The sequence below is a fragment of the Heloderma suspectum genome, chromosome 2 (assembly GCF_057233095.1).
Source record: "Heloderma suspectum isolate Gila_16-S chromosome 2, 16-S_ref, whole genome shotgun sequence".
Classification (NCBI taxonomy): Eukaryota; Metazoa; Chordata; class Lepidosauria; order Squamata; family Helodermatidae; genus Heloderma; species Heloderma suspectum.
Genome location: NC_139459.1, coordinates 210,335,149 through 210,479,327, shown reverse-complemented (window position 1 = coordinate 210,479,327; position 144,179 = coordinate 210,335,149).

Here is a 144,179-nt window from a genome sequence, read left to right as displayed (position 1 = left end):
ATCCCATCAGATGGGGCAACTAATCTTGAAATTTGTCTTCAATTCTGCCAAGAAATAAGTAAGTTATTGGCAGTTCCCTTTAAAAGAAAATCAAAATATAACGGCACGTAGCACAAAAACCCTGTACCTAGGGATGTACGAATCCCACTTACCAGTCCGCTGCCGGGGTTCACTGGGGGTGGGAGGTGATCCGTCCCTTCCCCCCAGGAGCCTCCCCAGCTGGCTCCGCTCCACAGCAAGGCTGTGGAACCGCCAGCCGGGGCCGGCTGCAGCCGGACTTCTGGCTGCTGCTGGGCCACTGCGCCAAAAATGGTGGCCCTTGTAGCGGCTGCCAGTTGTGTGCCTGCATTAGGCCGTGTTAGGCTACGTAAGTATTTATGTAGCCTATCACAGCAAAAGGCAGGCACACAAATGGCATAGCGGCCGCCATTTGCATCCCTGTCTTTTGCCGTGATAGGCTACGTAAATACTTACATAGCCTATCACAGCTTAATGCAGGCACGCAAATGGCAGCCGCTACAACAGCTGCCATTTGCAGCTGCAGCAGCCAGAAGATGACCTGGAGCCGCCACCGCCATCAGGTAGGTCCGTCCCAGGGGGGATTTCAGGGGGTGGCGGGGGGGGGGAGTCCATTCCGCCACGGACTCCGGGGGGCTGGATTCTAAAGAATCCGGCCTCACTGGAGTCTGTGGCGGATTTCTCCAACATCCCTACCTGTACCTATTTTTCTGACACTGAGCAGGTGTAATCCCCTCCTAAGGGACTACTGTGCCTACAATTATCGTCCAATTCTGACCAAGAGAAAAAAGTTATAGAGTTTAAAAAAAAAAAATTCCCACGATAGTCAACAGAAAGCACAAAGCCTTCATTTTCCAAACCTTGACTCAGGTTTGGTACCGAATCAAAGGGACTGACTCCAAATTGGCCCAAACAGAAGTGGGATGTTTTCTAAAATGCCAGGACCCAAGCCAAAGCAGGAGGTTGGTGCATATACACACATACACACACATGCAGGTTTGTGTTTGGGACCTGTGCCCTGAATCTTTCAAGCACCTAGCAATAGAGATGTACGACCCCCCACTGTCCAGTCCGGGGGGGAGGTCCGTTGCAGGGCAATTCAGGCCGCTTAGGCCCTGTGGAGTCCTACGGAGCCCTGCCGCATCCTCTGAAGTTGGCAGAGTGGCTCTCCAGCTTCCTATAAAGCACAATACACTAACGGCTGCTGCCATTAGACTATTAGACCTGGTCTCCTCTCGTTTAGACTACTGTAATGAGCTCTACGTGGGGTTACCCTTGAAGACGGTTCGGAAACTGCCCCTGGTACAGAACGCGGCGGCTCGCCTGATCAAAGGCAGCCGCCGGCGAGATCACATCACTCCAGTGCTGAAGGAGTTGCACTGGTTACCAGTTGTTTTCCGGGCCAAATTCAAGGTGTTGGTTTTGACCTTTAAAACCCTATATGGTTCCGGCCCAGCCTATCTTAAGGAGCGCCTCCAGCAACACCAGACAGGCCGCTTAACAAGATCAGCCTCGGATGGCCTTCTCTCTGTCCCATCAGCCAGGACAGCTAGACTGGTGGGGACGAGGGAGAGGGCCTTTTCTGTGGTGGCCCCCACTCTGTGGAACTCCCTCCCTAGGGAACTCCATCATGCCCCCTCTTTAATGAGCTTCCGTCGTGCATTAAAAACGTGGTTGTTCAGGCAGGCATTTGGGGTGGGTTAGGGTATTTTAGAAAATGTTTTTATTGTAGAATTTTATTGTTTTAAACTGTTTTTATTGTATGTTGTACATCGCCCAGAGTGGCTGGGTGGCCAGCCAGATGGGCGATTAATAAATTTAATAATAAATAAATAAATAAATCATGGGAAAATTACAGCCTCAAGTGGCCTATTTTATGCCATTTATGGCCGTAAAGCACTTACTTCTACCTAAATTGCAACTTGTATGGCTGTATTTAGGTAAAAATAAATGCTTTATGGCCACAAACGGCATACAATATGCCATTTACGGCTGTAACTTTCCTGTGATAAGCTAACGGCAGCCGCCATTAGCCTATTGCATTTTATAGGAAGCAGGACAGCCGCCTCGTGGGAACTCCTCCAGACCCGGAGGTGGGTGCAGCTGGTCCACCGCAGACTCTGGAGTTTGGATCCTTTGGAATCCAGCCTCATTTGAGTCCATGGCAGATTTCTTCAGCATCCCTACCTAGCAATGCCCCTGCTCCCTTTGGAGAGACTTGAGCAGTACAGCAGTGTGGTCATGGCTCACAGGGTCAAAGTGCTAGTAGGACCTTTTGAATAGGGCTGTGCACTGTTTTGGCCCGAATCCTGAATTCCGAAGCAGATTGGGGTGATTTGGGCTGAAGCAGTCTAGTTCTGGAGCAGGTTGGGAGTGGCCTAAAACAGGTTGGGCCACAACGAAGTGCTTTGGCCCACATCGGTCTGATCTGGGCAGCTGCCCACCCCGCTGCACAAGCCTCCTGCTCCTTACTTAGCCCCATGGGGAGAGCCCGCAGCCATCGCCATCTTGGAGGGAGTCGCCATGGCGACTCTTCTTCATCAAGTAAGTAAATGATGTGTGGATTGCAGCCGTAAAGGGGCCATCTATGCAATATTACAGGTGTAAATGAGCTGCAATCTACACACCATTTACTTACCAAAATAAGAAAAGTATGGCAAGGGATGTGAGTACAAGCAAAACTTGAGCTTGTCAAAGTTCTTCAAATTCCACCTTCCAGCTCAGTTCATCTTATGTTTGTATCAGACTGCAAGCTTTGGGGTGTTTTTTTTCCTTTCCATGAGAAAATTCATGCATATTTTCATGTGTATTTTTCCAAATGTACGCATCAAGTGTGTTTATCTCTGAAATGTGCACATTCCTCTACCATGGATTAAAGTATGTTTGTGTGCATTTTTCAAAAGTACACATTTTTTCATGCATATGTTTCAAATATACGAATTTTGTCAAAAAGCGGTGTGTGTGGGGGTCAACAAATTACATTACAAGCTCAAAAATGAATGGACTTTGACCACAGAATGTGTTTGATTCCATATTCAGTTTGGGAGGTGGAAATGAGTAAATCCTGATAAAAAATGAACTGAAATGTAATTTTTTTGTATTAGTTGGTGTAAGGTAGGTTAATGTTTCACCTTTCTCATCTTCCAGGGAAACTAATTTACTAATTGCTACTGTGCTATGAGATGTAAGGTTAATTGCCTTGAAGAATACTTTGATGGTAATAATGCTGGTGAGTCGTCTTTTAAAGACTAGCAGATCATGGAGTGTATCCCAGGCTTCTGGAAAACCAAAACATTAGTTTTGATTCCATTAAGAATGGCCTCTATTTATGTATATAAATTTATTTAAAGGTATTTTCTATTTAAATGTATTTGTATATAAATGTATTGGAGGGAGCAATCCAATGGCCGCTAGTCAGTGGCTAGACAGCCATAGGATATGTGGGTTTCCGGGAACCGACCTCAGAGACTGCACTCTGAAGTCAGTTCCCAGGTCATGACAAGTTCAGGTCATGTACCAATCCTTATGTCCAAGAATGCATCAAGAGATATTATCCCTTGCATTTTTTTTAAAGGAGTCACATAAATGCTTTTTCACTGGAGTTGTATCCATTGACATTTTCCTGGAAATAAGAAACCATCCCCTTCAGACATGAAATCAGACATGTGAGCAGATACATCTAGCATACAAAAAACTGCACACAAAGTAGATGTGCAACTTCCCTTTAAACTCTGGGGTGGGAAACTGGATATTTGAGACTTTGGGACTGAAATGAGCACAAGACCATTTTGAATCTTCAAACAATGAGAATAGAATGTAAGTTCGTGTCTGAGTATGTTTGCTTGTTTTATTAAATGTGTCTTGAGAGAGTGGAATGAGATAAAATGATATCTAGTAAAGTGTTATAAGTAAAATGAAAGGCCCTCAACTCTGGAAAGATGGTGATGATTTGAAGGGTCAAATAATGAGCAAGGCTCTTGGATTCCATTATAACCTAGATCGAGACAGTGACTCAAGTAATTGGCACCATAACCCATAAATCACTCAAAGCAAGTATAAGTATACATACACTTAACCCATCTTCATTCCATAGGCTGCAAAGGGAAGTCAGTGAAACTAAAAAAGCTTAAGTGTGAGCACTGTACTTGGAGACGTTGATGCCAAGCATCGTCACTCCTTGGCTTGGAATACCAACCTTGGTGATTCATAATGCTCACCATATAAATGAGATGAACATTTTGTCCTCCCCACCAAGTTCTTTTCTGTGTCGATATTAATTTCCATTAACCTCCTTCATTTAAAGTCTGAGAAAGATTGGACAGAGCCCAGGGTAGCCTGCAGTATCTTCACTGGGCATTTTGCAGCTGTGTAGTGCAATATCATTCATGTCTACCCAGAAGTAAGCTCCATTGAGTTCAATGGAACTCATTGCCAGGTCAGTCTGTATAAGATTGCAGCCAAAATCACTTACGTTACATCATCAACTTAGTCTCCAAGTTAAATACAGTCCAGGAACAGGATGTTCCCAAGCACAATTTTATTGCAGTTGTTTGGATAAGTTTCAGTTATTGCAGCCTGAGGATGCTGACAGGATGGTTTGGAGAGGTCCAGCACTCAACCATTGCCCTTCATAGCTTCTAAAGAAGAAGTAGCCTATTGGAAGTAAGAAGAACTTGCCCAATAGCTGAGGAAAATCAAAGCACCCTTCCATGTGGCCTGACCTGGATCGGGCATATGTGCCCTGGTCGGATTAGCTACCAGGGAGAGGGCCTTTTCTGTGGTTTCACCCAATTGTAAAAGTGCCTTATAAGAGAGAATCACCTGGCACCGACTTTATTATCTTTTAGGCCCCAGACAAAGGATGTCCTATTTACCTGAGCGTTTTTGTAGATGATTATGGGTTGTGCCGTATTTGTTAGTAGATATAGCTGTTAGTGGCATTTGTTTGCTCATGGCTGTTGCCTGTTATGGTCTCTGGACTCGAGCACTGCTTTGATTTGAAGGTATTGATTTCTTTTATCTGCCATTGTTTAATATAGTTATTATATTTTTATTGTAATAGTTATTACTTTTCTGTGAGCTGCTTCGAATGTCACTCTGTGCGAGAAGGAAAGCATGAAAATATTTTAAATAAATAAATAAAACAAAACAATGTGATAGGCTTTCTCCAAAATCTTTGGATTGTTGAAATAGTCCTTGTAATTTTTAAACCTTTTAATCTGATTAAAAGGTTTTTTTTAAAAAAGCGAGTTATTTATTTATTTATTTATTTATTTATTTATTTATTGCAAAATGACCCAAAGGGTGGGAGGACCCTGATAAACTAAGTGCTAGAAACATGATTTAAAAACTAAATCTGAGATTCTAGTGATTTTATCATCAGTCAGTCATACAATTGCAGGCTTTACAGTACCCTTAAATTGAAAGACCAATGACAAAAAAAATCACACAACATTTGACAAGACTGTGTATCTGTGATCAAGACATTCATAAATCCTCATTTGATGGGGCAAGCCATAGCTGTGGACAGGTTATTGTAACACATGCTCACAACATCCATAATTTTCTGAGGCTACCAGAAGCTTGGTTTTTACAACAGACAATGAATTGTTCCATAATTAACATGCACTTCCACTCTGAAGCGTCCACTACAGTTCACATTTTGGGCCAGGATGCTTGATCGGTGAGATGGACTATTTCTGTAATCCAATCCAACATGGTAGTTCTCGTATTCGTTTGCAATAATCATATGCGTGTGTGTGTTCATATATGTATGTCTATAACTCAATAAGCAATAATTGTAGCACATATTTCAGCCAGCCTGTTGAACACAGTGGAAGAAAGGAATTGATCCCTGCTGTTCCATTTATTAGATGGTGTAATACCACAGAAATCGTTTCCACAATATCCCAAACTAAATCATTTATTCTTGACAAAAATCCAATAAAGAGCTCAATCCTTCTCCATAGGCAGATAAAGCCCAGATTAATGGCACTGCCTAGATCAGGGGGAAAAATGCTGGGAAAATGCAAGTGAGAGAGAGAGAGGCTGCTCCTTTCGTTTCTCTTCACTTTCCCAAGGCTGCCACAGCTTCAGGTTTTATTACAGAAAGCTGCCTAAGTATTACATGCTAATCCGTAAATCCCAGCCTAGTAAAATATGTGACGGATTTTGTAAATTATGCCCTTTACAAATCTGATTGAACTCTTCTTCCCTTCAGCCCCAGTTAGCTTTTCATCCTTCCCTGGCCCCCTTTATTCCCCTGGCCTCCTCCTTCTTCTCTCCACACTGGCTTTCTGCTTCTTTTTCTGCACCAGATCACAGGCACTAATATCTGGTTCTGCTATGGCCTGGCAGACTTGATCTGTGGTCCTTTCATGAATCTTGTTATGGACAACAAAAGCTGCTAGCTACCAATTGCTTCTTTCGAAGATATGAGGCTTTCACATTTTTCTTCTCTAGACTGCAAGGCATTCTCTTGATCAATGGGGTCTCCATCTTTTACCTAGCAATAGTGCCTTTCCTGCTAACGCCTTGTCTCTGAAGGTTTTTCATTTTGTTTTTGACTATGTCCCACAAGTGTCCCAGAAACTATAGGAACAAGGATTGGGGAGGGGGAATTAGAGCATGAAGAATGCCAGACTTGGTAGGACAAATGGTCCATCTAGGTAACAATGAACAAACAATGATGTGCATATGAGGACAGTGACATTTTAGGAAGCATTAAAGTGTGTGTCTTCCTGATCCAGTAAGGAGGATCCATGCACAGAACCAAATTTCTACACACGTCGGTGATACAGATACACATGTGGATGTGTATCCCCCATCTGCACTGTAATAATGCTCACCTGGGGGCCATTAACTTGTCTGAATGCTTCTTTTGATAAGCATGAGGATGAGTATTTCTATCTGGATTGAGGCCCTGATAGTGTATCATGACATGCATCATGGGTAGCGTGAACATGTATGAATTGCCCCAAAGTGGAAAATGCATCACCAAAAAGTGGACAAAAGATATTATGGATTTGCATAAAATATGCATGTGTAAATTGATATGTATAGATGCATATTTAGACAATATTATTATTACTGTTAGTGTTGTTGTTGTTGTTGTTGTTGTTAAAATTGAAATAAAGTACATTCACCATAGTGTGGAAGACTGTTACCAAGGGACCTCTGTTCAGTGCTTGTTCAGCCTGCTGTCCAGGTGCTAACTCTTGATGAGCATCAGTTCTTATGGTTCATTACCTTTACACTGGAATTGGACAGGACCTTTCAAATAGAGGGCAGTCCTCTGGCAGCCCTTCAAATAGAGGATGATCCTCTCTAAAAGAGGGCACATGGCCACCCTAAGAACCACCTGGAGTACTGACTGGGTTTAGTGTGAACAACACGTTTTGTGAACCATGTTGTCAATCAGCAAAGGGGTCAGAGAGGAGCTATGTTACAGAGGCTTTTAAATTATATTCCTATAAACCCTGGTATTCCACAGAAGCTTCGTAGGCATCCTTTAATGAGAAAAATCAATAATGGGAACAAGCTTCCTTAGAATGCAGGTTTTCAACAGTACCAATATTTCCCTGTACTGTGCTGCTGCATGAAAGATGTCAGACTCTCAGTTAGGTAAAGCCCAATAGACCTGGACCATGTCCCAGGTAAACTGGTTATACGCACCCTTGAATGCTCACCCCCACAGTCCTCTGCAACAAACAGAAGTTCTGCAGCAAGCATGTCAAAGCTACCTTGGCAGGCAAATTAGTGTGAAAAAGATTCTTTAAGTGCCATCTTTCTTGGCAGAAAGCAGGATACAAATCAAATACATACATACATACATTTCTTGAGGATATGAAACCTCAAAAACCACAGGCCAGAAGACAAGTTATTCAAGAACAGACTGGAAGAAATAGATATGTCAGAAAAGGATACAATTCTTTACCATAGTCACAGAAGATATAAGACAGAAAGTAATGAGGATAAAGGTAAGGGAGAGAAAGTAATTGCTTTTGATGATCTGCATTACTTTTGTTCTGTTTTGATGGGACATATCTTTAATGCATCCAGCAAGTTCATTATCACTTTTCCACTATGGCTGCCAGTCCTTCTGTTCTTCTCAGGGCCAACCCAAGACATTCTGCTGCGGCCTGAGACAAAGGACAAGATGGCTCCTCACCCATGCCACACAGATAAGCCCAAGTGAACTGGCAGTTAAATCTTACTGGTGGCAGGACAGCATCCTCCACTACTTGCCTTAAGGGGCATGGGGCAAGCCGCACGGTACACACAGCTCTGTCCTCCTACACCTGCTCTTTGTCCCCCAGCATCCACCACCTCAGGCAGTTGCCTCACTCTGCCTAGTGCTGGGGCTGGTCCTGGTGCTCTTCAAAAACCATGCCAGAATTCCTTTCATCCTTTCCTTTCATGCCCATTTCTGCTCTCCATCCTCCCTGCTTCACCCTTGCTTTGCTTCTTCTGAAACTTCTGCTTGGCCCTTGAACATCCTCATGCCATTACAGGTAGTGTGAACATGTACCTTTCATGCCTCAGGCCTCCTACCAAGCCATCTTTTCATTACTGTAATAATTCCTAATCATTTCTTTTTCTATGTGTGGCACAATCATGTTCTTCATCTTCACAACACCACTGTGGAGTAGGTAGCTTTAATTCTCACTTTACAGATGAGAAGCCATGGGTGGATGGTAGCAGGTTGCCCAAGATCACCCACAGAGACTGACTGAACAATTACAATCTCCATGTACAATGCTGTGACTGCTAGATCACCTGGACTACTACTTTTCTGCGACGTTAGAATACAGGAGGAAGGAATAAACTTGATGTGTCACCCTTCCTAGATATGAGCATCCTCCTCCACTTGAAGGGTGGGTGGCTGCAGGTTACTGGTAGGGATGGACGGGCACCCCCTGTCTGGGTTCTCCAAATGCCTGTGCAGCCCTTGCCTCCACTCGCATGCCCCTGGACCTGCACTCGAGTTCCCCGCTGCTTGGCAAGCTTCCCGCACTCACCCGGGCCCCATTACCAAGCTCCACAATCACCATTTGGGGGGGAAATTGTGATCGTGGAAATGCATATATTTAGATATATGCAAAATGGGGCCACAAATGGGGCTATTCATGGCCCCATTTTGCGTATACCTAAATATGCGCATTTTTGCAACTGCCATTTTCTCCCAAAATGGTGATTGCGGAGCTCGAGAACGGAGACCAAGTGAGTGAGGGCGGCTCGCTGAGTGGCAGGGTGGGGGGTGTCCAGGGGCTTGCCGAGTGTGGCTTGGGGGCATGGGTGGAGGTGTTCCCACAAAATTCCCAGATGGAATCAGGCCCCCGCACCATCCCTAGTTATTGAGTTTTCCATTTCCTCAAACTGAAGAGACTTTTCTCCACATGTCCTTATGGCTGTCAGGGTGGACACTGAGCCCATAGAATCCCAGAGTAGTTCTGATTCTGAGGAAGAGCAGTCGCTCCTGGGAGAGGAGCACGCTCCTCTTTCCCAGGACCAACAGCTGACGGAGATTCCTCCCACCAGCATTCCTAGTTTAGTTAGCAGTCCAGGGAGTGACCGAGCACAGATAGCAGACTTGGTGGATGCGCAACGCAGACGCAGAGAGCGGCGCCAGATGGAGGGCGCGGAAAGGAGGCGAAGTGCCAGGTTGGCGCACAAACAACGGCTGCGCCCAGAGGCTCCAAGGGAAAAGGGGAGGGACTCTCCCTAGTCCTTAAGTTCAGGGGTCTGCCAGTAATTCCCTTTCAAACGGGGACCAACTGTTCCAACTTAGGGCATAGGTACTGTGCTGCTCAGATCTAGTTGCAAACGGTATAGTTGTTAAGTTGTAAAAGAAGAATAAAGCTTTGAAAGGAATCCCTTTGTCTGTGTCTGGACTTAGCTACTGGATTAGACTGAGAGAGCCCTCCAAGGAGCCCTTGACAATGGCAGGGATAAGGAACCTCAGGCCCAGGCTCCAAATCTGGCCCACCTGGGGGTTCAATTCAGCCCTCAGATAGTTCCCCAGATGGCCACACACCCTTTCCCTTTCCCTACCCCCTGTTCTCCCAACCACCGATAGTTTGATGGTTTCCTGGCTTCTGCACAGTTGCCCCCCACATTCTCAAACGTTGAATTGCCTCTCCGAAGTCGTAGTTACTGGCAGTATGAGCTTTAAGCTACAATATGCTGGGATTTTTTGCTATTCTGGCCCTGCCCCTTTTGCCTTTGACCCTACCCCCTTTTGCCTTCAGTTCTGCTCACCACTGGAAGGTGGCCCCCAACAGCTTCTCCAAAATCAAATTCAGCCGCCCTGAGCTGAAAGAGGTAAAACACCCGCTGCCACATACATTCCCTGGAAACCCTCTACCTTGATCTTGATTCTCTGATTCCCTTTTCTGACAGCTATGACTGCCAAGACCCAGCAAGAACATCTGCAAGAGTTTTTCCACAGCGTCCGATTCCAGACCATCTCCAGAAATAGCCTGTTGGCCTCCATTCCTAGGCCACCCGATGATGTCATGTGCTTTTATTTCCTCTTGTCTCCCCAACTTGAGGCATTGAAACACTAGTTAACCAGGCTATTTTTCTGTGCTAGTTTTATTGGCTGCAAGTCATTCTGGCTCTGACACAAGCTCTCAACTATGCCCTTCTAATCACTGTGCCTTATGCAGGACCATGTTAGCTGGAAATGACTTGGGGGTTTGGTGTGTTTTTTACAGTGGCAGCCTACCTTGATTCCCTCCCTCAGAGGATAAACAACTTCCAAACAGATAATCTCTTTCCTCCCCCTCCTCCTCATTTCTGAAGGGGAAAAAAATGCAACTGCTACCATAGCACCAAGAACGTTGATTTCGGAGAGCATTTGCACACATAACATAGAAAGTGCCTCTAAGCCTCCATGTGTGAGTATTATTAATACATGACAGGAAATGGAACAGAGCCATTTTAAAATAGAGGGTACATTCTACTCAGTGTAACTTTTGTATTCCAAAGACAGCACTTTTACAGCAAAATTCCACGCCTGTTTACTTGGAAGTAAATCTTGTTGTGTTCAATAGAGCTTATTCCCAGGTAATTATGTACAGGACCGCAGCCTGTGTATAAATTGCCATAGACCAGGGGTAGGCAACCTTGCACCTTCCTGATGCAACTCCCATCAGCTCCAGCCAGCAGTGGTCAGGGATTATGGGGGTTGCAGTCCAAATCATCTGGAGGGCACTGGGTTGCCTATCCTGATTCTAGCCTCTAGGGCTTAGAGTTATCCCTATTTCCTCGTGGTAGGACAAAGGTATATGTGTAAGATGAAACTGGGAAACCAGAACCACTGCCTGCTCTTCTAAACTGAAAACTATATTTGAATACCCAGAAAACTATTGCACTTTTTGTCTCCCTGTGTCTGCTAGGGACAATAAAGCTACATGTCCATCTCTTGGATCCTGAAACTCCTTAGAATGGTCATCTGGAGGTGTTTGGTTTGTTTAAATGTGCATCATAGACTTCTCAGCAAAATGACCACCCATTGCCTTCTGAGCATGTGGATAGTGCATAGACAAAACAAAGAGCAAATAGAGTGAATGAGCACTGGGGTGTGAGGAACCCAGCAGCAAGCCCAACCCCTGAACTCACATGTGTTAATTTGACCATGCATTGGATCCAGATGAAGTTAGTTGAACTTAGTTCACACTGAAATCAATGGACCTTGAGTGAAGTCATAATTAACTAAGTACAAACAATTAGCCAACCCCCTATGCTCATTCAAACATCTATGTGCATCAGCACTGTGTGTCCATAGGCTCTGAATGCATGGTTGCAAAAAAAACAACAACAGTTTACATGCCATTAGTTAGGCAAATATTGCAAATATCACTCATTCTTCTCAAAGGGCGGGGAGGAAAGTATAGAGATCTGCCTCCCTTCCAGCTAAATTGTGCAGGGAAAAGGAATAATGTTATTTTTTGTCTTCTCAAAGATCTTTTCCAGCTAGCCGCTATACAGCCACTCTTTTCTGCATCATCTCTGTCTTTCCCCCAAGACCATGAAGGGTAGCTGAGGTGCAATTCAAACCCCTTTGCACACAACCTTCCCTTCCCAACACTGGCTAAAACTCTAGCTTCTAATGTCTGAAACCTATGTGCCACTCAAGGCCCATCAAAGTAGGGATGGGGAAGAAATGTGTTCGGTTCATTCATTTGAATGCGAACTTACCTAATTTTGCATTTTCAAACTACTACGTAAACTGAAACTCAGTTATCCTTTCAAATTTGCATTTCTCCAAAGTTTGCAATGGAGTTCTCTATTTTTAAAAAAATACACATAGAAATCCATATATTGTTGAAAATAACATTCAAAAATGCATTTTATTAGGAAATTGCTATCAAGATGTGTATATTAGATAAAAATTCATACTAAAATTGGAGAAATGTACACAATAACGCTTATGAATTTTCATGCAAACTTAAAAAAAAAATAAAATCTCAAACTCCAGGGCAAGCAAACTTCAGACTGGAGAAATTCTTAAAGTTCAAGACAGACCAAACTAGAAACTGAAAAAAACTGAAATAGTCCATCCCTACCAGAAAGGGGCATTCAGAAGAACAAAGTCTTTCATTCTGGATCAATAGTCCTGCAATAAATATCATCTGATGGCTCCACAGTCATTACTGCAGATGAGAATCTACATTCCACACTTAACGGGGAGAAAAACAGGTTTGTTTTTTCATGCACAATTACAGTGCAGATTAGTTAGTTTTTAATTTGCATTTACTACCTCTTTTTCACATAATCTAGGTGATTAATGTATTATGGAATTACTTAAAAAAAAAACTTTTTAGACATGCCTCTACAGATGTTAACCATTGCCTTTTATTAATGAGACGTATACACAGAAACCTCCCCCGACCCATTTTTTTCCCCTGAAAATTACACACATACACTCCACTGGGGTGTGGAATTTGGAGGAACAAATCAGTGGGGGGAAGGTTTAACTCTCAAGAAGTGCCATGGTCCTGATCTGAATTGGGACCATGTGCAGTAACACTGGAGTAAGACAAAGAAACAGCCTCAGCTCCACCAATGTGATTATCAGAACATGTAGTCTGGCCCTGAAAGGGTGAAATAAAAGAATACCTTGCCTGATCATATCAGAGAACTAAAGGTGAATCAGCGTCGTATAAGAACTAGGCCCGGCTGAGACATATGTGTGGACCACTTAGGCTCCTCCTAGTCGGAGAAGTTGCTTTTCCCCTGGCAAAATCCACCCCTAATACTGAAACAGGATGAAGTAGTCAGCATCTTTTTTCTGTAGCGTTATTCTTCGCCTCCTTTCAAGCACACACCGCCCTGTTCCCTCTCTCCTCTTCTGACAGCTGTAGGAAGCACAAAATTAGGGTTATAAACTTCGCAGCCCCTCCTGAGCCTGCCTTCCTCCCCGCACAGACACAAACACCCTCCCACGTCTATGGCACCTTCTCCTCCAATAATTACTTAATTATGGGCCAATTATTGAAATTACACAAGCGGGAGCCTTGCAGCAGCTTCACAACCAACTCCACTATGGCTGCACATGATTCCCTGTTAAAGCAAAGAGACCCTTCTTCTGGCTTTATAACATCCACTCCCTTCCTCCCCCTCCTGTCTCTTCTTTCCCTCTGTGCATCTCCTGCAAGTAAGAGACAGATGCCTCTAATGTACTCATCAGTGGGGACAAGAGACAAACACACACTTGTCCCACAGGGACAGAGAAACTGTACCTAGCCAAGACAGAGCCCCATGGAATCCGGCAGGGAAGACCAAATGCTCCCCAACTCAAAAACTCCATGTGCATAGAAAACAAGCATGCTAGAGACTATAACTGGCATGCCAACTTTCCATAGACAGATAGATTGCGGGGGGGGGGGGGTAGTGAAGGGAAAGCAATAAACCATGCAGTCTCTCACCTGAATTTTTGGGGAGGTCAAGCCTGTTTGCATGAGCTTAATGTGCACACTGTAGCTGTGTTCTGATGGAACAAGCCTTCTCCACTTGGTGGCCTCCAGATGTCTTGGACTGCAGCACATTGGGACTTGGAGTCCAACACGTCTGGAGGGCACCAGGCTGGGGAAGGCTAGCTCAAAAGGCTGTTGAAAAAGGGAAATTGGGTACTTCATTCACACTTCCCTGAGCTTCTCAAAGGAAGGGTGGTGGGATACAAATGCAATTATTAATAGTAATTGCATGTATTATGTAGAATAAAGAAACACCAAACAAAAACATAATGTATCCCCCCTGCCCCCCGCCGAAGGTGATCTAATAACTACTAGCCCAATTATGTACAAGCAGGAGCTGGTACATACTTCCTTTACAAGTTCACAGAATTAATTCAGCTTGGAATCTTCTTGTCACAGCCAAAGAAATGCAAGATCCTTCATCTAAATCTCATTATAATGATTGCCCTCGAACATATCCCATTGTAGTGCATTACACAGGCTAATTACATTCCGCATGAAAAACATGGGTCCATTTTTAAGTTGTCATTTTCTCAGCTTCAGTGAAAGCTGCCTCACTTTTGCACTGTGGGGCGGGGGAGCAGTCAGTGGGGGGGGGGAGATGGCCAACCCAAGGGCTGAGCTTCAAAGAGTTAGAAATACATTGATGAGTATTACCTATTTGAACTAGAGCTGTGCACCGCTTCAGTCCCAAGCCCGAATAACAAGTCAAAGTGGGCTGTTTTGGAGGTGCCTCCATGTGGTACGAGGTGGAGCAGAATTACAATGAAGAACCCTGGAGCGAAGCAGCTTGTATACGAAGTGCCTTGTCTGACTCGGTGATTCGTTCTGAGCAACCCAGACAGCCTGGCGCCAAAAGTATCAACTTCAGAAAGTTCACTGAGGAGTTGAGGAGGAGGGAGGGAGGGAGCTTTGGCGAATGGAAACTCTAGTTGCCAAATCAGGGCTGAATGTAACCCAGCAATCTCCAGTCAGAGACAGTGGTGAAGGAGGGGGGAAGATTGAATAACTGGAGAAGAACGGCTGCGTTTCAGAGACAGAGATCATTCCGGTGGTGTTACTTAGGGATATGAGATCTGAGGAAGCCCCACCAGCCCCTGCTCCGCTCACCGGTTCCTCCCCTTCCGCCACAATTGCCATGTTCTTAAAAAACATAGAAATTGGAAGTCTATGTGCAAATAGACTTTTACGCAAAAAGCACTGCGAATTGCCCAGGCAGGAGGAGGAGGTGAGCCGCATGTCCCCGCCACTTGCCTGTCTTCTCCCCATGAGCAGGAGATGGCTAGTAGTCCCTGGGGGTGTTTCCACCAGCAATTTACCCCCTCAATTGACAAGGCACAGCACCCCTTCATTATAGAGATCCTGGGGGTTAAAATGGGGGCTGGTTTCTGTCTTTGTGCTGGAAGAAAGTAAAACAAGGATCCATGAAATCAAAAACAGATCCTCATGATTTCATATGGGTTTTAAAGGGGAGACTCCCAAAACCACCATCCAGTCACAGAGTACATCTGCCTCCACAGACTGAAGCAGAAAAATCATGGATCCACCACTCTTAGGTGCAGCCATAGCACAAAAACAGGGATCTGAGGCAGGAATCCTCTTGATGTGATATGATTTTTCACAGCATTTGAGCTGAAGCAGAAGATCTGGGATCTGCTGCATTGTGTATACTTGGACAATGATGAGTTCTGTGCTTTGATGGGGGGGTGGCAGGGGGAACCCAATGTAAAAATTTAGAGGACCCAAATTGAATTGGGCATCTTATCCATGGCTTTATAACATGACAGTGCTATGAAGCCCCCAAATCTATGTTTTTTGTCACTCAATCCGTGGGCATAGATGTGCTCTGCGATATGTCGGTGTTTGGGGGTATCTTTCTTGTAAAAAGCATGAGGATCCCTTTTTGATTTTATGGATCCTAGTTTTACCCAGTCCCCTTCATGTTTACTGCTCTCTTCCCAGCACAAGCATATGTCTGTCTACTCAGAAGTAACTCCCATTGTGCTCAATGAGGCTTGCTCCTGAAATGCAGGTGCATCTGGACCTTCAGGGGAAAGCAGAAAGGGGGGAAGAGAGGGGAAGCCTTGCTTATGGGTTGAGCAGCCCCTGCCAGTCAGATGACGTTCACTCCAACCCCCACCCCACCAGGAAGTACGTTACGTGAAGCGATTTTTACTGGTGTGGAGAACCTGCTCGTGGAGCCCTGCATGGACCACATTGCAGCAAAGCTGATTACTTTTAAATTAAAACCCAGTACTCCCCCATTAGCTTCTCCTTCTGTTGTTGTGGAAAAACGGCCATAGACAGCCGAGCAGGCGGGGGGGGGGTGGCGGCGTGGCGCTGAGAGGTATAGCTTTTTGCTTTGAGAGTTTTTGTGGAAGAACTCAAAGTTCAGCTGCAACTAGCGCAAAGAATACTGGGCTAAACTGTCTGAAATTTGGCAGGTGGGATCCCTTCCATGGCAGCAGAGTGGTCCCCAAGTTTCATGTATTTATCCTGAAAATTGAAAAAGCTATGGCCTTTTGTGTTTTACCATGCAAGTCAATGGGAAAACACCCAAACCGAGTGGTCCAGATATCCGAATCTCACTTCAGATCTGGAATCGAACCAAATCGCAGGGTGTCCAAATTGGTCAGAGTCAAAGCGGAGCTGATTAGGAGGGTCCAAAGCGGCATCTGAATTGAAGCACGGGGTCTGTGCACAGCCCTAATTTTAACTAGTGATGGACAAACATACCCCAAATAAATTCATTATTTCCTCGGATAGTAATTTATTCATTTGTGTAATCTTGGAAGAAGGTTTTCCTTTAATTCAAGATTTCATTCTGTGTAGACAAGGTTTAGTGCATATGCAATATCAAACCACATCTTGGGAGCTGTAGTTTGGAATCACGTCATGCGTCATGATGTCATGCGTCACCATGTTGTGTACCTCTTCCTAATTGGTTGTGTCCACGTGATTTTTGTATACTACGTTTATTCGCCATCAGTGATCAGTATATGGAGGAGAGAGAGATGGATTGGTATATGGAGATGTATACAACCTATGTGACTGTTTCTTTGAACACGATTGGTTTGTGGAAAGAGTTCAAATGCCAGCTTTTCCCTAAAGTGTTAAAGCAACACCATCATATTTCCTCCTGAAAGAAAATGGTTAAACCAACCAACTCAGCACATGTGCATAAAGGCCATAGTTTAGATGCAGACTGCACATGCTCTGAAGCTCTCAATCCATTCCAAAATTAATAATGAATTCATAAGGCAGCAATCCAAGCTCACTACAAGGGTGAACATTATGAACATTCAAGTTTCAACCAACAAGCCAACTGATGAAATTCAGCAGCATCACTAATTTTAATCTCCATAGTGGCAAAGGACCATCTCACTTTGTACTCCTGTCTCCAGAGGAAACACTGCCCAATGCCCGAGATTAAGTTTATCATATGGACCAAAATTTCAGTTAGGAATTAGAAATGCTCTTCTGATGGAAAGCCTTTTTTTTTAAAAAAAGGTCACAAATGTGTCAGTGTTCCTTCTTCAAAGTATTACATTTCCCGCCCCTGTCCTCAGCCACCTGTTACCATGAATCTGTGTGATTGCCACAGCCCCCCGCTTCCAGACAGCAGCCAGAAAGGATTCATTCTCCCTAGTGCTCCCATTGCTTAGCAACACTCAACAGATCCTTGCTGGACCAAACCAGGCTCCACCTGTGGTGTGTTACTGTATCTTTGGAAGACACATCTAGGAGTTGGTTGCTTAAAGTTGACATGTGCCTGCAAAGCCTCTTAAAGTGTGATTTCCGATTCCCCAGGCCATTTCTGCGGTATAATCTGTGACATTTAACATAAATAGTTTTCTATTCCCTGCTGACCTTTAATGGCTTTTATCGTCAGCTGTGGTTTCTGGCAGGCATACAAGAACTGCTGTCTGTTTGGCTCTGTATATTCTGTCCCGAATTCTCAAGGAGACCATTGGATTTCACAGCACAAGCAACTCCCAGGGAGATGCTGGTGTTGACGGGAGACTGCCACTTGAGCTCAGAAATATCATTATATGTTTCAATTAGAATTAGCGAGGAAGCCAGTTATTAAGTGGCTAGTTATTATGGTAATGGATATACTCCACATTAACTGGGAAGGGTTCGGCTAACGTCCAATTTTTTATCCTTAATTCCTCCCTTGTGTTTTGTTCTGTGAGCAGCATGATGAAAGATTCAGAAGTCAGAGGGCTGAGGTTCTGTGAAGATATTCCAGCAGCAACATTATTTTCTTCTGTGTCTCTATCAAAGGGCAGGGCAATATTAGAGGTTTATCACCTGTCAGTGCTGATTTGAGCCCCCAGTGATGTATATCGGACCTGCCATATCTACACAGTGGGCATTTCCATATTACAACATTTAACGCATTTAAAAACTAGATAAAATGGTCATAGCTCCCCCTCCAATGAACTCTGGGAACTGTCATTGTGCTGAGATCTCTGAGCCTCTCTGGAGCATGTTAATTTTGCAATGGGATTGTGTAACTGATACTAGTTTGTTGTTCGCTATCCAGACAATGCTTCCCCCACAGTGCATTAGTTCCTCAAAAACTCTGTTCACCCTGCACTCAAGCAGCAATATTGAGTTGCTAGGGAAAATGAGTTTTCCTTGCCTGCAAACATGGCTCTTAGGATAATTTATCCTCTCCTCTCCTCCTGGTGTTTCCCTCTCCCCCTCCTCTGCCACTCTTTAGTCTTCTAGAACTTGGAACTAGGGCCGTGCACCACTTCAGTCTGAAGCCTGAATAACGAGGCAAAGCAGACTGATTCAGAAGTGCCTCATCTTGCTACAAAGCAGATCAGAACAGCACTGAGGTGCCCCAAACCAAAGACGGTCACCTATGAGGCGACTCGGTCTGCCCTGTATATTGAGAGCTCTTCTTATGCCTTCTGAGCAGCCCAGACAGGCTGTCTCCAAAATGTATCAACTTGTGAAAGATAACGTGGAGTGGGAGGAGGAGGAGGAGGAGGAGGAGGGAGAGAGGGGAAGGGGAAGGGAGATGGAGGCACCGGTGGCCAGATCTCCCTCAATTTGAGAGAGATCTGGCCACCGGGAGGCGCAGGGGAAAGGGAGAGGAGGAGGAGGGAGGGAGCTTTGCTGTGAATCAGCTGATTGTGAGAGAGGCGGTGTTACTGGAGAGGTCTAGAAGCTAGAGTAGTGGTCTCCAAAGTGGAGTGCACACACCCTGGAGGGGAGGGCACAAGATGATCCATTGGGGTGCGCAAGCTGCCTGATAATTGAGCAGCCTCTCACTGCCCTGATGAGCTGCCATTGTGTGCAATGATGATGGCAGCAGCGGTGGCAGGATGGGACAGGAGCTGATAGGGCAGCTCCATGGCATTTCTCTCTCAGCTCCAGTCCTATCCTGCCTCTGCTGCAGTCACCAAGAGCAACTGCGCCAGTCTCTGCCAGCATGGCAAAGGAAGCCTTACCCTTCCCACTCTCCTTTGGCAGAACGAAGCCGAGAAGAAAGCATGTGCTATTATAGCTATGTTAGTGTCTCCCCACGCTTCTGTAATAGGTTTACCATTCATTCTTGTTTGTTCATTTAATTTTTTTTTAAAAATCACTGTAGTTGGTTATCTCTCTCTCACACACACACACATACCTTTTCAGTTCTCTCAATTAGTTGATTCTCTGATTCTGTCTAGATTTTTTATAAATATATTTATAAATATAGTACTTTCTTTTCCTTGTTCTTGGCTCCCCGCCACCTCCCCTTTTGAATTCCTGTATTCCATCCCTTCCCATTTTTTATCTCTTTCCCTAAAAAATAATAATAACCCTTTTCTTTTCTGTTAGGATTATAGTTAGCCCCCCCTCCCCCTTTGCTTGTAATTTAGTGTTTGCTTTTCTTTTACTCTTGTGAGTCTCTGTGTGTGTGTGTGCTTGTGCTGTGTGGACAAGTGAACAGTGTGTGTTAAAGCACTACACAGTCCACATTTCCAAAAACAGTGGGCAAAACACTACACACATCAACAGCTATTATTTAAATAATATAATACTACACTGTGTGTTGCAAAGCAAGCAATCCCAATATGAGGCATCTTCGGGGTCCTGGCAGGGGCGGAGGTGGGCGAGGTGCTGCTGTGCCCTCCAGGCAGGGTTGCTATGTTGCTTCTTGCCTCTGCCAGTCCAGCAGACAACTGCCATTGCACTTTGTTCATGTCAATGTGCCCACCTGGCAGGGTTGCTGTCTTTGCTTCCTGCCTACCAGCCAGTGTTTCCCCAGGCAATTCAGCCAAAGAGACCCTGAGGTTACTGATTGTGAATAGGAAAGAAGTACCAGGGGAAAGGAGTTATTTCCACTTCAAGGAAACCTACAGCAGAGTTTAGAGATAATGACCTCCTCACCGCTTCAACACCTAACTTGATTATCCCTTTATGAACTTTGGTTCGAGTTTCAGAGAACAGCATATTTTACCTGTGCCTACCACAAAACCTAGTGGGCCAAACTGTCTGAGATTTGGCAGGTGGGATGCCCTCCAGGGTGGCTGGGAGGGGCCCAGATTTCAAGCGCTTCTGTGGAAACAGTGAAAAATTATAGCTCTTTGCTTTGAGAGTTTTAGTGGAAAAAATCAAATTTACCTTCACCTAGCACAAAACCTCCTGGGCCAAACTGCTTGAACTTTGGCAGGTGGTATGCCCTCCAGGGGAGGCTGAGAGGGGCCCAGATTTCAAGCGCTTCTGTGGAAACAGTGAAAAGTTATAGCTCTTTGCTTTGAGAGTTTTTGTGGAAAAAAACAGGTTTTACCTGCACCTAGCACAAAAACCACTGGGTCAAACTGTCCAAGATTTGGCAGATGGAGTCCCCTCTAGGTGGGCTGAGAGTTCCCCTAATTTCATGAATGTGTCATAAAACCTGAAAAAGTTATGGTCATTTGTGATTTCCTATACAAGTCAATGGGGAAACACCCCAAATGAGTGATCCAGATGTACAAATCTCACTTCAGATCCAGATCCAAGTCAAAGTGGATGGGGTCTGAATCAGTCCAAAGCAGAGTGGGGGGTCCATGCACAGCCCTACCTGGAGCAGGATTTTTTCAGTAGTAGCTGATGGAAACCCCCTGTTTCCATTGGTTGGGCAGAAAGGGTTTATTGTGAATCCAGGATAGGATTGACAACCTCAAACAACAGAAATAAAATATTAAACTGCTAGCCATAGATGGGCCTGCCATTGGAAATTACCACCTTCTATTGTGAATGCATTACCTTGCCTTGTGAGCCTAGGCATGGCTTGCAGGGAGCTGACATTGATCACCTGTGAAGTTTTAACCCATTTCACACCTCTTAACAATACATCTACAATAATATGAAAGGGGAGAAAGAATGTAGCAGATGTGAGCCATAGTGACAAGACACCAATTCACACTGGGGAATTATGTGTTCTGATTCACACACTCACAAATCCAAGCAAGTAGCTGATTTGAAATGGAAGCTTTTTGGTCCTCCAGAATGGAGGGGATTTACCCAGTGCAGCTTATCTGAAGCACAGGATTCACCTTATGAAATCTGCACAATTTCTTTCTTCACACCCTTCAGTCAGATTAAGACATTTCTATTTTGGACAGCTTTTTCCAGCATCTTGGTCAGTTTTTAATCTCTAACAGTGGACTTTTAAAGAGTTATAGATGGTTCTTATTGCTGCTTTTATTATGCTTATGTTATTCAGGCTGCAATAATACACACACTTACATGGGAGTAATTCCCATTGAACTCAGTCTGACTTATTTTTGAGTAGACCTGCCGAGGATTGCACTGTTAAGAGTTTTATTTTGCTATATCGTATAATTGCTGTATATTTTAGTTGTGGCTTTATTTACAGAACTTAGTTTTTTTTCTTTTTTAGAAAAGCATAGATAGATAGATAGATAGATAGATAGATAGATAGATAGATAGATAGAATGTTGTAGGGATTATGTCTGTGCTAATGTCATGGGCATCAATGGGAAGGTGTCTGTGGGTAGAGGAACACATTATCCTAGCACCCACACTTGCCAAGAGGGTGTGAACGCAAAAGTGGGCAATATTAGGAGAGGATCATTAGGGATGTCAGAGAATTCTGCAACAGAATATAATGAATTCGGATTTTCATGAAACCAACACATGGATTCCACAGTGGACCAGCTTTCCCCCTGTCGGGTGGACTTTGCAGATTTGCAGACCAATTCTCTAACTTCCCTGAATTTTTTACATATTTAGTCGCAGAAAAATATGAAAAATTTTAAAAAACCTGGCCAAAAATGCACATTTCTCCATAGGCTAAAGCGTAAAAATGCGCATTTCAGGGGGATTTGTGCATTTTTACACGCATAAACCCCTTCATGGATCACTGCCTTGTTGTGGGTGGCAAAGGGCTTGCGTAACTCAGTGAAGCCATAAGCTATGCCGTGCAGAGCCACCCAAGACAGACAGGTCATGGCAGAGAGTTCTGACAAAATGTGGTCCACTGGAGAAGGAAATGGCAACCCACTCCAGTATTCTTGCCAAGAAAATCCCATGGAACGTAACACAAGGCTAAAAGATATGATGCCGGAAGATGAGCCCCTCAGGTTGGAAGGTGTCCAATATACTACTGGGGAAGAGCAGAGGGAATTTCCAAGTAGTGCCAGAAAGAGTGAAGCAGCTGGGCCAAAGCCGAAAGGACACTCAGCTGTGGATGTGTCTGGTGGTGAAAAGAAAGTCCGATGCTGTAAAGAACAATATTGTTTAGGAACCTGGAATGTAAGATCAATGAATCAAGGTAAGCTGGAGGTGGTCAAACATGTGATGGCAAGACTGAACATTGACATCTTGGGAATCAGTGAACTAAAATGGACAAGTATGGGCGAATTTAATTCAGGTGACCATTACATCTACTACTGTGGGCAAGAATTCCTTAGAAGAAGTGGAGTAGCACTCATAGCTAATAAAAGGGTGGGAAAAGCAGTACTGGGGTACAATCTCAAAAACGATAGAATGATCTCCGTATGAATCCAAGGCAAACCATTCAACATCACAGTAATTCAAGTCTATGCCCCAACCACTGAGGCCAAAGAAGCTGAGGTTGATCGGTTCTATGAAGACCTACAACACCTTCTAGAACTAACACCAAAAAAAGATGTCCTCTTCATCATAGGGGATTGGAATGCTAAAGTAGGAAGTCATGAAATCACCGGGATAACAGGCAAGCATGGCCTTGGTGTACAAAATGAAGCAGGACAAAGGCTAATAGAGTTTTGCCAAGAGAACACGCTGATCATAGCAAACACTCTTTTCCAACAGCACAAGAGGCGACTCTACACAAGGACATCACCAGATGGTCAATATCGAAATCAGATTGATTATGTCCCTTTCAGCCAAAGATGGAGAAGCTCCATACAGTCAGTTAAAATAAGTTCTGGAGCTGACTGTGGCTCAGATCATGAGCTGCTTCTTGCACAATTTCGGCTTAAATTGAAGAATGTAGGGAAAACCACTAAACCATTCAGGTATGACCTAAATCATATCCCTTATGAATATACAGTGAGGTGAGGAATAGATTTAAGAGATTAGACCTGATAGACAGAGTGCCTGAGGAACTATGGACAGAGGTCTGTAACATTTGTTCAGGAGGCAGCAACTCAATCCATCCCAAAGAAAAAGAAATGCAAGAAAGCAAAGTGGCTGTCTGAGGAGGCTTTACAAGTAGCTCACGAAAGAAGGGAAGTGAAAAGCAAGGGAGAAAGGGGAAGATATATCCAACTGAATGCGGAGATCCAGAGAATAGCAAGGAGAGACAAGAAGGCCTTCTTAAATGAACAATGCAAAGAAATCAAGGAAAACAATAGAATGGGAAAGACTAGAGATCTTTTCAAGAAAATCGGAGATCTCAAGGGAACGTTTTGTGCAAAGACGGGCATGATAAAGGACAAAGAAGGCAGGGACCTAACAGAAGCAGATGAGATTAAGAAGAGGTGGAAAGAATACATAGAAGAACTATACAGGAAAGATCTGAATGTCCCTGATAGCCATGATAGTGCGGTCACTGCACTTGAGCCGGACATCCTAGAGAGTGAAGTGGGCCTTAGGAAGCATTATGAACAACAAAGCTAGCGGAGATGACAGTATTCCAGCTGAGCTATTTAAAATCCTAAAAGATGATGCTGTTAAAGTGCTGCACTCAATATGCCAACAAATTTGGAACACTCAACAGTGGCCACAAGACTGGAAATGGTCAGTTTACATTCCAATTCCAAAGAAGAGCAACGCCAAAGAGTGTTCAAACTACCGTAAAATTGCGCTCATTTTACATGCCAGCAAGGTGATGCTCAAAATCCTACAAGCTAGGCTTCAGCAGCATGTGAACATAGAACTACCGGAAGTACAAGCAGGGTTTCGAAGAGGCAGAGGAACTAGAGATCAAATTGCCAACATTTGCTGGATCATGGAGAAAGCAAGAGAATTCCAGAAAAACGTCTATTTCTGCTTCATTGACTATGCTAAACTGTGGCAAATTCTTAAAGAGATGGGAGTAGCAGACCACCTTACCTGTCTCCTGAGAAACCTGTACGAGGGACAAGAAGCAATAGTAAGAACCGGACATGGAACAACCGATTGGTTCAAAATTGGGAAAGGGGTACGACAAGGCTGTATATTGTCACCCTGCTTATTTAATTTATATACAGAGTACATCATGGGAAACGCTGGGTTGGATGAATCACAGGTCGGAATTAAGATTGCCAGGAGAATTATCAACAACCTCAGAGACGCAGTCGATACCACCCTAATGGCAGAAAGTGAAGAGGATCTCAAGAGCCTCTTGTTGAGGGTGAAAGTGGAGAGTGCAAAAGCTGGTTTGAAACTCAACATTAAAAAAATGAAGATCATGGCATCTGGCCCCATCACTTCCTGGCATATAGAAGGGGAAGAAATGGAAGCAGTGACAGATTTTATTTTCTTGGGCTCCAAGATCACCGCAGACGGTGACTGTAGCCATGAAATTAAAAGACGCTTGCTCCTTGGGACGAAAGCTATGGCCAACCTAGACAGCATAGTAAGAAGCAGAGACATCACCTTGCCGACAAATGTCCGTATAATTAAAGCTATGGTTTTCCCAGTAGCAACGTATGGCTGTGAGAGCTGGACTATAAGGAAGGCTGAGCAGCAAAGAATTGATGCTTTCGAACTGTGGTGCTGGAGAAGACTCCTATGAGTCCCGTGGACTGCAAGGAGGTCAAATCAGTCCATCCTAAAGGAAATCAACCCTGACTGCTCATTGGAAGGACAGATCCTGAAGCTGAAGCTCAAATATTTTGGCCACCTAATACAAAGAGAAAAGTCGCTGGAAAAGACCCTGATGCTGGGAAAGATTGCAGGCAAAAGGAGAAGGGGATGGCAGAGGATGAAATGGCTAGATAGCATCACCGATGCAATGAATATGAACTTGAGCACACTCTGGGAGAGAGCGGAGGACAGGAAGGCCTGGCGTGCTATGGTCCATGGGGTCACGAAGACTCGGACACGACTTAACGACTGAACAGCAACACATGCATGAAATTGCCTAATTGCACATTTGTGCGAATGCAAATTTGCGCAAATTCTCACACACACACAAAATCCAATTCCATTGATGGGTGGAGAACGGAATGAAAGGCGCCTTACAATCCATGAACCACAGATGGAACTGATTTTACACAATCTGCACATCCCTAATCAGCATGTGAGCAGCAGGGCAGGGGTGGGGAGGCATGCATTAGACACTGCAATCATACAAGCATGGGTGACTGTGTCAGTCCTTCCCACTGAATTCTCATGCGCCTGGCAGGATGCTGATTTGGTAGGAAATACTCATTCTGTTGGCCTTGACCACTTGGTTACTCTAATCCCCAAAGCCCAAGGCTGGGGAAGTCTGCTGTATCCACACAAACTGCTATAGGATTGCACCACTGGGTAGTGATTCTTATTCTATTGTTTGTGAATGAAAGGAGCCATAGCCACTTTCTCTTGAGGTATCTTCCTCCTTCTCCCCCATCCCCTCATAAGGCCCTGTTGGCCCTGGCTACCAATCTATTTCCAAGTTGTCATGTTTTGGCTTTTGCCTGCAGCCTGAGCAGCAGGTTGACACTGAACGTTTGGCCTCCTGCCCTCCCTCCCAGGACCAAGAATGATTGTGGACACCTTTTAGGTGCTCAGTGGATGCACATTGGGGAGGAGCAGGACTGTGCATGTTATCTTTTCCCCCAGTCTTTGCACTTTCATCGGCCTGCCATGCATCTGTAGCACTCTCTCTATGCAATTAGGACCCCCTCATGGCTCCCAGTTACATGAAAAGGAGCCTAAACCCATACAACTGCACACTCATAAGCTCTCTTTGAACCTTCAAATGAATAATTATTGGCTGGTGCCAAGGTCTGCCACCACAATCCTATTCCACACACCTCACTCCCAATGCGCTCAGTGTTGGCGATGGACAAGCCCCACAAAGCTCACTTTGGACCAAGTGAGAACTTATCCAAACTACCTTGAGGGGGAAAACATCAGCAAAACTTGTCAAAGGCACAGCATGTTTTCCAAGTAAATCCAACCTGAATCTGACTCATTGCCATTCTGCACATGCACATTTTTAGTGCATTTCAGGATTTGTACTATGAGAACTCAAAGTCTAAATAGCTGCTATTTGGCATGTGTATGTACAGTGCGTCTTAGAAAATGCAGTACATCTGGTACATTAGACAGGAAACCTGCCTACATGATGTGTCATGTAACAACACATCATGCCCTCTGATTGGCTGCTTTCATATATTATTTGTATACAAACACAAAGATGGAGCCACACATTGTTGTGATAGCAGCAGTTAGCAGTAGCAGAGAAACCAGCAGCATGGTGGTGTTTACAAAAAAATAATAATCTTGTCCTCTGTCATGCTCTCTGAACACATTTCCAGGTACATGCAGACAAGAATTGCTGGTTCAAGCCAAGCCAAGCCAATTATTATGCATAATGCACATGTGCAAAGTCAGAACACCCATGCAAATACGGATAGCTACAGGATGAATAGCTGCAGGGCATGCATGAGGGACCAGAGCTCATCATGGCCCAAGTTGTGATTCTGAACAGGTAAGGTTTTCCTAGGCAACAAGACTCAGACCAAATTCCACTTGCTGATTTCCAAGGTAGGTGAGTTCATTTCCAAGCAGGGCTTGGGAAGACTGTTGCACCATCCCTGTTCAGTGTACATAGACAGAAGGTCTGAAAAGGTCTAAAGACTTCCAAAATCTCACCTCATTCTATTATTCCAAGCCAAGGGAAAGAGGGAGGCTGACCAGAGAGGTACAAAAACACAAAGCAGGAAACTATAGAATCAGTCTGTCATCTCCATCATCCCATTGTTATTTCTATTTATTTGTTTTGCCTCAGTTTAGAGGGAGCAAATCAATCAAAGCAGCAAAGGCAAAGAAAGGGGGGGGGATGCAGCATCCCCACCACAGGCTATGCAAGGAGAGCTGGCATCCACTAAACAAAGGTGGGGAGATGCATTTCCTATTTCCTTGGCGCGCTAATCGCTTTTGTTCAGCTTGGTGCGTTTGTGCTGTGGGAGGGAGAGGCGTGGAGTAACTTAGTTTGAGTCCTTTAATCTTTTGACAATAGCTGTCACAAAGGAATGTGTAATTATTACATGCTGTACCTTCGTAGGCTGCTTGCCCACCCCCCTCAGTTTTTGAGGCACATAGTGGCTGCGTCTCAGAGAAATACAGGGCTGGGCTCATCTGATGTTTCCCTATAATTGGCTTATTTGCTTTCCTTTGTAGCTTGTCTTGTCAGAACAAGAATCGCTTATGACCAGGCACGGTGTACAGTCTCTAGGCATCATTTTCGTTTGGCATTGCTGCAGGCATGCACCAAAGCTTGCAGTGGGCAAGCAATCCAAGGCCAATGAAAGAGGGGTGGCACCTCAGTGCCACAAGTTCTTTATTTATTGTCATGGATGATGCCTCTTGCTGGTCTAGGATGCGTAAGCATGAGATTTGGGGGGAAAACAAAGACAAATTTGGACAACTTTTCTGTATGTCATTCTGCCCATGCCCCTTCTATTGGGGCCTCAATAGAAGCTCCTTGATCTTGGGGGCTCCTTGATCTGCCCTTGAACAGTCTTCCTCAACCTGGTGTCCTCCAGATGTCTTGGACTGCAACCCCAGCATTCTGGACCATTGGCTATGCTAGCTGGGGTTGACTGGAGTTGAATTCCAAAACTTCTGAGGGGCTCCAGGTTGGGGAAGACAGCTCTAGAGAGTAGCAGTGGAGTCTGTGGGCACTGTCTTTAGCAGTGGAAGGAGAAATGAGTAAGCTGGAACAGGTTTTAGGAATATGCTGGAACAGGTTTTAGCTAACAATCCAAATTTTGCATGGCTCGAATTTCGAAGTACAGGCTACAGCAATGTTCTTTCGGAATTGCATATTTTTCCTTAAACTGTACATTTCATGTATGGTTGCACATTTTTTTTAAAGCCCTGATACCATCAGAGAACAGCTCTACCATTTCTGATAAATCTGATAACTGAGCAGTGATAAGGCCTGGGCACCAGATCTACCAAAATATTTAGATCTAACCTCTGAGAAATTTGTGTACCAAGTCTACTCCTCTGTTTTTTTTTCTCAGTGGGTAGACCTGGTGTCCTGACAATGTCTTTCCACCCACAGCTGAAACCCTCAGTTCTTTCCATAACTCTCTTCACCCTTGTAATGGCCCTTTGGGCCAAAGTCCATTACAGGGTTGAAGGGCATGGTTAATAGTAGGGTGGGAGTGGGGTGACCTGCTCAGTCAGCTTTCAGCCCAGAGCTAGGCTCTGCTCTAGAGGCAATGCACAGTAGATTCAGGTACCTTCACAAGAGGTTTGTTTATTTCTACAATGCATGAGAAAATACCATGGAGCTGTGTGGCACACTGTCTCAACTCCAAGGCCAACACTAAGAAAGAGATGGGGAAAGGTTCCACTTGGGCCTCCTGCAAAAGCTAAAATGACAGGTTCTCAGAGAGAGAGAGAGAGAGAGAGAATCCCAGAACAGCCTGTTTTAACACTTAATAAATTGCACTGCTGCTATAATCAATTTAACAGCCCCATCTGCATTTCCCTAAAACACAACAACATTGGACTACACTGCAGAGTTGTCATACACTACTCTGACATGCATACCCTCTGCAAAATAATAACAACAACACTGGGCTACTTTCTCAGTCATTTTCTCAGTCACAGCTATATGGATATAATAATGATCAACTTTATCTGCACACATTGTTAACGTAATTTTTAAATGTTTGTAAACTCAAAAAAAAATAGGGATGGCAGAGAATTTCTCCCCGAAACTTCGGGGGGCCGAGCGCCAACGTGTTCGGCCCCCGGAACAAGTTTCGGGGAGAAATTCTCCGCACCCCCTCTGCCCCCCGCGCCCCCCCCCGGGACGGGACTTACCTTTGCCGAATGTCCCTCCCGGCGGCGGGTCCGGCCGGCGGTTCGGCGGGTGTTCGTCCGGGGTGGGAGCGGCAGCCGGTCTTTCGACTGGCTGCCACCCCTGCCATTACAATAAAAGAAAAAAAAAACGCCCCCGTGATAGGCTACGTGACGATTAACGTAGCCTATCACGGCTGACTTTGCAGATCTAGCCGTGATAGGCTACGTTAATCGTCACGTAGCCTATCACGGGGGCGTGTTTTTGTTTTTTTTAAACTTTGGAGTTCGCGGCCGGGTGAGGCGAGGCGCCTCCTCCCCGGCCTGAACTTCGCGGGGGGAGCAGCGAAGCGCCTCCCCCCCACCACAAACAAGCTTCGAGGACAGCTAAGTGACTTTCGTCCACCCCTAGAAAAAAATATTAACAAGACCTGAGTTAGAAAGATCATGAGCTCCTGTCTTTTCTGCTCCCCTGCTTTTTTTTGGGGGGGGGGGGTAGACATACTACAGTCCAGCCCCAGCTACAGGAAACTCCTGGATTTCTAAATTCTTTTTTATGAGGATGCAATTACTTCCTAACAAGGAAGATCACAAAAAGGCCTAATACACCCAGAAGGGTTAACACACCCAGATAGTGGGTGTGTTAACTATTGCTGTGACTTCATTCACTGGCTAAAAACATGAAAGGTGGGAGCAGGCTAGCTTCTCACAAAATGAATAGGCAGAATAGTGGCTGCACATTTTGCCTCCTATCTCAAGTTCTACAAGGGCTACAGATGTGCCTTTTTAATGAAAGGTGGGAATCTGGAGATTATGGATCATCTGCAGGGAGTCAATTGCCCCTCCTTGCCCCTTCCTGTAGATGACCATGAGCATGGATAAACATCACCCTTCTGGGAAGGGGGGGGGGTGCTTGAAAGAACAATCCCCACCAGTGCATCTTCCCTTGTGATTCTGGGACTGACAGGGATTGTCCTTTCAAGCAACCCCCCCCCTCTTCCCAGCTATGTTCCTGTGTTCTCCCCCCACCCCACCTCACCTGTGAGCTGGAAAACAACTTATTGGTTCATTTCAAATTAAAGTGAACTCAGCCAGGGGCCAATGACAGGTGAAACAGGACAGGAAGTCAGTGACTTCCGTAGTCAGTCAGCAAGGGATGCTTTACAAGGCAGGCACTCCCAGAGGCTACGAAACCAAAGAGGCCTGCCTCACTGGCCCTTCCAGGTCCATGTTCTAACATTTGCTTTCCAGCTGCTCTCAGCTGAGCTCAATGGAATCCCCACCCCACCCCCAGGTTTAATTTACTGAGCTCCACTGGCTAGGCCTCACCTGCTTGTGTTGCAGGGAACTGGAGACTAGAGATAGCCCATGGGGCATCCGTGCACAGCACAAATTGCTGTTGCCACTCTCAGAATTGAGCTACTTTGGCGTGGAGGTCATGCTGCTGCCTGCTACTACTTCTTTGCCTTACATGTCAGGCACTCCCACAGCACTGGTTAACCTTGAGGGCATCTCCCCTCCCATATTTAATCTACAGACCTCCTGTCCTGAGCCTTGCCCATATGGCTGGACACTGAAAGTAGAGATAAATGGGGCAGGCACAACACGAGCAGCCGCTGTTGCCGCTCTCAGCATGATGTCATGACTGGAATCGGGGGGGGGGGGTTGCAGCCCCATGCCCCTAGCCCCTATGAGTGGATGCCCATGGCTCCAGCCAGTATGGCCAGTTATCAGGAATGCTAGGAGTTGTAGTCCAAAACATCCAACCAAGTTGGGACAGGCTGATCCAAAGGGACAGCTGTAGAATGAGTTCTGGAGGTGAGGACCATATTCGAAGGGCAGAAGTCTGCAGACTCATTCACAAAATAAGAACTTTTATGCCCAGAATGTATGTATGGGATGGATCCACGTTGCAACTGGCGTAATTCCCTCAAAACATGCAGAGTTCAAGCTCAGCCATGACACCATCTCCCTGCTTTCGGAAGCCTCGTAAAATACATGGTAAAAGTGGTTCTGTGTTTTGAGATGGATGTGCCTATGATGAAGTCATCACATTCAATTTGGGTAGAATTAATTGAACTCAGCCAGGGGCCAATGGCAGGTAGAACAGGAGAGGAAGTCAGTGACTTCACTGTAATGACAGATTCCATTCCTAATCCCCAATATTTGGGAGGGGGGAATCTCTAAAGACATTCTAATGAATATACAGTTGTCAGAGCTGGATCCTGCATGTGCATGCATACACACACACACACACACATGACAGACACCATGTGTTAATGCTGTGAAATGGTTAGTGTTGTGTTTGGTGGGGAGAGTGGGAACAATTGAACAGCAACGTATTTAACTCCCTTGGTAAGAAAGAGGCCAAAGACTGAGAAAGCTCTGTAAGAACTTGCACTTTAAAACTAAAAATTGGTTTACAAAACACAGAGCATGTTTGGTAATTTAGAGCAGAGGTGGCAACCCCTTTTTGGCCCAAGGGCCAAATTCCAAATGGGAAGAGTCTCCAACAGAGATGTACAGATGCTGTCAAACATAGTTCCATCTGTGTTTTGTGGATTGTCAGGCACCTTTCATTCCATTCATTGACAAATTGGGTTTTGTTTAGTGATATAGAGAATTTTGTTCCACCTATGCAAGTGTACATTAGCGCTTATGAACATCAGCCCAAGTGCAAATTTGCAGGAATCCCCCCAACAAGTAAAAAACCAGTCTGCAAATCCATGGAATCTGAGCAACTCAGAAAAATACAGTCCACTGTGGGATCCGCAAGTTGGATTCATAGATATCTGAACTCATTTGAATCTGTTGCAGATGTCTCCAACATCCCTAGTCTCCAAGGCTGCACTACAGCTGTGGGCAGGGCTAAGGGTGAAAATGGATGGGGGCAAAGCAAAGTCATTCAGGCCAGTTTGGACATTTTCCCACTAAGCGTACAAGCCACAGCTCAATTCTATGCATGTCTACTCAGGAGTAAATGGCATTGCAACAGCTTTCATGCCTGCAAAGCACAGCTGAATTCTATTTAAGAACAGGCATTTAAATACCCTCTTATCTCCAATCACTGATCATAGATAGAAGAAGAAGAAACTTGCAGCCAGGTGGGGAACCCCCAGGAGTCCCCATCCCTGCTTTAGAAGAACACTGTTCAATCACTGATCTATTATTCAATATATCTATGGAATGAATGGAACCTCAGGTTCCACAGTGAACAAAGTCAGAAAGGAGGCAGCTTGAGAAATGTTGGAACCGAAGGGAAATGGAGGGCTGTAGGGAAAGGTTTTTATTTTTATTATTACTTTTATATCCTGCCTTTTTTTTCTCTTGCAAGGAACCCAATGGTCCTCCTCCTCTCCATTTAATCCTCACAACAACCCTGTGAGGTAGGTTAGGCTGAGAGTCTAACTCGGAGAGTGGCCCAAAGTCATCCAGTGAATTTCATGGCCAAGTGGGGACTAGAACCTGGATCTCCCGAGTCCCAGTTCAACACTCTAACTACTACACCACACTGGCTCTTTGAAGCAGAACCTATGAAAGATCATGGTGGAAGTGGGTACAACTAAGTGTAGCAGAAGGGCTTTTGGAGGACAAGATGAAGAAAACATACTATTTAACTGTAGTCCAAGTGTGTTTTCGGCTGTTCTGGGGATGGGGAGGTATTTCCTTCTTTGGGGGATACAAGAGCGGTAATAGCTTTTCTTGGTGTGTTCAAAGGAAAGTTTGAACATGTTGGAATGCCAAGAAGTTGCAGGTTCAGAGTGAGTAAGTGGAAGAACCCAGGAGGAGGATGTGGTAATTGGGCAGAAGTTGGTAGGTGAAGGGCAGTGGTTCAGTTAGATCATTTTGGACTCTGGACTTCCTTGTCTTATTTGGGAGGTGGGCCCCTGAGATGGGACCCAAAGTTCTGAGGGCACCACAGGTGAAGAACAACTGAGAGGCAGAATATCAGCTGATTGTCACCTCTATTCCTAGTAGACTGTGTTTCTGCCCACAAACGATTCCTAGGTGTACTTCCTACTGGGTAGTAGTTGCCCTGAGATTGCACTGAATGCTCCACTCCAGTCCTTACCAATACCATTGCAAAGCAACAGTCAAGCTCATAAATAAATGAAGGAAAAGCAAACCAGCAGTTAATGGAATAATGACAAATGTGGAGAGAAACCGAAGGGAAAATGTGAGCAATTTAAGAAACTTAATTATTTAGTGGGAGAGGCCTGTTCTTCTTGTATTTGTGCATGTAAAACTGGCAGGCCAATGCAGTCACACTGTATTATAGTGCCTGTCTCTAGAGAGAATGCCAGCGCTTCCTCCCATACCAAGCGGCGTTTGGAGAGAATGTGAAACCTGCTACTGATAGAAGCACATGGCGGAGCTTAAGAGGATATTGCTTGCCTGGGATCCATAAAGAAGAGAAATGTGCTGGTTTCAGGCAATTACTGGAGCAATTTAGACCTAATGTTTGGCCCTGAAGGAAGGCATGGGAGAGGGAGAACTGCCCACTCCCAGACGCATAGACCAATTGCCCAGCAAATGACAGGATGGTTTTCACTGTGTCTGTTAAAACTTGACTAGTAGTTCCATTGGTTCTTTCCATCTAATCCAGTTCTAGTCTATCTAAGTACATTATTCCTTGCACTGGAGTATGTGAAAACCACTCCACTATTTATTTGGTAACTTAACTAACTGGTAACTTAACTGATTAATTTTCAATGAGGTTATTATTATTATTTTTTTAAACTTCCATTCTGCCCAATAGCCGAAGGTCTCTTGGTGATTATATACATCTCCCTAGCAGGACTCAACACAAATTCACACATGATGTCTCCTGCTCTAAGGAAGGTGAGGGAGGGGGGAGTCTGGAGACTGGGCTGTACTTAAAAGAACTGTACACAGTTAATTCACTGTGCCTGAATATAACACATCCCCTGTGTGCCCTCAAGAAAGCTAAGATCCGTTCCTTCTTTCTGCCTTTTCTCTCATGCATTTCCCCTACTGTCTTTTATACTAGTTCCCATCTGGCTTTACCATATGAAGCACTGTGAATCAGCCACTTCAGACAGAAGACTCCAGAAGGGGAATGGTGTTTCTGCATTCTTGTCCTTATTTATTTATTTATTTATTAAATTTATTAATCGCCCATCTGACTGGTCACTCAGGCACTCTGGGCGATGTACAACCCACCATAAAACAATTTAAAACAATAAAATTTTACCATAATTTTTTTTTTTAAATACCCTAACCCACCCCAAATGCCTGCCTGAACAACCACGTTTTTAATGCACGACGGAAGCTCATTAAAGAGGACTCCTAAGAACATAAGAGGAGCCATGCTCAATCAGACCAAGTCCAACTACTCTAGCATTCTGTTCACACAGCAGCCAATCAGCCTGTGGGAAACTTGCAAGCAGGACATGAGTGCAACAGCTCCCTCCCACCAGCAACTGCCTCTGATACTGGAGGTAGGACATAACCATCAGGACTGGCAGCCATTGATGGCCTTATCCTCCATGAATTTGTCTACTCCCCTTTCAAAGACATCCAAATTGGTGGCCATCACTACGTCTTGTGGTAGCAAATTCCTTAGTTTAACTATATGATGTGTGAAGAAGTACTTCCTTTTCTCTGTCCTGAATCTCCCACCAATCAGCTTCATGGGATGACCCCAGGTTCTAGTATAATGAGGGGAAAAAATGTCTCCCTATCCACTTTCTCCACACCATGCATAATTTTCTACTCCTCTATCATGTCTCCCCTGACTCACCTTATTTCTAATCTAAGCAGTTGTAGACATTGTAACCTTTCTTCATAGGGGAGTTGCTTCAGCCCTCCGATCATTTTGGTTGCCCTTTTCTGCACCTATTCCAATTCTGTTCATGCTAGAAACTGGCCCACCAAGATGTTTCCCTTGGAAAAACAACACACACCTCTTTTCTTCCAGAATAACCAGCCTGTAAATCAGTTGCCACATGACAGCAATTCAGGGCTTCATAGGCCACATGACAGCAATACAGGGCTTCATAGGCCAGGAACATTGTAGTACGCTGTATACATTCAGGCCTGCAGGACTTATGTTCCCTAACCCTGGCTTAAGCTAACTGATCTTCCAGTATTTTGGCCACTCATACTTTGCCAAAAAAGAGGAGGAAAGGGCACAGTTTTGGATAAAATTTGCACATGCTAATTTATATGTTTGGATGCAAATTTAGAAATAATTACTGTTATTTCAATAGTAATACAGTACATCTCACCATAGCGTGGAAGACTGTGACCAGGTGACCATTGTGCCTGCTCAGTCTGCTGTCCAGGTACGGACTGTGGATAGGCCACTTCAAGGCCCCTCCCTGCTCTCCCTTCTGATGGCTGTTTATTTTTAAACTGGACTTGGAGTGGACAGCCCTTCAAATAGAGGACTGTCCTCTGGCAGCCATTTGAATAAAGAACTGTCCTCTATAAATTAGGATCCATGGCCACCCTATACATTCATGGGGATTACAAGGAAGGACATATTATGAAACCACATGCTCAGGTTGTCCCTAGACTGCCAGAAAAAGAGATCAGCAGAGAATGGTTATGTCGATAACTGTTCAATGGTCCTAAAGAACTGGGTACCCTAGCCATACTGGGACAAATTTCTCTGTGGCTGCCAATGTCATCATCATGTTGCCTTCTACTGAGTGGAGGAGAGATATTATCAAATGTTATCTATTCATTAATTCATTAATTCCAAGATTGTTATCATAGAATCATAGAATATTAGGGTTGGAAGGGGCCTACAAGGCCATCAAGTCCAATCCCCTGCTCAGTGCAGGAATCCAAGTCAGAGCATCCCTGACAGATGGCTGTCCAGCCTCGTCTGAATGCCTCCAGTGTGGGAGAGCCCACCACCTCCCTAGGTAATTGGTTCCATTGTCGTATTGCTCTAACAGTCAGGACGTTTTTCCTGATGTTCAGCTGGAATCTGGCTTCCTGTAACTTGAGCCCATTCTTCCGTGTCCTGCACTCTGGGATGATCGAGAAGAGATCCTGGCCTTCCTCTCTATGACAACCTTTCAAGTACTTGAAGAGCGCTATTCTATCTCCCCTCAGTCTTCTCTTCTCAAGGCTAAACATGCCCAGTTCTTTCAGTCTCTCCTCATAGGGCTTTGTTTCTAGACCCCTGATCATCTTTGTTGCCCTCCTCTGAACCCTCTCCAGTTTCTCTGCATCCTTCTTAAAGTGTGGTGCCCAGAACTGGACACAGGACTCCAGATGAGGCCTAACCAGTGCTGAGTAGAGGGGAACTAGTACTTCCTGGGATTTGGAAGCCATACTTCTATTAATGCAGCCCAAAAGAGCATTTGCCTTTTTTGCAGCCACATCACATTATTGGCTCATATTCAGCTTGTGATCGACAACAATTCCAAGATCTTTCTCGCTTGTAGTATTGTTGAGCCACGTATCCCCCATCTTGTAACTGTGCATTTGGTTTCTTTTTCCTAGGTGCAGAACTTGGCATTTATCCCTATTAAATGTCATTCTGTTGTTTTCTGCCCAGTGCTCCAGTCTCTCAAGATCACTTTGAATTTTGTTTCTGTCTTCCAAAGTATTAGCTATCCCGCCCAATTTTGTGTCATCTGCAAATTTGATCAGCATTCCCTGCACCTCCTCCTCCAAATCATTAATAAAAATGTTGAAGAGCACTGGGCCCAGGACTGAGCCCTGCAGTACCCCACTCATTACCTCTCCCCAGTTTGAGAAGTTCCCATTGATAAGCACTCTTTGAGTCCGATTCTGTAGCCAACAGTGGATCCACTGGATCGTTGTTTCATCAAGCCCACTTTGAGCTAGTTTGCTCAACAGGATATCATGGGGCAGTTTGTCGAAAGCTTTGCTGAAGTTGAGGTATATTATGTCTACAGCATTCCCACGGTCCACAAGGGAGGTTACTTGATCAAAAACTGAGATCAGATTTGTCTGACAGGACTTGTTCTTGACAAATCCATGTTGGCTTCGAGTAATCACTGCATTGTTTTCAAGGTGCTTCCAGATGGATTGCTTTATCATCTGCTCCAGAATTTTCCCAGGGATTGATGCCAGACTGACTGGTCTGTAGTTCCCAGGTTCCTCCTCTTTACCATTTATGAAGATAGGGACAACATTAGCCCTCCTCCAGTCATCTGGCATTTCACCCGTCCTCCAGGATTTCTCAAAGATAATAGACAGCGGTTCTGAGAGTTCTTCTGCCAGTTCCTTTATTACTCTAGGATGCAGTTCATCTGGCCCTGGATATTTGAACACATTCCAAGTAATTAGGTGTTCCTTGACCATATGCCTATCGATCTCAAACTGCAATCCTGCCCCTTCAGCCTGTACTTCGCCTTTAACAGGGGGGTCATAGACCCTCTTTTGGGAGAAGACTGAGCCAAAGTAGGAATTGAGCACCTCTGCCTTTTCTTTGTCATCTGTTATCATTTTGCCATCCTTATTTAATAGCTGAACCACCATTTCTTTCCTCTGCCTTTTACTATGCACGTAGCTGAAGAAAGCCTTTTTGTTGGTTTTAGCATCCCTGGCTAACCTCAGCTCATTCTCAGCTTTAGCCTTCCTGACACCATCCCTGCAATTCTGTGCTACCTGCCTGTACTCTTCCTTTGTTACTTGGCCTTCTTTCCACTTCCTATATGTGTCCTTTTTTGTTTTCAGGTCATCTCTAAGCTTTTTGTGAAGCCACATTGGCTTCTTCTGTTCTCTTCCACCTTTTCTTCTTGTTGGAATTGTTTGTAATTGTGCCTTGAGAATTTCCTTTTTTAAAAACTCCCACCCATCTTGGACTCCTTTTCTCGTTAGCGTCACTTGCCATGGGACCTTACTGATCATTGTTCTGAGTTTATTAAAATCAGCTTTCCTAAAATCCAGGGTACGCGTTTGACTGCACTCGGCTTTTGCTTCCCTTAGAACCAAGAACTCAAGTACAACATGGTCGCTTTCCCCCAGAGTTCCTGTATCCACTAAGTCATCTCTGTTGGTTAGGATCAAGTCAAGGATCCTCTAGTTCCTTCTTCTAATTTCTGTAGGAGGAAGTTATCCACCACACAAGTCAGGAATTTCCTGGAGGGGCCATGTTTTGCAGAATTTGTCTCCCAACAAATATCGGGGAAATTGAAGTCCCCCATTACTACTACATCATGCTTCCTTAAGACATTGGCTATTTGCTTTTCAAAGGTTTCATCCTCATCTTCTCCTTGATTGGGTGGCCGGTAGTAGACTCCAACCATCAGGTTCCTTTTATTCTTTGCTCCATTTATTTTGATCCAGATATCCTGCCTTCCCACTTCAGAACAAAGCACTCACAGCAGTTAACATTTTTTTAAAAATACAGTGTATATTCACTATGTTGTTGTTTATTCGGTCAGTCGCTTCCGACTCTTCGTGACTTCATGGACCAGCCCACGCCAGAGCTTCCTGTCGGCCGTCGCCACCCCCAGCTCCCCCAAGGTTGAGTCCATCACCTCTAGAATATCATCCATCCAACTTGCCGTTGGTCGGCCCCTCTTCCTTTTGCCTTCCACTTTCCCTAGCATCAGCATCTTCTCCAGGGTATCCTGTCTTCTCATTATGTGGCCAAAGTACTTCAGTTTTGCCTTTCATATCATTCCCTCAAGTGAGCAGTCTGCCTTTATTTCCTGGAGTATGGACTGGTTTGATCTTCTTGCCAAGGCACTCTCAGAATTTTCCTCCAGCACCACAGTTCAAAAGCATCTATCTTCCTTCGCTCAGCCTTCCTTATGGTCCAGCTCTTGCAGCCATAGGTTACTACAGGGAATACCATTGCTTTGCTTTAACTATGTGGACCTTTGTTGTCAGTGTGATGTCTCTGCTCTTCACTATTTTATCAAGATTTGTCATTGCTCTCCTCCCAAGAAGTAAACATCTTCTGAATTCCTGGCTGCAGTCAGCTTCTGCAGTAATCTTTGCGCCTAGAAAGACAAAGTCTGTCACTGCCTCCACGTTTTCTCCCTCTGTTTGCCAGTTATCAATCAAGCTGGTTGCCATAATCTTGGTTTTTTTGAGATTTAACTGCAACCCAGCTTTTGCACTTTCTTCTTTCACCTTCATCATAAGGTTCCTCAGCTCCTCCTCGCTTTCAGCCATCAAAGTGGTATCATCTGCATATCTGAGATTGTTAATGTTTCTTCCAGCGATTTTAACTCCAGCCTTGGATTCATCAAGCCCAAGATGTCACATGATGTGTTCTGCGTACAGGTTGAATAGGTAGGGTGAGAGTATACAACCCTGCCGTACTCCTTTCCCAATCTTAAACCAGTCCTTTGTTCCGTGGTCTGTTCTTACCATTGCTACTTGGTCGTTATACAGATTCCTCAGGAGGCAGACAAGATGACTTGGTATCCCCATCCCACCAAGAACTTGCCACAATTTGTTATGATCCACACAGTCAAAGGCTTTAGAATAGTCAATAAAACAGAAATAGATGTTTTTCTGAACTCCCTGGCTTTCTCCATTATCCAGCAGATATTGGCAATTTGGTCTCTAGTTCCTCTGCCTTTTCTAAACCCAGCTTGTACATCTGGCAATTCCTGTTCCATGAATTGCTGGAGTCTACCTTGCAAGATCTTGAGCATTACCTTACTGGCTTGTGAAATAAGTGCCACTGTTCGATAGTTTGAACATTCTTTGGTGCTTCCCTTTTTTGGTATGGGGATATAAGTTGATTTTTTCCAATCTGTTGGCCATTCTTGTGTTTTCCAAATTTGCTGGCATATGGCATGCATCACCTTGACAGCATCATCTTGCAAGATTTTAAACAGTTCAGCTGAGACATTGTCGTCTCCTGCTGCCTTGTTATTAGCAATGCTTCTTAAGGCCCATTCAACCTCACTCTTCAGGATGTCTGGCTCTAGCTCACTGACCACACCGTCAGATCTCTCCCCGATATTATTATCCTTCCTATACAGATCTTCCGTATATTCTTGCCACCTTTTCTTGCTCTCTTCTGCTTCTGTTAGATCCTTGCCATCTTGGTTTTTGATCATACCCATTTTGCCTGGAATTTACCTCCGATATTTCTAATTTTCTGGAAGAGGTCTCTTGTCCTTCCTATTCTATTATCTTCTTTTGCTTCCGCTCATTGCTTGTTTAAAAATAATTCCTTATCTCTTCTGGCTAACCTCTGGAATCTTGCATTTAATTGGGCATATCTCCCCCTATCACTGTTGCCTTTTGCTTTCCTTCTTTCTTGGGCTACTTCCAGTGTCTCAGCAAACAGCCATCTTGCCTTCTTGGTTTTCTTTTTCTTTGGGACGTTTTTTGTTGCCACCTCCTGAACAATGTTGCGAACTTCTGTCCATAGTTCTTCCGGGACCCTATCTACTAAATCTAGTCCCTTAAATCTATTCTTCACCTCCACTGCATATTCATGAGGAATATTCGTGAGCTCGTATCTAACTGATCTGTGGGTCTTCCCTATTCTCTTTAGTCTGATTCTAAATTGTGCAATAAGAAGTTTGTGATCTGAACTACAATCTGCTCCAGGTCTTGTTTTTACCGACTGCATAGATGTCCGCCACCTTTGGCTACAAAGGATGTAGTCAATCTGATTTCGGTGTCGACCATCTGGTGAAGTCCATGTATAAAGTTGTCTCTATACACTCAAAGAAATAATAAGAATAGGGGTCCCCAACTTTTTTTGGACACGTGGGCACATTTGGGAATTCGAGAAACTGCAGTGGGCACTATCACAAAATGACTCCAATGGGGGATGGGGCTTGGCACATAAAGGCTGCCGTGGGAGCCTGGCTAGTCAAGAGGTGTGGTGGGAGAGGGAAATAGCGCAGCTATAGGCTGGGTTGGAGGGGTAAATGAGAAGAGTTGCTTCCTGGTCCACCCAATCTTTTTCCATCCACACAGATCTTTCTCCTTTGTGCTCTCTCTCTCTCTTTCTCCACTCCTAGCCTCTAGCCTCACTATTTGTCTCCCTTCCCCATCCCTAGCCGTTTTCTTTCTCTCCCTTCCTAGCCCCTAGCCTTTAGGGAGCACTTGTGTTTGCTCTCTCACTCCTGCCTGTGTAATTCTCTCCCACTCACCCCTTATCTTGCTGTTTCTCTCCACCACTCCCAGCCCCTGGCCTCACTCTTTCTCTCCCCTCTACCCCTTTGCCTTGATTTCTCTTCCTGCCCACCCAACAGCTGATCAGTAGCAGGTTCAGAAACAGAAGGAGTGCTGGGAATATTGCAGCCTCGTCTGCAAGTTACTGGAAGGGGGCAGTGTTGCAGTTAGTTAGTTCATGAGAATGTAGGCCACAGCTAGCCATAGGATCTCCATAGCCTACACTGTGGTTTGTTCCTTTTGCTCCTCCCCTTCCTTCCCCCCCACCTCTGACTTCCTCCATTGCTGGGAGCACTTCTGTTTGCTCTCCTGCTCCTGCCAGTGTAATGGTAGAGTGCAAAATAACTGAACAAACTCTGTTTGAAACTCTATGTTGTATCTGCATTTTTATGCAAGGAATTGTGAGTAAACCATTTTACCTCTTCTTCACCAAAGAAGGGTGTGGTCCCTCTTTTTTAGTCTTGTGTGCATGTGGGACTGGAATGAGCATCCCACATTCTGTTCTGCCTTTTGTTTTTTAACTTTTTGCTAACTGCCTTGTTAACAGGAGGCAGCAATACCAAATAATTCCCATCAGGGAGAACCTGGTACCCTAAGATTTTTTCCATTTTTTATTAAAATCTATTTTGAAGTGGAGCAGGAGTTGTGCAGGTGCCATTGGAGGGGCCCTCAGGTGCCATAGCAACCTGTGGGTGCTGCATTTGGACCCCTGATAATAACATAAGGACATAAGAAGAGCCCTAATGGGTTAGACCAAATGCCTATCTTGTCCAGTGCCCTGTTTCCCCCCAATGGCTAATCAGATGCCCACTCCCACTGTTGTTCTCCAGCAACTGGTATTCAGATAAATGCTGCCTGTGATCCTGGAGGTAGCATACAGCCCTCATACCTAGTAGCCACTGATACTTTTATTCTCCATAAATTTGTCTAATCACCTTCTAAAGCCATCTAAGCTATCAATATAATCTTTAGGGTGGGTTAAACTAATAATAAGGGGGCTAGGCGAATTTTCTGGGGTAGTGAGTACTACAACTTGGGGGTCATGGCCAAAAAGGCCATTTCCGTCGTTCCCACCAGCCATGCTTCAAATAGTGGCGGGACACTTAGAAGGGCCTCTCCTGCTGATCTCAATGGATGGGCAGGAGCATGCAGAAGGAGATGATCCTTTCAGTATCTTGGTCCTAAACCATTTACCAAGTAATTCACATCCATTTTGCCTGATAGCCTGCAGTGGTGATGTTCAAGAATAAAAGACATGGCCTTAAAATGGGATGCCTCATTCAAAACAATATATAGCTGTCTACTGTACATTCCTCTAAGTCAATTTGACAATAGTTATTCTTTAGAGTCAAATTTAGGCCTGGTTGTTCCAGGCTCATACAGATTTTCCGTGGGCTACATCCCATATGGGAGGGCAAACATGCATCGATCAGTTACAGGTCACAGGTCTTTGGAAAGATGTTCAGATTCCTGGCTGGCAAAGCAACCAACAGCTTCTTATAGTGTCTGAATTTATGAAATATTTTAGGTAGTGATGAAGTACATCAGATGGGCCTCCATGTGATGGACAGTCCAGAAGGAATTAATTTACACCTCTGCTAGCATGCCAGCATGGAAACAGCTTTGTGAACAAGGTGCAAATGGCCTTGTCAAAAGTTTCACTGCCCTTTTAGAAATTTCCACTTCCTACTAGGCTGTTGGCTCAGAGCCTTATCCTGCATTAAGCTGCCTGGATGCAACAGCATATTCAGGCTGAATGCACAATAATTCAGTGGGTCCTAGGAATCTTACAGGATAGGGTCATTAGCAGGGAGCAAAGAACAGGATTTGCATTTTGGGTTTCAATCTCCTCCAGATGCTCTCAACAGCAGATTGCAGGAGGCAAATGTTGCAGTATGTTTTAAAATCAGGCAGGTGGTGCTTGTTAACTGTGGTGGGTGCTTACTTACACTGGTAATCCTAAATTCATTGTTGATCAATGTTAAAATGCATAGTGATTTGGATGGCTTCAGAAGGCTACTCAATCCTGTGACTACCTGTCCCCATCCACATACTTTGCTCTGACTGAGATGGTGCCTTAGCTATGTGCATGTATGGCTCCTGACCTCTATTTACAATCCTTCTAAATGTGACCACTAGCGCAGGGCAGAAGTACATGTTATAAAAAGCACACAAGGCTGCACTAGAAATGGCAATCCTGTGGCAAGTTCCCTTCTCCTCTTCTGTAAACTGAATTACATAGAGTGTCCACTTATGAATCACCAAAGAAGAGGAAACAGCTAAAACATACTAAACCATTAAGCAAGCTAATACCAATTTAAAAATCTAAAACAATAAAACAGTTAAAACAGTGTTCAACTTTAGGGAATTCAATTAGCCCTCAAAGGCTTTGGTGAAAAGCCGTTTTTACTTGGCACCGAAATGAGTCCAATGTCTGTGTCAATCAAGCTTCGAAGCGGAGGGCATTCCACAACCAGGGTGCCACAGCAGAGAAGGCCCTCCCTCACATCCCACCATAGTGTATGTCTTGCACTGGTGGGGTATGCCTTCAAAATAGAAGACAGTCCTCTGGCAGCCCTTCAAATAGAAGATTGTCCTCTGCAAAAGAGGACACATGGTCACTCTAATTTACTCAGTGTCCTGATGTCAATACATAGCAACCAAAAATTTTGGAACAGGACTAGAGAAATGCCTAACCAAATAACCTATGGGGCGGGGGGGACTTGATATGGGGCTGCCATTTTCAGCAGTAGTGCTGTACTTTTTACCATTCAAAGTGAGAAAAATCAAAATGTCAAAATACAAGAATCTTAGGTTATGAACACCTGTAGGAGTTTTAAGAAACCTACTGAGTGAAAAGAGGATACAAGTGCAGCATATAGGCGGCTGGCAGGGAAAGTTACAACAGGCTGTGACAGGTTTCTACTAATGTAGAAGGTCTGTTATGCACAAGCCCCTCCAGTGCAACAAGTCATGGAGAAATGTTTATACTGTCAAGACAGAATTTATATTTTTCTCTCTCTGTGTGTAAACACAGAACTGCTATACTCGTTCACCCCTAACCCAGCATCGTTTCTCTAACACTGTCAGACTTGCAGGCTCAACCCTGACAGCGATTTCCGGCCCAGAGTCAGGGCTTCTGGAAAACAGCAACAGCCTAAAACCTTGACATTTGCCAAGTGTAAACAGGGGCCTGTAGTGGGTGCATAGAGGAAAACATATATGAAGGAGGTCCATGTGTGAACCATGATTCCACAAGAGCACAGAAAAGGCACAAAATGTGACATTGTTAGAGAATTCAGACTCTGAAGATCTCAGTTTTCATTTATAAAACACGTTTCTAGCCCTTGCAGTAGCAAAAGCATGCTAAAATAAAACTGTGTGGGCAATGACTGTTGTACTCTTAGAAACCAGAGGAGTGGCTGAATAAGAGTTCTGTTGGTTTGAGGAAGGCAACAGTGTCCTGTATGGCTCACTGCTAGCTTGACTAGCTAGCATACCATGACTAGCAAAACTGAAATAAATTATACAAAATAGTAAAGAATGCATAATAAATAGAGGAAATGTGCACATTTGCCTAACTGGAGTAATTTATAAAGCTTTTCCTGGCACAAAATTTGGAATATCTGGGTAAAGAGGTCTGCCTAGTTTTAGCATGAGGTATATGAAGCATGAGGTACACACAGAGTGGATGAACAGCTCTTGAGAACGATACAGTACAGATTGCTCTCCTCGTTAGATGCACTTTCTAGCGGCCTCAAGGGGATAGGGAGAAAGAAGCATGCATCCTTCATATATAAGGACAAGTCTTGCTGTCCCTCAAAAGTGGGACCCAGGGCCATGTGACAAATGGTTCCTGCTTAACCACTGAGATGCATGCCAACCCCACACTGAGTCCCTGCTCTTCTCAGCCATACTGAATGAAATGAAGTGCAGCTCTCAGTGTTTTGATGTGCACTAAAGGACTCCTGTAACGGCACCAACGGGATGGAAGAAAAGGCTCAGTTGAGACATGGTGCAAGGATTGCCAGTGAAGGGATCATGACATCCCTGCATTGTCTTATTACTTTTTAAACTTGTTATCCTAGCAGCCAACACGGCTTTTCAGAAAGGCAGTGTGGGATGCTCCTCTCACAAGGTGGTGCAGTCAGCCGAGCTGCCCCTTTTGTGTTGCGCTACCAACCATAGCATCTACCCGTGCCAGTGGGCACTTGCAGGAGCCAGCTGCTTGAACACTGAATCATGGAAGCAAATGAGAACATCATGCAGGCCTGCCAGGGCTCCCTGGAATGGTGGCACTTTTCTGGCTTAAGGACTGTACATTAAAATACACCCATTTCTTCAACAGCCGGGCCTGCCCCAAGTCCAATGTTCTTTCCAGCTGGGGGAGAAATTCTCTGCTGCTGCCATGCCCACATTGCTTGATTCTCAGCACACAGCTGAACTGGATAAAGACATAACCCTTCACCCACACTGACAACCTCCTCTAGATATGAGGGTGAGCTAAGAGAAAGCACTAGGGAAAAAATGCAGTGCATAATTTCCCATTAACAAGATGGCTGCCAGCTTGGCCCAGAAAAGCCAGGATTGGACCACAGACCTTCCCACAAAAAGCCTGATTCTCTATAACGTGGACTGTATGGGGCTGCAGCCAGCTCAGACATCATGTGCTAACTCGACATGGAAAGTCCAGGGATTTGGAATCTATACCTCCAAAGGATTGCAAACAATGTTGGATTGTTTGATTTAGATTCTTCAGATTTAGGATTTTAACTCAGCTTTAGGTGTAGTACTAAAGGTATCCTTCTTCTGACTGACTGCGAAACAGCAATACCTCAGCAGTGCTAAAGGGACCTAGTGTGCAAGCAACCTATAGATGTGAAGACCCAGAAAGAGGAAAAAGCTCTAAAACTGGGAGAGAAGCCACTCCCCCCCTTTTCCCCAAAAGGTTTTCTCTTTATTTCCAATAGAAAAATCAGGGATAAAAGGTTAAGTCTCTTAGGGAGTAATCCCATGCCCCCCAGAGAGTGTCTGAGAGGCCATAGGATAGTTCAGTTTCCTGGCTCTGAAGTTGGAGACAGGGCTCCAACCTCAAAGCCAGGGAACTGTGCTCCCCTCCCTCTCCCCCTCATAGCCATCACAGAGAAAACCACGCCGGCTACCTCTCCACACATGGAGCACAGACATGGGGAAAAGGGGGCATTCCTGGGGGTGGGGAGAGGAGGAGACCGGGGCAACTGTGATATGACATATTCTATGGCCACCCCAGCCTCCTTCCCTCTCCCTCCAAGGAGCCACCACTAGACGGGCAGAATCATCCATCTAGCAGAAATGCAGGGTAGCTGGAGTGCAGCAGCGAAGATCGCCTCTGCAGAGCTCCTGCCCTACATTGGATACTCAGCAGCCTCCATGTTCAGAGGCTGCCAGCAATCCACATTGGATTGCACCCTTGAACTATTTTCTCTTTTGATCATGTAGCCAATGATCAACTACAGGTTGTCATTTCTGATCCTGGAAGCAGAGAAAGAACAAAAAGGGAGCACAATATATTATACTGATGTATAATGGCAATTCACAGCTAGGAAGGGGAGAACAAGTGATGCTCAAGCTGCCAAGATTCTCTGTACTTCAGCTCGCTGCTCGTTGCTCCTCTATTTGCACTGACGTTTGCACTTGCTGTTCATTTTGTGCAAATAGGAAAATTGTGCAAAACACAGCTATCAAACATGAAAGTTACAAAAACAATTTCCAAAATTATGCAAGTTTCCCCATAGACTGAAGCAAGGGTGATTTAAGATGTGCACATTTTGAAAAAGTTGTGCATTTTGAGGAAGTTGTGCATTTTAAGAAATTTGCATATTTGAGAAATGTGCATATTTTGAGGAAATTGTGAATTTTGAGAAAGTTGTGCATTTCTCTCATACACATTTTGTGAACATGTTTGGGAATTTGTGAACATTTGGGGAGAAAATGCATTCATGTTCGAGATTGTGAGCAGGGCATTTTTTAGTGATTTGCAAATTTAAAAACATTATCATACATGATACATCCCTATTCACAGTGGTACTTATGAATACCAAAACCTTAACATACCTTATACCTTTCGCTATATGTTTTATTGCTCTTGTGACTGTGTTCATGGTCAGAAGAAAAATAAACACCAATGTCTGATCCAAGGCCAGGATTTTGTATTTTCCTGAGATTCTGTTACTTCCATCTCTTTTATCTCAGTTTGGAATAAGAAAGCAAAGCAGCAGAATTATTTGCAGAACACAAGTTTTGGGATGCTTCCATTCAGGAGGATGCAGCCAATATCTTTAAATAGGGATGGTTGAATCTGTCCATTTCAGTTTCTCACAGATTTATTTTTTAAAATCAAGGTTTTTTCTGTCCTGTTTATGAAAAAAAAAATTGTGAATTTTGGTAAATGCTTATTAAAAGTGAACCAAACAAAATTCTCACCCATCCGCACCAGCCAAATTCAATAGGTACACCTATTCCTAGCATAGAGAGGGGCATGTTGTTAAAGATTAGGAGCCTGTCAGAAACTCAGAATAAAGAGGTGGAAATCCTAATTCAGCACTAACAGAGCTGAACACAAGGAGATGCAAATGCAGACTCTTAAGAGCTAAGAGCTAAGCACTGAGCACTCAAAGCCTGCTGTCTGGAACACAAATTTGTCAGTTTCACTTTCTCTTTTTTATATAAAATGTCAAGTCCTTTCTGTCCCATTTATGAAGAAATCTGCATTTTTTGGTAAGTTCTTATTTTTTTAAATGAAGAGAAACTGAATTTGCAAATCCCCACCCGCTGACAAAGAACCTCTTACCCAAAGGGTGGGTAGAAATTTCCCCCACTCCAGACATTTTCCTCCATGAACCACCTCTTTCCCTCCAGTGCAAAGCAATGGAGACAGACCCATCTCCATTAGTTTACAGCGTAAACAAAAAAATCCATCCCTACTTTTAAGAGGGAATTTCAGTAGGAGAGGTAGCATCTGCCAGAATTCACTCTTCTGCACAAATAGTTAAAAATATGGAAGCCCTGTCCTTCTTAGTAACTCCTGACAGCCTTTCTGCCAATTATCTTGTTAGCCCTATTTACATATTCTCTTTCTTCACATGATTAAAATAGTGCGAGGGAAAGAGCCGGCACACCCCACCCCCACCCTGTGCAACACCATCACTGGGTTTTTCAGCCCTTTCATGAGTTGAAAGGAAAACTTCTGAAACTGGGAACACATTCTGTTTATGTTTATGGAAGCTCTCTGGGTGATTTAGAAGCATGCATAATCAGGGTTCAAAATCACACAGGGAAGCCTCCGTGAGTAAAGGAAGGATGGTCACCACCCATGTACACCTGCCCAAACCCTAAGATCATCTTCAGCAGTCCTTCTCTGGGAGCCACCACCACAGGAACTGAGGTGGGTGGCTACTAAGAAGAGGGCCCTTTCTGCTGTGGCACCCCGGTTGTGGAATGAGCTTCCCAGAGAGGCTCGCCTGACTCTTACATTGTGCTCTTTTTGGCGCCAGGTGAAGACGTTTTATTTTCCAAGGCATTTTATTCTTTCAGTTTCTGTTTTAAGTTTGATACTGTATTGTATTTTATTTTTTTGCACTGCTGCAAGGTTCTACTTGGTTATTATTTTTTAATTTTTTATACTTTCATTTTAAACGTTTAAATTTTTATACTGTATTTTATCATCTTGCATTTTATGGTTTTAATTGTTGTGAGCTGCCCAGAGAGCTTTGGGTATTGAATGGTATAGAAATGTAATAAATGGATGGATGGATGGATGGATGGATGGACGGACGGACGGACGGACGGACAGACAGACAGACAGACAGACAGGAACATAAGAAGAGCCATGCTGGATCAGACCAAAGTCCATCTAGTCCAGCATTCTGTTCACACAGTGGCCAGACAGTTGTCGATGGGAAACCTACAAAGCAGGGCATGAGTGCAATAGTACCTTCCCACCCATGTTCCCCAGCAACTGGTGTACATAGGTGCACTGCCTCTGGTACTAGAGGTAGCACATAGCCATCAGGACTAGTAGCCATTGATAGCCTTTTCCTCCAGGAATTTGTCTAACCCCCTTTTAAAGCCATCCAAACTGGTGGCCATCACTGCATCCTGTTGTAGTGAGTTCCCTAGTTTAATTATGCACTGTGTGAAGAAGTACTTCCTTTTATCTGTCTTGAATCTCCCACCAATCAGCTTCATAGGACGACCCTGGGTTCTAATAATAATATTTGCCGGGGCAGAAATAAGAAGCCATATGCTATACCCCTGCCTTCCCTAATCCATGGGCTGGCCACTCAAACATACCTGACAGCCAAGGCCAGCTCAAGTTGTGAGAGGGCCCTGGACAAAGTGTCCTCTGGTGGGTCCCTTCCTCCAGTGATGAGTCCTGGTGGCACCAGCAGTGCTTTGAGCAATGCCAGGTTGCTGAGGGGTGCCATTTTAATTTCCCAGAATGCCCCAGAGTGGAACTACACCAGGGGCATGGTGGAAACTTTATATGGTAGTTAGATCCAGGTACTTCTTAGAGTGCCTGGATGGAAAAAGAATTAAAGGGGGCCCAAGGCAAGTTTCAGCACTGGGTCCTGCCAGGATGCTGGGGGCCCGGCGACTGCCCAAGGATTCCAGGTGCTGATGCTGCCCCTGCTCGCGGCTATCCCCTTCTCCCCACTATGTCACTGGGATACTTCTGAACTGTATTTATGCACTTTACGCAAAAAAAGAGGGCCATAACTCTTCGGGGCACACAAATGTCAATTCCTCTCTGGACTATACCAGCCTCTCATCTCACTGCCTATAACTCAAAAGGTTTGACCTAGTGAAGCTGCATTATAAAACCAGAGGCAGGAAGGAACAAACTTGCCAGGCAAGTACACAGTGCACACAGGGCACTGAAGCCATCGATATTTCAAGGCTGTGCCAAGTCAGTGAGATGAAAGAGTGGCAAAAATCCCACATTTGCCAGTATGCCAGCATGCGACTGGAATTATTAGTGCCTTCATGTGCCAGGCTCTGCTGGGCATGGTTGGCTTCTTCTTGATGCCAGCTAAGTGCTCTTGGGGAGTGCCAATCAGACTTAGTGTGGCATTATGTAACAATGAGGAACGAGCGGTGGCATAAATTAATTGTTACAATTGTTTCAGCCAGATGAAGATCCACTGGGAAGCTGGCTCCTGTGCTAAGATAGATGCCATCACTGGCTCAGGACTAGACCCTGCATGTTGGCCGAATGTTTCTTGTGCGAGAGTGATATTGATCTGTTTTTATGTTATACTTTAATATAGATTTTGTTTTTAGTTGCCTTGAGTGCCATTTTTTGTGGAAAGGCAGGATATAAATTTGAATACATACATACATACATACAGGAAACCTGAGATGTAAAGTCCATGGATGGATCAAACGGGATGCAGAATGCCGATAGCAGCTTGAAATTCATGCCACCATCTTTGTGTACTCTTGTGTCTCATGATATTTTCCCACCTATCAGAGTAGCCCTCTGGAGACCATCTTTACCCTGCTCCACCATGGAAAGTGCAATGGCACTTACTCATTAAAGTAATCCAGCCATGTTAATCCATGAAGAGACAAGCCTTGTTCCATATTGTTGCCTTGCCCAGGCCAGTTGGCTCCTCTTCAGAATGGCAAGACAAGGAAACAACCTACAAGGCTAGGTGGTCATGGTTGCAATAGTAGTTGGTGGGTGCAAGCCACCATCCATAGACAGAATCAGACTACTGTGGCTTTGAATCCTCCTGGCAGCTAAGCAGGAGGACCAACTGTGCAGGATACACATAGTGGTGAGGGTATCTCAGGGTCTGGCTGGTCCAGACAAAAGACCTCTTCTTTTTGTGAGCAGCAGGTAGCCTGGTTCTTCTGACAGAGACTGCAGGTAGAACTCTCTTTGCCTGGGAGATACTGAGCTAAATGGTGGAGAAAGGAGAGAGAAAAAGAGGATGACAATGACAGACAAGAGCTGATGACGCTGAAGGCAGAACAGCTATCAAAGTGGCATGAAAACAGCAGCCTGGCTGCCAGCAAAGTTGAATCAAGTCTCATCTGGAGTTTGCAGAACAGCTGAAGGAAAATGAATAGATCCAGAAACAACAAGGCAGGCAGTCAAGCTATGCACGTGCAGTCCACCCATGCTCAAGTTGTTTGAAGCACACAGAGCAGATGCAAAAGAAGCTGATCAACATAAGCAGGAAGGGTGCACTAACCATAATCTAATGCATTTTAATGTGGAAATCTGGAAATCATCATGACCAGAAATTACTCCTTCTGCTAAAAGGACTGATCAAGAAAGACTGGCTGACAGCTGGGCCTTGACACTCAGCTTTCATCAACCAATGGGGTTTTGCTGAAAGAAAACCTCATGTGGCATCAGGACCACATATGCCCAAACCATTCTAATTCTTCTCCAAGAAATTCTCGATTCTGCTTACAGAAGAAATTACTTATGTGTCATAAATAAGATTTGAACTGTGTATTGGGTTGTATCCACTGGTGGCTTTGCATTAGCAGAAAGCATTTCTGTTCATGCAAGGGACCACACCTCATTTTTCCCAATCCTCCTACCCATTCTAACTCCTCTGCCCTCCCTCCAAAGCACTTCCTGAGGGTTGGGGACCCCCTGGAACAGTGGCACACAGGGATGTGGCACACAGCGCTGCAGAAGGTAGGAGAGATCAGTGAAAATTGGGTGCCCTACCTTGCATGAGGAGAAGAGCTTTCTGTTGCTGGCGTAAAGTCATCATTGGATCCAACCCATTGTGTTGATTTTTTCCCAGGTTAAATTATTGTGGTTTTGCCTTGTTTGGAAAACTAAGATGACAGAGGAAAAAGAGAAAGGGCAAACATGTCATGAAAGAGATAGTTTGTGCATCTGAGTGGAAGGAAAGGGAATAGGGACTATGATTGGGAAAGTCTATAAAACATCTGTCTATGACCATGGGAAACCCCCATTATTGTCTTATTCATTGTTCTATTATACAGCCTTCCTCAACCTAGCACCCTCCAAATGTTTTGGACTACGACTCCCATCAGCTCCAGCCAGTGTGACCAATGGCCAGGAATGCTGGGAGTTGTAGTCCAAAACATGCCACCAGGCTGGGACAGGCTAATCTAAAAGAACAGCTGTAGAGTGAGTTCTGGAGATGACGACCGTATTTGAAGGCTGAAATTTGTTTGTTTGTTTGTTTATTAAATTTCTTAATCGCCCATCTGGCCGGTCATCCGGCCACTCTGGGCAATGTACAATAATACAACAGTTTAAAACAATAAAATTCCACATTAAAACATCGTATTTCTAAAAATACCCTAACCCACCCCAAATGCCTGCCTGAACAGCCATGTTTTTAATGCATGGTGGAAGCTCATGAAAGAGGGGGCATGGCAGAGTTCCCTAAGGAGGGAGTTCCACAGAGTGGGGGCCACAACAGAGAAGGCCCTCTCCCTCGTCCTCACTAGCCTAGCTGTCCTGGCTGGTGGGACAGAGAGAAGGCCATCCGAGGCTGATCTTGTTGAGCAGCCTGTCTGGTGTTGCTGGAGGCACTCCTTGAGATAGGCTGGGCCGGAACAGTATAGGGTTTTAAAGGTCAAAACCAACACCTTGAATTTGGCCCGGAAAACAACTGGTAACCAGTGCAACTCCTTCAGCACCGAGTTATGTGATCACGCCGGCAGCTGCCTTTAATCAGGCGAGCCACGGTGTTCTGCACCAGGTGCAGCTTCCAACCCGTCTTCAAGGGTAACCTCACATAGAGCACATTACAGCAGCCAAGATGAGAGGAGACCAGGGCATGTACTACCGATGGGAGCAGATGGTCGGGAAGGTAGGGGCGCAGCTGCCATATCAGATGGTGTTGGTACAGTGCTGTCTGGCTCACAGCTGACACCTGAGCCTCCATGGACAGCTGGGAGTCTAAAATGACCCTCAGACTGCAGACCTGGCCTTTCAAGGGTAGCCATACCCCATTCAACACCAGGTCAACATCCCCCAACCTCTTCTTGTCTCCCACCAAAAGTACCTCAGTCTTGTCAGGGTTCAGCTTATTCCTCCCCATCCAGCCACTCACTGTCTCCAGATGAACTGCATCCTAGAGTAATAAAGGAACTGGCAGAAGAACTCTCAGAACTGCTGTCTATTCTCTTTGAGAAATCATGGAGGACGGGGGAAGTGCCAGATGACTGGAGGAGGGCTAACGTTATCCCTATCTTCAAAAAGGGTAAAAAGGAGGAACCTGGGAACTACAGACCAGTCAGTCTGACATCAATCCCTGGGAAAATTCTGGAGCAGATGATAAAGGAATCCATCTGGAAGCACCTTGACAACAATGCCGTGATTACTCAAAGCCAACATGGATTTGTCAAAAACAAGTCCTGCCAGACAAATCTGATCTCATTTTTTGATCAAGTAACCTCCCTTGTAGACCGTGGGAATGCTGTAGACATCTTATACCTCAACTTCAGCAAAGCTTTCAACAAAGTGCCCCATGATATCCTGATGAGCAAACTAGCTCAAAGTGGGCTAGATGAAACAACGATCCGGTGGATCCACAGTTGGCTACAGAATTGGACTCAAAGAGTGCTTATCAATGGGACCTTCTCAAACTGGGGAGAGGTAACAAGTGGGGTACCGCAGGGCTCAGTCCTGGGCCCAGTACTCTTCAACATTTTTATGAATGACTTGGAGGAGGAGGTGCAGGGAATGCTGATCAGATTTGCAGATGACACAACATTGGGCGGGATAGCTAATACTTTGGAAGACAGAAACAAAATTCAAAGTGATCTGGATAGACTGGAGCGCTGGGCAGAAAACAACAGAATGACATTTAATAGGGATAAATGCCAAGTTCTGCACCTAGGAAAAAGAAACCAAATGCACAGTTACAAGATGGGGGATACGTGGCTCAACCATACTACAAGCGAGAAGGATCTTGGAATTGTTGTCGATCACAAGCTGAATATGAGCCAACAATGTGATGTGGCTGCAAAAAAGGCAAATGCTCTTTTGGGCTGCATTAATAGAAGCATAGCTTCCAAATCCCGGGAAGTACTAGTTCCCCTCTACTCAGCACTGATTAGGCCTCATCTGGAGTACTGTGTCCAGTTCTGGGCACCACACTTTAAGAAGGATGCAGACAAAGTGGAGAGGATTCAGAGGAGGGCAACAAAGATGATCAGGGGACTGGAAAGAAAGCCCTATGAAGAGAGACTGAAAGAACTGGGCATGTTTAGCCTTGAGAAGAGAAGACTGAGGGGAGATATGATAGCACTCTTCAAGTACTTGAAAGGTTGTCATAGAGACGAAGGCCAGGATCTCTTCTCGATCATCCCAGAGTGCGGGACACAGAAGAATGGGCTCAAGTGACAGGAAGCCAGATTCCAGCTGAACATCAGGAAAAACGTCCTGACTGTAAGAGCAATACGACAATGGAACCAATTACCTGGGGAGGTGGTGGGCTCTCCCACACTGGAGGCCTTCAAGACGAGGCTGGACAGCCATTTGTCAGGGATGCTCTGACTTTGATTACTATTCTATGATTCTATGACATTTGGACTAGGGATGTACGAAAGTCACTTACCTTTCCGCGGATTATGTTCATGGGGGGGGAGGCGTTCCCTCCCTCCCCCTGGAATCCTCGACGGGGGGGTGGCGATCTGGTCCTCCCCCCCGTATCCTCGACGGCCAGCTGTGCTCCACGGAGCAGCCGGCCAGGCCCAGGCCAGGGCCGTCCGCAGCCAGAAATCCGGCCGCGGAGGGCTCTGAGTAAAAAAAAAGTGTACGCAAATGGCGGCGGCTACAGCCGCTGCCATTTGCGTTCCTTATTTTTCGACGTCTTAGTCTACGTAAATATTTACATAGACTATGACAGCGAAAATAAAGGGGAACGCAAATAGCATAGTGGGCGCTATTTGCGTCCCTTTTTGATTCACCGTTTTAGCCTATGTAAATATTAGCGCCACTACGCTATTTGCGTTCCCCTTTATTTTCGCCGTCATAGTCTACATAAATATTTACGTAGACTAAGACGGCGAAAAATAAGAAACGCAAATGGCGGCGGCCGTAGCATAGCCGCCACCATATGCATACGCGGTTGTTGTTTTTTTAACCGGGATGTGATAGGCTATGTAAGTCTTTACGTAGCCTATCACGTCTCTATTAAAAAAAAAACCGACAAGACTGCAAATGGCAGTGGCGGCGGCCAGTCAGAAGACCAGCCGCTGCAGCCGCCGCAGCCGCTGCCGCCGAAGCCGTCGCCGGAGCCGCCGCCGCCCGGAACATCCGCCCCAGGTAAGTCTCGTCCTGGGGGGGATCCACGGGGGGGTAGGGGGGCAGGCCGTTCCACCACAGATTTGGGGAGGCCGAATGCACTGGCTTTCGGCCTCACCGAGATCCGTGGCGGAATTCTCTGACATCCCTAATTTGGACAGGGATTCTACGGCCAACCTTGATGAAGATTTGAATGAGAGGTAGAGCTGCATGTCATCCACATATTGATGACATCGCACCCCAAACCTCCTGATGATAACCCCCAGCGGCTTCACATAGACGTTAAATAGCATCAGGGAGAGGATGGAACCCTGTGGCACCCCACAAGTAAGCGGCCATGGATCCTAAACCTCCCCTCCCAGTGCTACCCTCTGGTACCTGCCAGAGAGGAAGGACCAGAACCACCATAATACGGTGTCTCCAATGCCCAACCCCTCCAGGCGGTCCATGAGGATACCATAGTCAACGGTATCAAAAGCCACTGAGAAGCTGAGGAGAACAAGGAAGGAGCATTCACCCCTATCCAAAGCCCTCCTGATATCATCCACCAAGGCGACCAAGGCCATTTCTGTCCCATGCCCAGGCCTGAAGCCCGATTGAAATCTGCAGGCGAAGTCCAAAACATCTGGAGGGCACCAGGATGGAGAAGGCAGCTATTGCAGAAATAGCCAGCACATTTTCAGTTTTCTCTCTGCACCAATGAAGGCTTAAACAAAAGCACCCTATTTTATAATATGGTATAAACTGAGTTTTTCAGGATTCCATATTCTGCCCGCGTTGTGCCATGCTCTGCATTCAGGTGCATCAAATACACACAGCCATCAGGCTCATAGAGAAACAACTTCTAAAGGATGCAGACTGATCAACCAAGACAGCTTTGGAGAGTTTTCATTATTCATTTCATACATCCTGTGATGTTGATGGGGTGCCAGTGTTTTGCCAAAAACTAAATACAAATCTGGCAGCCTGAATCCTACCCTTCTAGGTTGGCTGTTACACGGGATGTTCCACTTAATGCCACCCATGGTGTTTATGGTAATAGGCATTTATTTAGGAAGAGATACACCTGAGCACGGTCCCCTGCCTTTCGCCTTCTCATCCCTTGAGTGGCTGCAACTGCGTCACAGCTGCAGGTGAAGTACACAAACAGTCTTTGCTGCACAGTTGGGGCCGCCTTCCCTGCTTCGCCTCTGCTGCACTTCAATCTTATTTAGTTCTCATTTGTAAATGGGCTGCAACCCAACACAAAGAATCAGGGAGAATATAAAGCTGCTCTCCCATCAGCTTTAATTGGTGCGGGGTTCTTCATTACCTGCACACCTGTTTCCCATGCACCATATGGTCAGAGGTAAATAGACTGAAATTGTTTATCCAAAGCTGCATATTTTTCCTCCCACAGTTCGGTAAATCTTGCCACTTGGAGAGAGTCACCTCTCTGAAAAGATTCTGGTTTAAAGAGCCTGTGTGATCTCAAGGTCAGTGACAAGGAGAGATGTTATTTGCAGTCTCCCTGTTTCCTTCTTTGCTCTAATCTCTTTGTTTTGCCCCAGTGCTGATGATCCCTATAGAAACATGAGCACAACATTCCCCTTCTTCGCCAAGCCTCTGCTTCGCTGTCTGGCAATGCCTGAGCCTCTTGTACAGCAGTGAGTTAACATGACGGCATTTTTTAAATTTCTTTTTTAAATTATTTTTGGGCTTGGCAAGGCAAGGTAAGGGGAATGGCTCATTTTCCTTACCTGCAGCTGGAGCAAGTATTGAGCAGACGCATGTGGGAGACTTTTCTAATTAGAGAATCGCAGGAACAGGAGGCATCTCCAAAAGCAATCTCGCCCATCACTCTGCCACATTGACAGGAGGCTATATTGGGTTTTTTTTAAAAAAAAAAAATCATAGTACTGAGAGTGCAAAGGGACCTGAAGGTCATTGTCTGCTTCTCTCCATCAAGGCAAGGTCCCCACCCCATGGTAGAGATCTACAAATCAGCAAAACCTGAGCTACTGAAGTTCTCCGAATTCCATCTTGAAGCTTGTTCTGATTTGATTCCGCATCAAATTACGACCGGGGGGGAGGTGGTCCCATTTCTGGGCATATTTTCCCAAATGTATGCATCAGTTGTGCACATTTTTGAAACATACACATTTTTTAAACATACTCATTTTTTAAATGTGCACATGCTGTCGAGCATATTTAATAGGGTGGGGGGGTGCAAATCACATTGCAAGCTCAGAAATGTATGGACCAGCTGCAGATTGCATCTGAGTCCCTGTTCAGTCTGGAAAGTGCAAATTGGGTAAAATCCTGATAAAAAATGGACTGAAATGAATTTCTCATTCTTCCCTACCCCATGATGAACTATCACGAGCATACAGGGCTGGCCCAAGATACTTTTCTGCAGGAGGTGAAGAACACGATGGCAGCACCCCCTCTCGCTCCATGTACAAAAGCTGATTGGACTGGTAACTGAATATTTCTTCAACACTGGTGATGGGATAATGTTTTCCCCTATACCTGAGGGCAGCAGGCTAGTTTAGGGGGCACAGGGGCAAACCGCTTTCCACATCGTTCTCTCCTCCAACACCTTGCTGACACCTTCCAGTATCTGCTGCCTGAGGCAACTGGCTCACTCTGCCTAACTGTCAGGGTGGACACTGAGCCCATAGAATCCCAGAGTAGTTCTGATTCTGAGGAAGAGCAGTCGCTTCTGGGAGAGGAGCGCACTCCGCTTTCCCAGGGCCCACAGCTGGTGGAGATTCCTCCCACCAGCATTCCTAGACTTGAAAGCAGTCCAGGGAGTGACCGAGCAGAGATAGCAGACTTAGTAGATGCGCGACGCAGACACAGAGAGCGGCGCCAGATGGAGGGCGCGGAAAGGACGCGAAGTGCCAGGTTGGCGCGCAAACAAGGGCTGCGCCCAGAGGCTCCAAGGGAAAAGGGGAGGGACTCTCCCTAGTCCTTAAGTTCAGGGGTCTGCCAGTAATTCCCTTTCAAATGGGGACCAACTGTTTCACCTTAGGGAATAGGTACTCTGCTGCTCAGATCTAGTTACTACCTGTAAAGTTGTTCAGTTGTAAAAGAAGAATAAAGCTTTGAAAGGAATCCCTTTGTCTGTGTCTGGACTTGGCTACTGGTAGGGATGGGGGAGAATTTCTCCCCGAAACTTCGGGGGGCCGAGTGCCAACGCATTCGGTCCTCCGAAGGTTGTTCGGGGAGAACTTCTCCGCCCCCCCTGCCCCCTGCCCCCCCCCCGGGATGGGACTTACCTTTCACGAATGTCCCTCCCAGCGGCGGGTCCCGGCGGTGGTTCGGCAGGTCTTCGTCAGGGGCGGCAGACGGTCTTTTGACCGGCTGCCGCTGCCGCCATTACAAGAAAAGTAAAAAAAAAAAAAATGCCCCTGTGATAGGCTACGTAACGATTAATGTAGCCTATCACGGCTAGATTTGCAAAGTCAGCCGTGATAGGCTACATTAATCGTCACGTAGCCTATCACGGGTGACTTTGAAAGAAAAAAAAAAGCGCATACGGCTAATGGCGGCCCCCATAGGGAGCCGCCATTCGCGTTCCTTATTTGGTCCCTGTAGTCTACGTAAAGATTTACGTAGACTACGGCGAAAATAAGGACAACGCAAATAGCGTTCCAGTATTAATATTAATATTAAATAGCGTTCCAGTACCAAATATTCCAGTCATGAGAGTCATCCCACCAAGTCTCAGTTATACCTACCAGGTCATAACTTCCCTCTTGTATTAAGAGTTCAAGTTCGTTCTGTTTGTTTCCCATACTCTGGGCATTAGTATATAGACATCGAAGACCATCTGCTTCATAGTCTGGCTTTCTTCCTACATGTGTCTGAAGACTATTATTGGGCGCTATTAGAGCTGTTCTCTCCGTTGCAGGGCATGCGCCTACGTCCATTGTTACCCCCAACATTACATCTCCCTTCCCCGTAGGATTCAGTTTAAAGCCCTCCTGATGAAGTTCTTCATGCTGTGGCCAAACACATTCTTCCCATCCTTTGTGAGGTGCAACCCATCCCTAGCCAACAGCCTATCTTCCAGGAAGTATAGCCCATGGTCCCAGAATCCAAATCTCTCTCGTCGGCACCACCTTCGTAGCCAGTCATTCACCCGGAGTATTTTTCGTTCCCTTTCTATCCCTCTTCTAACTACTGGAAGGATGGATGAGAAAACTATCTGGGCCCCAAAGTTCTTGAGTTTCCTTCCCAAAGCTTCAAAGTCTGACGTGATCTCTTCGTAGCTCCGCTTGGCGGTATCATTTGTTCCCACATGGATGAGAAGAAAGGGATACCTGTCAGTGGGCTTTATGAGTGCAGGCAACCTTTCAGTCACGTCTCTAATCTGTCCCCCTGGGAGACAACATACCTGGTGAGTCCACGGGTCTTCGCAACATACTTGGGTCTCGATCCCACGCAGCAAGGAGTCTCCCACTACTACCACTCTTCTCTTCTTCTTGTTGTAGGCCTGGGTTTCATCGCCTCTGTTTGACTGACCTTCAGCCTCTTGCTCACTCTCATGCAAGTTCCCCTGTGATTCTTCCTCTGCAGGCTGTCCTCCAGTCTCATCCGCAAGTACCTGGAATTGGTTCCACAGCTCCACTGCTTCCACTGGTGCAGAGTGGCGTCTAGTTCTTCTTCTCCTGTCACCCTTTTCCAAGGAGTATCCTCTACTCCATTTTTCTTCACCTCAGCATTTCCCATTGCATCATCTTGCTGTTGCTCTTCAAGCTTCTGGTCTTACCTTTGCTGCTGTAGTTCCCCCATTCTGTCCAAGAACTCTTCGTGTTCTCTTATTCCCCGGAGGGTCGACAGTCGCCGCTCCAGTCCACTTACTTTTTCTTCCAGCAGCGTGATCAACTTGCACTTGTTGCAGGTGTAGGCCATGTTGTTCTCAGGCAAGAAAAAGAACATTGCACACACCTTGCAGGTCACCACCACTGGAGTGTCTTGTCCTTCCATAGCTTCTTTTCCCTTTTTGTGTCTAGCTTTGTGATTGCTCTAGACTAGCCTGTGCCTGCTCCTCTACTCAGTAGAGGTTAAAAGCAGAGTCCCACTGGTGTGAAAGTGTGTGTTACAAGACAAATAAATGGAAAAAAGTTAGTTAAAAAAATAAATAATAAAAATAATTTTAAAAATGTTAGGGGCCTCCCCCTTGACCTCCCCTGCCGAACTCCCCTGGCCAACTCCTGTTTGCTCCCCCTGTTTGCTCACTCTGTTCGCTCTCTCTCTCTGGGAGCTTGCCTGCTTCTGTAGTCCCTGGACCAGCTGGAGCAGCTTGCTCTGCTCTGCTCTGCTCTGCTCTGCTCAGCTGGGAGGCGGGAAACAGCACCACCAGCATTTGAATTGTTCCTGGAAATGGGTAATGGGGTCACCCTTGTTACTGTGACCTCGATCAGATATATAGTCAGACATGCACTTGTACATGTGTACTTGACTGACCCAGAAACACAAGGATCTTGGGCAGAGGCATGGTGTGCACACAGAATATACACTGTGGTTGGTTCAGTGCAGGGCCAGCATCAAGAGCAGGTATGGTTGGGCACCTGCCAAAGGCCCACACCCCAGCAGGGTCCCACTGAAAAAAACACCCTAGAATTGCTTCTCCTCTTCACCAATGCAACCTGCTTGTTCACCTGCCTCTCACTCTGGCCCAGATAACAGTGCTAGTGAGAAGGAGGACCAGTAGATGCCACTGCCTGTTTCCTGTCTCCAAGCTGAGCAGAGCAGAGGAAGCTGCTCCAGCTGGTCTAGGGGTTATAAAAGCAAGCAAGCTACCAGAGAGTGAGCAACCAGAGTGAGCAAACAGGGAGAGCAAACAGGAGTTGTGCAGGGGAGGTCAAAGTGGAGGTACCTAACAATTTTTTTAAAAAAATTCTATTTCTTGTAACTCATGCTTCTATGCCAGTGGGACTCTGTTGTTAACCTCCAGTAAACAGAGGACAAAGCACAGGCTATCACAGTACAACCAGAAAGCTAGAAACATAAAGGGAATAGGGATGTACGAATCACTTACCTGTTCCGGTTGGGGCATCCGCTGGGGGGGGGAGGCGCTCCATCCCTCCCCCCAGAATCCTTAATGGGGGGGGAGGCGATCCGGTCCTACCCCCCAGAATCCTCAATGGCTGGCTCCACTCCATGGCCAGGCCGCGGAGCAGCCGGCCAGGGCCGTCCGCAGCCGGATTTCTGGCCGCGGATGGGCTGCTGCGAATGCAAATGGCAGCTGCCACAGCGGCCGCCATTTGCGTCCACCCAGGCAGCCGTGATAGGCTACGTAAGAATTTACGTAGCCTATCACGGCTACCCCCCCCAAAAAAAAACCCAGCGTACGTAAATGGCGGCGGCTATGTTGGCCACCATTTGCGTTCTCTATTTTTCGCCGTTCTAGCCTACGTAAATATTTACGTAGGCAATTACAGCGGCGGGGGAAAGGGAACTGCAAATAGCGCCCACTACGCTATTTGCGGTTCCCTTTTTTTTCGCCTTAATTGCCTAGGTAAATATTTACGTAGGCTAGAACGGTGAAAAATAGAGAACACAAATGGCGGCTGCCGTAGCTGCCGCCATTTGCGTACGCTGGGTTTTTTTGGGGGGTGAGCCGTGATAGGCTACGTAAATTCTTACATAGCCTATCACAGCTCGAAGGACGGCAATGGCAGCTGCAGCAGCCCAGCCGCAGCTGGCCAGGAGACCAGCCGCCGCTGCCACCGCCGCCAAATCCACCGCATCTGCCGCATCCGCCCCACGTAAGTGCCGTCCCGGGGGATTCCGCGGGGGGGTGGGGGGGCAGGAGGCCGTTCCACCACGGATTCCGGGGGGCCGGATTCTACAGAATCCGGCCTCACAGGAATCCGTGGCGGAATTCTCCGCCATCCCTAAAAGGGAATAGAGACTATGAAAGGAAAAGACTCTCCAGTGGTGGTGACCTGCAAGGTGTGTGCAATGTTTGTATTCTTGCCTGAGATCAACATGGCCTACACATGCAACTGTTGGAAGAAAAAGTAAGAGGACTGGAGTGGTGAGTGTCAACCCTCCAAGGAATAAGAAAACATGAAGAGTTCTTAGAATGGTGGAACTACAGCAGCAAAGCAAAGTACAGAAGCCAGAAGACCAACAGCAAGCTGAGGCAGAAAAGGAAAATGCTAAGAAAATGCTAAAATGCTCCTTGGAAAAGGAGAAATTTAGAAAATGCTAAAATACTCCTTGGAAAAGGGTGATAGGAGCAGAAAAACTAGAAGCCACTCTGCACCAGTGGAAGCAGTGGAACTATGGAACCATTTCCAGGTACCTGAGGATGAGACTAGAGGACAGCCTGCAGAGGAAGAATTACAAGGGATCCTGCATGAGTGCAAGGAGAGGCAATGAAACCAAAGCCTACAGCAAGAAAAGAAGAGTAGTAGTGGGAGACTCCTTGCTGCATGGGATCGAAACCCAAGTATGTCGCAAAGACCCGTGGACTCGCAGGTATGCTGTCTCCCAGGAGGACAGATTAGAGACGTGACTGAAAGGTTGCCTGCACTCATAAAGCCCACTGACAGGTATCCTTTTCTTCTCATCCATGTGGGAACAAATGATACTGCCGAGCAGAGCTACGAAGAAATCACGTCAGACTTTGAAGCTTTGGGAAGGAAACTCAAGAACTTTGGGGCCCAGATAGTTTTCTCATCCATCCTTCCAGTAGTTAGAAGAGGGATAGAAAGGGAAAGAAAAATACTCCACATGAATGACTGGCTACAAAGGTGGTTCCAACGCAAGAGATTTGGATTCTGGGACCATGGGCTATACTTCCTGGAAGATGGACTGTTGGCAAGGGAGGGATTCCCCGGGCAGGATTCCGGGGGGAGGGACAGAGCACCTCCCCCCGCCGTCGAGGATTCCGGGGGGAGGAACGGAGTGCCTCCCCCCCACCGCGGATGCCCCTGCGTGGAGCCAGGTAAGGGATTCGTACATCCCTACCAAAATATTTGAGCTTCAGCTTCAGGATCTGTCCTTCCAACGAGCAGTCAGGGTTGATTTCCTTTAGGATTGAATGATTTGACCTCCTTGCAGTCCAAGGGACTCATAAGAGTCTTCTCCAGTACCACAGCTCGAAAGCATCAATTCTTCAGCATTCAGCCTTCCTTATAGTCCAGCTCTCACAGCCATACATTGCTACTGGGAAAACCATAGCTTTGATTATCCAAATCTTTGTTGGCAAGGTGATGTCTCTGCTTCTTACTATGCTGTCTAGGTTTGCCATAGCTTTCCTCCCAAGGAGCAAGCATCTTTTAATTTCATGGCTACAGTCACCGTCTGCGGTGATCTTGGAGCCCAAGAAAATAAAATCTGTCACTGCTTCCATTTCTTCCCCTTCTATATGCCAGGAAGTGATGGGGCCAGATGCCATGATCTTCGTTTTGTTAATGTTGAGTTTCAAACCAGCTTTTGCACTCTCCACTTTCACCCTCAACAAGAGGCCCTTTAGATCCTCTTCGCTTTCTGCCATTAGGGTGGTATTGTCTGCGTCTCTGAGGTTGTTGATAATTCTCCCGGCAATCTTAATTCCGACCTGTGATTCATCCAACCCGGCGTTTCTCATGATGTACTCTGCATATAAGTTAAATAAGCAGGGTGACATTATACAGCTTTATCGTACTCCTTTCCCAATTTTGAACCAATCGGTTGTTCCATGTCCGGTTCTTACTGTTGCTTCTTGACCCTTGTACAGGTTTCTCAGGAGACAGGTAAGGTGGTCTGGTACTCCCATCTCTTTCAGAATTTGCCACAGTTTGTTGTGATCCACACAATCAAAGGCTTTAGCATAGTCAATGAAGCAGAAATAGACGTTTTTGTGGAATTCTGCTCTTGCTTTCTCCATGATGCAGCGAATGTTGGCGATTTGATCTCTAGTTCCTCTGCCTCTTCGAAACCCAGCTTGTACTTCCGGTAGTTCTCAGTTCACATACTGCTGAAGCCTAGCTTGTAGGATTTTGAGCCGGATGACTGAAGGAGGGCTAATGTTGTCCCTATCTTCAAAAGGGGTAAAAAAGAGGAACCTGGGAACTACAGACCAGTCAGTCTGACATCAATCCCTGGGAAAATTCTGGAGCAGGTTATACAGCAATTCATAAGCACCTTGAAAACAAGGCAGTGATTACTCGAAGCCAACATGGATTTGTCAAGAACAAATCCTACCACACGAATCTGATCTCATTTTTGGATCAGGTCACCTCCCTTGTGGACTGTGGGAATGCTGTGGACATAAAATACCTTGACTTCAGCAAAGCTTTTGACAAAGTGCCCCATGATATCCTGATGAGCAAACTAGCTAAAAGGGCTAGATGAAACAACGATCCAGTGGATCCACAGTTGGCTACAGAATCGGACTCAAAGAGTGCTTATCAATGGGATCTTCTCAAACTGGGGAGAGGTAACAAGTGGGGTACCGCAGGGCTCAGTCCTGGGTCCAGTGCTCTTCAACATTTTTATTAATGACTTGGATGAAAAGGTGCAGGGAATGCTTATCAAATTTGCAGATGACACAAAATAGGGCAGGATAGCTAATACCCTGGAAGACAAAAACAAAAGACAAAGTGATAGGCTCGAGCACTGGGCAGAAAATAAAAGAATGAAATGTAATAGGGAGAAATGCCAAGTTCTGCACCTAGGAAAAAGAAACCAAATGCACAGTTACAAAATGTGGGATACTTGGCTCAACAATACTACAAGCGAGAAGGATCTCTTCTCGATCATCCCAGAGTGCAGGACACGGAATAATGGGCTCAAGTTACAGGAAGCCAGATTCCGGCTGAACATCAGGAAAAACTTCCTGACTGTTAGAGCAATACGACAATGGAACCAATTACCTAGGGAGGTGGTGGGCTCTCCCACACTGGAGGCATCCAAGATGAGCTGGACAGCCATCTGTCAGGGATGCTCTGACTTGGATTCCTGCATTGAGCAGGGAGTTGGACTCGATAGTCTTATAGGTCCCTTCCAACCCTACTGTTCTATTTTTCTATGATTCTGCCTGCTCGATCACTGGATCTCTGCCCATCAAGCAAGCAAGCTGTAGCAATGAGGATGAGGAGCTATAGCAGCTGGTGACAATGGTGGTGAGAAGGTAGACTCACTGAGGGAGGGGGACCATTGACAGTGTCTTGCCCAAGGGCCCACAAAAACCTGATGCTAGCACTTACTCCATGGGGGAAGGACATAGCTTAGGCATAAGGAATGTATGTTGTATTTTACCAAAAATAATTACAGAAAGAAAATATTAGTTATACCACCACCCTTAGCCTTGGACCCAATGATTTATTTCCATATGGTTCCTACTAGTGGCGATACAGCAAGAAAAGATGGAGGCAGAGAGCCAGGGCCTGCAGGAGAGGCCACCACCACCACTGGGGAAGAGGCATGCCTGCTGCTGCTGGGCCTGCTGCTGCCGCCACCACCACCACCACCACCACCACCACCACCACCACCAGGCCTTCCCTGTGGACTCCTGCCTGGCATTATTTTTAAGGGGATTTTTAATTTTTTTGTTTTGTTTTGTTTGTTTGTTTGTTTTTCTGGGGGATTCTGTTGTGTATGGCTGTGAGAGCTGGACTATAAGGAAGGCTGAGTGTCGAAGAATTGATGCTTTCGAACTGTGGTGCTGGAGAAGACTCTTACGAGTCCCCTGGACTGCAAGGAGGTCAAATCAGTCCATACTAAAGGAAATCAACCCTGAGTGCTCATTGGAAGGAGATACTGAAGCTGAAGCTGAAATATTTTGGCCACCTAATGCGAAGAGAAAACTCTCTGGAAAAGACCCTGATGCTGGGAAAGACTGAAGGCAAAAGGAGAAGGGGACGGCAGAGGATGAGATGGCTAGATAGCATCACCGATGCAATGAATATAAACTTGAGCACGCCCCGGGAGAGAGCGCAGGACAGGAAGGCCTGGCGTGCTATGGTCCATGGGGTCACGAAGAGTCGGACATGGCTGAACGACTGAACAACAACAAAAGCCTGCCTGATAGGTGGGAGCGAGGGGGCATGTGTCCACCTGATGGAGGCAGTGGGGGGAGTGTTGGGGACCAGAACATACCGAGGCTGGGCGGCAAGCGCTGGCGGAGCGCTAGGGGCAGGCCATGCCAGGTAAGGGGAACATGGGAGAGATGTGTAATATCTGTCCCCTGCTCCGGGCCTGTCCAGAGCCAAAGGATGGTTGGGGGAGGCATGACCCCATCTTCTGGCCTTCGTTTGCTGCTCTGCAATGCCAGGTCTGTTACCCAGAAAACCTCCCTCATCCATGACATGATCCTGGATGAGGGTGCAGACCTGGCATGTATTACGGAGACCCGGCTGGCCGAGGCAGCTGCTCCAACCCTTGCAGCCATGTGTCCAGCTGGATTTTTGTACCCACAGCAGCCGAGGGCTGGGGATCGGGGAGGGGGAGTGGCTGTTATCTACCGAGAGTCCTTGGTCTTCACCAGACCCCCTCTCCAGGAGACCAAGGTTGCTGAGTGCATGTACTGGAGGTTGGGCCCGAAGGGCAGTCTGGGGATTCTGCTCGTGTACCATCCACCCCGCTGCACGACTGACTCCCTGGCCGAGGTGCTTGAGGTGGTCTCTGATGTGCGTGTGCAGTCCCCTAACTTACTGGTGTTGGGGGACTTCAACGTACATTTGGAGGCCATCCTCACAGGAGCACCTCGGGACTTCATGGAGACCATGGCCTCCTGGGAGCTGCACCATATTCTAACTGGGCCCACCCATGTAGCCGGTCATACACTAGACCTTGTGTTTGTTTCTGGAGAAGCGGGGAGTGATGTGGAAGTCGGGGGTATATCCACCACCCCCTTGTCATGGTCAGATCACTATCTGGTGATGTTGGACTTCTCGGTTCCACAACCCCTCCGCAGGGGTGGAGGACCCATTAAAATGGTCCGCCCCAGGCGTTTTATGGATCCAAATGGATTCCTGAATGCGCTTGGGGATTCTCTGGGGCATGCCAACGGCCACTCGGTCGAGACCCTGGTGGGTGGCTGGAATGCCACAATCACTGGGGCATTAGATCAGGTGGCTCCGAAACGCCCTCTCCCCATGAACAGGGCTCGGACTGCACCATGGTTCAATCCGCGGTTACGAGCTCTGAAACAGGAGGTGAGATGGCTAGAGCGCCGGTGGCGGAAGTCTCGCTCCAAAGACCATCAGACACGGGCTAGAGCTGTATCTTCAGCGTATCACGTGGCAGTGAAGGCAGCAAAAAAGGAATATTATGCTGCCTCCATCGCGTCTGCAGGGTGCTGTCCCAGGAGGCTGTTCCAAGTGGTCCGGAGCCTGGTCGGTGCTGTGGCTCCGGAACCACTGGAGCATTCTAAAGCCTCCTGTGAGGCCTTGGCAAGGCACTTTGCAGATAAAATTGATCAGATTAGGTGTGTTACTCTGCACGCTGTGGATACAGTTAGTGAGCAAGACGTGGCCTGTGGCAAACCGGTTTTGTGGAATCGGTTCCAGCTTCTTCCTCCTGATGAAGTGGACAAGGTGCTTTCATCTGTAAGGCTGACCACCTGCTTACTTGATCCTTGCCCATCTTGGCTCATTATGGGCTGCAGAGAGAGACTGGGTGAGGGGATCAGGGTGGTGGTGAACGCCTCCCTTGAGGAGGGAGAGATGCCATCAGCCCTCAAGGAGGCAGTGATAAGACCGCTCTTAAAGAAGCCCTCCTTGGATCCTCAAGTTCTGAACAACTTTCGCCCAGTCTCAAATCTGCCATTTTGGGGCAAGGTGACTGAGCGGGTGGTGGCGGTGCAGTTGAAGGCACACTTGGAAGAAACTGATTATCTAGTCCCGTTTCAGTCGGGCTTCAGGCTTAGGCATGGGACAGAAATGGCCTTGGTCACCTTGGCAGATGATATGAGGAGGGCTCTGGATGGGGGTGAATGCTCCTTCCTTGTTCTCCTCGACCTCTCAGCGGCTTTTGATACCGTTGACCACGGTATCCTCCTGGACCGCCTGGAGGGGTTGGGCATTGGAGACACCGTATTGCGGTGGTTCCGGCCCTTCCTCTCCGGCAGGTACCAGAGGGTAGCACTGGGAGAGGAGGTTTCGGACCCGTGGCCGCTCACTTGTGGGGTGCCACAGGGTTCCATCCTCGCCCCGATGCTATTTAACATCTATGTGAAGCCGCTGGGGGCTATCATCAGGAGGTTTGGGGTGCAGTGTCATCAATATGCGGATGACACGCAGCTCTACCTCTCATTCAAATCTTCACCAAGGTTGGCTGTAGAATCCCTGTCCAAATGTCTGGAGACGGTGAGTGGCTGGATGGGGAGGAATAAGCTGAAGCTGAACCCTGACAAGACCGAGGTACTTTTGGTGGGAGACAAGAGGAGGCTAGGGGATTGAATGGGGTACGGCTACCCTTGAAAGACCAGGTCCGCAGCCTGGGGGTCATTTTGGACTCCCAGCTGTCCATGGAGGCTCAAGTGTCAGCTGTGCGCTGGACAGCGCTGTATCAACTCCATCTGATACGGCGGCTGCACCCCTTCCTTCCCGACCATCTGCTCCCATCAGTAGTACATGCCCTGGTCTCCTCTCGTTTAGACTACTGTAATGCGCTCTACGAGAGCCAGTGTAGTGTAGTGGTGAGAGTGACGGACTGGGAGCCGGGAGATCCGGGTTCTAGTCCCCACTTGGCCATGGAAGCTCACTGGGTGACTTTGGGCCAGTCACAGACTCTCAGCCCAACCTACCTCACAGGGTTGTTGTTGTGAGGATACAACGGTGAGGAGGAGGATAATGTAAGCCGCTTTGAGTTCCTTGCGAGAGGGAGAAAGGCGGGGTATAAATGCAATAAATAAATAAATAAATACATAAATACATAAATACATACATACATACATACGTGGGGTTACCCTTGAAGACGGTTCGGAAGCTGCAGCTGGTACAGAACACGGCGGCTCGCCTGATTAAAAGCAGCCGCCGGTGAGATCACATCACTCCAGTGCTGAAGGAGTTGCTCTGGTTACCAGTTGTTTTCCGGGCCAAATTCAAGGTGTTGGTTTTGACCTTTAAAACCCTATATGGTTCCGGCCCAGCCTATCTTAAGGAGCGCCTCCAGCAAAACCAGACAGGCCGCTTCACAAGATCAGCCTCGGATGGCCTTCTCTCTGTCCCATCAGCCAGGACAGCTAGATGGTGGGGATGAGGGAGAGGGCCTTTTCTGTGGTGGCCCCCACTCTGTGGAACTCCCTCCCTAGGGAACTCCGTCATGCCCCCTCTTTAATGAGCTTCCGTCGTGCATTAAAAACGTGGTTGTTCAGGCAGGCATTTGGGGTGGGTTAGGGTATTTTAGAAAATGTTTTTATTGTAGAATTTTATTGTTTTAAACTGTTTTATTGTATGTTGTACATCACCCAGAGTGGCTGGGTGACCAGCCAGATGGGCGATTAATAAATTTAATAATAAAATAAAAAATAAAAGTGGGGAGGGCATTAGGATGATAGTGGGGCAGTATTTGGAGGCCTATTCAGAATGGGGAAGTCTTGAGTTTCAGTGGCACAGCATTGGCCATGTGAGGGGCAGAATGGACAGCTTGAGAGCAATATCAGAGCAAGAGTGATAAAGTCTGAGCAGGTATATTTACCTGTCTCAGAGGTAAGGTTGGATGAATCTATCAGTTTTGTTTTCTCCCATATTTGAATTTGTTAAATCCCAAGCCCTTTTTTTCCTGAATATGAAGAAATTTGCAATTTTTGGTAAATTCTTATAAAAATGAACTAAAACAAAATTTGCACTTATCTACACCAGTCCAATTAAATTGATACAAATATTCCATGCAAAGGACCATGTTGTACCTGCCATATAGCTGTTAAAGATGAGGAGCCTGTCAGAAAAAAAGAGGTGGCAATCTTAATTCAGCACCATGAACATGGCTGAATACCATGCAAACCCAGACTTTTTGGAACTAAGCACTCATAGCCCTGGATGCCTGAATCTGTCCATTTCATTTTCTGAACCATTTGAATGTTTAAAATCTCAAGTTCTTTCTGACCCAAATAGGAAGACATTTTTGAATTTTCATACATTCTTATAAAAAATGAACTGAAATGAAATTCCCACCTATCTCAATTCAGGGAAGGGGAAATACAGAGGCTTCACTTCCTGCAAAAGTTCTGTTTTCTAAGGTGTGGAAGGTGAGAACTGGTTGCCTTGGAGAGTGTGCCTGTCTCAGATTGACGCATTGGAGTCAATGGATTTTTTTCTTCTTTTATTAACCTTTCCCCCTGCAAGGGGGGAATTTGGGGTGATGGGAATGAGTGGGAGGAGGTTTAACCCACAACTCCTGGAATGCTGTGGTCCCAATCTGAATCAGGGCCACACATACTTAAAGGAGAGTAAAAAAGTAAGGCAAGCCTCAGCTACATGCTACACAATTAGCGTGAGGTGTAGTTTGGCTCTTAAGACCCTGTGATGCCATAGCAAAACGCACTTGGTTCATAGCATGGCAACTGGAGAGGTAACCCAGTGATCTTAAAGCCAACAATTCCTAGCAGTCCTGCCGCTTACTCCCATGGAGAGATACTGGCCTCCAGGTAGCTCCACGAGGGCCAATTAAAAAAGGTCCACCACCTCTGCACGTGCAGAGCGGATGCCCCTCAGAGCCATCCAGGCAGTTAACTAAGCTCCCACTGCAATCGGTGTTGCCGTAAACTCAGCAATGGGTCCTTCAAGGGGAGTGAAGCTCTGGGCAGACAAGGTAGCACAAGCAAAAATGACATCTCTGGGCCTGGAAAGTGGGTTCAGACCCAGAGTAAAGGATAGTACCAGGAGTGAGTCATGAAGAATGGGCAGCAAGCCAGGCAAACTCTGGGAGAATCACAGGTTACTGCAGCAGAGTATCTGTCTACACCAGGGCCTGCTATCAGGGTGTGGACTCCAGGTAGATACAGGGTATAGGTGGACTGGAATTAAACAAAGGATACAATTACTTGGATGGACAATATTGGAAATATTCGAGGACTGGAGACGATTTCCCACCAGGGCTTTTAGATTGGCCAGTTCAAACACTACTCTCTGATTAGGGTCACTATGGTGGTGATTGGTAGTTAGGAAAGCTTCTGCATATAGCTGGAGTCCCCATGTTTTTCATACTTGCATGTGAGTGAGTCCTGTTAATTCAATTACAGTGGAGGACACAAACTTTGATTACATCAAAGTAGCTCACACACTGCCAGCAGAAGCCCTTTGCTCCTAGCTGTTCCTCTTGCCCAAACAGCCTCCCGGAACAACATAGGTACTTTAAACAAGGTGCTAGAGTGATGCTCACAAATAAAGTAAGGAAACCAACATGGTTGAGCTTCTCAGGAACACACCAGAAATGTTAGGATTCAATAGCCCTCTTCAGTCATTTGGTACCCTTGATTACTGAATATGTGAAAGAGCTTCTGAGAATGTGCCAGCTAGCCCCATCTCTCAGATCAGGGATAGGCAAAGTGCTGCCCATGGGCACCAATGTGCCCCCAGACACCTTTCTTGGCAGCCATCAAGGTGTCCCTTTTTCCATTAACACTTTTTCTTATCAGAAGCTGAGGTCAATGTGAAATAGCTTTCTGTTGGTACTGAACATTGTGGGTTCAAAGGATTTGTTTAATGTGTTTGCACTCATGTCTCACCTTTGCCTTGTACTCAGTCTTTTGGGGAGGTTACTTGTCCTTTGCCATGCCTCTCTTGGTGGACATTTCATGGTGGTGCCCAGGGCAGTTTCTCAAGTTAACAAATGTACCCACAGCCTCAAAAGGTTGCTATCCCTGTACTAGATATTGACTTGTATGTTTGCCATGCCCCTTGAGTGATGTATAATCAGCATCAGTCACTCTGAAGGCGATCTTGTGCACGCATGGATATACATGTGTAGGGCTCCTTCCACAGAGACGGGAAACCTGATTGAACAAGGTTTTCGTCTGTATGGAGGGAGCAGTATGCACACAGCTTGATAAGCACATAGGGTACCGTTCAGACTGAAGCTGGTCACTCGTCAGCCAGAGGCATAGGCCGCATAGCCAATACATGTGTCAGAGTGTAGGATAGAAGTGGGCAACAGATGACTCACAGGCCACAAGCAGCCCCATGGTCCTGGGGGAGCATGGTTTTGCTTTGAAGCAAGGTGGGTGCTCCCCACATGCCTTGTTTTAAAGGAAAAAAACAGCTTTTTGCCATTGCTGCCATGCCGACAAATTTCAGCAACAAATCTGATGATGCAGCAGCAATCTCCATGGCAGCAGAGGTGCAGCCCTCAGTGAGATCCAAGAGGAAATTGGCCCTTGAATGTTCCCCACCTCTGGTATGTGTGTGGTGGGGGGGGGGGCCTAGCCAGCACATTTTCAGAAGCCCCTTCACACGTTCATTACTGAACACCTAACGAAGGCTATTAACTCCACAAAATCAAGGCAACAAGCGAAACAAGCTCACGTTCACTCAGCAGAGACCACACATGTTCACCTCATGAATCCTGACTCTTTGCAACTCAGTCTCTCTCTCCTCCTTCTCTCCTTGGGCCATGGCACCCAAGCCTCTCTCTGCCTTCCATGACAGAACAGGATGGACATGTCAATAGGAAAGGCTAAAAAGAGCAAACCCATCTGGTTTTATTATTGCAAAACATCTCACTTGATGCCAGACAAGGTCTCTTACAGCCTGAGGTGAGAGAGAAGACGTGTCACCACATCACACTGCTGCAACCCCCCCATCCCACGCCCCCTTACTTTTACCATTGCCACCATGGTGTTGGCTCTATGGAGAGCCATGGGGCCAAAAAAGGGCCACGGGGCTCTTGTGGGAGATCGCGCAGCTCTCATGGGAGCTCCACAGCCAGAGAAGGAGGGGGGCTGCTCTAGAGAGCCCGACCGCCCATTCTCTCACTATGGTAAACGCCATGGTGGGAGAGTGGTTGGTGAGGCTCTCCAAAGCACTCACTGGGGGCTGCGGTGGTGGGCCCTCCAGGCGGGAGCAGGGAAGCAGCACAGTTCACCACTCCTCCTGCTCCACTGCCTGATGCAGGTGCCTCACCCTGCTTCATGGGTGGGCTGGCCCTGCTAGATGTGATTAAATTTTTTGGACCCTTCATTCACCAGTCAGGCTCTTGGTGGCTCCCGAGCCATCATCGTTCCCCCTTTCTTTTTTCAGTGCTGCTGAGCCATGAGACTGTAGAGAAAATATAAACTTCAGTTCCTTTTTGTACCTCTCAGGCTAAGGAGTGATTGAGCCAAACGCTGGCAGTAGGAAGCCTTCCCTGTCACCTTAATCTGCAAGCAATTGGTCTTTAGTGTGACAGGAAGTCTCTGTTACTTTCGGAGATGATTAATCATTGGCCAAATAAAGGCATGAGTTTTAGCTTCAGAGTGTCATGGGATAAGCCAAGAGCAACATGGAACACAATCTGTATGATGTCTCCCTGCTGTCATCAATACACCCATGCTGCCCTGTGTTTGCAGGTCTCATCTTAGACATTCTCAGTATACGTCAATTTTTGCTGTTGTTCCTTTTTATTAAGGTGCATGACTTTCTCCTCCTCTACCCCACCCCCACCGCCACCCTTGTCTTGCCTCATCTATCCCCTGAGCTCTGGCACTTACATACCCAGGCGATCGGTGATTTACAGGAAGATGATATATGACCTGCTTGCTCATCGATGTTTGCAACTAATATTGGAGCTGAAATTTCTCTGCAGGAAAAATAAAATAAGTGAGATTTTCCTTGCCAGTTCTATCTATCAGCACAATGCTGGCCTTTGATTGCCTGCTCTTCAAAAGAAAAGATGCAGTAATGATAAACTCCAGCATTGCTTGAAAGCTGGAGCAAGGTTTATATAAAAGAGGGATTTTTACACAGGCTGGGAAATGGATCCCCAATGGCCCATCTTCGAGCTTTAGCCTCAGGTTAGTGGCAAACAAAAAGATTCCCTCATTGCTGTCAGACCTGCCTAGGCTCTTCCCTTGGGCTGGAGTTAGCAACATGGACAGAGGATATTCCCTTTCCTGCACACTATCTACTGATGACCCTCAGAGGGCTCTCAGCAGCCAGCAGTGAGGCCCAAGACATAGAGGGTCCTGCAGCCCCACAGTCTGCTTCCTCTGTATCCCATGGCATGCTCAGGGTCCTTGAACAAGTCAGGTCATTGCTCGCATGGAGATGTATAGATGAAAAGAATGATTTGTTGTTATTTCATATCCTGTCTGTGAACATGACAATACAAGCATGGAGGGCAGCACTGACAGAAACAGGACATTTGGGCCACAATGTACAACAACCTTTCCCCGGCCTGGTGCCCTCTAGATGTGTAGGAATACATATCCCATCATTCCTACTCAGCATGGCTATTGCTGGCCGGGGGTGATGGGAGTTGTGATCCAACACATCTGGAGGGTGCTAGGTCAGGGATGGCTGGAAACTCACCTTTTTGCAATTCGTCCCTCCACATGAGTGAGTGTCTAAGAAGGCAAAACTCCATCTGAGTCTAACTCTATGTTACTGAGGCTACATGGCTGCCACCAACCTGCATCCCCACCCCATCCATCTAGCCAGTGACATAAGCGCCATGCTGGATCAAAACAAGGGTCCATCTAGTCCAGCATTCTGTTCACACAGTGACCAACCAGATGTTGACCAGGAAACCACAAGCAGGACATGAGTGCAACAGCACCCTCCTGCCCATGTTCCCCAGTAACTGCTGTACATAGGCATACCGCCTCAGTTACTGGAGGTAGTACATAGCCCTCAAGCCTAGTAGCCATTGGTAGACTTCTGCTCCAGGAATTTGACTAACCCCCTTTTAAAGCCATCCAATTTGGTGCCCATCACTGCATCTTGTTGTAGTGAATTCCATAGTTTAACTATGCACTGAGTGAAGAAGTATTTCCTTTTATCTGTCCTGAATCTCCCATCAATCAGCTTCATAGGATGACCCCTGGTTCTAGTATTATGGGAGAGGGAGAAAAAAGTCTCCCTATCCACATTCTCTACACTGTACATAATTTATTGTTATTAACATTTGATAAGAGAAACATGCAACATGATTTCGTGACAGTCAGTGCTCCCACACCTCTGTTCCTCTTCATTGTCTGCTGCTTGAAGCAGGGGGCCACTTACACATCATCACAAAAAGAGGAAATGCATCACCAAGAGGACAAAAGGGAATACAGATATAGAAAGAGAGGTGCAAGTCTGGAAATAATGAGTATAAATACAATAATCTCACCCTAGTGGGGAAGAGTGTGACCAAGTGACCTGTGTGTCTCTCTTAGTCTGCTGTCCAGTGTTGAAGGGCAACTTCAAGGCCCCTTCCTACTCTGCATTCTTAGGATTCTTTACCTTCAAACCAGACTTGGAAGGGACATTCCATCAAAAGGAGGATACCTTTAAATACAGGACTGTCCTCTGTAAAGTAGCATATGGAAACCCTACCTTGATGGGGGCAGAAAAACAATGAATGTGATTACATTAAAATGTAATTAAAACTGTTAAAAAATAAAAGGCAATTCAAACACAGATTTTAAACTGATAGTACCAGAGTTTAAATTATTTCAAAGGCCTGGGTGAGTAAAAAAGTATTTGCTTGGTGCCACAATGACTATAAAGATGGCGGCAGGTGAACCTCTCTGGGAAGTACTTCTATAACCAGGTGCCACTGTCAAAAGATCCTCTCCTAAGAGTTACCTGCCTCACATCATTTGGTGGGGGCACTTGGAGCAGGTCTTCTGAAGAACATCTTACATTTCAGGGGGGTACAATGGGAGATATAGGTATCTACACACACATGCACGTACACACACACACACACACACACACACTCATACAATAAAGAAGGCAATTGGATGTCAAACTGTATTTGAGTAACACATTTATACCCACTGACTTTTATAGAATCCCACTGATTGGTTCTGAGCCCCATTAAATTTCCCCACCAGTATGCATATCTTCCCACCCTTCTCCCTGTCTCCCAGGATGAACGCTCTATTGAATGCGAACTTGATTGACTCTTCTGTCTATAATGGAATTTTATCTGGGATTCCTGTTATGAGGAGCTTATTTTCGGCTTTCTGTCAGAGGCTCATTCCAGATAAAGAATGCAGAAGATGTGCTGGGCTGTCGGAAAATATATGCCGATCCCATCCATCATGCTGTCAAAGTATCAATCAGGACAGATGCTGCATAAAACAGGCTTGGGTTCTTGGGACTCTTATTTATTTTTTCATCTGCAAGGTGGTGGTAGGAAGGCAAGTTTTTGGTCTTGAATCTTTCCAGCTTGTTTCTGCCTGTAGATGAGAACACTGGGTTCAGGTCAGATAGATACAGGAGGATCTAAACCAGATAGATCAACTCCTGCATCGCCTGAATTTGCAAGGTGTCTTAGTAGGGATGTCAGAGAATTCCGCCACGGATCTCGGTGAGGCCAAATGCACTGGCAAATGCACCCCCGAAATCTGTGGAAGAATGGCCTGCCACCCCCCGCCCCCCCGTGGATCCCCCCCGGGACAAGATTTACCTGGGGCGGATGTTCCGGGCGGCGGCGGCAGCTGCGGCGGCGGCTGGTCTTCCGACCAGCTGCCGCCGTCGCCATTTGCAGTCTGGTCGCCTGGGTTTTTTTTTTTTTTTACAGAGACATGATAGGCAACATAAAGACTTACGTAGCCTATCATATCCCGGTTAAAAAAAACAACAACAACGGCATATGTAAATGGCGGCGGCTACGCTACAGCCGCCGCCATTTTCATTCCTTATTTTTCACCGTCTTAGTCTATGTAAATATTTACGTAGACTATGACGGTGAAAACAAAGGGGAACGCAAATAGCGTAGTGGGCGCTATTTGCGTCCCTTTTTGATTCGCCGTTTTAGCCTACTACAAAATATTTACGTAGGCTAAAACAGCGAAAAAAAGGGTTGCAAATCAAAAAGGGATGCAAATAGCGCCTACGACGCTATTTGCGTTCCCCTTTATTTTCACCGTAATACTCTACGTAAATATTTAAGTAGACTAAAATGGCGAAAAATAAGGAATGCAAATGGCAGTGGCCGTAGCTGCCGCCATTTGCGTATGCGTGTTTTTTTGTTTTTTTTTTTACCCAGAGCCCTCCACAGCCAGAAATCCAGCTGCAGACAGCCCTGGCCTGGGCCTGGCTGGCTGCTCTGCGGAGCCGCCGCAGAGCATAGCTGGCCATCGAGGATTCCGGGGGGAGGGACGGAACGCCTCTCCCCCCACCATGAACATAATCCGCAGAAAGGTAAGTGACTTTCATACATCCCTAGTCATAGGGTTTATTCATAGGGTGGGGAGTACCACATTCCTTCATACTGAAATCACAGACTATTGCATGATTTGGAATCTCTGATAACAGGAACCCTTAGGGGAGTTTTGGGGATTATCATACTTCTCTCTGTTAAGCATTACAGAGTGTGACTAGTCACACTTATAAAATAACTATGACAGCAACCCTATGTCCCCTAGACAGCATCTAGGAGAGACAGGATTTTTCAATTTCCCAGCTCCAAGCTTGTAGACAGCACTACAGGCTCATAGCTGGGAAACCACGCTCCCCTCCCTGCTGGCTCGTAGGAGAGAACCACACTGCCACTGCCGCCATGTTTGTAACATGGAGCACAGAGGGGTAAAAATGAGGCATTCCTGGGGGGGTGGGATGGGAGGAGACCATGGAAGCTGTTTTAGACAGCTTCCTATGCGGTCTCCAGCCCCATTCGTGCCCCCTCCCTGAAACCACACTTAGACACACGAAAATGTGCATGTAAGGCAAAGTGCAGGGTGGCTGCAGCACAGGGGGAATCCTCTCCTCCATGCTGCTTCTGCCCTGCATTGGATAGGTGGTCAGTTCCAACTTCAGGGGAGGTTGGAGGCACCCATCTGTCTCTATAGGATTACACCCTAAGTGATAGTTGTCATAATGTATGTTGACTACCCTCATCCCACTTCTGCCCTCAAATATATTATAGCTAATAATAGTCTCCTGTACCAGCCATGCTGAGAGCACACTGGTTACTGAGCAATCCCTAAGCATGCCATGACTAGAGTGGGAGTTGTCTGATGTTAATTGGGTTTTTACAAATCAGCATCCAGATAGCAAAGAGATCATGTTTTGCAGGATCCAATAGAGCTCCCAGTGATGGTCCTCAAACAAGATAGATAGATAGATAGATAGATAGATAGATAGATAGATAGGGCTTTATAGTGAGCTGGACTCAGTTGAACACCTAAGAAGAGCAAAGTGTCATGACCAAGACCTGGACTCAGACTCACATGAAGGAGTTATGGGACATCTAGGACCCCAATAACAAGGAAGGGTGTCTCCCTACACTAGCCTTCCCCAAGCTGGTACAAGTCCCTAAGCTCCCATGGCTGGCTGGGGGTGCTGGGAGTCATAGTCTAACACATCTGGAGGGCACCAGCTTGGGGAAGGCTACTCTAGACCATCTCAGAATGCAGCTAATGAGGCAATCCCTCCAACAGAGATGTCCCTGGACAAAGAGAAAGAGTCCAAAGGGACTGTGCTTCCTCTGACCCTTACTCCAAGGAATGTCTTCTTGTCAACATCTTCAATGGCTACTCCCTGAAAACTCCCTAAGCTCTCCGCACCTACATTCACACCAGTCTCAAAGACACCAAGAGACCTACCAGCTTTGCTGGAGAGTATGCTTAATAAGCAGAGCACTGACCCTATAACTGAGGAACATTGGTACATTGCCCCAGCTCCTGAGACTGGATTACCACTTTATGCCTTTCATCCATTGCCTCCTGATCTACCAAACTCTGCAACCCACCAATGGCTGGGTCTGCAGGTGCTCCTCAGTGTTAACTTCCATCACTAGGCAGTGGCTTCTCTGTTCAGTCACAAAAGAGCTGGATAGCTGAAAGCACTTAGCAGGCCATAATACAAGGCTGACGGACTGCATTCAGCTTGGTGGGTCTTGAGTTGCACAGCCCTGAGACAACAGTGCCAGGTTTGTAACAATGTGGAAAATTCCATGTCCAAACATCTGGCCAAATGACCATGAGCAAGTCAGTGACTCTCAGTCTAATCTACCTCACAGGATGGTTGTTAGGTTAAAATTATGAGCTCCTTGGCAGAAGGGCATGATAGAAATGTCATTATAACAGAAGTGGTTTTTACTTTCTCTCTCTCTCTCTCTCTCCACTCCATCCTGCCCAAGAGGCCAACAAGCAATAGGCCACTGAAGCTATCACTGTGCAGTTTCGGCAACATGTCAGCCCTGATCACCTCAACTGTCACCCTCCAAAAGTTGTTTGGGAAAGGCATTAAATCTGCTCTTCAATGTGATTAATCACTGTCACTGTAGCTGGAGGCAGCCTCAAGTGGAGAATGGGTGCCATCTCCCATGGAACAAAGGAAATGCATGCCCTACTTTAACCATCATTTAATGTGACACTTTCCAGAGGGATAGCCGTGTTCGTTTGTTGCAGCAAAACAACACAGAGCCTTGTGGCACTTTAACGACTAACAAATGCATTGTGGCATAAGGTTTGGTGGACTGGAGTCCACTTCATTAGATGCATGAAGTGTTGTGTTGAGTTACAAGTATATATGCACATGGTTGAGAGGAGGATTGTAAACAGTTCAGAGGGAGATGAAATACAAGAAATACAGTGAGAATTACCTTATTAACAATGGCCATTCACAAAACAGTTGCTGGGTGATAGCACAGACATCCTTGTATTGCTGAGCTGATTAACATATGTAATGTGATTAAAGAATTTTTGTCCTTGTTCAAATCACAGCTGATAGAGCTGAACCTCGTTATGGATTGTAGTTCTGCTGTTTTGCATTTCAATCTGTCTTTGAATATCCTCTGTTCAAGAATGGCTGCCTTAAGGTCAGTGACAGAGTGTCCTGTCCTTAAGGTGGCCACTTTCAGCAAAGGAAATTCAAAGAGAAACCACAGTGCAAAACAGCTGAATTACAGCTCATCAAGAGGTTCAACTTTATCTCTTGTGGCTTGAACAGGGGTTGTGGGTTTTTTAATCCCATATGTGTTAATCAGCTCGCCAATGCAAGGATGTCTGCATTATTATCCAACTGCTTTTTGAATGTCCATGGTTAATAAAGTAATTATCACTGTCTGTACTGTCCGAATTTCATTTCCCCCACTGTTTACAGTGTCCACCCTCCCAACTATATGTAAATATACTTGCAACTATACAAATCATTTCATTCATCTGATTTAGACCCCAGTCCACAAAAGCTTATGCCATAATAAATTGGTTAGTCTTTCAGGTGCCACAAGTTTGTTCATGATTTAATGTGACCAATTTAGTGTAATTTAGTCTATATTCATTATATTTCCCTATAACCATTACCTGAGCCAGCTGTACTGGCCTTCAAATTGGTAGTTATGTGTAGGGGAGCAACCATAACCTGGAGAATTCCAGTCTGTGGAATGGAGAAGTCTAGTGACATGCTGCAGGCAGGTAGGTAAGGAGCAGAACAATTGTATCGTGCGGGCGGAGGTTAAATTGTGGGTAGATTCTGAGCATCCCACAAATGGGCCTAGGGATATGATTGGCTATTTGATGGTTGTGACAGCCAGGCCAGGACTTTGGGCTTCTATATCCAAATCTAGACCTGGAGGGTATATTCTGCAGCTTAGGGTCTCTGAGGTCAGTGGCTGAAGTCAAAAGGAATTGCTGTTTTGATCAAGCAAGATTCCAGCATTTATATGGGATCTGGCCAATACAGGGGTTCCATTTGGTCAGCCAGTGATAGGGACTGATTTTATACACCCCACTTTCCCTCTGTGCCTGAAAAGGGGTTTCTGAGGTCAGAGCACACAGACAGTCTGTGGTAGCTCAGAATTAGATCCAACCTCAGGCTATGAATAGAGGTGTTGTCAAAGTTTGCCCGAGCCAGGCTTGGAAAACTATGTCAGGAGCTTGTAAAGCTCATCTCAGAAAGAGAGTCAACCTTTATAAGACCTCAAATTCTTCTCTGGCTCAGATTAATATCTAAGCCAGAGAAGAATTCCTAGTTTCCCCCTTTCTTGTCCCTAATGCCATCCCTGTAAGCCCTGAAACACACTCTCACTCTTCCCTTAAGTGGGTGGTGCAGAAACATCACTAAAACTTCATGGGGAGAGAAGGAAGGTGTTTTTCTCCCTCCCTCCTCTCCATTGCCCAGTTGTATTGGCTAATACTATGCTGGGGCATGGAGGTCTCTGGGAGATATAGTTCTTCCAAAGGGCTCCTTCATGATTGAAATACTGGCATTATTGCTGGAAAAGAGGTGGATGGTTGAAGAGACTGGAAGCCCAAGGGGTTGGCACAAGAAGGCTTGGAAGGGAAACAGGTCTGTATTTCACACACTGGTTAGAAATAGTCAGCCAAATCTTTGGGTTCGGGTCTCTAATCTTTGCTTTAGGAAGGAAATCGATCCATGTTGAGAAAGACCTATTAATAAGAGAGGTGTGAGAAAGAAAGTACTGTCCAGGTTAGCATGGCTGCTGACAGGCTGTGACAGGAACACCATAGATAATGACAGTGGGTCCCTCTCTCACTATATGTGTGTGTGTGTGTCTCCTTCATTGCTTAGCAAATTAATCTTTGCCTACATCCAATGAGTTTTGTGCACATTTTTGCTACTGTTCAATCTCCTTTCTGCTCCATACAAACAGCCCTATCACTCTTCTTGACTGTCAGCACCTCTACTGAGAAGGCAGGGAGGAGATGTGATTCTTCTTCTTTTAAGGCTCACAGTCCCCCTGCCTCCCCACAACCCACACATACGTCCTATCTGCACTGCAACCCTGTTTTTCCCTTGTGCATCTGGCACAATTAATATTTATAGCTCACGATACCAACTGTAGCACATACTCTGACACAATCAGGCCACTTAAATAATTGCACAAGGACTAATAGCAGTGAATCCTGTGCACCATGCCTGCCTCTGGATTGTAACGGCACAGACAAAGGGAGCTGTTGAGTGAACAGGGCAGCTTGCTCTCCTCTGTTTGTGAACCTCTAATATATGGGTGGGCAACCTGCAGCTCTACGGCCATACACAGCCCTTGGCCCAATTTCAAAATTCTTCTGCATGTGATCAGACTTCTGTCAAGGACAACCTGTCCCTTCCCTGGCAGAGAGAGAGAGAGAGAGAGAGAGCAGAAAGGGATAGGGATGGATGAACAAGCAATGATTCAGATCGCTAGGTTCTCTGAACACCATCTCACCACTTGTCTTGTGCCTAGTTCCTGTTTGTGATCGCTGCTTGCTCTGCACAAATGGGAAAATGGCACAAATCAAGCAGTAAGAGAATGTGAATTTTTTTCAGACTTCCCCAGATTTTCACAAAGTTCCTAGTTTGTGCAACTTTCCTCCACAGACTAAAGTGGGGCTGATTTCATGTACAGGAGAAATTTGTACAAAAGAGAACTGGAAAAGTTTCGCAAATCAAACTGGAGCACATGTCCAATTTGCAAACATTTTCAGTGGACACATGCTCATGATTGTGTTCAGGGTTTCAAACAGGGCATATGCTTGCATCATGTCTTGTGAGCAAAAGACATTCTCACATATCCCTAGAAAATGAGTGACCCGCCAGCTTTGGGCTTTGGCCGTCACAAATGTCTGCCTTGTCTCATATGCAGCCCCTGACAGATTGCCTACAAGGGAATGTGGCCCTCTAGAGAATTCCCACCCACCCATCCCTGCTTTATTGGTTCAATCACAGGCTGCAATTAGGGATGGGTGAGAATTTCATTTGGGTTTATTTTTTTTATAAGAACTTGCCAAAATTCACAAATTTATTCATAATTGAGATGGAAAGAACCTGAGCCTTGAAGAAGAAGAAAAAAAGACTGCCAGAGAAACAGATATTGACAGATTTATCCTTCCAAGCCCAAGGTTTTGAGTGCTTTGCTCTTCAAAGTCTGGGTTTGAATCCCTGTGTATTCAGCCATGTTTGTAGTGCTGAATTAAGGTTGCCATCTCCTTTTTCTGACAGCTCCTCATCTTTAACTGCTTTATGTGAGCCAGCCAGTTCCCCAGAAGGGAGGGCACTCACTGAGTGAGTGAACAGGAAGAGCAAACAGGAGTTTGGCAGAGGAGGTCTATGGATGGAAGAGAAAAGGAGTTCTATAGGAAGTGCTACAGGAGGAAGACAAGGAATTCTACAAATGTAGATGCAAGAAGAGTGCGCCTGAGAGGCTGTGTGCTCTGCCATGTGTGCTGATCAACCATGCACTAAGCTTTGTGGGTTGAAAAGGGGTGTGTCCTGAAATAGCTGCTTGATCACTCATTGTGTGTGATTGGAGGCCTGCTTTCTGCTGAGCCAGCAGAGGCTGCATCAATAGGTATATAAGCCAGCCAGTTCTCAGGGAGCAAGTTCACTGAGCAAGTGAACAGGGAGTGCTAACAGGAGTTTGGCAGTAGAGTTTGCGAGTGGAGGACAAGGAGGAGGTCCCTAACATAATTTTCCTATAAGGTTAGTGGACAGTGTGTGCTTAGAAGGGCCGAGCAGCTAAGGGAATGAGAAGAAGGAAGGGCCACTGCACTGATAGTGAAGAGGAAGGACCCACATGGAAGAGAAAATGGACAGATGTGATTCAGCAGTGGTGAATAAGCATGGTGGCCCTATTGAAAGCATCTGGGTTAAAATAAATGGGGAAAGAAATTAAAACAATTTTGTGGTTGGAGACCAACCAACCAAGGAGATGTGGACGAGGCTTTCCAACAGCTGATTGCAGATATTTCAAGAAGCATGAAGTACTAGCAATGGGGGGTTTAATTATCCTGATAATTGTTGGGATACAAATTCTGCCGAGCATCTCTCCAGGAAATTCCTGAGTTGCCTTGCTGACAGCTTTCTTTTTCAGAGGGTGCAGGGAGGAAGAAGGAGATCAGCCACCCTTGACAGGATTCTGAGCAACAGGTAATCATTAGTTGATGCAGTGAAAGTAGAAGGAACTTTGGGGGAAAGTGACTATGTAACTCTCAAGTTCTTGATTTTGGTGCCGTTGGACTTCTCGGTTCCACAACCCCTCCGCAGGGGTGGAGGACCCATTAAAATGGTCTGCCCCAGGTGTCTTATGGATCCAAATGGATTCCTGAACGCGCTTGGGGATTCTCTGGGGCACGCCAACAGCCACTCGGTCGAGACCCTGGTGGGTGGCTGGAATGCCGCAATCACTGGGGCATTAGATCAGGTGGCTCCAAAACGCCCTCTCCCCATGAACAGGGCTTGGACTGCACCATGGTTCAATCCACGGTTACGAGCTCTGAAACAGGAGGTGAGATGGCTAGAGCGCCGGTGGCGAAAGTCTCGCTCCAAAGACGATCAGACACGGGCTAGAGCTGTATCTTCAGCCTATCATATGGTGGTGAAGGCAACAAAAAAGGAATATTATGCTGCCCCTATCGCGTCTGCAGAGTGCTGTCCCAGGAGGCTGTTCCAAGTGGTCCGGAGCCTGGTCGGTCCTGTGGCATTCTAAGCATTCTGGAGCATTCTAAGGCCTCCTGTGAGGCCTTGGCAAGGCACTTTGCAGATAAAATTGATCAGATTAGGTGTGTTACTCTGCACGCTGTGGATACAGTTAGTGAGCAAGAGGCGGCCTGTGGCAAACCGGTTTTGTGGGATTGGTTCCAGCTTCTTCCTCCTGATGAAGTGGACAAGGTGCTTTCATCTGTAAGGCCAACCACCTGCTTACTTGATCCTTGCCCATCTTGGCTCATTATGGGTTGCAGAGAGAGACTGGGTGAGGGGATCAGGGCGGTGGTGATTGCTTCCCTTGAGGAGGGAGCGATAAGACCACTCTTAAAGAAGCCCTCCTTGGATCCTCAAGTTCTGAACAACTTTCGCCCAGTCTCAAATCTGCCATTTTCGGGCAAGGTGATTGAGCGGGTGGTGGCGATGCAGTTGAAGGCACACTTGGAAGAAACTGATTATCTACACCCATTTCAGTCGGGCTTCAGGCTTGGGCATGGGACAGAAACGGCCTTGGTCACCTTGGTAGATGATATGAGGAGGGCTCTGGATAGGGGTGAATGCTCCTTCCTTGTTCTCCTCGACCTCTCAGCGGCTTTTGATACTGTTGACCACGGTATCCTCCTGGACCGCCTGGAGGGGTTGGGCATTGGAGACACCATATTGCGGTGGTTCTGGTCCTTCCTCTCCAGCAGGTACCAGAGGGTAGCACTGGGAGGGGAGTTTTCGGACCCATGGCCACTCACTTGTGGGGTGCCACAGGGTGCCTCTCCCTGATGCTATTTAATATCTATGTGAAGCCGCTGGGGGCTATCATCAGGAGGTTTGGGGTGTGGTGTCATCAATATGCGGATGACACGCAGCTCTACCTCTCATTCAAATCTTCACCAAGGTTGGCCGTAGAATCCCTGTCCAAATGTCTGGAGACAGTGAGTGGCTGGATGGGGAGGAATAAGCTGAAGCTGAACTCTGACAAGACCGAGGTACTTTTGGTGGGAGACAAGAGGAGGCTGGGGGATGTTGACCTGGTGTTGAATGGGGTATGGCTACCCTTGAAAGACCAGGTCCGCAGCCTGGGGGTCATTTTGGACTCCCAGCTGTCCATGGAGGCTCAGGTGTCAGCTGTGAGCTGGACAGTGCTGTATCAACTCCATCTGATACAGCGGCTGCGCCCCTTCCTTCCCGACCATCTGCTCCCATCGGTAGTACATGCCCTGGTCTCCTCTCGTTTAGACTACTGTAATGCGCTCTACATGGGGTTACCCTTGAAGATGGTTCGGAAGCTGCAGCTGGTACAGAACGCAGAGGCTCGCCTGATTAAAGGCAGCCGCCGGCGAGATCACATCACTCCAGTGCTGAAGGAGTTGCACTGGTTACCAGTTGTTTTCCGGGCCAAATTCAAGGTGTTGGTTTTGACCTTTAAACCTCTATATGGTTCCGGCCCAGCCTATCTTAAGGAGCGCCTCCAGCAACACCAGACAGGCCGCTTCACAAGATCAGCCTCGGATGGCCTTCTCTCTGTCCCATCAGCCAGGACAGCTAGACTGGTGGGGACGAGGGAGAGGGCCTTTTCTGTTGTGGCCCCCACTCTGTGGAACTCCCTCTCTAGGGAACTCTGCCATGCCCTCTCTTTAATGAGCTTCCATCGTGCATTAAAAACGTGGTTGTTCAGGCAGGCATTTAGGGTGGGTTAGGGTATTTTTAGAAAATGTTTTTACTGTAGAATTTTATTGTTTTAAACTGTTTTATTGTACGCTGTACATCGCCCAGAGTGGCTGGGTGGCCAGCCAGATGGGTGAGTAATAAATTTAATAATAAATTAATAATAAATTGATTTTAAAGAAAACTAAAGCTGAGTGTATCCAGATATGTACCTTGGACTCCAGGAAAGCTGATTTAATAAACTCAGAGCAATGAGAAGTAGCATTCCATGACAAGAAAACCTAAAAGGAAGAGCAGTTCAAGAGGGATGGGACATGGGAGTTTCTAAAAAAGGAGATACTAATGGTGCAATCCCACTGAGTAAAAAAAGAAAAAGAAAAAGAAGAAGACAACAGAAGAAACCAATGTGGCTACACAAAAAGCTTAGCAATATCCTGAAAATTAAAAAGACACATTAGGAGGTAGAAGGAGGGAAACTAGTGCTAAAAACAATATTCAAGCTCCTGCAGCTTTCTGTTTGAGCAGAGCTCTCATGTGGACTGAGTGTGGACCCTAGAATTCTCTCCATTAGGTAGAGGATTGTAGGACCATTCTTAAGTACACCCATTTGTTGTGGGCAGCAGGCCAACAGCTCTGGGACTCCCTCTCAGTCTTCAGGCTCAGTAAAATGAATCAGGTTCTATCCATGTAGGCTTGTTTCCTTTCAGGGGAGAAGGAGCATAGGCAACATGAGAGAAGGCAAAAAAAATGTGAATGGGAGAAAAAGGCCAAGGAACTGTCAGAAGTTGAGCTTGAGCAGTACTGAGAAAGCAAGGAGAAGGGCTGTAAGGGGAGATGAGGGAAGAGGCTGACAGCTTTTAAAGTGAGGACTAGAACCTTAAATTAAGGTGAAGTTTGACAGGAAGCCAAAGCAGGAAATTAAGAAGAGGTATGACATGATCTTAGTAATGGGGGGGGGGGAGTTTAGCAAGAGGTTTCTTAAGTCAACTGGAGAGGAGAAAGTCTGGACAAAAAGATGAGAAGCAGACAGTATAGGAAAATATAGATCTCTAAGATGCTGAAAATGAAACAGTGGCAAGTGTGTGAGTGTTGCTGTGGTTTTGCATGTGGGAAGACACTGATAGGGGGGAATTGGTGATGACTCAGGCATTGCATGACTCAGAAACAGGGAAGTGAGTGATGGAACACTTGTACAGAAGAATTAGAAGCTCTGTCTTCATCATGTTTAACTTGAGACATCATTAGAAAAAGAATACCTAAAGCTGGAGACAGAAGACACAAGAGTTCAGGGTGTTATGGAAGAGCCACTTCTGTTTGTTTGTTTTTATTTGTTATATCCTGCCTGTCTTCCAAGGAGCCCAAGGCAGTGTATATGATCTTCCACCTCCCCATTTTATCTTCACAACAACCCTGAGGTAGGTTAGGGTGAGAATCAGTGACTGGCCCAGTGAGCTTCATGATAGAGTGGGGACTAGAACCCAGGTTTCCCCAGTCCTAGTCCAACACTTTAACCACTATACCACACTGCTTGTGACCTGTTCACTTTTTTCTTCCTCTCCAGCTATCATCTCTGTTCAAACAAGTTTTGCAGGCTTTTGTGGTGCTCCAAAAACTTGCTGAACCTGTTTGACTAGATTTTTTTTTAATGAACATGTTCATTGCAGAAACAAGCCTGCTCTTCTTAATTCTCCCTGTTTTCAGAGGATAAAATAAGCAAACAAAAAGCAGATTCTTAGAAGGCATCTATTAGCATCCTTCCATGCATGATTCAATGCAATACTCTTCTTGTCCTAAAGAGTATTGTTTGTCCCTTGACCACAGTTTTCCCACAAAGATAACCTTGCCCTTCCCCACATTTTCACCTATTTTGATGGGATGTACTAGAAGTAGAAAAACCAGGTGCTAATTCACAGAACATGGCCTGAGAGGATGCATGCAAAGTTTGGCATGTGATGAACTGACTGATATTGTCATTGCTTCACCATATCTCGCTTGCAGCTCAACCCAGGTATGTCATACCACCATTCAGTGCAAACTCATCCAATTTGTGATGATGGCACAGTAAATGTGGGTTGAGTTGAGTGCTGACATACGGTGAAGCAATCATTTTCACCACATGCTGAAAGCCACATGGATCCACTCCGTTCCACATTTTCAACAAAACCACTCTCCTCTCAAGTAAGCAGCCATGGTGGGAAAATCCATTCTGATAAGGGGGAAAGCCTTAGACACTTGCCTATCATCTTAACGCATCTTTACTGCTTTTTGTATGACACAAAAATCAGAACCAGGAGCCCAGCATGGTCCCTTCTGCAGCCAGTTTTGCAATGTGCAAAATTACTCAAAATCTGTGCGGAGCAAGAATGGGGTACATAAAGCTTCCCTGCAAGCTGTCACCACCCTGAGAGCAAATAGCCATTTCCTTCACAGGGAGCTCCAATTTGAAGGAGGCTTAAAGGGGCAACATAAAAGACAGGCAAAAGTGTTGTCATTTCAGGCACTTACTCACCATCACTGTGGTGCTGGAGCAGCAACTCACAAAAAATGGAACTGTATCATTACTCACAGCTTGGTGTCTGTCATTCGTCTACTGTCAGCAAAAGAATCCCACCCATAGAGTCACTTAAAAAAAAAAAATCACAGCAGTGGAAGAAAAATTAAAAGATATGGGCATTATCCAACCTCTCCCACTAAAATCGAAGGGACTTTGCCATGCTTAACGTTGGCTGAAAACAAAATTATCACTACTGATAAAAGCTTATGTAAACTTCCCCCTCCTCCACCATGAGAATTCCAAATCTCTTCTTGCAAAATATTTCAGTAGCTTTTTATTTGTATTGATTTATAATACTTCTATGCCACTTAATATTAAAAGAATAAATACAATCCCTTAACATTAAGTCTGTTGTGGTTTGTCTCTTGTCACATGAGCCCACTTCTCCCCTTTCTTAGTCCTAGTGCTCCTAGATGCTGCTCATCAGATGCTTTAAAACAGGGGTGGGGAACTGGTGGCTCTCCAGATGTTGTTGGACTACAACCCCATCATCCCTTACCATGTGGGCTGGGGCTGATAGAAACCAGAAGTCCAACATATAGAAGGACACAGGTTCCACATGCCTGCTTTAAAACCATAGATAAAATAGGCCTGCTTTATGGTGCAGGAAGAGTCTTGACCTGGATGGGAGCAACAGGGTGCTTCCTTTGAACCATACAGCCTTATTTCCAGGGATGATGCACAATGTCTTGTGTTTTGACTTCTGAGAAAACTAACCATTAAGGAAGTGACATGAGTTGGGATCTTGCCTTCTGTTGCAAACAAAAGATCACATTTGAATGATTCTCACCCCACATGCAAGTGGTGTGAGAATCACATTCACAGCTGGAGTGTTCTTTGACATTTTCACCAAAGTAATTCACACTGCCAAAGAGACAAGCTGCTGTTCAGTTTAAAAGTAGATTGCCTCTTTGGCAGTTTCAGTTGCTGCAGCAAAAGTGTCAGGGAATCTTTTGCCTTCATGTATAGTTCCCTCCTATGTGTGCATATGGTTTCCCTGGGCTGCAGCCAAATTCTAGTTTTATAGGATCACTATCCTTCCTCTTACTATAAATGTCCATAGCATTTCAGGTGCAGTTCACCTTTATTTGTTTGTTTGGGGGGAAATAAATAAATAAAGAACTCTTCTTCCATCCAGGCAATCCTGAGGACCAGAATACTTTTGCTTATGCAGTACAGCTGCATGATGTATCTTCAGACCATTGTTTCATTCTCATCATACTGTTGAAGTCAATGGCAGAATTTATTTCTTGGTAATAACACTGAATTACACCCAGAGCATCATCATTCAGGCATTTGTGCTATCCTTACCAATACTGCAAGGAGAACATTCCATAGGTAATAGTGCAGAATGGTACCCTGTTTCAAGGTGTGCCCCCTCTGCCAAGGAGGACATGTCCCTTTCTCCTATTATCATCCCAAATGAACAATGTGACCATGTAAATGCAGCAACTATAGACTATTAACACTTATTACAGCACAGAATCATGCAAGTCAGTAACTGCAGGTTCAGACCCACTTCTTGGGAGTTTTTGTAAGTAGCTACAGAATAAGGCAAAAAGTCCCTGAAGCAATACTGGTAAATAGCTGCAGGACCAGGATGGTTACTTACAGGATAAGTATCTGCAGGATCAGGCTGGATGTCTATAGTATAATACAGGTAAATATTGACAGGATCAGGATGAAGGTCCACAGTGCAGGTAAGTAGCTGCAGGACTAGGGTGAATGCCCATAGAGTGATGAAGGTAAGTAGCTGCAGAATCAGAGAGAATGCTTACATAATGATGCTACATGTAGATAAGTAGTTGTAGAGTCAGGATGATCTGTTACCAAGCTTGCTGTGGAACTGAGGAAGTCCTTTCTTGTTCTTGTGTGCTCCTGACTACTGCTGACTGCAGTGGAAGGTACCTCCTATTTTTTCTTATCAACCACTCCTCTCCTTCAGCAATTTGGCCTCCTAAGGAGCCAGCTACTTTTTTCACCTTCCTACTGCCCCCATTATTGGTCCTTTTTTGTTGCTATTTCCAGCCACTCCTCCTGAGCCTCTCTCCTCTAGCTCCACCTTTCTTCTCCCTACCTTGAGATTCTGCCGTTCGGGTCTTTATCCTGGAGTTCTGCCTCCCTCCTCCTTCTCCATCAGAATCCTTGAGCCATTTAAAGAGTCCCTGCCCTTATTCCCTTTCCTTCTGTGTAACCAGCCCTAATTGTGGTTGGTTATTATTATGGGCAACCAGGAACACCTGGAGGATTGTACAGTTTCTCACATGCCCCTACTGAACATGCTCAGTACAGAAGAACTGCACTGTCCTGGCCACATGCTCTGGACCTCATGGGGAAAGAACTCGTTGGGGAAAGGGGGCAGACTAGTCAAAGGGATTTGCAGCCATCAGGAACCATCACACTAGAGTAGCAGAACCTTGGACAGCTCCAAGAAGAGAGCATACTCCAAGAAGCTCTGGAGCCCAACTAGCTGTTTGTTTGAGCATTTTTATACCACCCTTCATTCTGTTTAGGATTCCATGGTGGTGTACAAAATGTTAAATCACAACATAAAATTCAACAACAACACAGCAGCTACAGAAAACTCCTAATTCTTAAAGAACATACATGAGTGAAATTACCTGGATGGCCTCTTATTAGGTATGGAGAACTTGTGGTTGGACTGCAACTCCCATCATCCCTCACCACTGGCTATGCTGGCTACAGTTGCAGTCCTTCAACATCTGGAGGGCCACATGTTCCCCATTCCTGCCTTATATCCTCTCCTGGCCAAGCTACTTATCTCAGGCTTCACCCTCTCTGAGATGGATGATGATGTTTCAAGGGAAGTCCTCATGCCTGGAGCCTTTCACTCTGTTACTGCTCATTTATGTCTAGTTACCACCTTTGCCAGATGGACTGGAGATCAGGAGGGATTGTGGAGGGGAAGCTGAGGGTAGTGGCTCCAGGGAGGAGGTTTCCAGCCCATGGGGTACCATCACTCAGGCTCTGGATTTGCTTCTGAATCTATGCTCTGCTCACTGCTGAAAAGGTCTAGGGCAGTAATAAAAACAGACTGGAGCTGGGATGCGAAGCAACAGATTCAACCTGTAGTTCCTCCGGAACAATCAGGTTATATTTATGATCGCTACATACCATCTCTTTCCTTTCTCTTCCCTGTTGGAGGAAAAAGACATAAGTAGTAAAATGATTTTTGACCGTAGCATTAGCTCAGGATGTGCAACTGAATCCATAGCCTGTTTTCTCTGGAAGATAGCATTGCTGATTTCTCCACCATCCTCTCTGCTGTACTTAAAAATATGTCTAACTATATATCTCATAATAGAAGGAATATGATTTTTGCAACGTCATTGCTATGCAGTTTATTCATCAACAGTTTATGACCCACTATAACTTCTCAATCTTTCTTTGCAATGTCACTGCCTTTACAGATTTTACTCTTGGTCCCAGATGAGCTGCTAGTAAGTTTATCCCTCTTACAGAGGTGGCAGAATCATTATCACAGAATGTGTTCACATTTGACAAGTGATTAAAAAGGGTCCATTCTCAGGTCCATTTGACAATAAAGTAGCTGCTGGAGGAACAATAGTAACAAAGTTGATCCCGCCCTCCCCCACAATTCCTACTAGGCTTGCCAAGGAGTTAAACATATTTTTAAATGATACCTGTCTTCAGTAAACCCACTCCTAGAATGATATCAAAAATTTAAACTAAGTTAGGACCTGCCTTTAGAACAGTCATGTGGGAAGGAAAATTCCACAACTATACTTTTATGTGGAAACTTTCTCATTTCTAAAAATGCATTGTTTCATGAAAAAATAGAACATAATGAATGGGTACAATAGCAGCCAAACTGGAGAGTTTCAAAGTTCTAGTACACTTTTTTCAGGAACCATATAGTCTCTCTCTTCCTCTTCCTCTTCCTCTTCCTCTTCCTCTTCCTCTGTCTGTCTGTGTGAGTGAGAGAGAGAGAGAGAGAGAGAGTTTATTTCTAAACTGCAGAAGGGGATCAACAGAGGAGTAAATAAAAACTAAACATGGATATAATCCAAACAAGGTAGATCAGATCCAAACTGAATTGGGGTGCTAGATTTTTTTCTGATGAAACCGTTTTGAAAAGATTTCACTGTCTCTGAAATAGTCTTGGGTCAAAGATTCTGGAGCTGAAATTTGTCTTAAGTATTGAATATGGTCACATTTCTTCTTCCAACATTTCTTCACCCAACAAAAAATAATACAGTGCCGAGCATATGGGTCTCCAAAACAGCTTGCTAGTAGGGGAATTATGCCATTTTGTACTAGTGGCGATGAGATGCTCGTACGGTCTCTTATGCTGCAGGAGTGCCATCAAATACAGCTGTTGTAGCAGAAAATCTCTAGATACAGTAATAGAATCCTGGAACAGTTTTCTTTTTCATGTACTTTTGAGCTATTTTGTGTCTATTTGAGTTCTGACTGAACCCCAGCAACTTAGTACACAACTGAATAAGGAATGAATTTGTGAGAAAGTGGTGTTTAATAAGCAGGGGGAACTGACCTTTTGACAGCAAATTTTGTCTCCCATTTTAATGCTTTCTCCATTCCTACCTCTGCTACTTTTATTGGTAAGGTTTATGTATTGGGTTCATTTGTTTGCAGATTTACAGATTGAGAGGGAGGAGAGCTATAGTTGCTTTTTATTATCTATCTATGCTGATTACTTTATGTTGATCATTCAGTCTTCCATAGTTGCAATTAAGATGTGAGGTAATACTTGTGGTGGGAACAGGGAGCAGGTGGAATTGGAAGTACTGCCTGTTATGATATTTCATCAAATTCAGTAAACATCATCTTAAGCTATAGGATATATTAAGGATATTATAATTAGGACAGATAAATTACTGCTAACTTACCACAGACATGTTAACCAAAAACCATTGCAGGAGATAGAATTTGAAAACACTTGAAGATTTGTTATCAGATATGTGGTGACAAATATATACATTACATTTATCACCTCCAATGCTGTGCCAAGTTTCCCTTCTCTGCCTGCTTGGCCCAAGTAGTTTGCACCTCATATACCTGACTTTTGGGCATGCTTGCGCTGTGAAGTCATGCATGCACAGAGATTCACAATCATTGCTTCATACCTGCAAAGACCAGTTCTGAGCTTTGGCACAGCTGCATTTTTGCAAACCCTGTAAATATCAAAGCAGGCCCAGTTGTCTGCAGCAGCTGGTTGGTGCATAGCATTCTTTTCTTCCTCCCTTGGCCACAGTTCTGATATCACAGCAGGTGAGGTACAACTATGGGGGTAGGGGAAAGAGATGCATCTGTCTGGCAGGTGTAGGGACACTATGTGCACACTTGGTCCTGCACTCTTTATTTTGTGGGGAGGCTTTTAGAATTATGCAGCTTTACCACCACCACCCTTTAATTCTATGTTTCCTCTAATCTAAAAGATCACCCATTTCAAAAAGCACCTCTTTCAGCTGGTAAGCATCCCTGTATGCACTATAACTCTGGTCCGTATGCTCAAATCCTCCCCCCTCTCCCCCCCCCATTTTGATTAAGATGTGTGATAAATTGGAATTTTTGTAAGCAAGTTCTAACTAGAAGAAATTTGCATGAGATTTTTTTAAAGAAAAAATTCAAATTCATTTCAGCTCTAACAAAAATAATAATAATCCCCAGACAGCTCATTAACAAGGCTTGAGCATGAGGAAGTCAGAAGAATCTGGCCTAGTTCTTACAGAGGTAGGTGGTAGACATGTGTCTGGGCTGTGTTGCTCAGACTGTAGGTGGGAGACTCGCATGATTGAATACTGCTTCATACCGTGTGTGTGTGTGTGTGTGTAATCCTGTGCACAGAAAACTAGGTGTAAGGCAGAAGAACTCTTCTCCCCAACATCAACTTTTCTACATGGAGGGATTATTGATTTATGTATTTATTAGGGATGGAGGAGGTCCCACATGCAGTCTAATGTGGTACAGCATTGATTTCTGCCTCAGTAAGATCCAATGTATAGGTGACACTCAGTGACATGCAGTTCTTCTCCAAGGTTGATTTTCCCCCCCCAAATAAATACAATGGGGGTAAAAGACCAGCAGAGGAAGAACATTTTAATGTTTCTCTGTCCTATTATGAGTAGGGGTGACCTCATATTGCCAGTCAAGTAAGGTGCACCAGAGGGTGCAGGAAGGAAGACAAAAAGTGAAGGCTCCTTTGTAACCCCTACCTGTAACAGGACAAGCCTTTTATAGGCCCTTTTACTCGACCTACCAGAAAAGGCAAGATGAGGCCACCTCCCTGGATATTTTGGGCCAGTAGAAATGGGTGATAACCTTTTCTGTGGGCTTTTGGCTAAAAATTACCCTCCCTGGATATTTTGGGCCAGTAGAAATGGGTGATAACCTTTTCTGTGGGCTTTTGGCTAAAAATTACCCTCCCCCCCCCCCCCGACATGCATACATGGGGGAAATACGAGTCATATCTTTTCCACTCTGAAGAAAAAAGTAACTTGAGGGTTAATTTTGGCAAAACAGCACTGGAAGGGGAGACGGTTAAAGAGCCTCTTCCCCTGCTATGTTTGGTGGGGCGGGGGGGAACATCATAAAACAATGGAACAAAACTATATGCAACCGAGCACTGCATGAAGTTTGGGCCTCAAAATTTAGCCAGACATAGGAAGGTACAGATTTTGTTAAATCTGTTCCATCTGTGTTTCAAGGATTGTCAGGCATCTTTCATTCTGTCATCCACTCATTGACAGAATCAGATATTTTTTAGGGATGTACAAGAATTTAATTCCAATTCTGCAAATGCACATTGGCACTAATGTGCTTTAAAGAAAGTGTGAATTTGCACAAATCCCCCCCCCAGTTAAAAAAAATGGTCTGCAAGTCCACAGAATCTGTGTGACTTAGAAAAAGCCAGTCTGCTGTGGAATCCACAGATTCCACAGAAATCATTTGAATTTGTTGCAGATTTCTCTGACATCCCTAGCCAGACATGAGAGCTTGCACTAGAATTTCTTTAAGCTGATGAATTCAGCTGGTGCTGATGGTACTTAACATGTGTGGGGAAAAAATGGCAGAGACATATATCAGCCAGCATTTTACACTAAAAATCTAAGGGTGCAAGCCTATTGAGATAAACGTCTATCCAATGCAAGGAGGCCGGAGCACAGAGGAAATCCTCTCCTCCGTGCTCCAGCCACCCTGCATTTTCAGCTAGATGCACGATTTTGGCTGTCTAGTTAGGGCATGGTGGAGCATGATGGGGGGAGGCTGCAAGGTGCATAGGAAGCCTTTTAAGTGGCTTCCACAGTCTCCTCCCTGCCCCTGGGAATGCTCCCTTCTTGCCCCCTCCATGCTCCACTCCCAAACATGGAGGCCAGTGAGAACCACGCCGCCTGCAAGGTGATGGAGCGGGGGCAGGGAGTGCAGTTTCTGGGAAATGAGATCGGAGTGCTGGCTCTGAGCCTGGTTCCCAGAAACCAAAAAATCCTATGGCCCTCTAGACACTGTCCACTGGCCATAGGATTGCTGTCTAACGGCACAATCCTATGCAGATAGGTGGCCGCCTCCGAACTCAGAGGTGACCGCCTATCCAATGCAGGGCAGGAGAAGCATGGAGGGAATTGTGCCCTCCGCACTCCTCCTGCCCTGCATTTTCAGCTAGACAGCCAGTTGTGGCTGTCTAGCCGCAAGAGGGCTGAGCAGGGGAGGAGGCTGCCATACAACACATTGGATGTGTCGTACAAGCATTTGTGCCCTCCCCGCCCAGGAATGCCCCCTGGGAAAACCCCCTGGGAATGCCCCATTTTGGCCGCTCCACACTCTTGCAAGTGTGGAGCACAGGGCTTTTCTGCCCTGCCTGCAAGGCAGCACGGAAGTGGGGGAAGGTCGGTTCCCGGAAAACCAGATATCCTATGGCCGTCTAGCTGCTGACTGCTCCCTAAGTTGCTGAATGAAACTCCAAATCTCAAATTCATTAAAATGTCTACGATGTAAGGACTTGGACAGGAATTATATGCAACATTCAACTATTTCTCAACACAGAGTGTTGTGAGCTTGAATTTATTCAAGTTCACCCCCACCCCACCACTAGTATTTATTTATTTTTAGATTTAGATCTCACTTTGTGGTGTGCGTGTGTGTGTGTGTGTGTGTGTGTGCATAGTTATGTATCCTGAAGGCAGCTTACAATTACGGCAATTAACTACCACAGATCAAAATCAATCAGACAGAAAAATTACAGGCACAGGAGGCAACTTTACATACAGATACATGACGTCATCATGTGGCCTTGGGCAAGTTGCTATCTGTCAGCCTCAATTCCTCATCTGTAAAAGGGAAATAATAGTTCTTAAGGGATAATCCTTTCTTAGAAAAGTTGAGAGGCAACCTTGAGCCAAATCATGTGTACCCTGCTGTTCTTCAAGGAAAGGCTCTCCTTGCTGTCCCTTTTTTGTTTTCCTTCCTATGGGGAGAAAAACAACAACTCTTGGCTTCCCCTCTAATAAAAGAGTCCCTTGCATTAGTCTGGCTCTTAAGAGCCTCCACTGCCAGTTGTTCTTGTCAGATCAAGTTTTTACTCTAGTTTCTTTCTGTTTTAAACAATTAAAGGTTTTATATTAAGTTTTATTATGTTTTAGTAATTTTGTGAACTGCCCAAAGAGCTTTGGCTATTGGGCAGTATAGAAATGTAATTTATCGTCCTCCTCATCATCACCACATCCCCCACCCCCCCATGCTGGCTTTAGGGAAGTCCCAGTCCCTTCTCACTGTGGAGTTTCCAGCTCCCAAAAGAGCCTGCACCTCTCAGACACCTTTTCCTGCCTCCTCCCACCCCCCTAGTACTACCTGAAGCAGATAGCATCACCCTGTTGAGTGATGGGGTTGGCCCTGGCAAGAAATAGTTAAATTAATATAACAGTATATAAGCAATATCACACAAGTGGAGGATATAACTTGGGCCACCCAAAAAGTGAGATGCAGTCTTGATTTGGTGAGTCAGGGAAGGAAAAATATTTTTTTCTTCTAACTCTGCTTTAAAACATGGATGTGGATAACAGGACTTGCCACAGTGTAACCCAAAAATGCTGTAGATGGCATGAACATCACGGCCTTTGTTGCAAAGGCAACCAATCACTTTGTTTCTGTATTCCAGGGGTACGCAACTTGTGGCCACAGCCAGCTTGAAGGGTAGGTATGGTTGGGCACCTGCTGAGGAGTTCCTCCTCCTCTTTTCCATTACAACCTACTTGTTCACCCACCTCTCGCTCTGGCCCAGACAATGGTGGGAATGGAAAGCAGGAACAGTACATGCCCCTGCCTCCTTGCTCCCTGGCTCTCTGCCTGTCAAGCAAGCAGTAATGAGAAAGAGGTGGAAGAACAATAGCAGCTAGTGACAGTGGTGGTGAGAAGGTAGACTCACTGAGAGAGAGAGAGACTCACTGAATGACTGTTGCCCAAGGTCTCTCAAAAACCTGGAGCCAGCACTACTTGTCGCCTTCCAAATGGTTTGGCCTACAGCTCCCATCATTCCTAGCCATCATTGCTAATGGAGAGCAGTCATGAGAGTTGTAGGCCCAAACATCTGAAGGGTCACAATTACCCACTCCTGCTGTATTCTATACAAAATGTTTTGTCCTTATAATAGTAAGTCATGGCCTGTTTTCCTTCCAATGGTTTGCTTTTCCTTTCTATTTCTGCTCTTGACAATGTCAAGACAGACGGCAACATGGTATTGATTTAACATCCAAGGGGGTGGGGTAGGTAGGTATCCCAGACATCAGATCAATATGGCAGCTCCACCTTCATTTCAAACCCAGCAAGAGCTAGGAATAATCCTAGCCAAGCACCTATAGGTCTGGAGGTCACTCTTCCAAAAATGAACACAACTTTGATGTGGGGGGGGTGGAGGGGGAAGAGGAAGAGGAGGAGGCAGGTCCTGGGTTGCAATTTAAAGATATGAAGCTATCAGGAAAACACAAATTCAACTCTCAGAGAAGATTGAGGCGTATCTCCAGAATGTGCAAAATCAGCTTTTCTAAGAATGTGATTCCAATGGCACAAAGAGCAGGGAGGCTGAACTGGCAGCTCCCACTGGCCCCCTTTTCATTTCAGATTCTCCACTGAACCATACCAAACTATGTGTGGCTCCACTGGAGCATGCTCCACTTTCTTGACTTTCAGCTTCAGGCCCCCACCAACACCAACACCACACACACACACATGCATACACACACACTGGGGAAATGGGCAAGTGATGCATGACCCATCAGAAATAAATGATGTACCACAGGGATCTTGAGCTGACCCAACCCTGTGGCTGCAGAGATTAAAACCACAGTCCTGGAACAGCAGCAGTGCAAAGCATGTGGCTGGTTTTCCTGTTCACTGGCCAAGGCAAAGGTTCATTTCACACAAAAGCTGAGCCAGAAACATTCCTAAATAGTGCCTCTGAATGATGCAGATGGCAGCAATGGACATGTGGAGCAGCACTGATGTGACAGAAAAGGTGACAGTATGCCTCTGTAGGGAAAAAGGGCATTCTGGCCAATGAAAAATTAGTCTCTGGACCAGTTACTTGTACATGTCAGAGTAAAACAGATGTGGAACATAAAGAAGGAATGTTGCTGACTGTGTAGGGTGGCCACTGCCCTAATTCACAGAGTCCTATATGTTGGAGAGCTGGCAAGGACCATTGTCTGCTTGAAGGTGTCCTCTATGTGTTGAGCTGTCCATTCCAAGTCTGTTTTAAAGTGAAAGCACCATAGAAAGGGAGCACCTTGGCACTCCAAAAATCTTTTGGAGAAGGGTTGGGCCCTCCAAAAAGGTAGCAACTGGGAAAAACCTATTGTTCCTATGAAAGTTATTTGATGGAGTTGGCTGCATCTCCCTAATTTTCAGTTTTAGGAAAGAACGCATTTCAATTAAAAAATAGAATGCAAAACTGATATCATTAATTGCTCAATTCTGATGGCCTTATCAACCTGGGCGGTAAGTCCGTTGATCTTTGCTTCAACCTGAACATAGACAAGGGAATCTGGTCAGCTAGTCTGCCATCAATAATAGTGAAGTTAATGCAGAGATGGGAAGTCATGTTCTTCTGCGGGGCATGGAAGATGTAATAGAACTCTAATTAAACAGGCCTATTGGATAGGAAGGCCAAAAACATTTACGCTCAGCATCAAGTCTGGAGCAACAACCACTCAAAAAGAAAAACAGGTTTCTATGTTGGTTACCATTTCAGATAAAACATGAACACCATGAAAACTAAGGTAGATTTACATAATAATACTATGATCACACTTATCTCAATAGCCTGGTCATGTCAAGCTTCCACTGTATCAAGCTGACATTTTCCACAGCCATATTTTCAACAGATACCAGTTAGTTGCTATGAATGAAATGAAGCACACAGTGAGTTTATCACCATTTGTTAGATTGTCTGAATCATTCTTTCCGGTTCAGTGTTATCTACATGTTCCTAAAAGTGGATCTCCTATTTATTTTAGCAAATCTGTTTAGGATCTTAGCCTTAGCTGTTATACCTGGCGCAGGGTCAGCTCCCAGCATAGCAGGGCAAATGCCGGGGGCCATCAAGATCTTTTTCTTTTAAAAAAATCAAAAATATTTTTAGGGCGGCAGCACTCATCCCAGCATTGAGAAGAGAAGCACCAAGGGAGGCTGCAGCCGCCACACACTTCAAAGCCCAGAGGCATTCTGGTAGGGTGGCCAGGTGTCCTGTGCTGTCCTGGTATTTTAAGAGCCTGTCCGGATCCTGTCCAGGTTCCAACTTGTCCTCTAAATGTCCAGGATTCCAAAGGCATGCTGGGTGCATGTTTATGATGTGTTTGCTCTTTGTTCTTGTTTTTGGTGGAAAGTGCCCCAGTCAGTCACAGGCTGCTGCAGCTGCGATAGAACTGATGTTGCCTACTTTTCTATTGGTGGCACACACCATCGGGGGGGGGGGGGACACAGAGAGAAAGACAGAAGAGAAAGAGAGGAGTGAGCATTGGTTGTGTCTCCAAGGACCACACTGAGGCTTTACATGGTGTGCCAGCAGGCAGCAGCTGATCTGCTGCCTTGCTTTTGGATTAAAATAAAGTAGAAGACCACAACTTTATCACTTAGTAAGAACCCCCACCCCCAAAAAAAAACTTTGTTGGGTGTTTTAAGGACAGCCTTGGGCAACTGGGTATTGAGGAAGCTTCCTCAAGGAGAGCCCTGTTTCCTTTTTGTTTTCTTTTTACTGACAGGAATCAGAACTAAGGCTGCAGTCTTAACCTTGCTTACAATAAATGCCACTGAAGACAAGTGGTGCTGGTAGGAGCAACTGCAGCAGTGGGGCAGGTGGCAGAGCAGGATTGTAGTACCTCACAGGCAACAATCTTGAACCTCAGATGAGTGGGATATCTGGGGTGATTGGGGAGATACAGGAATGGGGTGAAAATTAATTGAATTTATTTTGGATGATTTAAATGGGAAACTGGCTTCCCTCCTGGGAAATACTAGTAATTATTTATAAATTTCCATATATACATATAAAATGAACATCTAGAATTTTTGTGCAGCTGAGTGTCCTCTTTTGTCCTTTTTTGTGGTGCGAATCCTCATTTTTTGGCAATGCATACACGGCCATCCTACTTTCTGGGGAAATTAAGATGGCAGCTGCAGCCACTTCATCCAGCACTTCTCTTCTCAAAGCCAGGCTGAGTGCTGTTGTTTGTCCCCACTGCTACCCACTAATGTCTGGTAAGCTCACTTGGGTAGGGTCACCAGGATGGTGCTGGGGCGGGCAGCTGGCACCTTGGCCATGGCCCCATTAAAGCTGGCACCAGCCCTGTGCTATATAGATGTTTGCAAGCTGCCCTAGGAAAAATCTTTTTGAAGGGCAGGCTGTAAATATTATAATAAATACATAAAATAGCTATGGGCCCCCAGTGCAAAAGTTGTTTAGCATCAAACCTGCCACCTGACCTGCCTTCCTCCTCCCCTGCCTTCCTCTGTTCTGTGCCCTTAATTCAACTATCTTCAAGACATCTCATAACTGTTGATATCCCCTGTACTGAGGCAAATGAACACTACCATAGTAAAGGGGCCATTCACAATTATCATAACTTACTGGTTGACCACATAGAACTGTTTGACAATGATCACCCCTTTCTTGCTGACTAGTTCAACATGTCACATACATCAAACCAAGCAATTTTAAAAAATAGTAATCAGAACGATCAGAAAATAACATCCCAAATCCAGTTCCAAAAAGTAGACCCTGTTATATTCCCAGTAACACCATTGGGATCATGATAAGGTCTCACCTCAATCCACCCTGCAAACCCTCCTATCCCCTCCACTCCCTGCAAGAGCAACCCTGTTGCCCTGCGAGAATGAGATCTATCTAGTGGAGACAAGCTTTAGTGACCCTGAGGTGTCACTGGAGGACATTCTGAAATGCCTCTGTCCCGGCGGACCTCCATGGTAACTTGACCACTGCAACAGCATTCCAATTCTACAGTTCAGTTTTGTATAGTGCCCATGACCCTCGCCATCACAAGATGTTTCAGAGAAATATGTATAGGATTTAGGTCAGGTGTGGTACATTCACTAAGTTATTATCAACAACACACCTTTAGTATCTCAGAAATTCCATTTCCATACTGATTTCTGCAAGCCACAGGCATTTTTTTAAGCTTCCGAGCCATTTCCAGGGGTTATTTTTATGACTATACGTATACGACTGATTTAGCTACAATATGGGATCTGCAGCTCCTTGAATAACAAGCAAACACTGAAACAAGAGACTGACTGGTATCACATTGGACACCTGGGAACTCTGTACTGTAATAATTAGGACTTCAGGAATTTATATTTTTACCCTGTTTATGGATTTTCATATCATCTGTGTGATGTCACTATCCTTTGGCTAAACATTTCTCACCAGGCCCTGCTTGATATTCCTACAGTGCACAAGATGAGAATTGAAGCCACCAGAAGCAGGGCCATGACAGTGATTGCCTTAAGGCTGCAGAAAGATATTCTCCATGAAAGTCAGAGTTACACCCCTGAATTTAAAGTTATGCCACTGATAGGGGTGTAGCCATATCCAAGGGAGTAGAGGATATGGCATAAGTATTTCTACATTCACTGAAGGGGGTTTCTACATTCACTTGAATGCAAATATAACCCTCCATGTGACCGGGGACCGTGCTTCATCAAGTTGCCTCATCATGCAGAGGGTTCTCCTTACGCTCAAGTAAATGCAAATAGAAGCCTCCTCCAGATCTTTCAGGGTCAGGAACAGGGAGGCTGGGGCCAGCAGGCATGGGGATATTGGGGGTGGGCCTTGCATGTGTGTCCTCACCCCACCACCCTTTTTGCCCTCACAAGTGCCTGTATAAAGCTGCACAGTGATTATGATGGCCTCACATCTGCTTGGGAAGCTGTTTCTGCATAGTATCTCCTATAACAATTATGCATCCAATTTCCTACCAGAAATATTGGGAAGTGGCAAAATTCACCTTATCACATCTTTGGATTGTAGAGATATATGGCTTATCATGCTGCTGTATGCTCATCACCATAATTTACCACTTGGTGTATGGTTGTCTGTATGCACTGTTAAAGCTGAGCCAAGCCAAGCCAAGATCACAGACTGGAATATCCATCTGATCCTAAAGGGTGTAAAAGAATATGATGCTAATAGACTAGTGTCCTTAGTAAAGGGTTCGGGGAGCCACTGGCCTACTACCCACACTGACTAAAGAAAGATCATGTTTGTTTGATATCCTTATTCACAGACACCTTTGAGAAAGGTGTTTTTGCCCTATTCTTACACACACACACACACACACACACACACAGTATATGAAAGCAACTTTCTGGTAATAAAGGATTTAATAACCCACTGTTCCATGTAGAAAGAAAGCTCATTTGTTTAATAGGATGCTGTTTGGCTTTTGTCATGTTCATTTAGTTTTTAATGATGCACAGTTGTGCCAATATTGATTTTAGCTTATAGGGAATTTACTATCTGGGATTATCTGAAATTTAACCATTTTATCTTCCAGTCAGGAAGATGGATTGCCTCCTGCACATACTCTGAGTTACAGGCTATGTACCATGGTTTATGATAGAGTCCGAATAGCCCCCTTCTTCTGCTCGCCTAATTCGTTAAATATCACCCCATCAGGTATTGCTGAGGCTGCTGGAGGGGAGGAGCGGTGGTAGTTGATGTGTTTTTCATCTGGCAAAGAATAATGGAATTCTGTCAAGAATAGAAGAAAGGAAAGTGAATTTCCTCTGTTCTCTCTCCTCCACTGCGTTTGCTGTTTTAATCTCTCTCCCTATATATAATTCTCTTCACTTCTGTCTCTCAACGGGATGCTCCGTTCCCTTTATTGCTTTCTTGGTGTGTACACAGAACTCAGCTGCACCTGATGTTTTGGCTCTGAAGCCCCTAGCAACCCTCTGGCATGACTCAAATTCTCCTCTCCATGTAAGGAGATACTCTTTGAGTGAAGGATCTAAAATATACATAGGAACGAGAAATCACCCTCAAGGCTACTGTGGCCTCTGATTCAGACAGCATACCCAGAAAACCTGCTAATAATAACAATAACCTTCACCCATTTTTATTTTATTTGTATCAGAGTCCCTCTGATAGAAAACGAGGCAGCTTCTGTGTTAGCTTGGACTTCAGAAGGCATAGATTCAGTTTCCTGTTCTGTGATAGACTGTGAATAAGAATGGTTGGGAGTGGTTGGAGGAAACAGGTGCATGTCTGCAACCGCAGTGTGGAGTGCACTGATTCATGCATATAATCCTATCCATACACCTGTTGGTTCATTCAGTCTAGGCTGTGCTGAAGCAGGGGACAGCTGCTCTTCAGAAACCGGAATAAGACTAACTGCAATGCAGACTCCATTTCTGCACAGGTTGGCCTTCACCTTCCCCCACCATCCTAGGCCAGAAATTGACACTATTACTGTTATGAGAGAGATGCTCCATGTCTCTTTTTCTAAAATATGCTTTCTCACAATTTAATTCAGGACTATGTGTATGCTGTGAGAGCATGGAAAAGGGGAAATGTAGAACTGGGCAACTGAGTTCACCTTCCTGAGACTCTATGGAGAGCTCTGTTTCTTTTATGAACATATGAAGCTGCCTTTACTGAGTTGCACAGTGGCCCCTCAAGCCCAGTATTGTCTACCTTGATTGGCAGCAGCTCTGCAGGGGCCCAGGCAGGGTTTTTTCCCCCCAGCCCTGTGGTTCCCAAGTCTCAACAAGGGCAGGAGAAGGGTGCAACACAGTCTTCTTCAGATGACAATGGTTTTGCTTCTCCATGGTGTGAATTGACCAACACTGAATGGTCTTCACTTCCTATTGCCACACTGTGTATTCCAAACAATGAAAGCAGAAGAAAAAACAAAAAGGCAGTCTGCAGAATCATCAGAATGACAGGCCTCTTTTCAAACAGAATCTGTGATTCATTGAAAGTGTACGTGTGTATGTGAATGTGTGCGTGTGTGTCGGGAGGGGGGAGGGTTGAGTGCATGAGACAATCGGGCTAGAACAAAGACATTGTGTCTGTTTCCATACTGATGTTTTCAGAGCATACACACAGCTTTTGATGATTTTCAGGCTGAATGACGTAACATTTTAAGAGCAGGGGAGGTGTTGATCACACCATTGCTGCCCATGGTACAAACATACTTTTTTTTTTTTTCAAACTGGTATTGCAAGTTCTCCATGTACTTCAGCCTGAATTGGAGAACCCCCTACTAAGTTCCATGTCTCAGAAGGCTAATTCAACAGTTGTGTGTATGGCTGTGGCAAACAAGTATTGGCAAGCACCCTTTAGAAAATAGAAAGCATAATTTTTTAAAGACAAACCCAGTTATGATTAAAAAAAAATAGAAAGCCAGCAAGAATACGAGAGCTCACCAGCATTTTACACAGTATGTCATACGTTATGATCTATCTGCCTGTTCGGCAGATGTTCAACGAGCTCCTGGCTATTAGAGGATAAGTTATTTCCCTTAAGCATACGGTGGCTGATCTGGAGAAGCTGAGAAAAGCAGAGAGGGATGTAGAGGAGACCTTCAGGTAGAGACATCCTGCTTCCATGCCGACAGTTCTTCTGCTGTTATTGCAAATAGGGATCTTTATTCTTTGGTGTCTATCCTTTGTGCAGGGGGATGTCATACTGAGGAAAATCAAAATGATCCCTTGAAGGGACCAATTTCTCAGGGGATAAACTGATATCCACTCCTGCTGAGGACAGATCCGCAGGTGATGATGGATGAGTAAGGTCTATTACCGGAAGATGTGATAATTAGGAACATAAAAGACATGGGTTTGTAATGAGCATATTTGCCAAAGGGTGACTTGTCTGGCTGGTGTGAAGGTAGTGGACATGGTTCAGGCCCATGGGGGAGAAGTCAGGAGTCAATACATATTGGAATCAAGAACATTGGGAAGTGTAATAATGAAATCCTGGAAGAAAATTGTAGGCTGACAGGTGCGATGATAAAGTTCAGGAGCAGGATGTGAAAAAGGTCAGATTTTGAAATCCAAAGTAGCATTTTGGGAAATGCTACCTTCTACACATGCAAGGCCAGCAAGCCAGGCAGACCTGTGGGGCCCTAATGTGTGAAAGAGGTAGCAATATCAAGATGAAAGATAAAAATGGATGGATGGATATTTTTTTACCATAGCTCAGTGGTACAGCACATGTTTTCCATGCAAAAGACCACAGGTTCAACCTATGACATATTTAGGTAGGACTGGGAAAGACCCTCTGTCCGAAACCTTGGAGATTCACTATCAGCTGGTGCAAACAATAGTGAGCTAGGTGGATCAAGGGTCCAACTCAGAATAAGGCATCTTCCTAAGTACTAGGAAACAATTTGGAACAAACAAGCCCATACAAAAGAGATGGGCTCCATTGAACCATAATAGACCCAGACTGCTGGCAGTTACTATTAAAAAATAAATAAATCACAAGGCAGCTTTTAAACTGATTTCTGGGAGAAAGCTGACAGAAGCTGGGAAGCAGTTTGTGATATCACAGTGTAAATGTTTCTGGTTCTCAAGTGGGGATAGGGTGGAACTTGCCAATGAGCATACAGAAACAACTGATAGCCATTTAGGGAGCAAAGACAAAGAGTTCTAGGGAAGATTGCACATGGAAAAAAAAACATTTGAAGAGGGAGGTAATGTACAGATGCTAATGGCAGAAGCCTCCCAGCCAAATGCAGGGGCGGGGAGGCAAGGGAGTGTTTGGTACTAAAAGATAACATTGCTATAGTGGGCAAATTAGAGACCTGGTAGAAGACTGAGAATCAATGCAATATGGATATCCCTGGAAGGAGACCTTGGGGTTTCACTTGGTCAGTGAAAATGTCAACTCAGTGTTTGTCAGCACTGGAAAAAAGGCAAATTCCAAATAGCCAGTACTTTTATATAAATCAACAGTGCAGTCACATTTGGCAAACACTGTACAGCTCTAGTTACTACATCTCAAAAAGAACATCATAGCACTGGAAAAGGAAAAGATATATTAAAAGGAGCAACTTAAATGATCAGTGAGTTGGAGCATCTTACCTAGAAGAAAGGCTAAAGCATCTAGGGTGAGGAACCTTTTTCAGTCCAACGGCCAAATACCAATCTGGCAAAGGTCTGGGGGGAGGGGGGCACACTACATGGGGGGGGAGAAAAGTGGGAGTGGCCAAATGCAGAGTGGGCAGGATGAAAATATTCTTGGTGATAAGCCTACTCAGAAGTAAGCAGGACAAGCCTCTGCATGTCTGCTCAGAAGTTGGCAGGAGAACTACATGACTCAGCACTTTCAAATAGCATCCCAAATACCAAGATTCTAGGGCAGCCTTCTCCAACCTTGTGCCTTCTATCTATCTATCTATTTATTTCATTTCTATACCGCCCAATAGCCGAAGCTCTCTGGGCGGTTCACAAAAATTAAAACCAAACAACACACAATAAAACAATTTAAAATATATAGAACATTAAAACCACAATATAACTTGACAACCAGAATAAAACCTAGCAGCAGTGCAGGAGTTTAAAATACAGATTTAAAGCAGCAAAGCTAAAAGTCTAGAAAGCTAAAATGCTAAAATGCCTGGGAAAATAAAAAGGTCTTCACCTGGCGCCGAAAGGAATACAATGTAGGTGCCAGGCGAACCTCACTAGGGAGCTCAATCCAGAGCCGGGGTGCCACAGCAGAAAAAGCCCTCCTCCTAGTAGCCACCCGCCTCACTTCCTTAAGGTCCGGGCAGGCACATATGGGAGGAGGCGATCCTTCAGGTAACCTGGCCCTAAGCCGTTAAGGGCTTTGAATGTTAACACCAGAACTTTGAATCGGGCCCGGAAATGGACTGGCAGCCAGTGCAGCTGGAAAAGTACTGGCATAATATGAGCTCGCAGGCCAGTCCCTGTTAACAATCTTGCTGCCCTATTTTGGACCAGCTGAAGTTTCCGGACCGTTTTCAAAGGCAGCCCCACATATAACGCATTGCAGTAATCCAGACGAGAAGTTATCAGAGCATGGATAACTGTAGCTAGGCTATCTCTGTCCAGATAAGGGCGTAGTTGGTATACCAGCCTAAGCTGATAAAAAGTGCTCCGTGCCACTGAGTTCACCTGTGCCTCAAGTGACAGTTCTGGATCCAAGAGCACCCCCAAACTATGAACGTGATCCTTTAGGGGGAGTGCAACCCCCTCCAGAACAGGTTGAATATCACCTAGCCGGGCAGACGAACTACCCACTAACAGTACCTCCGTCTTGTCTGGATTGAGTTTCAGTTTATTGGCTCTCATCCAGTCCAGTCCATTACCATGCCTAGGCACTGATTCGGAACAGCCACTGCCTCACCTGGTTTTGATGAGAAAGAGAGGTAGAGCTGGGTGTCATCTGCATACTGATGGCACCTCAGCCCACACCTCTGAATAACCTCCCCCAGCGGTTTCATGTAGATGTTAAACAGCATGGGGGATAAAATAGAGCCCTGTGGAACTCCATGACACAATTGCGATGGCACAGAGCAATAATCCCCCAGCATCACCTTCTGGAATCGGCCATCCAAGTAGGAGTGGAACCACTGCAGTGCAGTGCCTCCAACTTCTAACCCAGACAACCTATCCAGAAGGATACCATGGTCGATGGTATCAAAAGCCGCTGAGAGGTCCAGGAGAATCAACAGGGTCGCACTCCCCCTGTCCCTCTCCCGGCAGAGGTCATCCCACAGGGCGACCAAGGCAGTTTCCATTCCAAAACCAGGCCTGAAGCCCGACTGAAATGGATCTAGATAGAAGTGTTGACTTGCAACGCCCAAGAGCCATGCTGGTTGGGAATGATGGGAGTTGCAGTCCAACACATTTGGAGGCATCTGGTTGGGGAAGGCTGATCTAGAGCTTTTTTAGTTTAGAAGGAAGAGAACTGGGGGTGGCAGTGGAAGCTGGTGGCTCTGATTTTGGTGGGGCTCTGAGTCCATCTTGGGGTTCAGCCAGAACCAGCCAGAACTCTAAAGGAGCTGTCCAAAATGCTGAACCTATTTTGGGGGTGGGGTTCAGCACCTTGGATAGCTCCTTTTGTGTTCTGGCTGGTTCTGACTGAAACCAGGAATGGATTTACAGCCCCACCGAAATCAGAGCCATCTGCCTCCACTGGGGGGGCAATAGAGGTTTTAAAAAATTATGCATGATATATAAGTCAGATATATCCCCACACACACACACACACACACACACACTACTAAAACTTGGGGTTGCTCAATGAAATTGATCGTCAATAGATTCAGAACAGTCAAAATAAAGTACTTATTCAATGAATAATTAACTTGTGTAATTCACTGCTGCAAGATGTGGCTGCTGGCTTAGGTGGCTTTAAAGGGGCATCAGACAAATTAATGGTCTGTCAATGGCTAATCCTCATGATGGCTATATTGTACCTTAAAGTTTATGTCCAGAGACATTATGCCTTTGAATGCTAGTTGTTGGGGAAGGAGGCTACGGAGGAAGGCTCTTGCCTTCATGCTTGCTGGCATCCTAGAAGCATCTGGCTGGCCATTGTTGGAAACAAGATGCTGGGCAAGGTAGACCCTTTTTAGTGTCAGTGGGAAATTATTTTCAGTTCATCTTTGATAAGAACTTATCAAAGTGTGCAAACTTCTCTATCTTTGGGACAAAAAAAACCTTGAAATTTAAAAAAATTGAATGTAGGAGAAAATGAAACTGACAGCTCAGGGCTTTGAGTGCTTCACTCTTAGAAGTCTGAGTTTGGATCCCTGTGCACTCAACCATGTTAGTGCTGAACTGGGGCTGCCACCTCTTTTTTTTTTCTGACAGGCTGTTCATCTTTAACAGCTGCATGGCAGGCAGGCACAACATGGTCCTCTCCATGCTGGGAATAGCTGTACCTATTGAATTTGTCTGGTGCAGATGAGTGAGAATTTTGTTTCGGTTTGCTTTTTATAAGAATTTACCAAAGTTCACAGAGTTCTTCATATTACAGAGAGAAAGAACTTAAGATTTTTTTTAAAATATGAGAGTCCCAATCTGAAAGATTCGCCTATCCCTACCCTTGGTCTGGCTCCAGCAGGGCTCTCCCTCTCTGACATCATGGGAACCAGACATCACTCAGGTCCCCATCACTGGAGCAGTCTTGGAACTTTTAAATCATATGAGGTATTTAAAGACAGAAAAGAAATTATATGAGGCTGTCTGCTTTCAACATAGCTATATCAAGATTGTGTTCTTTCCTTAAAAGCAGCATATATTTTCTTTGCCAGTGCTAGTATCATTAGTATAAATTCTTTTGGTATCGAAAAGAACTTAAAAAAAGTTAAACAGGCTTTTTCTTCCCTCTGCAGCAAGCTGACAAGTTCAACCATCCCCTGCCCACAGCTAGAATCCCACTTTCTTTCACTACACTTATGGCTTATCCATCTTTTAAATCCAGATTGGGCCTAAGACACCATACCAGGAGAAATCACTCCAAAATACATTGCATTCGGGCACAGCCTTCAGTCACAGAAGTTGGGTTATCCTTCCAAAGTTAAGAGTTGGGCCTGTTCTGTTCTGTTCCGTTCCATGGCTGCTCTCTCAAACCAAACTGGTAGCAGTAGTCAAATATCTGGTGCTACACTTGCCTCCTAAGAACTATTTAAGACCCTGAGCCCTTCCATTTGCCATCTTAGGAGGAAGACCCAGTGGAGCTAGTGGAGATGGTCAATGTTGGTGCTTCCACATTGTTCCATAGCACTCAGTTTGCACCTACTAAATTTCTCACGCACCAGCATGCCCTTTTTCTGCTGCAAAAAAGAGGGCGATGCAAATTTTTAAATTATTTATTTATTTTTATTATCATTACGTTTATGTCCCACCATTTTTCCTCTTGAAAGGAACCCAAGATGGCTTACGTGTTCCTCCACCTCTCCATTTTATTGTCACAACAAACCAGTGAGGTAGGTTAGGCTGAGAGTCAGTGACTGGCTCAAAGTCACCCAGTGAGCTTCACGGTTGAATGGGGATTAGAACCCAGATCTCCCAAGTCCCAGTCCAACACTCTAACCACTACACCACATTGGCTCTCAAATATCTAAGGAAATAAAGAAGGTTTGTGGGAAAGCTGTAGATTCTCCATTACTGAACATTTTTAAGAAGAGGCCAGGCAGACCCCTAGAGGGACAGAGAAGCGTTTTGGCATAGGGTGTCTGGCCTCGAGGGATGACATGTTTTGTTCAGCTCCCATCTATGCCAGAGACGTTTTGGCAGATTATCTTCCCCTTCTTTCCATCTTTTCTTTATAATAAAGAAAATGGAGGTTAGATAACATTATTGAAGTTTTCTATTATCTTAGGAGTTTCCACCTCTGTGATGAAAATGGATTACATGTTTTCACAACTCTGCACAGTGTGCCTTTTAGCAATGAACATGAATGAATGTTTTGCAGGTACCCCATAACATTTTGCTACCTGCTTTCAACACTGGCCAGGGGTTATGAAAGGAGAAGTAATGCTCCTGCAATACGTGCACACTCAGGTGCTTATATCACGATACTCTTCCACCTGTCCTGGACAGTCTGCATCCACACCCACGGGCAAATAGCTACGCAGTCTGCACCACCATCTCCAGAGAAAAATGCAGGCTTTTTTTAAGGCACTTGCTTTATCAAGGCAATGCTTCCTGTACCATTTGTTCATGAACATAAAATAGAAGAATAGCCTTTCTGAATAGGAACAAAGACAGCATTCTGCTTCCCACAGTGGCCAATCAGATTCCGCATAAGTAGGACATGAGGTTAATTGTTTTCATATGAATATAAGAAGAGCTATGCTGGATCAGACCAAAGGCCTATCTAGTTCAGCAGACCAAACAAAAAATAGGAACCATCCCCCAACCTTGTGGCTATCTCATTCCCACAGTGGTCAAGTAGGTTCCTATGAGAAGCTCATCTCAAGCAGGACACAAGTGCAACAGCACCCTCCCACTCGTGTTCCCCAGCAACTGATATTGAGAGGTATACTGCCTCTGATACTGGAGGTAATATATAGCCATCATGATTAGTAGCCATTAAGGATGACCAAACTCACCCCTGTCTGCACCACGCGCTGCTTGCTGGATCCCTGCCAGCTGCCTGACACTGTTCACCGCATGCGGCAAGCCACCGGGCCGTCTGTGGGTGTCCAATGAGCAGCATGCAACATCCTGCTGCTCTGCCAAGACATTTTGCAGGAAATGGCAGCTCGTCCTTTTATATAAAGGGCCCTTTTGTGCAAATGGCAGCCATAAATAAGCCTATTTATGCAAAATTATAGACCAAGCCTCAAGCCCCAACCAGACACCTGCAACATCCCTAGTAGCCATTGATAGCCCCATTCCCCATACATTTTTCTTGAATCAGCAAAGTCTGGAACGGATTTCTACTCTCCATGAGAACACGAGTAGAAGTCCCTTTCAGACCTTGCCAGTTCAACATGGAAAGGTCTGAACTGAGGGTGGGGTGGCTGGCACACCTGGAGTTGTAGGGGCAGGCCCTGAGCATGCCCGGAGACATAGGGGACAGGCTCAGCATGCATGGCCCCATCCCTCTACCCAGTTTAAGCATTCAGGCAAATGCTTCAGTCAGGCTATTGATTGTAACCTTATCTCTCAACTCTTACATCCTCATACATCTCTGCCCATGTTTTTCACTACTGCAGCTACATCCCCTCCACTATCTGACAGTCTTCTGCCCCTCAAAAGTCTCTGCCTTTTCTTTCTCTCTTGGTGATCTACATGCTTGGAACGGTCTCTTGGAACACCTGTGTGATGCCACTTCTCTTACTTTCTCTAAACCCCTTCTCAAAACTCCCTTCTTCCATGGCCCCTTTGGCACAACCCCCTAGTTGCTATGCCCTATGCTATGCAACTCAGCCTCAGTGCATGCAACTGGAACAACTGCATATTGCTCCTCATATTACCCCTGGTTCCCCTCCTTTCCTCTCCTGTTTCCCCTCTGATGAATTTTAGATTATAAGCTCCTCAGGGCATGGGCCTGCCCTCTTGTACTTTGTAAAGTGCCATGTACACCCACGGTGCAATATAAATAATAAGCCGTTTCCTCTACTTCAGTTCAGAGGTGAGTGTGGATCTTCATATAACCAAAACAGCATCATCAATGCACAAGATGGAGGAACCAGAAGTACAAAACAACTCGGAGGAGGGGGGAGAAAATCCCCCAAACTACCCAACAAGGACTGAAGATGCTCAGTGGCCAGAGAGAATGCTAACTGTTTGTTGGAGGGGAAAACAGAAAACTGGGAAGTTTGGACCAGAAGGGAATGGAATGGAGTATTGTGGAGGAGAGCATGGCTCAGTGACTGGAACATTGAACAGGAGCAACACAGTTACAGATGTCACCAAGAACAACAACAGCCATTTTTCGTTGAGGTCTTTCATAAGTCTGGATCTACATTGCCAGCATTAACAAATTCCCACTGCAGTTAGGGATGCTAGAAGAATTCAGTCTTTTAGAATTCCAGTATGGACTGACTTGATCCCCACTACCTGGACTAAAATGGGGATTGGAGCTTGGCAAACTACTGGCTTTTGCACTGAATGTTCTGGTGCTGCGGTTGGCTCAAAAATGTATCAAAATAAATTTCAGGATAAGAGAAAATATATTTAGAAATGTGTATTTAAAAGCATAGATCAATGCAAATGTTCATGCAGAAGAAAAAAATCCAATTTGCAGATTAATGTAAAAATGGGATGGAACTGATTTATGAGTGAAAAACATGCAACAATGACACACAGTAGAAATACACTGATTCATCTCTCCGTAGCTGCAATCCTATGTCCCATTGATATCAGCAAAATTGACTTCCTTACATAAATAGAATTAATGAATTCTGTGACAAGATTTTGGATTATTTTGGGAACTGTTATGTAGAGAATAAACAGATTTTAACAGATTGTAAATATTTATCTGTTTACACCTTTCCCTAATTAACTTTATCCCTCTACTGCATTTTTATTATTTGTATTCGGCATAGGCTTGGTTGTGTAAAGGAATGATATTATTAAAGATAAGCAGGATTCAAAGGATACAAGATTCTAAGTGACACTTAATGGGAGAGGCCATAACTCATTGCTAGAGAGAATGCTTTGCATGCATAAAGTCTCAAGTTTGGTCCCTGGCATCTCCATGTAAAGCAGAAATGGGCAACTTTGGGTGGTTTGTAGGCCAATTTTCTCCTTGGATTCGCCCACAAGCTGTAAACCACTACAAAGGCTTACTAAGGACAAATATAGCTTGTTTGTCCTTGGTAAGCCTCGGTAGTGGTTTGCCACTGAATTTCACTGACAAACCACTAATGTTTTCCTTGTTTTTTTTACTTTTGGGGGGCAGCAGGGGTGACACTGGGGGGCAGCAGTGTGCCACAAGTTGCCCACCCCTGATGTAAAGGACCAGAGGTAGTAGGGAGAGCCACTGCCAGTCATAGTAGACACAGTCTTGGGCTAGATAGACCAGTGGTCTTACTCAGGCCACACTGCACAAAACACAGGACAGCACAGGAGTGCCTTTGTATCTAAGAATGGATTGACCTCTGGAATGAATTCTTGAGCTCAGCTAACTATAGAGCACTATTTTAAGTATATGGAATGTCTCCATATGGTTCCAATGAGCATGCTCTCAATGCTAAATATTCAACAACTTTCCATATCCCAGGCAATCCCTTTCCTCTATTTTAAATTGCAAATAGATCTTAAGCAGTGAATATGGAAGGCTTCCAGGTAAATAAATGGCTTTAGAATGGTATCCAAGTCTCACAGCCATCAGGAGGTAAGGTAAAGATAGCAGCACATTATGTTTTCATCTTCACTCTATGTTGCCCTCTGTATGCCCCAGCAGGGGGCTGCTAAGGTTTGGAGGTGCCGAGATAATGACAATCCAGATCCAGGTTTGCTTACAAGGAGACTTTATTGAGTACTTACAGCACACATGCGTACCCAATGGTTGGATCAGACAGCTTCTCTGAACCCAACCATTGGGTACGCCTGTGTGCTGCAAGTACTCAATAAAAGTCTCCTTGTAAGCAAACCAGGATCTGGCTTATCATTATCTCGGCATCTCCAAGCCTTAACAGCCCATGGCCGGGGCATACACCCTCCATGCTTCATACTCCTTATTCCAGACTCTGTGGGTGAACCAAGCTCAGACTTGCCTTTCTGATGGGGGGTGGGGTGGGGGACTGGCTGAGTGGATAAGGGTAGCAGTGAATGCCTCTTTATGGCAAGATCCATCTTGTTTAAAAGAGGGAGTGGTAAGACCTTTGTTTTTGTTATGATTTGTTTAAAAAATATCCCTGAACCCCACTGTATTGGATAATTTCTAGCCGATCTCTAATATTCCATTCTTGGGCAAGGTGCTGGAACATATGGTGGCTTCTCAGCTCCAGGGATTTATGTATGATGTGCATTATCTAGATCCATTTCAATCTGGCTTCAGGCCTAGATGGGACAGATTGTTTTGGTTGCCTTGTTGGATGATCTACACCAGAAATCGGACAGGGGGAGTGTATCCCTATCTGTTTTGCTGGACCTCTTGGTGGCTTTCGATACCATTCACCATGGTATCCTTCTGAGGCATCTGTCTCAGACAGGGCTGGGAGGCACTGTTATACAGTGGCTCTGGTCCTTCCTGGTGGGGCGATCTCAGAAGGTGGTGCTTGGGGGTTTCCTGTTCAACACCATGGCGATTAGCCTGTGGTGTCCCTCAGGTTCCAGCCAATCTCCTATGCTATTTAACATATTTTGAAACCACTGGGAGAGATTGTCAGTGATTTAGGGTTCAGTGCCACCAGAATGCTGATGACATCCAACTCTATACCTCCTTTCCATTCAAATCCAATAAAATTCTAGTTCTAAATCAGTGTCTGATGTCAGTAATAGACTGAATAAGGGCAAACCAATGGCACGACAGAGGGATTCCTAGTTAATGAAAAGGCAGATCAAGGAATTGGAGGATGGTTACATTCCTCCTAAAGACTCAGGCTCGCAGTCTGGGTGTACTACCACCCATGGCCTTGAACCTAGATACCCAGGTTTTGGTAGTAGCCAGAAGAGTGTTTGCACAGCTGAAGCTAGTGTGCCAACTGCACCCATTCCTAGAGACATCTGATCTGGCCATGGTCACACATCCCTTAGTTACATCATGTTTGGACTGCTGTAATGCAGTCTCCATGGAGCTGTGTTTGAAAACTGTTGAGAAACTTCAGCTGGTCCAGAATGCTGCAGCCAGACTGCTGATTGAGTCTGGTTATAGGGAGCACATGACTCCCTTGTTAAAACAGCTTCATGGGCAGAATTCAAAGTGCTGGCTATGACCTATAAAGCCCTATATAGCATGAGGCCAAGTTTCCTGAAAGACTGCCTTCTCCCATACAAGCCTGACTGATTCTTAAGATTTTGGGGAGAGGCCCTTCTTTCAAGACTGCCACCTTCAGAGGTACATTTGGTGGCAACGCAAAAGAGAGCTTTCTTGGTGGCTGCTCCCTGGCTGTGGAACTCCATGCCAAAGGCGGCTAGGTTCATCCCCTCTCTATTGTCCTTCAGCTGCCAGGCAAAGACCACTTTATTCAAGGAGGCCTTTGGTGTGTTGAGCTGGATGCTGTTTTTATTATGTCGTTGTGTTTTTAATTGTGTTTAATTGTGTTTTAATTGTGTTTGCTTATTGTTGTTTTTATCAGTGATTGTACGTCACCTTGAGCGCCATTTCTGATAGAAAGGCGGGTTACAAATCAAATCAATAAACAAAATAAAATGAACATCCAAATGAGTAAATAATGTAAAAAAAAGAAGTCTCTAAACAATAAAATAAAATGGAGGGAAGGGAGTTCAGTAGTGATATGTTCCCGAAAGGTAGGTTATTTCTTACAATAAAACCTGTCCAGGCTGTGCAGTCCAGGACTTGGAAGTAGTTCTAGCCCTCAGTTACTGACAGTTGGTTGTCAAGCATCTTCTCCGTGGTAACTGGAGGAAGGGCAGAACTTTCCTTTATAATCGATGTCCCCCTCGCTCTCCACACAGTCCCCTCAGAAAGAATCTCCCTACAGTGGCTCATCATCAGGGTCAAAAAGGACTGAGATGCTGCCATTCCACCAGAGGGCTGCACTCTCCCTCCATTCTATTTCCCCTCCCATCCTGTGAATAAGAGCTTATGAAATTCCATAGACTAAAATGTGGTGAAAAATCACACTTTTTCCAAAACCTACAAATAACTTATACTTCTTCTGCACATGCATGCTGTACCTTCTCCCTTACCTAAGATGTCAAACTGTTTTTCAAAAGACACTGCACAAATGGAGAAATGTTAGTATGAAGTGGACCCATCTAAGTCTGTGGAAAACTCCTAGACAATACCTGTCAAACTGCTGGGCGGCACTTGTCAAATTTAGCGCATAATCCTACGCATGTTTAGACAGAGAAAAGGGCTACAACTCCCAGCGTTCCCCAGCCAGCCTTAATTGCACTCTTAATCTTCTATAAATAAGCCATGTCTCACGCTTTCTACCTCAAAATCAGAACAGACCATCTCAAACCCACCTCTCCTACTGCCAAGGTTCAGTTCAGTCTGTTGAGCCATTTTCTCAGTCTAAGCCATAGAACCTACTGTTCCTCTCAATTTCTGGTTATAAAGTCAGAATATGATTCAGCCAACTCACCCTTAACAATTGTGGCCCTATAATACCATGGAAGTCATCCACCTGAGATAACTATATGTAGCTATGGTGAATTCTGTGTTATTGATAAAGTTTATTGTGTTAAAATGTGAAGAATAACAACCTTCTCTGATGTGTAACCAGTTCAGTTTCTTGCAACCTGCTGTGCAACGTTCGGTTAAATTATGTTAAACATACCTTCCCAGAATCAAATTGGGTGATAAACAGTTCTCATGCTCCATTCTTTCTCTTGTCTCTCTCTTTTTAATAAATCAGCAGTTTCCACATCAATCCATTCCCCACACCTGAACCCATTAGAGTTGATATTGTACAAAGTGACACTTGACAGCAAATTTTATTGACAGGGTCTCATTGAACATAATTACTCAACAAGAACCATCCTGAATCCATTAGCCAGAGTTTAAGTCAGCAGTAATTTTGTGACACCCTTGATGTTCAGACAATAGATTTTGGGCTTTGATTATAATCCCCACCCACCACTAACTTAAATCAACAGGACACTGGGTGAAAGTCACCCCTATCCGATGGAAAGACTTATCCGGTGCATCACTTCATTGCCACTTAGGGGTGAATTTATTTCATGGACAAATGCACACCATGTAAAGTATTCTTTGTCTTGCCTTTGAAACTACCATGGTTCTAAAGCACCCCTGAGAAACTAGCTGCCATTTTTCAGATTACAGTGAAAAGGGAAGAAATATAGTATGCCATGAAAGATGTGTTTTATCAAACTTTCATACATCATATAAATGCCAGGACTGCTTTTGTCCAGCTTTGGCCAGTGTACACCTGCACCCATTCCTCTACAGTCAGACCTGGCCATAAAACCTACATGCATTAGTTACATTTAATTCGGGCTATTGTAATTGCAGAGTTCCAGAGAACAGCAAGGAGACATAAGAAGGCCTTCTTAAATGAACAATGCAAAGAAATCGAGGAAAACAACAGAATGGGAAAGACTAGAGATCTCTTCAAGAAAATCGGAGATCTCAAGGGAACGTTTTGTGCAAAGACGGGCATGATAAAGGACAAAGAAGGCAGGGACCTAACAGAAGCAGATGAGATTAAGAAGAGGTGGAAAGCATACACAGAAGAACTATACAGGAAAGATCTGAATGTCCCTGATAGCCATGATAGTGCGGTCACTGAACTTGAGCCGGACATCCTAGAAAGTGAAGTCAAGTGGGCCTTAGGAAGCATTACTAACAACAAAGCTAGTGGAGATGACAGTATTCCAGCTGAGCTATTTAAAATCCTCAAAGATGATGCTGTTAAAGTGCTGCATTCAATATGCCAACAAATTTGGAACACTCAACAATGGCCGCAAGACTGGAAAAGGTCAGTTTACATTCCAATTCCAAAGAAGGGCAACGCCAAAGAGTGTTCAAACTACCGCACAATTGCGCTCATTTCACATGCTAGCAAGGTGATGCTCAAAATCCTACAAGCTAGGCTTCAGCAGTATGTGAACCGAGAACTACCGGAAGTACAAGCTGGGTTTCGAAGAGGCAGAGGAACTAGAGATCAAATCGCCAACATTCGCTGCATCATGGAGAAAGCAAGAGAATTCCAGAAAAACGTCTATTTCTGCTTCATTGACTACGCTAAAGCCTTTGATTGTGTGGATCACAACAAACTCTGGCAAATTCTGAAAGAGATGGGAGTACCAGACCACCTTACCTGTCTCCTGAGAAACCTGTACGAGGGTCAAGAAGCAACAGTAAGAACCAGACATGGAACAACCGATTGGTTCAAAATTGGGAAAGGAGTACGACAAGGCTGCATATTGTCACCCTGCTTATTTAACTTATATGCAGAGTACATCATGAGAAATGCGGGGCTGGATGAATCAGAGGTCGGAATTAAGATTGCTGGGAGAATTATCAACAACCTCCGATATGCAGACGATACCACCCTAATGGCAGAAAGCGAAGAGGATCTCAAGAGCCTCTTGTTGAGGGTGAAAGAGGAGAGTGCAAAAGCTGATTTGAAACTCAACATTAAAAAAACTAAGATCATGGCATCTGGCCCCATCACTTCCTGGCATATAGAAGGGGAAGAAATGGAAGCAGTGACAGATTTTACTTTCTTGGGCTCCAAGATCACCGCAGACGGTGACTGTAGCCATGAAATTAAAAGACGCTTGCTCCTTGGGAGGAAAGCTATGGCCAACCTAGACAGCATAGTAAGAAGCAGAGACATCACCTTGCTGACAAAGGTCTGTCTAATCAAAGCTATGGTTTTCCTAGTAGTAATGTATGGCTGTGAGAGCTGGACTATAAGGAAGGCTGAGCGCTGAAGAATTGATGCTTTCGAACTGTGGTGCTGGAGAAGACTCTTACAAGTCCCCTGGACTGCAAGGAGGTCAAATCAGTCCATCCTCAAGGAAATCAACCCTGAGTGCTCATTGGAAGGACAGATACTGAAGCTGAAGCTCAAATATTTTGGCCACCTAATGCGAAGAGAAAACTCTCTGGAAAAGACCCTGATGCTGGGAAAGACTGAAGGCAAAAGGAGAAGGGGACGGCAGAGGATGAGATGGCTAGATAGCATCACGGATGCAATGAATATGAACTTGAGCACGCTCCGGGAGAGAGCACAGGACAGGAAGGCCTGGCGTGCTATGGTCCATGGGGTCACGAAGAGTCGGACACGACTGAACGACTGAACAACAAATTGTAATGCACTCTAAGTGGGGCTGCCCTTACCACCTGGAAACCTCAATTGGTGCAGAAAGCGGCCACTAAATCTTGACTGGGGCAAAGTGCCCAGCTCATGTGACTCCCCCTTCACTGGATCAGCTGCACTGGCTGTTTGTTTCTGAGTGCAATTCAAGGGGTTGAGTTAAAGCCCTAAACAGCTTGAGACCAGGCTACTTAAAGGGATGTCTCCTCCCAAGTGAATCTTGCCATCCTTTAAGATCAGCTGTTGCATCTTCTGAGGCACACTTGGTAGCAATGCGCAAGAGGGCTTTCTCTGTGGCAGCATCCCCATATGGAACTCCCTGCCCTAAGAGGTTAGGTTGTCTCCCTCTCGCTGTGTCTTCCACCAAGGGGCAGGGGGACAGGGACCTTTTTAAAGAAGCTTTTGGTTGCTGAATTATTAATGCAGAGGGCAATCCTATGGTTCCTGTGAGTGCAGGGATCATAAGAATGCTCAAAAAAACCTTCTGAAGTTGGAGAAAATGCTCCAATCTTGGAAGGGGGAGTCAGACATCGGAACCCACTCACCCTCGCCCTCCAGAAAGAACCACGCGGGTTGCCCTCTGAGGTTGGAAAGGCGACCTAGGTGGAGGAGGAAGAAAGGGGGACCTCCGGTGGGTGAGGAGCAAAGAAGACCAGAGAGGCCAGGATACAAGATATCTCGAGCCTCCTCCAGCCCCCTTCCCTCCCTCTCCAAAATTGCCAGAGGATGGGGAGGAGAAGATCACCTCCACCGCTCCTCCCACCCTGCTGGCTTCATCCCAGAAGGGCATAGGAATCTTGGAAGCCTCTGAGTTCAGAGGCTTCCAAACAGTGAGGGTGCAACCAATAGGATTGCAGCCTAATTTATTGGTCATTTTGGCTCTGGTTTTTTGCTCTTCATACAGCTTTTAGCTTGATAATCTTGTTTTAGTAATAGTTTAGTTTTTTTTGTTTTTTGTATTTTGGTTTTTATACTTGTTAGCGCCTTTGAGTGACTCCTTTTTGGAGTGGGAAAGCGGCATCTACATTTTATATCTGTCGATCAAGCAAACATCTTTGTTCACACACACACACACACACACACACACACACCAGAAAGAAGACCTGGGGCAAATCTTGGGTGAAAGGGTCACAATGTTATTGAATAGTATCAAGAATCTGCAGTGGGAATAAACCTAGGACAAGTGTGGGCACCCCTTTGTAGATCTGGAGCTGGACAGTTCCACCCTAGGTGAAGGTGCCAGATCAAACAGGAGCCAATCTGGGCTGTCATTGCCTTCCTACCATGAAGGAGGACTGAGGGGTCCCCTGACCACTTCAGCCTATCCCTGCTAGTCAACATTCGATGGTCTAGAGGCCTACAGAGCCCAAGGGCTGCTCCCCTCCTGCTACTCTCTTGAGCCAGGTGGCAATGAGAGGTAGGGTGGCCACTTATGCATTGCCAAAAAAGAGGAATCATGTCACGGACAACAGAGGATACAATCTGAATAACATTTGAGTACTTGAATTTATATGTATAGGTGCAAACTTAGAAATGATAACAATAATGTAAATAGAAATACAATACATCCCACCATAGTGGGGAAGACTGGCCAGATGATCTTGGTGCCTACGCAGTCTGCTGACCAGGTGCTAACTCTTGATGGGCAACTTCAAGGCCCAGCTTTCCCTTCTGGTGGTTCTTTATCTTTAAACTGGACTTGAAGCTGGACTGGGCAGCAGTTCAAATAGAGGGTGCCTTCAAAGAGAAGACAGTCCTCTGACAGACCTTGACATAGAAGACTGTACTCCATAAAGTAGGACACCTGAACACCCTAGGCAGCTCACCAGGGTAGAGTATTTTGCAGGGTGCCTGCACTAGTTGCCAAAGTGTGAACAAATTAGAACAGGCCAATTCGTTATTGCAACCATGAAGGAATGTCAGCAGTGTGAACTAGGTGAAAAAGGTGCATTCAAGAAGCCAGTTAGCACACACACACACACACACAAAATCCTACTCCACCCCCAGAATGGCTTACTAGCTAGACTCACACTGCTGCCCAGGGCAGGTGGATGGATAGCTGTACCAACAATGAATAGTCTGCAGGGAGTGATGAGTTACCTTATGAAAATGTGCCTCCTGTGCCCTGATTGGATGTCTGTCTGGGACGCCAGTGTTTCTTTCACTGTGTCTTCCCTCCACCCAAATGGGAAGGGGACAAAATGGTGGAGGAACAAGATTCTTGTTCTCCAGTCAAACCCAAATGTCTCACATAGGCCATGTGCTACCAGGTAAGCTGTGGGTAGAGGGGTGGTATAGTAGAGTGTAAGATTAGGACTGAGGAAAGACTCAGGTTCATATCAAACCCGCATTCACATTCAGCCATGAAGCACACTGACCTGGGGCCAGTCACTATCTCTCAGCCTAATCTGCCACATAAGGTTGTTATGATGCTAAAATGGGGGTGGATGAGGAAAGAACCATGTGTGAGGCCTTAAGCTCTATGTAATAAAGAACTAAAGCTTATTATTATTATTATTATTATTATTATTATTATTAAATTTATTAATCGCCCATCTGGCTGGTCACCCAGCCACTCTGGGCAATGTACAACATACAATAAAACAGTTTAAAACAATAAAATTCTACAATAAAAACATTTTCTAAAATACCCTAACCCACCCCAAATGCCTCCCTAAACAACCACGTTTTTTAATGCATGACGGAAGCTCATTAAAGAGGGGGCATGATGGAGTTCCCTAGGGAGGGAGTTCCACAGAGTGGGGGCCATCACAGAAAAGGCCCTCTCTCTCGTCCCCACCAGTTTAGCTGTCCTGGCTGATGGGACAGAAAGAAGGCCATCCGAGGCTGATCTTGTGAAGCGGCCTGTCTGGTGTTGCTGGAGGCGCTCCTTAAGATAGGCTGGGCCGGAACCATATAGGGTTTTAAAGATCAAAACCAACACCTTGAATTTGGCCCGAAAAACAACTGGTAACCAGTGCAACTCCTTCAGCACTGGATTGATGTGATCTCGCTGGCGGCTGCCTTTAATCAGGCGAGCCGCCGCGTTCTGTACCAGCTGCAGCTTCTGAACCGTCTTCAAGGGTAACCCCACGTAGAGCACATTACAGTAGTCTAAACGAGAGGAGACCAGGGCATGTACTACCGATGGGAGCAGATGGTCGGGAAGGAAGGGGCGCAGCCGCCGTATCAGATGGAGTTGATACAGCACTGTCCAGCTCACAGCTGACACCTGAGCCTCCATGGACAGCTGGGAGTCCAAAATGACCCCCAGGCTGTGGACCTGGTCTTTCAAGGGTAGCCGTACCCCATTCAACACCAGGTCAACATCCCCCAGCCTCCTCTTGTCTCCCACCAAACGTACCTCGGTCTTGTCAGGGTTCAGCTTGCTTATTCCTCCCCATCCAGCCACTCACCGTCTCCAGACATTTGGACAGGGATTCTACGGCCAACCTTGGTGAAAATTTGAATGAGAGGTAGAGCTGCGTGTCATCCGCATATTGATGACACTGCACCCCAAACCTCCTGATGATAGCCCCCAGCGGCTTCACATAGATGTTAAATAGCATCGGGGCGAGGATGGAACCCTGTGGCACCCCACAAGTGAGTGGCCACGGGTCCGAAACTTCCTCTCCCAGTGCTACCCTCTGGTACCTGCCAGAGAGGAAGGACCAGAACCACCACAATACGGTGTCTCCAATGCCCAACCCCTCCAGGCGGTCCAGGAGGATACCGTGGTCAACGGTATCAAAAGCCACTGAGGGGTCGAGGAGAACAAGGAAGGAGCATTCACCCCTATCCAGAGCCCTCCTCATATCATCTACCAAGGCGACCAAGGCCGTTTCTGTCCCATGCCCAAGCCTGAAGCCCGACTGAAATGGGTCTAGATAATCAATTTCTTCCAAGTGTGCCTTCAACTGCACCACCACCACCCGCTCAGTCACCTTGCCAAAAAATGGCAGATTTGAGACTGGGCAAAAGTTGTTCAGAACTTGAGGATCCAAGGAGGGCTTCTTTCAAAGCGGTCTTATCACTGCCTCCTTGAGGGCTGATGGCATCACTCCCTCCTCAAGGGAGGCGTTCACCACCGCCCTGATCCCCTCACCCAGTCTCTCTCTGCAGCCCATAATGAGTCAAGATGGGCAAGGATCAAGTAAGCAGGTGGGTGGCCGTACAGATGAAAGCACCTTGTCCACTTCATCAGGAGGAAGAAGCTGGAACCGATCCCACAAAACCGGTTTGCCACAGGCCGCCTCTTGCTCACTAACTGTATCCACAGCATGCAGAGTAACACACCTAATCTGATCAATTTTATCTGCAAAGTGCCTTGCCAAGGCCTCACAGGAGGCCTTAGAATGCTCCAGTGGTTCCGGAGCCACAGGACCGACCAGGGACTGGTCCCACTTATTAAGTGGGACTGGGTGTTTTGGCCATATTATGCCTCTGCTTTGTCAGCAGCTGCACTGGCTCCCAGTCCTTTTCTGGGCCCAATTTAAAGCGCCGCTTTTAGTCTTTAAAGACCTGGACAGCTTGGGACCAGGTTATCTGAAAGTCTAACTTCTCTCATATGTATGTTCCCAAAACTCTTGATTTTCTTCACAGGCCCTGCTCCAACTGCCCCGACAAACAAAGTGAGGTGGGCAAGCATTAGAGAGAGGGCCTTTTCGATGGTGGTTGTACCCCAGTTATGGAACCATTTTTGAAATATTTTTGGTGCCTTTTATTCACGCAGGCCTTTTAAATAATATACTCTATTATGCTGGGTTTCTCAGCTTAAATAACTATTTCATTCTTTGTTATTGTTTTATACTGTATTTTAAAGTTATATTTGTTTGTGAGCCTCCCAAAGAACTTCTGTTTGGGGGTGGATCTAGAAATACTGCAATAAAAAAATCAATATATATATATATATATATATATATATATATATATATATTGCATACATAAAAAGAGTGGGTGATCTGTCTTCCCCATATAGTCTGGCAGCATATGTAGAATATCACACCAATCAAGCATCTTTCAATTGGAAACTGGGTTTAGTGCCAAGAAAGGAAGGTGTTCAGGAATAGGGAGAAAATGTTCAGAATTCCGAACAGCCTTCACCTTCAAGGTGTTTAGAACCTGGGCAGTGCAATCCTAAATGGGGATATCCACCCCAGAGTCCTGCCAGGATACAAACTATCAGGACAGGAGGTGGGGGTTCTTCACAGTTTTTCCTCCCAGTGATTCTGGTGTGTGTGTGTTTAATGTTCCCACCCATTTTCTCCTCCCCGCTGCAGCCTCCTCTGTACTCTCCAAATCTGCTTCAGAGGGTTAGGGGATGTCCCATTCCACAAGCGTTATCTTCTGCTGGCGGAACAATGAATCTGGATCCAACCCAACATGTTATCACAAGAGACACAAAGGGTTTACGTGGCTTTCTTTAAATGTGCACCTAAGTGTTCATCTGAAAATATAAAGCACAGATGCAACAAACAGGTGTTTTAAAACTCATGTATCATACAGGTGTGCTTGTCAAAAGAAGTGTGATTGGCTGTGGCTTCTTGTTGGGTGTTTCCAGATTTGTTGCTCTATAGAGTGCAATATGGCCTTGAGACTGAAATGTATTTTAGTCTGGAATGTCCTACTTGTGAATGTTCTTAACACGAACAGAGAGTGGAAGAGAGCCATTTTAAATTTAAATATATGTTCTAGTCAGTGCAGGATGTTTTTTCCTCCCATTTGATTTATGGTTTGCTTGACTTAGTGAGTTCTACTGCAGGCGAAATTTGGTGTTTCCCAGCTCATCCTGCATTGTGAGTCAGTAAATATATTATTTACTATTATCTATTATTTATTGCCTAATTCTGTCAGTAAAAATCTGGGTGGTGAGGGGAAGGCAGGATGCAGCAATGAATGAATGAATGAATGAATGAATGAATGAATACATAAATAAATAAATACAAAGAGCATTATTTTTAATGTGGGCCATGAATGACATTTAATAAAGAGAAAGGGGTATATTTTAGACCACCGGGTATCTCTACATCCCCTTCATGGATCACTGCCTTGTTGTGGCGAAGGGGCTTGCGTAACTCAGTGAAGCCATAAGCTATGCCGTGCAGGGCCACCCAAGACGGACAGGTCATGGCAGAGAGTTCTGACACAATGTGGTCCACTGGAGAAGGAAATGGCAACCCACTCCAGTATTCTTGCCAAGAAAACCCCATGGAACGTATCACAAGGCTAAAAGAGATGACGCCGGAAGATGAGCCCCTCAGGTCGGAAGGTGTCCAATATGCTACTGGGGAAGAGCAGAGGGTATTTCCAAGTAGCGCCAGAAAGAGTGAAGTGGCTGGGCCAAAGCCAAAAGGACACTCAGCTGTGGATGTGTCTGGTGGTGAAAAGAAAGTCCGATGCTGTAAAGAACAATATTATATTGTTTAGGAACCTGGAATGTCAGATCAATGAATCAAGGTAAGCTGGAGGTGGTCAAACATGAGATGGCAAGATTGAACATCGACATCTTGGGAATCAGCGAACTAAAATGGACAGGCATGGGCGAATTTAATTCAGGTGACCATCATATCTACTATTGTGGGCAAGAATCCCTTAGAAGAAATGGAGTAGCACTCATAGTCAACAAAAGGGTGGGAAAAGCAGTACTGGGGTACAATCTTAAAAATGATAGAATGATCTCAGTACGAATCCAAGGCAAACCATTCAACATCACAGTAATTCAAGTCTATGCCCCAACCACTGAGGCCGAAGAAGCTGAGGTTGACCGGTTCTATGAAGACCTACAACACCTTCTAGAACTAACACCAAAAAAAGATGTCCTCTTCATCATAGGGGATTGGAATGCTAAAGTAGGAAGTCAAGAAATCACCGGGATAACAGGCAGGCATGGCCTTGGTGTACAAAATGAAGCAGGACAAAAGCTAATAGAGTTTTGCCAAGAGAACATGCTGATCATAGCAAACACTCTTTTCCAACAGCACAAGAGGCGACTCTACACATGGACGTCACCAGATGGTCAATATCGAAATCAGATTGATTATGTCCTTTGCAGCCAAAGATGGAGAAGCTCCATACAGTCAGTAAAAACAAGACCTGGAGCTGACTGTGGCTCAGATCATGAGCTGCTTCTTGCAAAATTTTGGCTTAAATTGAAGAACGTCGGGAAAACCACTAAACCGTTCAGGTATGACCTAAATCATATCCCTGATGAATATACAGTGGAGGTGAGGAATAGATTTCAGGGATTAGACCTGATAGACAGAGTGCCTGAGGAACTATGGACGGAGGTCCGTAACATTGTTCAGGAGGCAGCAACGAAATCCGTCCCAAAGAAAAAGAAATGCAAGAAAGCCAAGTGGCTGTCTGATGAGGCTTTACAAGTAGCTCACGAAAGAAGGGAAGCGAAAAGCAAGGGAGAAAGGGGAAGATATACCCAACTGAATGCAGAGTTCCAGAGAATAGCAAGGAGAGACAAGAAGGCCTTCTTAAATGAACAATGCAAAGAAATCGAGGAAAACAACAGAATGGGAAAGACTAGAGATCTCTTCAAGAAAATCGGAGATCTCAAGGGAACGTTTTGTGCAAAGACGGGCATGATAAAGGACAAAGAAGGCAGGGACCTAACAGAAGCAGATGAGATTAAGAAGAGGTGGCAAGAATACACAGAAGAACTATACAGGAAAGATCTGAATGTCCCTGATAGCCATGATAGTGCGGTCACTGAACTTGAGCCGGACATCCTAGAGAGTGAAGTCAAGTGGGCCTTAGGAAGCATTAGTAACAACAAAGCTAGCGGAGATGACAGTATTCCAGCCGAGCTATTTAAAATCCTAAAAGATGATGCTGTTAAAGTGCTGCATTCAATATGCCAACAAATCTGGAACACTCAACAGTGGCCACAAGACTGGAAAAGGTCAGTTTACATTCCAATTCCAAAGAAGGGCAACGCCAAAGAGTGTTCAAACTACCGCACAATTGCGCTCATTTCACATGCCAGCAAGGTGATGCTCAAAATCCTACAAGCTAGGCTTCAGCAGTATGCGAACCGAGAACTACCGGAAGTACAAGCTGGGTTTCGAAGAGGCAGAGGAACTAGAGATCAAATTGCCAACATTCGCTGCATCATGGAGAAAGCAAGAGAATTCCAGAAAAACGTCTATTTCTGCTTCATTGACTACGCTAAAGCCTTTGATTGTGTGGATCACAACAAACTGTGGCAAATTCTTAAAGTGATGGGAGTACCAGACCACCTTACCTGTCTCCTGAGAAACCTGTACGAGGGTCAAGAAGCAACAGTAAGAACCAGAGATGGAACAACCGATTGGTTCAAAATTGGGAAAGGAGTACGACAAGGCTGCATATTGTCACCCTGCTTATTTAACTTATATGCAGAGTACATCATGAGAAATTCCGGGTTGGATGAATCAGAGGTCGGAATTAAGATTGCTGGGAGAATTATCAACAACCTCCGATATGCAGACGATACCACCCTAATGGCAGAAAGCGAAGAGGATCTCAAGAGCCTCTTGTTGAGGGTGAAAGAGGAGAGTGCAAAAGCTGGTTTGAAACTCAACATTAAAAAAACTAAGATCATGGCATCTGGCCCTATCACTTCCTGGCATATAGAAGGGGAAGAAATGGAAGCAGTGACAGATTTTACTTTCTTGGGCTCCAAGATCACCGCAGACGGTGACTGTAGCCATGAAATTAAAAGACGCTTGCTCCTTGGGAGGAAAGCTATGGCCAACCTAGACAGCATAGTAAGAAGCAGAGACATCACCTTGCCGACAAAGGTCCGTCTAATCAAAGCTATGGTTTTCCCAGTAGTAATGTATGGCTGTGAGAGCTGGACTATAAGGAAGGCTGAGCGCCGAAGAATTGATGCTTTCGAACTGTGGTGCTGGAGAAGACTCTTACGAGTCCCCTGGACTGCAAGGAGGTCAAATCAGTCCATCCTAAAGGAAATCAACCCTGACTGCTCATTGGAAGGACAGATAATGAAGCTGAAGCTCCAGTATTTTGGCCACCTAATGCGAAGAGAAAACTCTCTGGAAAAGACCCTGATGCTGGGAAAGACTGAAGGCAAAAGGAGAAGGGGACGGCAGAGGATGAGATGGCTAGATAGCATCACGGATGCAATGAATATGAACTTGAGCACGCTCCGGGAGAGAGCGCAGGACAGGAAGGCCTGGCGTGCTATGGTCCATGGGGTCACGAAGAGTCGGACACGACTGAACGACTGAACAACAACAACAAATCTCTAAATATTGCCCTGATCTCTGCCTCCTCCAGTTCACTACTTTCTGACTGTTTGTTTTACTGCAGTGACTGAAGGCCACAGGCCAAACAGGGCACGCTAAGCAAACAGTAAAGCAGTTTGGTTTATAGCAGTGTCTCATTGAAGGCTCCAGACAAGACCAAAGGAGCTCTGTTTTGCCAGGTGCTGGGTTCATAGGGAGAGCATCCGTCTCAGAGACAGATATGATCCTAATTTGGTTCATCCACTGCCCGTTTTATATTTAGGTCTGCTGTGTTGGTAGAGTGGCAGTCTCTTCAAGCAAGACCCTTTTTCCTTTGCCACAGAGTTCTTGCAGAAGAATGGCTGAATAGCTAGGTAAATATGAGAAATTCATTTCTGTTCATCTTTGACCAGAATTTACCCAGTTAATATCTCCCAGAACCGAATGCAATCTCCAGTTGAATCCGGAGCTTGTGATGTGATTCACTGAACAAAAAAATGTGTTCAAAAATGCATACATTTGGGAAATGCACATGGAAAATTCTTACTTTCAAAAATGTGCAAAACATGCTTTAATCAACAGGAGAAAAATGTGTACATTTCAAAAATGCACACAAATGATACATGCATTTGGGGAAATTTGCACAAAAATATGAATTTTCATGCAAAAAAAGTAAGATTTTATTTATTTATTTATTACATTTCTATACTGGCCAATAGCCAAAGCTCTCTGGGCAGTTCACAACTATTAAGAAGATTAAAATTTTAAAAGTACAGTGTAAAACAAAATAAAAATAAAGCTCATAATCTGATATGGATGTAAACTGAAATGAGCTTCGAAGTGGAATTTGGAGAAATTTGGTGAACTAAAGTTTTGCCAGTTTGCACATCATTAGCTGTGTGGCATCATTTCCATTTAATGATGGACCATATCACTTTTTCCATTTGAACAGGAAACGCATGGGAGACTGATATGAAGTCACAAAGAGGAAGACACATGTAGGCCCAGCCCCATGGATTAGCGATGATCATGTGCAGAAGAGGTTATGTGTAACAAGAGAATGTTGGTAAGAGGACTCCATCCCACACACGGTTTGGCCCCCGCCATGCTCCAGGATGCGCTCAACTAAACCCCTATTCCTGCTCCCCTCAGCCTTACCATATCTCGTCTTAGACTCTCTCAGAGTTCCTGTCCATAAATCCTCTAACAGTGCAAAATTTCAGGCCGGACCAGCCTACTTCTCCTAAATATTTTGAATGAAAAAAATAGGAGAGAGCAGGGTCAAAACAGAGATCTGAGGGCCAAATGAAACACCCTTCATGCAATTAGAAACGCATGAGTGTCATCAGCAGGACCAGGACCAGTGGATGTTACGGCTTTGAAGAGCCAGGATCTTGCGATCCAGAAGTATGTCCCATAAGCTAATTCTTACAAACAGCAGATAAAGTGGTAAACCTGTATCTCAATTGTATAGGTGAGGGAACATGCTGGAATGCTCCCCATGGTGGTATAGAACACATTCTATTTTCCAGCACATACAAAATGGATAGGTAGATGAATAAGCAAGAAGCTTTTCCCCTGAAACCTAGTTTTCTATATGCATATGCAGAGATATTTGGGGGAGGGGGAATCCTTCCCATGATAACTATATGCAGGGATATGGGGGGGGCGAGATTAAATCATGTGACACCCCCCTACAGACACATTCAATCTGCAGTGGTCCAGACAGACACAGGTTTCCCACCTCATTTGCTGTTTATGAGAACTAGGCCATAGCTGCCAGCTAGATTTTACTATTATCCCATGCTTGTAATTACTTGTTTTTGATTTGTATGGCTTGCATAGCTGGGATTCCACAGTACTTCCTAACCAGAGGCTCTTCGGGATGCAGCAGCTCCCAAAAACATTAGTGCTATTGCCAGTGCCGGAAGGAATAATAATGATTATGAAGATGACAATGATGATAAAGAGACAGCAAATAAGACACTGTAATCCAGCAGATTTATTTTGCTAACAGAGAGATAAGAGGAGACCACGGAGACATAAACAGCAGCTCAGCAAACAAAGCAGTGTTCCCGTGCACCCTCCCTGCCCCCACCAATATCTCAGAAGGCATCAAATGTTTTTCTTAATATGAGAATTCTCTATCATTCCCAAAAGAATCTCTGGTGCTAGCAAAGGCCACACAGGAAGCAAACAGGTATTGGGTAGGATCCCTCTGTACGGTAATAATTTCCTGATTCTTCTGAAAATATGACCTGCAAAATGGCTCATCACCCTTCCCCAATCCATTCCTGAACTCCCAAGTTTGTTATCCTACTTCGGAACATAGGAAGCTGCCTTATCCTGAGTCAGACCCTTGTCTATCTAGCCCAGTATTGTCGACACTGACTGGCAGCCAGGGTTACAGGCATGAGTTTTCTTACCCCTATCAGGAGATGCCAGGAAATGCCCTGGGACTTTCTGCATACAAACCACATAGAGCTCTGCCCCCCTCCCAAAACACAGTGTGAGGTTGCTGGCAACCACATTGACAGTTGCCAGCAGACTTCAGGGGTCCCTCGGGCATAGTGCTGCCAATGCCCCCCCTACAGCCTCCTCCCCCCTCCACTGGCAACCTCCGCCACCTCCTTGCCCACAGCCACTTCCTCCATTTTTCCTTCCAGCTGCCATCATGGCCACCACAGTTTCTCCCACCATTGTCACCACCATTTTGCTCACCTGCCTGCTAACCTCCACTTTGTCCCCACTCCCCAAAACATTTACCGAGAGGGCTGCAGCACTTTTGAATCAGATCACCCGCTGCCCACCAGCTTTGATTAACCCAAATGCAATGCCCAGTGTTGATGTGCCTTGCATTGCATCTGGAGTCATCTATGATGCTGAGAGGCAAATGCAGAGCAGAGCCAAGTGCCAGCCTAGCTCAGCTCTGCTCCCATTCAAAAGCACTGCAGCCCTTGGGGAAACTTCATGGTGGTGATGGGGTGTTACTGCAGACACTGCACTTTTGAGGAGGAGCTGAGTCAGCACTCGGCTCCACTTTGTGGCCACCACCTGCCATAAGAACATCAGAAGAGCCATGCTAGATCAGACCAAGGGTCCATCTAGTCCAGCATTTTGTTCACACAGTGGCCGACCAGCTGTCGAGCAGGCAACCCATGAGTGCAACAGAACCCTTCCACCCATGTTCCCCAGCAACTGGTGTACATAGGCAGATTCCCTCTGATACTGGAAGAAGCATATAGCCATCAGGACTAGTAGCCATTAATAGCCTTCTCTTCCAGGAATTTGTCTACCCTCTTTAAAGCCATCCAAACTGGAGGTCACTACTACATCTTGTGGTAGCAAATTCCATAGTTTGACTATGCACTGTGTGAAAAAGTACTTCCTTTTATCTGTCCTGAATCTCCCCATCAATCAGCTTCATGGGATGATCCTGGGTTCTAGTGAATAGCCCCAACTTTTGGGTTGGCATGGTCAGGGATGGACCCTTCTGAGCCTTTGGGCCCTTAGCAGCTGCCCTGCCCTGCCGATGCCTGATGTCAGGCCTGCACATAAACAACACCTATTACTTGCATAGGAATTTGTCTTATTCTAGGTCAGAATATTTATCCTATTACCTGCTAGTTGATCCTAATAACTGGAGATGCCAGGGATTGAACCTGGGACTTTCTGCGTGCAAACAAAGCCAATGCTCTGCCACTCAATTATAGTTGTTCCCCTGAATGTTGACTGGGTATATTCATTCCATTGGAGGAGGGGCTTAGATGGGACAGAACAGTTCTGAGATACGGAAGTGTTATGATTTAAAAAAACACACACACACACCCCAGAGAACAGTTTGTCTCCCTGGCCAATGGCAGAGCATGATGGGCTTTAATTACCAGAAATTTCATTTCAGTTACAGGCAGCTACAGGTCATCATGCAGTTTTAGACTCTGGACTTCCTGGCTGTACAGTCCCCAGCCCACCCCCTCACCCTTTAAGTGGTAATGTGTATTATTTCACTTACTTCAAAATGTGGTGATGCATTCCTAGTGGAAGCTGGTGGCTCAGATGTCAATGGAGTGGTGAATCCGCCCTGGGTTTCAGTCAGAACCTGTCAGAACTCTAAAGGAGCTATGCAAGGTGCTGAACCCATCACTCCTTTAGAGTTCTGACTGAAACCCAGAGCAGATTCACCACCCCATTGACATCAGAGCCACCAGCCTCCACTGCACAACCCTGCTGTGTGTGGCAGCCCTCCCACCCATTCTGCTGCACCTGGACCTCTGCCCCAAAGTCCTGCTCTGTTGTCACTCCTGGTTTCTGGACAAACTTAACTGTGAGACTAATTGGGCAGGGGAATGAATCTTCAAAAGGCATTGAACACCCATATCTTGGCCATTTTGAAGCTAGTCTGAATAAATGCCTCATGGTTAGAACAAATCTTGCCTCCACTTTGAGGGACGGATGGAACAAGCTCTAAGGGGACCACTCAAGGATATGATTCTTCTGTGGCTGTCTTTGAATGCTATTGCTGTTGTTACTTTCTCTTTCATTATGCATTTTGTTCAAGTAAAAGGAATTTGGAACAGAAAGAGTTAACATCCATGCAAATTCCGGGGTGTGTGTGTGTGTGTGTGTGTGTATGAAAGAGAGAGCGTGGGTGAGGGAGGTTCTGATGGCTGTTAAAGTGAATCAGCATATTAAGCATTGGATCAATCACTTTCTTCATTTTCTTGTTGGCCAGGTGAACATATGATGATGCTGAGAACTGTTTGGTGAAGTGGCTGTCAGTGGTCATTTCAGGGACTTGTTGTTAGTCATTGTTGAATTAAAGGAAATAAATGATCACAACCAGGTCTTCTGATGCCATAAAATGCAGAGCCAGTCAGGAAACCTCAGGGAGGGAGGAGTCTCTGATGAACAGACCCACACCCTTTAAGGCACATCCCCCAACCTGGAGCCCTTCAGATGTTTATGACATCTGCTCCTATCAGCCCCAGGCAGCATGGCCAATGACAGGAATGCTGGGAACTGTCTTCCAAAAGATCTGGAGGGCACCAAATTGGGGAAGCCTCCTTTAAGGTATCACTGATAGACCCTACCTTCACTTTGCTATTCTATCCTTGGGACCCATGAGCCTCTCATTCCATGTGTAGATAGTACTTTCTCCCATCTGTATCACCTGGAAGCAAGCCTTGAGAATCCTGCCTGCCTCAGTGGCTATTAAAATTGTTTTGCACTCCTCTGTCATCAAATGGTGGGAAGGTCAGGACAGCCTGAGGGTAAGCCTCCTTTGGAGGAGACAGCACTGAAGATACATGGTATCTATGTATATATTCCACTAATGTACGAAGTGGGCAGATATTAAGGGTGCAAAATTAAGCACACATGCAGTATTAAACCCACATTGTTTGTTTGTTTCTATGTATTTATTTCTAAGATTTATATCCCACATCTTTCCTGCCAAACAGCAATCCCAAGGCAGCTTTAGTCTGGTCCACTAAAATCTAAAATCCAACTCACTGATTTCTAGCTGTCTTCACACAAAATATATCAGGCAAAACTGTGTTTAGCCCCTTACCCCGAAGGGCATGCCAATGTGATTCACAGTGCATTTCAATATGGCTTTAGATAAAGAACAGCCAAATTGGCCATTCATCAAGCTCCTACTGGTCCCCAATCAATTACCAATCTAAGGGACTTCTCTTTGATTTGTGCAACAGAACAGTTTTGAGGAGTTTGAACGGTTTCAGGATTTGAGCTTCAGGTTCCAGGGCTGATTGAAAAATCAGTTCTACCTTTCTGGAAATGTTTAAAAGATATATCCATGTGCCTTCATGAAATCTCACCAGGGCCAGTTCTACACCTCATGTCATACCGATATGGTCCCATCATGGTGACGCTATATCCTTCTTGTGCATTTATTCCTCGTAGCACAATCTCTTGCCTTATTTTGGATAATACCAAATGAAAAGCAAGAAATAAAACTAGAAAAGCAGTATATGGAATGTGTAATGTGCCCCAACAGTTATCAGTGCACTTCAATACCAATAAAAAGCACCAGTGTAGATCTAGCCCAAGTCTGAAAATACATGCCAGCATAATATGACTGAGAGAAAACTTAAGGCACTGTTTGACTCTGGAAACAGTTCTGGGCCTTTCCAGGTAATCCATTTTTAGTGTAATAACTCACGTGAGGTTATTACCCATTTGTTGCTCACAGTTCGGATGTTATTCCTTGTGGTTGCACTATGGGGATAGTGCATTTTCCCAGCAAGGGATGTGAAAGATTTTGTGCTCAGAAAATGCAGCCCTTCCCCTAGTGTATTAATTACCATGTGGAATATGAAATTGCACAAACATTACCACCACTAATTGGATATTGCTAGAAATACAAGAGGCTCTGGAACAAGACATACTACCTGCTCCTGTTTGTAACTTATTTGGGGATTTAGAGTGAGTACTCCCTCACCATTCTACCATAGGAACCCTTTCTTGCTTTCAAAACAAATGGCATATGTCAAAGGGCTGGATGTGCCTGATCTCGTCTGATCTCAGAAGCTAAGCAGCGACAGCCCTGGTTAGTACTTGCATGGGAGACCACATGGGAATCAGGCTTCCTGCATTGAGCAGGGGGTTGGACTCGATGGTCTTGTAGGCCCCTTCCACCCCTATGATTCTATGATTTCTGCATCCAGGGCTTCCATATTTGGTAAACCATTCACTTTTATTTTACTATATTTGATTTAGTTCTATGAAGGTTATACTTTGGTCCACTCCAGTGCTGCATTCCATATCTACCAATTTTTTTTTTTTCCTTTTCAGCAGTACAGCTATGTTTCTCACTCCTGGCCCCATACCAGTACAGCTACACTTCTCATACCTGGCCTTCTGCATTATGTGTGGCTTGGTTAGTGTGCTATTGTCTAGGAATAGATTTAGCAGAACTACCATGTATTGCATTTCAGGCATGCATTCACTAATAATCAGGATAAGCCAACAGAGATCATAGTTGGGTACACTGTAATATTCACATGAGATGTCTATATAAATATGAGTAAAATCCAAAAGCATACCCTGTCTTTCAAAAAGCGGATGAAAAGCACCATAAATAAGTGATCATAATGATACATTTTGGCATCCTTTCTAGCATATGCCAACACTTTCAGCTCTTATAACCTCAAGCTCCCTCTTAGGGTATATTCAGGCTATCAGATTAAGTGATAGTCCATTACAGTTTTGCCATGATAATTGGAACTCAATTAGAACGGAATTGCCTGAATGCATGAAAGATCTGCTCTCTTTTATTAAGTCAGCTTACTATATAGCCATGATAAGAGGGAATATATGTGGCTGATGACTTTTAACAGGAGTTCCTCTTGTTCAGACAATCAAGTATTACCTAGTGGTACAGACACTGCTACTGCAACAGAGTTGCCAATTTTTTACAGGCGCCTGTTACCATGTGTTTGACAACAGCTTGATCTGCAGGCATCAACTGGTGAAATGGCTCATCTCCATGCTAAGGAAGCCTTGGATGCTTCCTTGGCATGGATGCTTTCTGTTTGAAAATATAGTGCGGCTATGGCTAATGCTATGTCACTTAGTACTGCAAGCTTGAAAGGTCTGGCATGACCTCTCAAATGAAGGAAAGATGGCTTCACTTTCCCCCCCTCCCCATCTGTTTTTCCTTGTGCGTTGAGCCTTTTTAGAATGTAAACCTGTGGGCAGGGACCATCTTGTTTAAGTGACTGAATCATAGACTCATAGAACAGTAGGGTTGGAAGGGGCCTATAAGACCATCGAGTCCAACCCCCTGCTCCATGCAGGAGTCTAAGTCAGAGCATCCCTGACAGATGGCTGTCCAGCTTCATCTTGAATGCCTCCAGTGTGGGAGAGCCCACTACCTCCCTAGGTAATTGGTTCCATTGTCGTATTGCTCTAACAGTCAGGAGGTTTTTCCTGATGTTCAGCTGGAATTTGGCTTCCTGTAATTTGAGCCCATTATTCCCTGTCCTGCATTCTGGGATGATAGAGAAGAGATCCTGGCCTTCCTCTCTGTGACAGCCTTTCAAGTACTTGAAGAGCGCTATCCTATCTCCCCTCAGTCTTCTCTTCTCAAGGCTAAACATGCCCTGTTCTTTCAGTCTCTCTTCATAGGGCTTTGTTTCCAGTCCCCCAATCATCTTTGTTGCCCTCCTCTGAACCCTCTCCAGCTTATCTGCATCCTTCTTAAAGTGCAGTGACGAGAACTGGACACAGTACTCCAGATGAGGCCTAACCAGTGCTGGGTAGAGGGGAACTAGTACTTCCCGGGATTTGGAAGCTATACTTCTATTAATGCAGCCCAAAATAGCATTTGCCTTTTTTGCAGCCATATCACATTATTGGCTCATATTCAGCTTGTGATCTACAACAATTCCAAGATTCTTCTCACTTGCAGTATTGATGAGCCAAGTATCCCCCATCTTGTAAGTGTGCATTTGGTTTCTTTTTCTTAGGTGCAGAACTTGGCATTTATCCCTATTAAATTTCATTCTTTTGTTTTCTGCCCAGTGCTCCAGCCTATCAAGATCAGTTTGAATTTTGTTTCTGTCTTCGAGAGTATTAGCTATTCCGCCCTATTTTGAGTCATCTGCAAATGTGATCAGCATTCCCTGCCCCTCGTCATCTAAGTCATTAATTAAAATGTTGAGGAGCACTGGGCCCAGGACTGAGCCCTGCAGTACCCCGCTCGTTACCTCTCCCCAGCTGATTGTGATTAAGCCAATCCAGGAGTCATTCTGGTTGAGGAACAGGATAAAAATTCTTGAAAGAAAGAAAGAAAGAAAGAAAGAGAAAGAAAGAAAGAAAGAAAGAAAGAAAGAAAGAAAGAAAGAAAGACGGACGGACAGGTGGGCGGGGCAAGTGTGCTAACATGTCAGAAAACCTAAGGATGGCACAGACAACTTGGGTATGACAACAGGAGCTGGGCTATGGCATGACTGTGTTAGGATGCTGGGGAATACGCGCGTGTGGCTTGGCTCCCACAAAGTATGTTCAGACTGGCGTGGCTGTTCTAGGAGAGACATAGTGTTCCAGTGAAAACATCAGGAGCCAGTTGTCTCCAGGAACATCGATGGAAATAAGACAGTGCTCACTTTCTTCTCTGAAAAACTCCTCTTTCATCCCAACCTCTTGGTACAGGAATTTGATGAAGCCAATCACAGAAAGCCAGGAAAGGGTGTGAAGGATTTCTTTCCCCATTCACAACATTGGAAAAGATTGCTTTATGCCAGTTGCCTGAGAGAGTACTAGTTCTTGTTCTGTACCTGGGTGTGCCAACTTCTTGGCTGCCTCCCAGTCCCCTTCCCACCTTATTCTCTTAGGTAATAGCTACTAGAGGAGACTGTTTTTGGAACAGGGATTATAAATAGCCAAGTCACTCCTGGAAGGAGAGCAAGAAGCATTTCCCATTCAGGTCCTGAGGGTGATTAAATAACCCATACGGTTGCCAACTTCTTAACATCTGCATGGAAAAAAGATGCTCAGCAGCAGATTCCATGCTTCTCATCTCATGGTTTTATAGTGGTATGGCCTCCTCTACCACTTAGGGCCAAACAATGTGTTGTGTCTAATGTATAGTGTGTAGTTATGTCTCTGTTTTTACCTTAAGCAATTACAGGCCGATGGGGTGATCATCACCAGGAAGGAACACAGCATGAGTGGAAGGAGGGCTTATCTTCTCCCTGCCCAGAGCAATCGGAACTAAAATCCTCCTACCCCTCGCATGCATTTAGGAAAAAAGGTCTCATGGGCACCAATGGGAACTTTTTTCTAAGTGTTCTAGCTGTGCAGATGGAGAAATTTTATTTCCATTCACACTGGGGAGGGAAGATATAAGTGTACTCTCCTAGCACCTTGCATTCCCCATAAGAATCATATTCCTTGTGCCTATAACTCCTCCCTCAATTCCAGGCAGGCTGTACAGAGGGAGATGAGAGGGGAAACAGGGCCATTCCACAAGCCCTGCTGAAAGGTGACATGAGCTTGTTCAGCCTCATCCAGCTCATGATCAAACTGAGGCTGTGTTCAAGGGGTTCAACTGCTTCCTTGGTGTTAGATGGCAAAGAGCAATAGAGCATACTGATGACACCTTACTCCAGAGCTCTGAGTAACCACTCCCAGTTGTATCATGTAAATATTAAATAACATAGGGGACAAGATGGTAGTGGAGTCTAAGAGCTCCTTCACACTGAGCTTTTATCCTGTGATTGAGATTGCTCCTTCATGGAAGTTTGCGGGCTCTTTACATGTCACGGTGATCATTCAAGGAGTCTCCTGCACTAAATGCCCTTTGTTCTGTTTTTAAATAGATCACAGATAATGAGCTATCAAATTACCCCATTGTGTTCCTCTTCAGTTTCCTCTGTGAAAAGAGTAAAAGCAGCAAGAAGAGGAGCGAGATCAATGAAAGATAATGGAAGACTCAGATACAGGGAGAAAGAGGGGGAAGGGGTGGGGGAAAAGGAAGCACATGAAAAGGGGAATCATTGTCTTAAGTTATCTTAAGGAGCGCCTCCAGCAACACCAGACAGGCCGCTTAACAAGATCAGCCTCAGATGGCCTTCTCTCTGTCCCATCAGCCAGGACAGCTAGACTGGTGGGGACGAGGGAGAGGGCCTTTTCTGTGGTGGCCCCCACTCTGTGGAACTCCCTCCCTAGGGAACTCTGTCATGCCCCCTCTTTAATGAGCTTCCGTCGTGCATTAAAAACGTGGTTGTTCAGGCAGGCATTTGGGGTGGGTTAGGGTATTTAAAAAAAAAAATTATGGTAAAATTTTATTGTTTTAAATTGTTTTATGGTGGGTTGTAAATCGCCCACAGTGGCTGGGTGACCAGTCAGATGGGCGATTAATAAATTTAATAAATAAATAAATTGTGATCCTGCATTTAAAACGGAAGCAGAAATCCCTATTTTAAATGCAGGATTTTAGGCAGTAATCCTAAAACTACCTAACAGTAATCCCCAAGCACCACCTTCTGGACATGGTCCAACAGAAAGGACCAGAACCACTGCAAAACAGCACCCCGAAGGCCCAACCCCACCAGGTTGTCCAGAAGGACACCATGGTTGATACTACCAAAAGCCACCAAGAGATCCAGGCGAAATAATATGGTCACGCTCCCTGCCCCCCCATCCAATTCCCAGTGTAGGTCATCCATCAAGGTGACCAAAGCGGTCTCAATCCCATATCCTGGTCAAAACTCCAATTGAAATGGGTCCAGATAATCAGCTTCATCCAGACACAACTGGAGCTGCAACATCACTACATCGTTAGCAAGGATGGTAGATTTGAGAATGGCTTAAAACAGAGGGGAGTAGAGGAAAAATAGGAAGGAAAAATAATGAACTGTCTTGCCTTACCAAGTATTCCTTCTTAAAGACTCAGTTTTAGAGGAAGGGCTTTCCTAATACAAAAGAAGAGAAAGGCTGTGAACAGTGCTGTTAGGGTTTAATTTCTACTGCCACACAAATTGGGTGCAAGAATGTGTGAGGTGCAAAAAGGGGGTTGTGTGCACAATAATAGGTGCTAATGAGCAGCTCAGTATTCATAGTTGGGGGGGGGTGTCACAGTACTTTTTTTGAGTACTTCCTGTACTCAAAGCCAATTCCTTAGCTTTGTTGTAAGACTTGATTATATTGGAACTGGTGGGGCCCAGGGACTGCAGCAGCCAGGCTGGGGTTGAACTCAGTGGAACAAGTTTCTTTTTCTTTTTCCTGCTTTCTATTGCTTGGAAGGACTTGTGTTGTTGTTTTTAAAAAAAGTTTCCTTTCCTATCTAGCTCAGAACAAAATCTGTGCCAGCCTTTGTGGGTTAAAGATACACCATCCATTTTTCCATTCCTCTTACTATGTATAACTTCCTGCAGATATTTAAAACCCTTTTAAACACCAGTTCCTTTTCACAGAATAAGATCCCAAGCTGGTACTACTGGTTGCAGCCTGTGTCTCAGTCCAAAAGGCACTCATAGAGTGGGTGAAATAAATGTGACCTATGTGAGTAGGATGCAGGAATAGAAACTGCATTTTTATCCCAAGCCTGTTTTCATTTTTTCCCTATCCTCCATTCGTCTTTTCTGTGCAATGGGATCCTGCTGGAATAGAAACTTGTGAATCCAGTAAAGTGCTTTTGTGTAGCTGTGTATATTTCCCCCACCCTGCTGTTTTGCATGCATGATCTTGAACTTACTTGCCTCAGTTTGCCTTTTCTGTGCAATAGGGGCTGCTGCTATAGCAGACAGTTCAAAGGCGTGTTTTAGTGTGTTGTGGGGATCAAACCCAAACTCTCCTTTGCTGTCATGACCTTGAACCTTAAAAAAACAAAACACTTTTAATCATGGCCAAATTGAATGCCTAAGTGTGGGGGTTGGGGTGTCTGTAATGGGTGGTGGAAGCCAACACCTTTTCTCCCATCACAGAGCCAAGTGTGACATCATACAGCCCTTCTGACCTAAGGTCAGACAGTATTCTTGAGTTTAGTTAGGTTATAAGTAATACAGAGCTTGAGTATCAATAGGGTCTTTGCAAGGGGGAAGGATGGGGAGAACATGAGATCTCACTGACTCCGCCTACTGTTACCTCATGGGTCCACCTACCATGAGCTGGCCTGCCTTCTGCCCCAGCAATCCCAATGGGCACCAGCCACCACTGCTCTGGAGCTACTGCTTGCTTGGGAGCTACCAGCACAATCTCTTCCTGGATCGCCAGCTTGCTTGGGAAAAAGCTGAGCAGTGCAGAGGGGACAGGGGAGATCGTGGTAAGGGAACCTTTAAACCTCTTCTCCACGCCATGTGTCCCCTGTGCCATCAGCTATGAGCACATGAGTGATATGATTGTGTGGGTGAATGGTGTGTGCATGTGTCAGATGCCCAGCCCCACACTTCCTTTGTAGCCAAGCTGTCAAGCTGTGTTTCTAGTCAATTTCTTTTATTATGCAAACTACAAACAAACAGGCCTTGCCTCAGGCTACAGATGGGAGCTTCATGCAGCAATTGGCCACAAGCTTTCCTAGCAGCCTTTGCATAATATAGCAGGCTTCAGGTAGCTACCCAAGGTAAAGCACCATAAAGGAGAGTTGCTACTAGGGATGTTGGAGGAATCCATCCTGGGGTATGGAGTTTGCTGAGCTTTCATCAGGCTCAGCCCCCTAAAACTTTAACTCATTTTCCCGTGAGCTGGCCCGACTCGCTTTGCATTGAGTTGGGGCAGCTTGCAAATTTGTTTGTTTTTCATTGATAGAAATTTGCAGAAATTGCAACCACAGCTTGTGAAATTTCTGCAAATTCCGGCTGTAATTTGCTTAATTTGCACAAATTGTGGGTGTAATTTGCATAATTTGCACAAACTACAGCTGCAATTTGTGCAAATTATGGAAATTGCTACTGCAATTTCTATTCATTTAAAAAAAAAAAACACGAAAAAGTTCCTGAATCTCAGGAAAAGC